We start from the raw sequence: 121,896 nt of genomic DNA, 5'->3' as shown, positions 1-121,896 counted from the left end.
ACAGCAAGTGATGTTTCAGTGACATGTAAATCGGACACAACCAGAGCAATTATTAGAATGATATACTCTAATAGAAATTGTGAAGTCCAAATATTAAACTAACGATCCAGCTTGATTGTAACCTTTCTATATATAGCAACGGTATCAATTCAACTACCACGTCCCACATTGTTCAATTTCTTTCATAACTTACTACGTACATACCGTAACATGCCTTGTTGCACAAGTGATTAATCAATATCAAGTGCGTATATAGAAAGCATGTTTTAAAATAATTTCTGATAATTAATAATATATGCACAAATATATAGTGAATACATAATGACAGTTATGATTTAGCCATTAGTTTCTTGATTTCAGCAATGGCTTTACCGGGATTGAGATGCTAAGAAAGTAAACACACAAGATATTAAGTGACTGACTGCTCTATTGGAGATTAGTAGCTTATGACTGAGCATGATGTTCTTATACACAAACATAATCACCTTAGGGCATGTCTTGGTACAGTTCATGATCGTATGGCACCTGTACACTGAGAATGGGTCCCTCAGCTTGTCCAGTCTTTCCTTCTGATATTCGTCCTGTCAATAAACAGTAATATATATGTAATAATCTATACTATGTACCCAGTCAATATACAGTAGGGTCACTACTTACTCTGCTATCAATCATCCACCGGTAAGCTTGCATAAGTACGGCAGGTCCCATGTACTTGTCACTATTCCACCAGTAGGAGGGACATGCCGTGCTACAACATGCACACAGGATACACTCGTACAATCCATCCTACAAGGAGAGAAAGGTGTACGTATGTAAAGCAAAGAAGTAACAATGCACTTTTGAGTGTACAGACATTCATACAAAAGCGATCCACAAAGGCCATAACATGGAATGCATGTCAAGTAGACGTTCGTCTTGCTTATCTATATGTCATTGCAAGTGCATACAGTTACTACTCTGAGTACTATTCTGAGGTCCCTCAAACATTTATACACACACTATAAATCACATCAAATGGTTAGACACACTTGACACTTTGCTACAGTACAATACACCAACCAGTTTCTTCCTGTCCTCAACTGACTGTAGATATGACTCCTTGCCAGCCTCTGGTTCCTCTTTCCTCTTCAGGTATGGTTCAATTGAACTGTACTGATCATAAAACTGGTTCATGTCCTAAAAATGGAGAAGGAAAAATGAGTGAAATTTAACTTAGCAATCACCTAAATAATATGACCAGCTTGCTATAGCAACCATGCCAAATAAAGCTATTCATGACCTCATTAATAAATAAGACCACTTTTATATTACTGAGGCCTCAATTTTTGCTCTCATGGGTACCTCTATTAAGAAGGGTCTGCATGGCCACAGCAATTATAACACAACATAGTTATGTCTAGAGGATTAGAATAACAACCACCCTTTTGATGACCAGCTTGCTAACTTGATCAACCAGCCCAACAGTGTCTAGTTAAGTGAGACAAATTAAATCACTATGCATTCTTGTCCAATGGTGGGAAGCCATTGACAAGAAAGATATAACAAGTAGAGCTGAGCGATAGTACAACTATCACTATCACGATTGATAGTAACTTTTATATCACGATAACGATAGTATCACGATGGTACTAGCAGTTGTCAAAGACACTTAACCTCATGTACAGTAAATAGCACATAAATAATCCAATTACATACCACGTATCTGCTTTTTAAAAACACTTGGTTGGTAAACACTGTTACGTATTACAATTGTAATCTTTGCTGTGCATGATCAACTAGACTTGCACAGTTTCCTCAACTTCAAGACTATCATGTTTGCTTCTGTGATCAATGCTTTTTGACTAAGCACAGACATGTTTAATATATTGCGATAGTACGATTGTAGACTATCATATCACGATTGTTACTCACTATCACGATAATCGATAGATTGCGATTATCCCTCAGCTCTAATAGACCTTCAAGTGGGCTTCTTTCAGGGAGAGTGTCTCTGATCTCAAATACACATAAACAGCTAATGATTGCTACATGAATAGTCGGATCATTACTAACAACAACAACTTACGGGAACAAGATCCTTCACGACGTACATGTGTGGTAGAGGGTATATCTTGGCTGGTTTACTGAGGTCAGGATCAATACGACTACAAGTAGGATAGTGATCAATGACATATCACAAGTGTTAGCAGATAAAATGAGAAGTATAGTGTAACCAGACTAGTGAAGGGATATGATGATTGATACTGGATTACAATAGGAGGTGTAGAAATTATTGGTTAAGTGGCGGTATATGAACATTGTGTGGTGTGGAATTTATTAGCTAAGTGGTGGGATATGAGCACTATGTGTGTAGTGTGTGCATGTTGTACAAAAATATGTACAATTGTTACACATAAATGTCACAACTACCCAGCAAACCCACCTGTGTACTGAGGTGATATCAGTCAGCACAGGTATATCCTCCTGAGGCAGGACCTGTAACCTGCAACCTGCAGGAGGCTGTACCATGTCTCACAAGTAAAAATATGGGCATGCACACTCACACACTCAATACTGACTAGAAACACTGACTATACACATAAGATGGCAAAATATTACGGTTCTATAGATATGTACTGCTCAGAGTACCTATCAATTAATGATCAAAAACCAGCCATAACTCATTACATGAAACCCATAAAACAAGCCTGCAATATCTCAAGTGCACCTGCCCAGACCCCAACAAGAACTTGGTCCTATTATGCTTTGTTAGTACATTTAGTGGGTTAACACAAATAGTCTCTATCTGAAATACTGAATATGAGTACATGCACAGAGGCACATGTATGTATGTATGTATGTATGCGTGCGTGCGTGCGTGCGTGCGTGCGTGCGTGTGTGTGTGTGTGTATGTATGTATGTGTCAAAACGTACGTACATGCACATAAACAAAATGTATATACAAACTTATACACCACTGAACAATAACAAACATAATAGACAGTGATTTACACTACCCCAAACAACATAACACTAATCAATGGACCAGGTAAGCCACACACATATAGCAGGCTAATTGATAAGGTAATATTACACACCATTTGACCCAAGTGGACACAAAATGGCCCCCATGGATTCTGTTCCTTATTTTTAATGGTTTATATACTAATGGGTGGAGTATGGACCAGTTATTCTCAGAATCTAATTACTTATCAATAAAATGCTGACACATAGTAATATTCAGCACAGGGGATCATACTGACCTGATACAAGCTAACGTGTTCCCTCCTCCAATATTCATGGAACATGATCCACATATCCCTGTAGTGATGATACTGTAAACACTACCACATTATACTGTTGGGTGTAATGTAGCTTAGGAAATGTACATACGAAGGATTAGATTGATAATTTGATTACAGATATGCCTCTACACATGTATGTGTACACACCTGTTGTATCTGTATTGACAAGTACATTGTGTAAATCTGTACATGTATAAAATAGTGTACATGGATAGACCGAGTGGCCATACACACAAATCCCTTCTTCTTCGCTGCCCGGTTATGGATTTGGCAGTGCTATATACAGTAACCTTTCAAATAGGAAGGAACAGATAATAGTAAAAGGTAGACTGTCACACCATCGGCCAAGTAACACCATCAGGCGGCGCAGCTTCATGGTCATTGTCAGCTCAGCCACCCCCCCCCCCCCCCCCCACACACACACACAACACTAGCATACACAAGACATATACACAGACAACCATTACCATACACAGTACACACCTTCTCTACAAGACCTCCTAAAGGTCAAAGTGGGATCAATGTCATTCTTGATCTTGATCAAAGCATCAAGCACCATCGGACCGCATGAGTTCAGATCAACCTGATATTCTTGCATGTGAGGCTTGTCCCCAGGTTTTTCTGGATCCTATGGGAAATCAATGATCAATTATAAACTCCCAAGAAACTATGTACATGACACAAACTATAATCAGAAATTGTAACAGTAGTTCCTAAACTGCTGATTTGAGTGACATGCAACTTCTCTTGTCTAAACCTTGCAGTGCTTCAGCTTGGCTTTGTTTTGTATCACAAACAACTCAAATTTATGTGTAGCATATCACCAGTTATACTACATGCTCACAGTACATGTTTGTCACAATTAGCACAAGTATCATATACAGCAGCTACATGTTGTCTTCACAAAATTGATACAAAACAAGTCTCAAAACATGTATCATGTAATATCCTAGATATGTGCTTGTTTTCTAGTCAAAGTTATGCTCCAAACAGGTTGACATTTCATCTAAGACATGTACACCTGTATGTGTGCAAATAAAATTATTTTAAAGGTATAGACTACTTGTCTTGAATATCATCATCTCAAATGTTTGTGGAAATTGTACATCCTTAACAAATAAACTACTTCACATCTCACTGTAAGTGTTCTAAGAGTCAATAATTTAACATTACTTATCTTTTTATAAAGAAATGCCAAGAAACAACTTCAGCAGTTAGAAGCCATCAAACTCTGTATCTAACACAATACAATAATACATCTGAAGGCTGTTGTTAAATATGTTTTTGAATGTGCACCAAAAAAACATACACTTCTCTATGTGCACCAGTAGTACTGTATAGGCAAAATAATAGGTGGTGTTACTAGCCATGAACAGAATGGGTTGACAAGGTTTCTACGTAATTAGTGACCTGACGACGATGTGTGAGCACTACTCACAAATTAATTACCGAGGCCACAGGCCAAGGTAATTACTTGTGGTAGCTGAGCCCACATTGTCAGAGGGGCGCTAAATAGCATAGAAACCGATGTTGGCTCGTTCTAAATAGTTTAGAAAATGTCTCTGAGTGAAGCAGGCAAAGAAAGATCGAGAGAAAGTGGCACCGTGGTTACTAGCATCGAGATTTACCCTTTTCCAGGTGTCAGTGCCACACCATAGTAGCTCTACTATACCTGGATGATCGCCACCAATAATGCTTGTCTAGTCCAGAAAGTAAGCTATAGCAAGTGGCAAAATGGCTGCTAGCATCGAGAGATACCCCTCGAGTTTATTAATTGTGTCAGCACCACACTAACATTGCAGCATGGTGCACAGCAGCTATACTGGAGTGGTGTGTTGGCTGCTCATTCTAAGTAGTTTAGAAACTTTCTCTGAGCGAAGCGAGTACAGAGAAAGTAGCAAACTGTGGCTGTTGGTATCAAGATCCACTCTTCAAGTTGACAGTATCAGCGCCACAACTTGTGGCACTAGTGCATCTGCCCAAAATGATGCGTGCCTTGTCCAGAAAGTAAGCTAACAGTAAGACTATTGTGTATTTGGCTATGTTGATTTTCGTTTGATCAATGTAGTAAACAACCACGAGCTAGACCACAGGTTACTAACTCATTAAGCCTCTAGACATCAAAGGAAATTATGCGTAGATTTTCTAAATGATCTTAGAGCAGCTAACTTATACATAAATATAGATACATCATACACTCGGGCTTACAAATGGCCTATATAGAACTAGAAGCCACTTTCAGCCTACATAATCAGTGATATAACAGGTTATCCTACTTTAACTTTTGTATATTCCCCTATGCACAACTCATATACAGGGTAATAGACACATCTAAATGCTTCAATGATGAGCGGGAAAAGGTAACATTGCTGTTATGTTTGCTAATGTAAACGAACAAGTCTTGGAGATATCACAGAAATACTTCACCATGTGTCACAATAGTATTGATTGTGGGTTGTGACCAAAACCTGCCAAATACGCAATGAACGTATACTAAGACTACTATGCCAAACTATGGTGAATTATGCGTGAGTTACTTTGTTAAACTAGTTTGTGTGCATTCAGGCTGTTAATAATTCATGCAACGCGTGTTTATTATAAGTCCTAGTGTATGGTGAAGCTATACGACTAGAAAGTTCCATAAATCATTTAAAGCATTGCCTTGCTCATGCTATATGAAACTTGGCCATGCACTTTGTGCTTTATTTTTCATATAGCATTTGCAGTAATGCTTTAACATATACAAAACCTACAACACTTCATTACATTGACATCAAAGTGTTTTACACAAGTACTCTTGGATTAAAACATCCGTCTCATAATGTGACACACACGCACAGGCACACAACGACATACTGTAGTATTGGAAGACAGATATTTAATAGCACAGTGAATTATGTCAGAAATCCTTGGAAATGATTGCAAGGATGCATGTCAAAATCTCTTCCAAGTCATTTCCTACTGATGGTCCACAAAAAAGTGTAGCTGTTTTACTATGTGTACATCAATGTAGAATGCAGCAAGCTACGAATGTAGTGTAAATTGCAAAATTCAGTAAACCATTGAGTCTTTGGTTTCACTGCCTACTATTAGTTACCAAGATAGTGTATTGTATAGTGATGTGATGTGATAGCTGGTGTGTGTGTGTGTTGTTGGCGGTAAGTTCCTGTAGTATGTCTAATGAGACAGCTTTCAGTTTCACTATTACTCCCACTATTTCCAGCTCCACAGCTGAAATTTAAACAAGACATAAATATTAAGTTTGTCCAAAGAATGTTAATGCAGGCACTTCTGTATGTAGTGTGGATGTGTACTGATAGACAGACATGTATGTACACGGTCGATAATGGTGGTGTCATTACTACAGTAGGTGTGTAAAAATTTGTACTATGACTCACAACTATTAAATGTTTGACTGTATTGATTGTGAGTTTCCCTTAACTGTTGAAGTCTATTTGCAATATGGCTTTAGTACTTTTAAACCTGCTACACCAACTTTAATTCTATTTTAGTGGCTGGTGTTGTAACTATGGCTATATTGAATCTTCCACAACAACAGACTACCTGTTGCTTCTTCAGTGTGTGTTCATGACACTGGCAACAGCCAATGTGTAAATGTCATTGTTTACATATACAACACTAGCTATCAGCTGAATTTTCTCCCGAATGTCTAGTCTTAAATCTGCCTGGTGATCCTATCATAATTGTTGAAACATATAGTTTGTTGTTTTGGTGTCTAACATCTGTCAAGAGATAGTGCCAAGTGGGCCAGTGAATTTATTTAGTGGTGCTTTAGCCCACACCAGAAATGTACCACTCAGGATAGTTTAATATGATAGCATTAGAGCAAATGTCCAACATACAAATGCTGTACAAAGAGTTAGCTTTCTGGAGTAGCAACTACAAATATAGTTACTATTAAAATTGCATCAACACTTTAGAGTACAGTAAAATGTATACAATGAATCAGGCCACACATGTAGCAGTAAAAGTCTATCCACAACAACACGGACACATTAAACCCCAATTATCTACATGTAGGTACGTATACATATGTACCGTCAAAACAGCTTAGGAAAGTAACTAATACACACAGAAAGAAAATATAATTACTAGCAGTGAAATAAATAACATTTTTTATTATTAAAAAAACATGAAATATATCCAATTATACCTACACATCATAAGTACTGTAGTTGACCGGTTAATAGCCGCGGTTACTATAACTTTTAACAAGGAAAACCCTGTGGCTACTATGCGAAGGCCGCTACTACCAAGGGTGGCTACTATGGGCTTGTGTGGTGAAAGGCCCGTGGTGTTTATACGGATTCACAAGTGACTGACCTTGTTTAGTCATCCTTCAATACTATAACTTCTCTCAAAAACACTATTTCCTGGCTTAAAACAACTCGTTTGCCAAGTTTCTGCCTTATCAACACTTGCACCAGTATATCCAGATACAAGCCGTGGCTCTTATCCGAGGGCAGTTTCTATGACAATAATTCTAGGCTGTGGAGCGGCTACTATCCAGGGGTGGCTATTACACAAGCCATGGCTATTAACCAGTCCAATACAGTATACAGGTATAACATCTGATGAAAGTCTTGACAATATTCACTGGCTGAGGGTGACCAGTTAATTATGTGCTACAACATTTGGTGTTCACTGGAACAGGATAAGCAAAAGGAAATGCAAGGAGTGTGAATATTGTAAATGTTACAGAGATCGAGTTCATTGTGGAGTGTTTGCAAATTTGTTATCATAGAACATTCTCCTTGTAAACTCCATGCTACATGATAGCTGGGGATTATTGTACATAATTATACTGTATAACGGGTTAATTTCGAAGGGAAATTTTCAAAGAGCAGCTGCTAAAATAAATTTCGAAGGTATAATTTTCAAATACTCTATTGTCATGCTTAGCGCCATTAAAATTATTTTCGTAAGTGCACACGTTAAATTAAGTGAAGACGGTAACCGCACATAGCGGTATACAATCGAAATTGAGGCATTCATTAGGTATTATTGTATTTATAATGAAATATGGACTACTCCACTATAGGAAAGGTGGTTTTGCCAATGGGAAACAAGTAATCTTCACTGTCGATTTGCTGTGGGTGTGGGCATTGCAGTTGCTACGTCAATTAAAGAAAGCAAAGGTGTTGGCCTACCAGGTATGGAAAGAGATATTATGTATTCATTACCCGGGATGATAAGATGTGGAGTTCTGTTTCTGTTTAATAGTGAGCCTGGCACTAGTCTCGCGCCAGACCCACATCGAGTTGGGCGTGCGAGACTAACCTGGCACAAGGCAGCTTTATATTCAAAGAGTTAAATTTTCGTAGAAGCTGTGTTCCTTAAGTACCAGCCTATTATGCTTTCATTTTACTCATTATGCTATGCTGCAGCCTGCAGTGCTCAAAAAGTTTACCTATTATACTCACAATTACACTCATACTTTTTGCCTCATCTTTCATGTTTTTAATGAACAGTTCTGTACTTTTTGTATACGGACAGCAATAACTTTTGGCTTCTGAGAAATTGTTCAAAGTTAACCATTTAAAAACAATTCATTTAGCAGCTTATTATGTCAAATGTTTAGCTCATTGGTTCATTAGACTTACTAATAAGTCTACACACCACTATTTTAATTGTTTTTGTGTGTGAAGAAAATGTATAGGAAAGTACACAAGGCTATTAATAGAGTAGCTAAGTATGCCAATCTTTTCCACTGATAACAATTTACACTATGGAAAAAAAATATCTACCCACTATGCTAGCATTATGTTTCATGCTTCAAAGCACCTATTCTGCTCCAAATTGTGCCAGCATAATAGGCTGGTGCCTAGTGTTCTTCAAATAATTTGAAAATTAAACTCCTTCGAAAATAACCCGTTATATGGTAGCATGTTTATTTTTATTTAGTTATTAAGGCTTTACAACATCAGTGCTGAAGGTCTGTAGGAAGGTCTGTAGGACACCTGGTCCTACAGCCTGATCTCAGTCCTATTAGTCAGCAAAAATTAGAGATGATTGGTTGTACTATTGGTAGTATGTGTGTAGTGTAGTGTAGTGTGCATGCTGCATGTGTGTATGCATCATAGAAACATACCTGGATTACACATTACACACACACTACACTCATACACAGACGTACTGTCTACAGAACACAACACTTTCCTACTTACCCATCTGTAGACTGAAAATTTTTTCAGTCTTGCTTCTCTGGGCTCTGTAGCAGCAGCAGCAGTAGTAGCAGCAGCACTGGTTGTAGTAGTCGCAGCCTGCACACATCTCTGGGAAAGATACAATACATTAACCTACTGTTATAACAACAGTGGATTTTCACTATATATGAGACAAAAGATGTGATATCAAAGGTGGCGGCAAAGAATAGACTGCAATATGATATTAATTTATAATGTTACAAATTAAGTGACAGTATATCATTGCAGCCATTTCTTGGCAGCCACCACCTTTCATATCACACCTTTTCATACTAGCTAATTCTTAGAAGGTTGCACTCTTTTTCAAAGCTTGGCTGTAGATAAGTGTGACTGTTAGTATTCAATCAATATAGCTACTACAGAATAGTACTATAAGCACACGTACAGTTTCATGCAATAATGATCATATGAAGGTGCATAAAGTAAAATATTCATGGTTGGAGACCTGTACAGTTAGCTAAAGTGTAAGTCATTAACTCGATACGATAACATTATCACATGTCATAATCATAATACACACGCTCCAAACTGTTCTTACCATAAACTGACGTAAGTGCTCTGTTTAAAAAGTGTGTGTATAGAGTTTGGACAAGTTTAAGGTTATTTTTGAACACAGAAAATCTCACAATAGAGGCATGAAAATCACGTATTGTTGTACAGGCAAAGATACAGCTTAGCTACAGTATATGATATTCAGTATGGTAGTGTATTAATTGATTGTATTTTAAGCATATAATAAAAATAATAATGATATAACATAAAGATACTGTTTGTTCAAAGGTCCAGCTGTTTAGCCATAGCAAGTGAAACATTATTGTAACACACTGGTCATCCAGGTGAGGAACAGCTGCCTCAAACATATAGGATAACACTTCTCAACAAACAGACATCGTAGCTAGCCCATAACAATTGAATCACCAGCTCAGCCAACCGCTTATAGAATATCGTAGCCTCACGAGCCATACCACCTGAGGAAGACAATACCAAAGGGGTAGACACACCATGTTCAACTTAATGCACACGTTCACTGTATTCATGCTTCTTCAACTGTTCATGCTTATGGTAAGTAAATGACAGAAACGTAGAATGATAAGAGGATGCTTTTGGGTAAAAAACCCTAATATCAAAAAAGGCATCCTGGTGAGCCGTCCAGAAACCTCTGGCCTGGCTATGATCTTCAGTACTGTAGTAAGTACCATCAATATACACAAGATAATCATATCTATGATATGTAGTATGTATGTATAACAACAAAGATGTAGAAGGAACAGTATGAGAGCTCAAAATCATTGAGTTGGAGTATATGGCTAAGTCATGGTTACTAACATGACATCACAAAGAACGGACATGCCAGAAGTGAAAATGACAACAATGTATGTCACGAACTTGCACTCTTCATAACCCAAAACAATAGTGTATAGAGGGTTATTTTCGAAACAGAACAATTCGCAGAAGAGGAAACATCTGAATTTCAAATGTTTTAAATTTTGGAAGAGTGGATATTTAAAAAATTTGGTTAAATAGTGTGATATTATTACATACATGCTTGCCAAAACCTATTTACTGATCAAATAACCCCAACCCCCTAACTAGAGAAGACTGGAGGAGTCTTAATTTCTAATTACCCACTGGTTTGATTGTATCTACACTAGAATACCAGCATATCAGCAATTTCCAAACCCACCAAATGACTAGTACATAGAAAGGTATACAAATATTCAACACAAGTGACCATAACATACAGGAAGGAAACTATACAGTACATATATTACATGACAAGTCTAAATATAGAAATTACATCACAGTTATAAATCATACATGTGTCTTATAAGTGTTCTAGTACAGGAGACACCATATGACACAGACATACACATATACCTACGTATGTACAGAGTGTTAATTCTAATGACTGAGGTCACTAAATGTAATACTTAGTAATTAAAGTGAAATGATATGTTTTATAACAAACAGAAAACTTATTATATCAACTTCCAGTTTACTATTCTCTCCCACTCAATGAGAGCCCAAAAGATTGTGTGCGTGTGTGGTGTGTGTGTGTGGTGTGTGTGTGTGGTGTGTGTGTGTGTGGTGTGTGTGTGTGTGGTGTGTGTGTGTGTGTGTGTGTGGTGTGTGTGTGCTTCTGTTGCCGATCTTCCCACAGTGAACAAGGTAACACACCACTAGTTGGTGGTATGGCTGCACCCCTGGCTCTGACTGTGTGGTAGAGACCAGTTAGGGTGAGGATTCTCTTGCATTAGCCTTGTAAGCCAACAACAGTGCTTACAACATGCAGGGGTTTGCTACTCTTACTAGGTCACTCACACAGATTCTTGTTATTGGCCTATCTTGGGGGTGCCTTTTTCCTGCCTTAAATAAAAGGTCCCTTGAATAGATGGGTGGATACTTCCTATGGAGAGTTGAGTGAGGATGAAGCTCCTTAAACAGGCATTGAAGAAGGTACGTAGTATCAGACATTAACAATATTGTGGCATATTTAAACACTGTAATATATTGAGTACATGATACATACAGGGTGTATATTATGATGTATTGCTTCATCTGGCCAGCATTATATTGCTGGGTAGACTGGAGCAAAATGCGTGAGCAAAGTGTTTGGCTAAAGTGGACATTGTGCCTATAATGTCACAACTACCACTACCAGTCTGGTGCTCTAACCACTTGGCTGTGCTGCCTCACATGCCATGATCTTATTAAGTACATAAACATCATATCAAATTACAGTACCACAATACATGGCAGCACACCACAATACAGTGACACATTTGATGATTCATAACATTCCAAATGGAATTCTTACAAGCGCAATCTATGGCTGCATTTTAGGTGACAGAAAATTAATCCCATTTGAGACAAAAATGTGGTTATATGGCCTTAATAGTAGTTTGTATGGATTCCCCATAGTTATTAAAGCACTGGAAAGGTTTTGTAACACATATATATTGGGTGTTACATATATCCAATACAGTAACTACCGGAAAGCACTTGTATACAGGAAGTGACAAGCTAAATTTAGCCCAACGACATTGTACATGTAGCCATTTAAGAGTGTCAGATTTTAGGAATTTGAAAATAAATAAGTAAACAATAGGCATATGCACATGGGCGTTACTATTCAGTGGACTGGACTACTGGACTGGAACACTGGACTGGAACACTGGACTGACATATTTTTGGTTTTTGCACATTCTATGGTTGGATTTACGGAGTCTTGCTAGTAAGAACCCTTTGGGCACCTGCAGCCCACTTCTAAACACTGAAGACAAACAGTGGAATATGCGAAAACTGTCTCTTAATAATTTCGCTACTGTTCATTATGCTACTATAGCTACAACACTTATTCCTTACCTGGTGTGTAGTAATGCTGCAGGCAGTACAGGGAATTCCGCCAGTGAATGTGACAGCAATAGTTAACCAGCAATTAACTAGCCAGTAGACAATATCCTTCAAGATATATCCTTAGAGCAAGCTAGTCTTATTAGTCTTGCTGTCACTAGTCTCGCTGTTTCAGTGTAGGGGCTTATCAAATAAAGATTATAAGCGCCCATGCTGAAAAATCTCTAATTGGTAAACCCCTGCACTGACTAGAGAGGTCTGGCCATGCTGGCGAGACTAGCTTGCTCCTCAAGGATATCTCGAAAGATTGTCTACTGGCTAGTTGATCGCTGGTTAACTATTGCTGTCATATTCAGTTCCTTGCACTGCCTGCAGCATTACTACACACCAGGTAAGGAATAAGTGTTGTATAGTGGCATAATGAACAGTATCGAAATTATTAAGAGACAGTTTTCGCATATTCCACTATTTGTCTTCAGTGTTTAGAAGTGGGCTGCAGGTACCCAAAGGGTTCTTACTAGCAAGACTCAATAAAACCAACCTCAGAATGTGTAAAAACCAAAAATATGTCAGTCCAGTAGTCCAGTCCACTAAATAGTAACCCCCTATGCACATCTTACAACATAGCAAAATTTTTTGCTGCTAGAAAATATCTAACTCAATAAGTAGAAATGCATGGCAAAGTCCACATACTTGGGTCTTAGCTAAGGAGCCACCCATTACCTCAGTATAATGGCCAATGTACAGGTGTGTACGCTGTGTAAATACCTACCTAAGTCACAATCACAGTTAACAAACCTACCGAACACTCTATTCATAGAAGTATTGTGTTAGATCTGATACACACTTTGTTGCATTTTTGTTGTATACAGCCATAGCCATTGGCAACACTAACACTGCTACATGCGTGGTTGCATGGAAATACCTGTGCAACTAAAATTCCAATAAAACACTTTCTTGAAGTATAGGTACACTCAACACCCTGCCATACAATTTCATATGAAGTAAAACTTCAAAGCCAGTCCATAAAACTTCTTTTACAATACTCACAACCACACATTCAACAGTCAACACTTGTCTGACGGTTACACAACCACATCAAAGCAGTAACCAGTCACTGAAGGAACACTAGGATGATGTAATGGAATGAATCAGCACATCACATGACATATAATACTCATGTGATTTAAAAAACAAAAGAAACTATAGGCACAACAGAACAACCATGTATCATTACACACATTACATCAACTTGGTTACAATCTCAAACAATAAGATCACGACAATCACTGCAGGTATGTAAGAATATACAAATACATTGATTCACTGCTGTAGCTGAACTTACTGGTATGGTGTTTTTAATTTCATTAGCACACTTCAATTCACACTATGTCCACAAGGGTCCTAAATGGATCACTATTATGGCTACTTACATACGGAAAAAGCTTATTAGAAAAGCTTTGTCCTACTAACAATCTCATTTTGAAGATTTTTCAAATATGATTAATTCAAGAACAGTATTACCAAGAGTTAATATTATTAACTCTTGGTATTACTTACATGTGTGAGACCACCAGAGCACAAATAATAAAACTTGAAGAAGAAAACCAGCCAAGAAAACAATCTCATAGCAAGATAAATAATAAACGGTAATATGAATAGATGCCAAGATCATTTAAATGCTGTGTGAAAAATGATTTATAGGAAATAAAAACCCGGGCCTCTACAGAAGTTTCCTCAGAGTAAAGTAGAGTGGTAAAAGCGTCAATTTGCTACAACATCAAAGTCATTTCATTAATTATACATTCTTTTTACCACATCCAAAGAATTTTGAACCCACTCTACCACTCATTAGGAAGACCCTGCTAAATACTGTATGTACACTCTAGGGTCACCTGTACTTTCAAAATACACAACACACTACATACAAGGAAGTCACATGACTACAAGTTCAGCTGATCTACTCAACACAACATGTACAATTCCTCACATTCCAGATGGGATTATATAGCTGGTGAGGTATGCTAAATGAACTAGTGTGGACTGGACATATAAGGTAATAATTGAAATGATTACAACAACTCAATTAATCACCTACATATTTCTGGAATCATCTGGTCAAGATTACAACCTGTAAAATTGGTTGATGGGGTCTACGTGTGTATAGATAAGTTAAATTTTGCTGGTATTCATGTTCTACTTACATAGCTAACTAGTTGCTGATTAACCGCCCAAATTCCTCTATACAGTATGGGTACACCTACGTAGTATGCATATACAATGGAACACCTGCATCCTTCAATTTCAAGTAAAATATTTGGAATACAGTGACATGTAAAAATTTTTTTGCCAAAACTTCCTGTTGTACGGTAACTGAAATTTAGGACTTGAAAAGACAAAATCTTTCACTGTATGGCTGACGTTAATATCTTTATGTGCGTGCTTTTTTTGATATGTGAATTTTAGCATTCAAGATTGAAATTTGCAAGTATTTTGCTTGCAAAATACTTGTAAGTCTATGTAAAAATCAAATGCTGTGGATCAGTTAGTTGTTTGTGATACAAGCTGAAGCACTGCGAGGTTTAGACGAGAAAAGTTGCATGTCACTCAAATCACAGATAAATTATCTACGTTTGCTTAAGTAGGAAGTCAATACAATTTCACCCAGGCTTGCCAACAATGGCTCAGGTTTCCTGTGAGAGTCTCTTGTCATGTGGAGCAAAGGTCCATTTCCGTATTGAGTCCTGCTTGACATGGTCACTGCAATGAGGTGATCTGATCAATTGAGATCATGAAGTACACCTTAGGGACCTACTTGACATGGTCACTATACAATAAGGCTAGTGAGGTGGCTGTTAAATGACGAATCAGTTACCTTTAATTTGTCATATGTCCATATGCACCTTTAAAAGTAAGTGTTTAGATCTATGATTTCTTGATTTCCGTCAACATTTATCTGATTCATCAACTCTACCTTATGTCAAAATTCTGTGTCATATGGTACTGTTTACAAAAATCACTAAATTACTTTTGACAACAACACAACAATTATAGAAAATGAAGTTACTAGAAACTAAACCAAAACATATATGCTTGTCTCAGTTAGTACATATAGATAGCCGGCTATATAAAAATTTTACGAACTAACTGAAGACATAATAGCACCCAACTAATACTGCCAAGGTAATGTGAGGTTGGCTTCTGGTCAATATCTTTCCAGGAAAATGCTAACCTTTGCTACTACCCCTACTATACAGTACTAGTGATAAAATAAGTTTATTACATAACTTTTCTATCACTATTCTATGGACTATTATACAGTATTGTTATGCATCAGTATACATTGATGGACAACAAATGGGATGGGATGAAATTGTGTGTAACTGGTCTAGTTAAACAAGACAAATTTATAGTAGCATGGATAAGTAAATTAGACATGTTAGGCCAGTTTGTGTGTATAAACATGCCATATACGTAGATAAGGATGTGTAAAAAATGGGCTACAAAAAGACTATTCAATTCTTAGTTTAGTAAGTACCCTGTTAATTAAGCTTGAACATAAGTTCCAAATGTACGTGTTTTGTTAGAAAACTCTAAACATTACAGATATGATTTGGTTGCAATAATAACTCGCATATCAAATACACATCACTTATACTGTTATTAGTTCTACTACACAATTATTAGTTCTATCTTTGTCGCAATTGGCATTCATGCATATAACCATTGATAACAGCAGGGCATGTATGGTGGTTGTGCAAGAGATTAAGCTCCACTTGTGGATTTGCAGGAAGAGGCACTGTTGTTCTTGTGCAGAGCTGCTGTTATTGTATTGACAGCCCTTAGTCAGATCAATAAACTTGTGGGTCTTGTGATCTGTCACGATTGCCGAAGAAAAGAATTGATGTTATAGCTACTCAGCCTGGTAGCACTAACTTGTTTGTTTGTTTTCATAAGATATTGTTAATTTTCAGCCAATATAGCTTTGTAAACATTTTTTTTTACCATTTTGTTATCGCTGCATTGTGAATTAACAATAGGTAGCCCATCAGCTTACTGGGGGCCAAACTAGTTGGCTACTAAAGAGCACACAAACTCAGCAGTTAGAATTAGAACCATAACACCAAACCAGGCAGCCTTTATGTTGTGTCCTGAGACAGACTTGATATGGCCATTATAATGAGGTGGATGGCTGCTAAGTGATACTCCCCTATATTGCCAATAGCCAACAAATAGTGATGCATAGTGTATTATGGAGTTGCACTTTTTAATGTCACAATTTTGGTAACCTCCTTCTGTTCCACCTACATAGCTCTGGGCTCCTAGCTCTGTCTTATTTTCAATGGAGTAGATGCCCAGTAGATGTAATAACACCAAGGAAAGTCATATATCCTGATGAGCTAAATGAGTGAAGGATAGCCGCAGGACAATCTACAACTGTACCCTTGTGGGCAAACATGAATGAAGAACACAAAATTCCACCTTAATTTTTAAAATTTCTACACTCAAAATTCAGTCCCTTAATTAGAGTACATTGCAATATGGATGGTATCACAATTATCAGTATGACAATACTGACCTAAAGATGTAACTGTCATATAACGGGTTCTTTTCGAAGCTGAAAAAATCACAGAAGAGACAAAATCTGATCCAAAGGTATTAAATTTTGAAAAGAGCATATTTCGAAGTCCACGCAGGTGGATTTCATATAAACAGAACACAAATGACGAAAGATATGCTTGCCAATTACCAATTGACTTACTGATGGAATAATCGCCATCCCTATGCACTGGAGAGAGAAGACTGGGAAAGTCTCAAGTATAGGCTCAATCCAAATATTTTGGCGACACTCATCATGGTTCAGTGATGGAATAGGAATGACCACTTTGGTTAAAAAAGAGATTGTCATACTATTTCTTTGATTCTTTCTGATGTGAAATTAAGAAGAATTTCTTTGTTGAACATACGCCATGAGGCCCTACAGACTTTTGGTCTATTACTTTGATGCAAAATTTGCCACCTTCAGCTGACTAAAGCTGTTCAAATTCTTCAATAGTCATGTTCTCTACAGCTGCAGGGTACTGTCTATTCAGAAAGATCAGGTGTGCAGCAATGTAAGAGACTAAATTTGTGCTCACTAAAGTGTAGTGGTCTGCTTTAGGGAAAGGCGCAAATTTCTATTACCTTCTCTTTTGCTTTCTGTGGCTTTAGTGCAGGGCTAACTGCTGTTGCTACCTGTTGGTGTTTCAAATATTACTCCCTTACATGTGTACAATGGCCAACCTCATGATTACTTTTTATCGACCTCTTGCTCTTTTGCTGCTTTGTTAAGCTACTGATCCAGCAACCTAATTCAGCATGTCTCTAGTGTACATGAATGTAAACATTTTCACCTTGCCACATCTATAGCATATATCACTTGACTATGTGGAGTGATTGACTAATATAGTCAACTGCATGGCACACAAGTATATTCTGACTCAATCATGCCTATGCTAGAATCACAGTGGACGGCATCAAAACCCAACAATGGCAGTTTAGGATCAGCTGTTTACTAGCTATTGACATGGCAATAATGCCGTTTAACCATTACAATCACTAATACTGAGCTAAAACACAAGCGATTACATGACCATACCAATATGTTTGATCACATGAGTGGAAATATATTTTTGAAGGTATTTGAAATTTACATCGAAGAGAACATCATAAATGTAGTACAATAAAATAGCACTAATTGGTGTTAAAGGATTTCAAAAATCCTGCTAATGTGATGAAGGCTGTTTACACAATCACACAGCAACATTCCATTTCACCAACAACCCTTTGATAAGACAATTACACTAAAAATCTTTAATTGGTATGCATGCTTGCAGCAGATTGCTATCAATCGTAAATTTTTTAATAACAAAAGATTGCATCTATTCAGTGGAATACTGGGCCACCTATACATAACTCAACTACAAGTTAGTGCATCTTCATCCTGGGGGCATGGCTAGTGACTGTACCATGTGTCACAGGTGAAGGCATGGACACCACATGAAACTTACTCATTATGTGATCTGTTCCCCAGTTTTACACCAATATTGTGTAGCAAGGTGAGTAGTTTCTTGTTTGCAACAACAGCTTCTGGATGCCAAAGCTGACTACAGCCAAAGGTAATGCGCGCGCATGTGTGTGTGTGTGTGTGCACAGTTGCATATATATTGGTCACAATACATACACAGTAGTATCAAATGAATTCTAATGCTAAAATAGCTGTACACGAAACAGCTATAAACAGCTACAACATTAATTGAATGATATTGCATGCATACGTACAATACGTACATTAAACGGGAAATGACAAAGTAGAAAAAGTAATGAAGCAGAAGCCATTAAATAGTGTGCAAAATATTGTGTAATTGTGCACAGATTAATATTTTAGTATCTGGAAACATATTAAAAATTTTTCCAGATAAGAGCATTAGAATTTGTTTTTGTACAATTAAAGCGATAGCAATGCAGCCTTGCAAACGACTGTGAATTAGTTACATAATCAATGTGGTTGTGTTGCTAATCAAATATAGTTGATGTTATAATATATCACCCAAGGAAGTAAGAGATTTCCTGAGTCATGACTCTCAAGAGCTATCATATAATTATTATAAAACCATATAATACATGCATTTGCGAGCGGCGCGGTAAATTAAATTTCTGGTTGTTTAATAATGATGCAACACATCACACAACCAACTTGGGAAGTTCAGCCACGGCAACTCTACAGTACACAATAAAGAAAAATAACCTAAATTAGGCATATTATATTGTATACTCATGTGTAAAATCGAATAATTCTAATTAAAGCACACCAGCCGAAAATTGTACAAAATAAACTAACCAGTTGAAATGAATAAGATGCATAAATCGCCTGTCCAGACGGTACCAGTCTTCTAAACGCGTTCAAAACAGTAGCCATCGTGTCATAAGAACCTACGTAAAAATTAAGTTTGTTCCACAATTAAGACAACTGGATCACGTGTATTGTTCGGTACGCCTTCAAGTATTTTTCATTGCCAATTATTAAGTTAGTCTGGTATGCTTGTGTGGACTTCGTCATATTCAAGCAGCTGAATCTCGACTTTAACAAGTTACTATTTGCTACTCTTACACGGCTAGGAAGAGGTCACATCTTGTATAAAAGCTGGAAAATTGTCAGCGATATTTCTCAGCGAAACAGTTTCGTGTGTGGGAGAGACTCACCATTCTGCTAGTGATTTCGTCAACGTGTATTAGTCCTAGCAGTTTTATTTCAAGTGTATTATGAAACAAGGGAGCAATAGTTTGTTTTGTTGAAGAAGTGGACACCTTGGTTGGCGGGTGTTGTTTGTTTCTAAGACAATGTCAGGAATTGTATTACCGCTTCGAAACTTCCCCAAGAAACTAAAAAAGAAGGTAGGCCAACAGGTGTGCTACCAGCAAGTATTAGACGGTTGCAGCGTGTGTATTAGTACTTGAAGAACGTTTACTTTTTAAACCTGGAGTGTTAATTGCTCTGTCCTGTGGTACTCGAGCATAATACGCTGTGTGTTCTTGACAAAAATTGGCGCATAACTCGTTCAAAAAGTCTTACACGAGGTGCGGTATTTGACCCACCTTTGATCCTGTGCACAAGCCAACGGTGCTAAGAGTTTGTAAGCCCAACCAGGCTTATATCGAGTTCTTGTAGACAGGAAATTTTAAGCATGCAGAATAAGTTCTGTGTGTATTTTCCACAATGATAGCTTTTGACTTTTATCACCCTATTTGAAAGACCCATTTTGCTTGTTTATAAACAGTGTGTAACAAACATTAGTGTATGTATGTGTGTGTAACATCTGTGTAGATTTCATGTTTGTATTTACTTGTCTAGCAGAAGCCAGCACCACTGGCTCGGCGACAGTCATTCAATGGTGATGTTAAACCATCTGGGCAACCACCTAGTCCGTTGGTGCAAGCATCACGAAAGAAAGTTAAAGTTGATGATCTGCAATCAAACTTTCAGTCCTATAATAAGTCAGCTAGCTTATCTAGTTTACTAGTTAATGATGAAAATGGTACGGACAGTTTAAGTGATTTTCCAATAAAGCAAGACTACACACGACAAGATATTCTAGACATGCAAAAAGACATTCAACATTTTATTGTGTGCACGACAAAGTTGAAAGAATCATTAGATGAATGGACAGCAGGTATGTCCTATATTTATATTATCTCTCCAAGCATTTTTTCTCAGTTTGGTGTTACTCCACTTGAGGCGTAATTGAGAAAGCCACAGGTTTATTAGGCTGGGGGCTGCCTTGTGGTAACATTTTTTGGGTAACACTCCCTTGCTGTGGTTTAGGCCTGTCTTTCCTATTTGGATTGGATGTGGTTTTATATAGGCATTGTTTAAGCCCACACAATGCTTGAAATTTGGCAGTAGTATATCTTTTCTATATATAGTACACTTTTAGTCACCTCCTACATTATTATATAGAGGTTTGTTTCACATATGCTTTCACCCAATAGACACATTGAGATTTCTGTCTCTTGTCAAAATGGATGTATATACTGTTTATGGCTGGGTTTTAATGTATTTGTTTTATTTTGATGTTGCCATGACTAAAACCAGTGTGGTAGTGATGTGTAAGCCAGTGTCTGACATGTTTTGGGCAACTGGATAAAACCTGGTTGTTGCCAAGCCATGATGCTTGTAGCATGTTTAATACAGTGTTATACATTTGCATGTCTGCATTGTAATTCTATAGTTAGGTATTTAGAATTCAATTGCAACATGGAATTAACCACCTAATTAGTTTTCTTTGTTGTTATTTTACACTAACATACTATACTGTGCTAAGATATCTGAGATCTTTAAGTGACGGCTATTGTTTTTCAGGAGGAGATGAAAGCGGGTTAAATTTACAATCGGTTGCAGAGGAAAGAATTGACGAACTAAATCATGCTGTGAACAACATGCTGTCATCATACCCAGAGATTAACTCAAATGGCATCAGAAATTCCTTAGCCATTTTGACTGAGCGTCTAAAATGTGAGCAAGGATACTCTTATATATGTGTCATATCCAATTTGCTATGGTATCTATATGTAATTTGTGTGTGACAACACAGCTGAGTGTTTCTATTCAACACAGCCAGTGTAGCAATTGTAAAGCCATATAATTTAAGATATCAAAATCTGCCACCTAGACTAGCTGGTTAGGTTGTAGCTTGTAGTGTACAGTGTACTAGTGGTGCCATGTGTGAAGGATTTACTTGCTTTGTGTAACAAGGAAGTTTATGGTTGGAGGGTTTTGCTTATGATAAGGAAAAGATTTACAATTACATTCATGATCAACATCAGAATAGGTTTCGTGATAAATAGGAACAAGGATACTGCATGCTCATTTTTTGCAGCTGTTCTCCATATATTTATATTACTGTGTGTATGTGTGTTATATGTGTGAGCACACGTGTGTGAGTGTGTATATATAGTATGTGTATTGTGTAAATGTGTATATATATATGTATGTATGAACCAGGGAATGGTTTTAGCACACAAATACTAAAAAAACTGAAATACAGTACATGCAGAAAAACAGTACACAGGTGAAGGTCCAGGTGGGACTTTAGGTAGCCACACCTTCACCCGTGAGACATGGTACAGACTCCTGCAGGTTAATAGTCCTACCCCAGGAGGATTTGCTCTGCCTATTCATAATAGCACCTGTGTAGCATACAAGTGTCCTTCACTGGGTAGGCGTGACCATGCTAGTTGCTTTACTTTTGTATATGGCATAAGGTAACACATTCTTTTGATATAGATTTAGTATTTGTTGTCATTTAATTTTGGCTAAAACCATATAATTACTTTGAAACCAGTCATAGTTGACACTATAGCAGAAATGTTAATATATAATTTGAGCAACTTCCTCATTTTATGCTGTGTGTTTAACAGAAACTAGTATATGATTACCTTTAAAGGTCTGTTAAACAGTATGTTAGAATGAGCCATATGTGTATCTTCATGATTAAAGTACATTTGTTATTCATCCTCAGTGTGTCTTGTACCATGTTCATCCAGGGTGACTGTACATGTACAAGGTCAACATTTGTGCTTGTACATTTTGGGTATTGAGTTACTGAGCATGTTAACTTGGTATGTGTTATGATGTACTGAGAATTGTGTGTAGGTAGGTATATGTAAAAAAAAAAAAAAGAGTATACAATACATAAGATTGGAAGAATACGTGTACACATAGTATCTTAATCTATGTGGAGATGTTAGTTGTTTTTTTTTAATGTATTGCTGAAGAGTTTATTTTTAAATTTCTCTAAATTATAATAACACACTAAATTAAATTCCAACGAAATATAAGCTGATCAACTTGTTTCTGTTGCTATAAGGTAACAGAAATAAGTCACTTTACTTGTTTTTGTGTACCATTTCTGTTTTATATGTAGCATGGGAACAAGCAGCAGAAGACGTGACGTGGTGTAAACATTGTCAGGACGCACTTGAAGGATTGAACGAAGCATTCTCTCAGAGGTCAGCAAGCTACACATACATCGTGATCTGTTGATTGTTATCTCTACATGTAATGTACACACATCCAAATTTTTCAAGATGTATAATTTTACCGGACAAATATTTCTTCGGTTTTATTTTTAAGAATCTTGGTAGTCAACATAGATTACATGTAAACTCTTGCAATAGACAAATGAAGATTCGCGAAGAGCAGAGCAACTACAAAAACATGTCCCGTGAAAATATGTGCATGTATAGCTTATAGTAAACATGGACCATGTTCACTACCCTTTATGTTGAGTGTGGTTAAGTGAGCCACACTAACATGTACATAAAATGGTCTAATGTTTTGTTTTACACACCTGTAAGTGCTTGTCCATTTCCTAGTAAATATGATGCATGATTAGTGATGATGACTTTCCTGTGTACTTCTCAGGATGTTCTATACATTTCATTGTCTGCTTATTTCATATGTAGCTAGTCTTGCATGCAAGAAAAATCGTCTCTTTGCACTGTTTACTTACAGTTTGTAAATACCTTCACATGGTGTCGTGTAATGTTTGAGTTTTACATTACTATTTCGTGTTGTAGTAACAACTTCAGAATTCTCTCACATATTACTTACTCATTTTCTGAGACTTCCGTAATCCAAAATTCTTTGGTGAGAAAAAAAATTGTGTTGCACAATCAAGAATGTTACATTATGGTGTTTCACATACAGTACCAGCCTTTTGGTGCAGCAAACAATGTCAGATTGTAGACATAAGTAGTATATATAGGCCTTTTCACACTTAATGCGCATTGAATACGGATCCAGCTGTGGTCAGACTGAGAGTGGATTGAATGTGCATCAATCCATTTCACACTACGTGTGCAGCAACTAAATTCAATTCGCTTTCATAACACGTGATTAATTACTGATTACATAACGAAAATTTAAATGGAATCGGTCATTATACTACCCTCTTCATATTCCTTGGAGTCAGAAAAGTATTCACAGCGAGGTATGTTGCTAGTACACTTACAAAACGTTGGCTGCCAAGAAGCTAGTTAATTCTTAAGAAGAAACCTGTACCGGGCACGATGATTTCAGAAGGGTACGCTATTCCTTCGACACTCACCCATGGTTACCGTATCGCTTCCACAAGCCAAGTACATGTATAACACTAGCTATGCCCATGCTTTGCGCTAGATATCTGGAGACTGTATAGCGCCCCCTTGCTAATTGAGCTAATGCACATTAAGTCTGGCCAATTCACCTCTCAAAGTGGATTGACATGAAGCCAGATTGAATGCGCCTTGTGGTCAATCCAGCTCAGGTGTGAAATTGTTTGATCCAGCTTCGATGCACATTCGACTGTAGTGTGAAAAGGTCTTAATTGAATGATTTGGTGTGCTCTATATAGAGTTGTTACTAGAGTTACTATATTCTGTTTAAGGTATATAATTATTTACATTGTTGTTGTTATTGTAGTGTGGAAGGATATGTGTGTGAACCACAACAAGTTCCCAGCAGTAGTAGTAGTAGTACAAAGGGTTTTGTTAGTCCGACAGCTTCCTTTAAACATAGCACCAACATGGTGAAATCCAGCCATACAAGAGTAAGTAATGTATGTGTATGAAATGTATGGTATACTAGTAGTATGTGTCTGTGTATGTAGCTTAGTCATGTGAGTTGATTGTACAAGTAGTCTGTAGTTTGTATTATTCATGTTTAATAACCCATTCACAGCCAAATTCTCCGAGACCACCGGCCGAATTGCTGAATTGCATCATACTAACCATCCAGTACACAGAACTACTTACTGTGTATCTAAATACTTGCTATATAAACTAAGGAGGACGACTATGTTGCATAACAGTAACCGCAATGGAGTTATCAAACAACAAAGTCTAAACTTCGGTAAAAACCAGCCCGAACAAGCAACTGAATCCTAACTAACTATTCACAAAAGTGTATTCACTCTAAAGAACTAGTTTACTTACAGTGCGATCCATTCCACAGCTGGTTTCTTCATGATTTGTTCCATTTTTGCTGTTGCGCATGTGTATCTGCACTTGTGTCCACCATGGATAAAGCAGCTGACTGTTGACCTTACCTGTCTCCATCGATGTGTAACAGTTATTAACTACTTGTTTTCAACTTGAGGAATGATTTAATTTGTCTATTTTAAAATATTACACTTTACGTTATTACATAACAAACGCGCCCTAGTCTGGGAAGGATCTGGTTATCCTAGAAACAGGACCTCTATGATGGTGTCCGTTTCAGAAACGCGTTTTACAATTTATAGCAAAGCTAAAGTTTATTCTATGAGTGAGTTATGATGCCATGCCGCCATATGGCGGCAGTGGTGGTCATTGGGTTAATTTTAGTGTACATCAGACAACCAATAAGTTAATCTTAGAATGTTATAATTTGTGACTTAAACCAATTATGAAAATAGAATAAAAATGCGAGCTTCTATGCCCTCCCTGTACAGTAATCTGAGCCTTGGTAGCCGGATACACAAGCAACACAAATACAAATGCGCATAGTTGCAGATCATAGTAAAGAATAAACGTAAATTGCATATCTCACAATGTCGTACATACACCGTATATTGCAAATGGTTCAAGGTGGACAATTCATTTATTTTGCACACGTCAGCAACCCGTGAAACTTTTGCTGTGAATATATCCAACATTTTGGATTTGAAAAACTAAAAACTGCGAAAGTTTCTTGAGTGCATCCGTGAAACTTTGAACAATTTGCATATGGTATGCTATATAGGAGAGACTGTGCTTGGTACATTTCCATTTTTACCCAGTCATTAATATACAAGTGCAAGAAAAAATTAGGAATTTTCCATATGAGTAGGGACTGCAGCAATAAAAAGCACTGAAACAAGCCGCTGAGACAAAACACAACTGAATGATTGCATTTTAATCCCTACTTTAACCATACATCATAGCAGGCTAAAGTAGGGATTAAAATGCAATCATTCAGTTGTGTTTTATCTCAGCGGCTTGTTTCAGTGCTTTTTATTGCTGCAGTCCCTACTCATATGGAAAATTCCTAATTTTTTCTTGCACTTGTTTGTGTACTTTTTTTTTGTAAATTTTTATTCAATAACCGTATTTAGTAATTCAACCCCCCCCCCCCCTGCAATTCTCGAAATACACAGCTAAACATTCCTAGGGATGCGGATTTTTAACAAACCGCTTTAAACAACACATTACCCACAGAAGTATCTTTTCAACTGTTTTATAGTGTGTCCACAGTATTATTTTCCACTAATTCTCTCAACAAAGCCTCAGGGCTGCTCTTACTTTTAGTTCACGTAAGTACGGGTCACGCCCACTTTCTAGACGACGAGATACGCGAGCCTATGAGGCCTACTACGGTGTTTTTCAGTTGTGGTACGCCTGAAAAGTGCTCTGGGAAAGCTACCCATAGAGTCTGTAGAGAGGCGCCATATACAACCAGTTTTTAAACTCGGAAAAAAAAACCACCTTCGAGCCAAAGCAAACAAACTCTAATCCCTACGCGTGTAGTGGCGATGTTGTACAGGCAGCAGCATATCCCGAGGTGTGTCCCAACATTAAAATCACGTGCTTGCTACAATTATGCTGCTCGTTTACTCCAATATGTTGGGGCGCTGTGGTGTGCGTGTTTTGATGGAAGCCGTACCCATGAGAGATGGCCATGATCAAAGATAAAACAGTAAGACAGTAGCGCACACATCGTAGGTATTTAATATTGTAAAAGGTTTTTTCTCCACAAAATTCGAAGTGTTTCCGCCAAAGAAGCAAGGCTGTAGCTGTAGCCAGCTTTCCGTTACGCTTGCATCAGTGAGGCAGTGAGGCAGTAGAAAATTCGCTAAAATAATTTTTTTTTTAAAATTTCGTAGCACCTCGTTGAAGACGTTTCGGGTCGTTCTGAAGACACATTTGGGCTTGTTTATACCTGACCAATACTGTGAAATGGCTGTGAAGGATTTTTTGGGTAGATTTTTCTTCATGGACCACGCCCACACCTTCATCGTCCCCACTATACAGTACTATTGTACTATATGATAACTGTGTGGTGGCATTGTCCATTCTGTATGTGGTAGTAAAAATTTATGGAGTGAAAACTTGTATTCTCTTTGTTTTTGTGAGTGTTTTTATTAGTTACCAGACAATCAGTGTTACCATAGTATATCTGGTTACAGTTTGTGAGGTGTAGTGTTAGTTTTTGTCATCATTAACATCTACAAATTGCCTCCCACTCAGTTCTACACATGACATCATTAATGTACACCATGTTGTACAGAACTATGATAAATATTACATATTCTGTAGTCTATTGCCAACATTCTTTCTGTTAATTGTGTTAAACAATGTGTGGATTGGTCAGGAAATTGGCTTCCTCTAGTTAATGGGAGTGTTTGTGAATGATTGATTGAATGTCTCTTTCCTGTGCGTGTGTATGCGCATGTGTGTGTTTGCGTGCTTTTCTAGTGCTTTGCTCCAGTAGCTGTTTATACTCTCAACATGCATGCATATACTGTTAATACAACTTCTCAACTTGTTAAAAGAATAACTTTCCCTTGGGCTTTGGGTACAATTTCTAAGATGTTAGAATTATTTTTTATACCTAGAATATTTGTGGAAGTTAGTTATATAGTTTACAAATAAATATGTTTGTTGTGCATTGTACTTTTCATAACAGCAACTTGGTAGTGAAAGGAAATTGCTCAATTATTTACAATATTTGTACTTAAGCTCATCATATGTCTGGTATTCTACTAGCACATTTGGTTTCATCTTACTGTAAGGAAATGAAGTGTTAGTGTTCAGGTCCTTAAAAGTAAAATATAAACCATTCAATAGATGGTTGTCTGTTTTGTTGAGATTCAATCTGGCCAGTGTTTTTGTTCCTGAATATTTGGCCATTACAGGGCCATTGTGTTGGCTGGTGTAGAGACAATGAAATTATCACGGCTTTGTTTTCTATAGTCTGCTGAGAACTTGGCATACCGCAGTACAGAACAGCAAGACAGAGAACGTACGTAAGACCAGAATGTGGACTTGTCATTTGTGTCATGTCATGTGTGTCCATTGTTTTATTGTAGTAATGGCTGATATAGACAAGGCACTTCTGTGTACAGAGAGTGCTGTGGATGTTGCTGTTGTTGTAAGTTTTGTGTGTGTTGTGTGCGTGCGTGTGTGTGTGCACGTGTGTGTGTACGTGCGTGTGTTACAGGTAATATACACTTGTACACTGTACATGTATATAAAAAGCATGTGCACATGCATCATATGGGTCCATATAGACATACATATGCAAGTACGATGCTACGTGACCTGCTGAGCAAAACCCAACTAGTTCTCATGTAATTCTATTTTTGAATTGCATTGGGTAAAAAATGCTTACTACAATTTTACAAACATTGTAGTGATAATATATATCGTTGGTATGTTGGATTCACCTTTTCAACCAAAATTGTTTCATGGGCATTGCTGCCAGGCATATATACATGTCACCTAGCTACTATCTTACACAGGTGTGTGTTGTATCTTCCAGTTTTGGAATTTAGGCAGCATAATTATTTTGTCAAATATAATTCAGAAATCTGTATGCACAGTACAACTTACAGTAGGTATGTTTGTTAATATGGATAGACACTTGGAGAGGGTCCCGAAGGAACCCTTTAATATGTAAACTAGATTGTAAGAATCGTGACACCTCTAAATCAAGACATTCAATTGTACAGGCTGTACTGTGGCTATAAGCATTGGGCGTAATCCTGATTTTGTAGTGCATGTAAGAGCACACTGCGTACCGGTTAGTGTATACATATATCTAGTAATCTGCGCGCATGTGTACACACAATGCCAACACACATACAAACACACACACTCACACACACACACTCACACACACACACAATGACCTATCTCAGGCTTATTAGTTTTCAGTGAAGTGGTTGTGACTGTGTGGGATTGTGTCAATGGTGGTTGGCTGTTGTCATACCAACGAATGGGGGAAGGTTAGTACCCCCAGGCCCTGGTTACATGCCAGTGATAACTAATAATGATTTAATTTGTCAACAATGTATGTGTGTGCATGTAGCCTACTAATGAAGGTAGTGATATCCGTATAGGGTGGGCATTTATGTAATAATTACTACTAGCATACTTAATATATTTTTACCATGTTTTGTCTCGAGGTTTATGTGTATCCATTATCTGTGAAATTTTTGTTTCAGAATTCTAAGACCCGGACAAAATACATGCGGGAGATAACAACGTACATGAACAAGCGAGCTGCAATTGGTATGTGCAGACATAACATCAGTAGTGTTTTGTTAATGTTGTCTGCTTGTACAATGTGGCTATGAAAGTTATCAGTGGCCTACACACATTTTTTAACTTGCAGTGATCAGAACTTTTGTGTAGTAGTCCTAAACATTAACATAGACAGTTGTATATGCACGTGGGAAAATGTTGGAGGCATTTTCATGTGACATTGAGAAGTGTAAATTGAATGTATGCAAGGGGATTGCCAGATTATGTAGCAACCTACACATGTACTCCTATATGGGTCACCCATTTCTTGTGCTTGTATTCATATACATAGCTAGGACTTAAAAGGATGCATCCATTAAGTGTTTTAAACACTTCTATTTATACAGTATACATGTTTATATGTTGTGTCTTTTGCAGTTGCCGATTATTACCGTCAGATAAGCAAGTTAAATAAACATGTGAGAGATGTTGTCTCTGATCTGGCCACAGAATCTGACGTAAGCCACTATACCATTGAAACTCTATACAAATGTTTACAAGTTTACATGCACACATACAGTAATGGTATACACATGGCACTTGTATACATGTATTCATCATGAATATTTCTCTTATATACTCTTAGGATTCACTGCCACTCCTTGGGTTGTTTCAACAGTGTTTGGACGAGGTAAGCTATTTAAGTGTTGTATACACATACTACAAGCTAAATGCAGTGACACAGGCTACATGTGTGTACAAGTCTACATTATTATGTACGTACATGTGTATGTATGTCACGTGTTTTCTCTGTAGGATGTCAACTATGCAAGAACATATAACAATACCTTCAACTTTCATGTTAGCCAAAAATTTGTTGAGGTCAGCTATCTTTAATATAATGTATTAAAGTAGAACCTCTCTTTGTGTAATGTCAAGAAATCTTGGGCCAATTTTAGAGAGCTTTTACTGTATCTACAATTATATGTATGCTTTGCTTGGAATATTTGAACAACCATTGTTCCCCTGCAATTGCTGTTTGCCAAAGTACCTGGTTTTGTATATGCATGTATGGCCTTCACACACATGAGAAAATACATTAAGGATATATAGAAGACGGTTCTTTTGTACTGGCTTTAGCAATGACTGAATAGTTTTCTGAATGTGCTGTCAGGTGCTATGAATAGTACCGATGTTTGCTGACTGTTTGTTGGGCTCGTAATCTTAGCAAAAGACGATTATTACAAATATTCTTCCAAGTTTGGTGTTTCATAGCAACCTATTTAGAATTATAATTGATTGTCATTAGTAAACAAATCAATTATTGGCTGCACAGTTACTATGACATGATAATATACTGTGATATGTCGTTTTAACACTGTAACTGGGTTTGGAATTTGTGTGCCAACTACAATTCTGTGCCAAAACTTACTCAAGATTACCAAGGATAAAGATATTGTTCACATAGTAAATGTGTTATTGGAACAAAACAGTGTCAAATTATAGAGGCATTCTGCATGAGGTGTCTGAAATAGGTTTCACTGTACGAAATATATGATAATGGTGTTATTACAGCCAATAGAGAAGCAGACTGCAGAATGTATGAAGTTGAGGAAGGAGTTGAAGGACACTTGGTCCAGAGAGCAAAAGAAATTGTCTGAATGCAAAGCAGCCATGAAGGCATCCAAGTCCAAATATACTATGCTAGGACAAGAATTGTCCAGGGTTAGTCCCTCTAGTGTTATTCGTTATTTATTTACAGTGAACCTCATGTAGCGGTCACTTCTTTATAATAAACCACCTTGTTAGAGATGTACCTCACTAATAAGGCCACCTCATTAAGTTTTGATCCCACAGTTAGCCCTGAGATTTTTCACTGTATACTAAAGTTAACTAAACAATTTATTGCATGATTGTAATAGTTTAAATGTGTGGTGGAAGATATGTAATATTTCTGATACCATCTGATCATTCCTTAATAGTATGGCATTGTACAGCTGGTCATTATCATAGGAAACTTATCACAGTGATATCTCAATTGTGTGATAAATGCTACCATCTATGACATTGAATGGTATTCCATTTATTGATGATGGGCCCTGCCCATATCATGATTACATTGTATTAGCCTGACAGTCACTGTAACTGCTGTTCTACCAAACCATTCAACTGTGTGCTAGACGTAGGATACTAGTCGCTTAAAATATTTCAGATTTTTATGCTACATATTTGACTGATAGAATTCACTATCATGAATAGGTAGAGGTGATTCATATTTGACTGATCACTGTCACGACATAGCTGTATATCGAAACCCACAATCAAACTAAAAAGTGTTCTAATGCGTAGCCAAACACTATAACAGAAAAACGTCTGCTAGACCATACACATGTAACATTATATACATGCACTGTTCAATATCGTGTGCTTGTGTGTATGGGTCGGCACCTGCGGGTTACATGTGATTATACCATCCCATAGTTGAAGGCTATACAGATGCATAAGGATGAGGTGGGCCATAAGCAGGAGAAACGTAAGAAAGAGATCTCTGATATACAAACTAAAGTAAGTGACATAGTTTAAAATGTGTGCACAAAGCACTGTATGTATTGTTTACAGAGGGAAGAAGCAGAAACAACTTACAAACGAGCAGTAGATGATGCTAATGACTGTCAATATCAAGTCCACGTATCTCAGGTATTAACTGCATGGGTAGTATTTGTACCGCATACGTTGTAATATGACGTTTGTTTTGTAGAAATCAATTCTTTGTGCCTTCAGAAGAATGGTGATGGATTCAGACCAGAGTTTGAAGGCTGTGAGTTTATTTTAATATAGGTGTAGTCAAGGTTAGATAATAGTAACCAAGAATATCAATCTCCTATGATAAATGATTGCAGAAAACAATGTGGATATTTCAGTAGTTGTCCATTTACATGAAATGGTAGACTGAAATTCAACAGATCTTTGTTTGCATTCAATAGTTCTTGTACACGTATGGCACGTTTCCACACCTTTAGGGATCCGCTTACCAGTGCCATTACTCTAACATAATCCATTCAAAATATGTAACAGCCTGTCATCTACAACCCAACTCTGACATTTTTACCTATTAAAAAAAACTTTTTAAAAAGCACTGTGTATGTAAACTGTTTGCTATTGTGTACCAATGGCCGACCATATCACATTTTGATCTGTAATTTTGACAGATCATGTTAGAGACACTATGTTGAGTATTGTCATATATCATAAGCTAATATGCATTTGATACTCTGATTACTACTATTTACTCTATACTTGCACACTTTGTACTGCAAGCACAGAAGGATAGTTAATCAGACCAAAAATGGCCTAGCTACAGGCCATGTACATCATTTCCATATTTATACTGGTGTACAAACTTGGCTGCTAGGCACACGTGCACGTGTATACTATCAGAATGCCTTTACTGTCATTGATGTTGGTGAATTTCACCCAAACACTATTACAATCATTTCCCAATAGACCACATACAGGTATCATATATGTACATGTAGTCTGTATTATGTATGTGTCCTTATAATTCTATAGAACTTTGAGCATCATTTTGCAATGCAGTGTAATTTCTTCGAGCAATTTCCTCACAGAGTAAGTCAATACTATACAACAGCTACAGATAACATGATAGTGAGAGACACACACATGCACATCCCTAGGTGTTCATTGAATTGTTGAGTGACAATTGTATGGTGTTGATTTGTATGAGCTTACTTCTATGGTGATAACCAGGCAACTATCACTGTTCACTATGTTACTAGAACTATCACGTTTGCTACTGTATACCTTCTATGGTGGATTTACCTATGTGTATAGTGTAACGATAAGGTCAAGTATGTGCAATTCAAGAGTACCTAAGTTTAAAGATATACAGTACCATTGGCTATAAACCCTATACACAGGGCCAATGGATAACTGTACTGTTTTGTATATTCATGTGTTTTTAAAACTAAATTTAAACTTATTTATTGAAATATTCGGTAAACAGCTTTAAGGCCTATTCAATGTGTTTGTACATCAAAGGTGTGTACACATGTCATGTGATACAGATTTGTTAGTGTCAAGTATCATATTCTCTGCTACATGCTGATGTGATTGTTAAGAATTCAATCAGTGTGTGTTTTGTTGTGTGCTCTGGAATTATCCACAGCACTATTTCAAATTGTCTCCATTTGGCATTTGATACTTATTGTTTCAATTCTAAACATGTCACCTTGAAGCCTTTTGTGCTTGAATATATTCATGGAATTTTTATTTCCATGGAATTTTTATTTCCATGATTTCCATGATTTCTGATAGTTCAAATGGTCTTATCAGTATACTGCTAATTTTTCATTATAAGACTTTTGTGATAATTGTTGAAATCACACTGAATTTTGTTAGACTGTCTTGTGCCTCTCAAAGTAGGTATTATACAATTCATTTTTACTTCTATATTTGTGTGTGTGTGTACATTTTGGGGGTTTGTATACAAACGTTACTTATAGTGTCAAAGTGATGCGTTAATCTTTTGCTATAGTTTATGGCATTGCAAACTCAAGTTTCGGGCTTTGAGCCAGGCAGGGATTTTTACCAGTACGTTATCAGACGTCCCCAGCTGAAGGAAGAGCCTAAGGAATTTGTCTTTCAAGAGTTCGATCCCAATGGAGACCTGCTGTAAGTAAAAGATATTAATATACCTGCTAATCCATGCAGTATCAACATATACTGTACAAATGTATATTGTGGTGTATTTTTGTAGTGCACCAAAAGTAGGATCTACGAATGATCTTGTTGAACATGATGGGGTCGAGTTTCATGCCAGTACAGACTCAGGCCTTCATTCCGAGACTGACTCGCCTATGCTAAGTAAGCAGCTGTTTGATTTGTATGTAGGTAACTTTTTGACATGTATTAAACTGTTTTACATGTATAACATCTCTTTTGTCATGAAATATGTACAGCTGTAAGTATGCAAAACAATGTCTTATCATCTGGCCTTCCAATGGTAAACTTGCATGTATTAGTTGACTTAGAAGACTTTGTACACCTACAAGCAAGCTACATTAAATTCCTTCTTTCTAAGGACATGTACAATTGTACAGCTTGTGCTCACCTTGTTGAACTGTAATGTTTACCTTTGTACAACTTTGTGTGTGTGTGTGTGTGTGTGTGTGTGTGTGTGTGTGTGTGTGTGTGTGTGTGTGTGTGTGTGTGTGTGTGTGTGTGTGTGTGTGTGTGTGTGTGTGTGTGTGTGTGTGTGTGTGTGTGTGTGTGTGTGTGTGTGTGTGTGTGTGTGTGTGTGTGTGTGTGTGTGTGTGTGTGTGTGTGTGTGTGTGTGTGTGTGTGTGTGTGTGTGTGTGTGTGTGTGTGTGTGTGTGTGTGTGTGTGTGTGTGTGTGTGTGTGTGTGTGTGTGTGTGTGTGTGTGTGTGTGTGTGTGTGTGTGTGTGTGTGTGTGTGTGTGTGTGTGTGTGTGTGTGTGTGTGTGTGTGTGTGTGTGTGTGTGTGTGTGTGTGTGTGTGTGTGTGTGTGTGTGTGTGTGTGTGTGTGTGTGTGTGTGTGTGTGTGTGTGTGTGTGTGTGTGTGTGTGTGTGTGTGTGTGTGTGTGTGTGTGTGTGTGTGTGTGTGTGTGTGTGTGTGTGTGTGTGTGTGTGTGTGTGTGTGTGTGTGTGTGTGTGTGTGTGTGTGTGTGTGTGTGTGTGTGTGTGTGTGTGTGTGTGTGTGTGTGTGTGTGTGTGTGTGTGTGTGTGTGTGTGTGTGTGTGTGTGTGTGTGTGTGTGTGTGTGTGTGTGTGTGTGTGTGTGTGTGTGTGTGTGTGTGTGTGTGTGTGTGTGTGTGTGTGTGTGTGTGTGTGTGTGTGTGTGTGTGTGTGTGTGTGTGTGTGTGTGTGTGTGTGTGTGTGTGTGTGTGTGTGTGTGTGTGTGTGTGTGTGTGTGTAAGAAATTCTTAATATGATTTAATGGTATTTATTTTATAGTTGCTAACTCTGCTGCTTTGTGTACCCTAGGTCGGAGGTTAGGGTCTCCTATCAGTGCTTGGGAGACTTGTCAGACTCCATCTCATACGGGACACTCACCTCAACACTCCACTGCAAGTAGCAGTAATGTTAGCATCACCGCTACTTCACCTGGAACATTAGCTGAAACACAGTCCCTATCTCAACAACAGCAGCAACAACAACAACTGCCTAAAGTGGTACGTAGGCAAGGACAGAGAAAGGCCAGTAGACCGATGAGTATGGCTAATATCCTTGATCATCAGTGTTTGAGTTCAGAGACGCAAAGTTCTAGTGGTTGCAGCCAGAGAAGAAGTATGTATATTGTGTTCGCATGGTAGCAGTCAGCCAATCCCAGTGGGTACATATTGCTGCTGTTGTACAGCCTGTAGTAGATACTGAGACATGTTAAGTAGCTACATTGCTTGCATGTGATAAGTGTACACCTGTGGTGTAGGAGGATATAGTTAAGTAGCAGCAGCTGGTTGATACACACATGCTGTTATTGACATTTTACTATACATATATTATGTTATTGTTGTTGATTTACAGTTAGTGCAGATATGCAGGATCCAAACAACAATACCAACAATAAACCATTTGGTAATAGTGCTATTAACCCGGTGATGTCCAAGGTAGCACACACCCATCGCTTCAAGAAAGCAGTCGACCCAACAAAGTGTCGCGAATGTGACAACAATGTGTACTTTCATGGAGTGGAGTGTGAAGTGGTAGGCAGCTAAACTGTGTGTGCATGTGTGTGTGCATATTTACCTGAAATTTGAAATTGGCTGATTACAAAATGCTTGTTTGTACTTTTAGTGTGGGTTGATCTGTCATCAGAAATGCCTGGAGTTTCTCATGATCAAATGTGGAAATAAAGTATGCATATTTTCCATTGCTTGTGCATAAATGCAACTAGTGTGTACATTAAGTATGTACATACATACCTACTTAGGTACGTATGTATTCAGTATTATTTGTGTGTGTACACAGAAGCTACAACGAAAACTACGTACGTTTGGTGTGGACTTCCAGAAGTACCTGGAGACCACTCATTGTAACATTCCCATCATTGTAACAAAATGTATTAATGAATTGGATGAAAGAGGTACTGTTGATATCATTTTACTCTGCAAGTTAAGTCACCACATGTTTTTCTGTAGGCTTGGATGTCAGGGGAATCTACAGGCTTTCTGGTGCTAAAACAAAAATGGACAGGCTATGTAGGGTAAGTATGTTTGAAATCAATAGTTAATATTTATTATAAAGGCTGTTAATGGATTAAGCTATATTATTTGGGTTGATTTCTTGTCTCTGTGTAGTTGTTTGAGGCTGGCGGTGATCGAGTTGAATTATCCGACCAATCTCCTCATCAAATTGCTGCTTGTCTGAAGCTGTATCTTCGTGAACTTCCCGAGCCATTGTTGACCCATGCTCTATACAGTGACTTCATCAGCTGTGCTAAGGTGTGGTACTCTTTGTACATGGGAACCTTGAAATGGTGGTCTTATTGTAGAGGTATCCTTACTACAGAGTACTAAAAAATGTATGCGCACTTAATGAAAGGGTTTTCATGGTATCCATATTTTCATCCTGAGTTCTATATGCACATTCTTACAAACACTGTATCTTATTTTCCTAGGATGCTGGTAACACATTGCCATTAAAAGCAGAAGAAGAGGATGAAGAAGGCAAGGAGGAGGCTATGGTGTTACGCCTTCAAGACTTGCTCACTAAACTTGACCCTTCCCACTACCTCACCATGGCTAGGTTGCTGTTTCATCTTCATCGTGTACACCAACACCATCGCTGCAACTGTATGCCAGCCAGCAACTTGGGAATCGTGTTCGGACCAAACCTACTTCAACCAAAGTATGCTACTTCTGTATGCTGGCTAGATATATATATGGTTCAGTGTAGACAGCATCAAAACTTTTCAGTTGACTGTCAGAATAATTAGCCTTTTTTTTCTCTCTGCCGTTATTTCTACTGCTATTTGTTTCACAGCAATAACATATCATATTATTTCATTCTGCAGGGAAACACAATCTTCCTATCTCGCTCTCAAGGAGATGACTTACCAAGCTAAAGCGATAGAACTACTAATCTATTACACTGACAGGGTTAGCACTGAAGCATAATAAGTAATGACTCAACCTGTGTATGTACACATTAGCTGTTAACCAATATCACTGAAGAGCAGGTCAAACAAGAAGAGTTTATAGAGGAGGACACTGGAACTGTAGAGGCATACATACCAATTGAGGTATGTCTAGTATGCGTGTAGTTCAAGTGGATATGTGATGTGTCTTCCCTCATTATATGGCTGTAATGTAATTTGAGTCATTTTACCAGTTACCATTAGTTTTCTCCTAAAAGTAAATACGTAGAACTTCAATACTTCTTGGAAAATATATAGATTTATTGAAGTAGTAGATATTGAATAGAGATGCTAACTTGTGAAATTGAGTAAACTGTCTCAAACTTGTAGCTGCTGTTGTATGTATGGTAATTATTTCATGTCTAGACATATACATGTGTAATATGTGTGTTTGATGTGTATTTGTTGTTGATATGCTATTATGGTGTATCTGCAGAGCTCGGACAATGTATACAATGATAACTTAGAAGATGAAAGATTGGAAACAAGGACCACCATCAGTGATGCTTGTAAGTGTCCCTGTTGTACAGTAACTACATAGTTAGAAGCTCTGTAAGGAATTTACTTAGCCCTTAAACCTGCATAGAACTTTTGGGGAATGTGTGTTTACACAATACAGACATACATGGTGACATTAAATGTGGTAATTTGACTCTTCAACCTAAACCTACATATTGATTGAAAGTCTATTCACTGGAAAAGTTTAAATGAACACTGTAACTACAGTGGCTTACTTGTCATGAAACGATGAATGGCAGCAACTTGTGTTTCCATGATTCAACATCCTTGTCACGTATTTAATTTTGATTGCGGGTTAATCACATGACTTATATATGGTCTGATGGAAAATTTAATGGCAAAGCGAACAGCGCTTGTTGCAAGTTGACGGGAGCAACCACCAGTTATGGATCATTTTACAAAGGTTTGCGTGTTTTATTACTGAAAAGTTGCTTACACGGCAAATTTTGGCCTCGTAGTTTAGTGTTTGGTTGGTTAAAACCCTATAGGCATTATTTTTTAATCCTTATTACAGTGGAACCTCAATTAACCGAACTTTCGATTATCCAAACACCAGATCGACAGTTCAATTAGGGTATTTTTTGTCAACAAGTGTATGCTTTATTAGAGTAGTTGAGCAAAGTTCTGTATATAAAAGTATGGATGTTCAATTTTATGTACTATTCGATTATAGGAACACCCTTTCCCCCCAATTAGTTCAGATAATCAAGGTTCCACGAGTAAATTTCATAGCCATAGGATATGCTTTGAAAGTTATAGCACTTTGTTTAAGGCACGCATATTAAGTTAAGGTCCAGTTTTCTGGGCTACACTGTATGTGGGTTTAAGGGTTAACTTCAATATGAATGTATTTGGATGATATATAATACTACTATAGTTGGATCACTTGATGACAGTCGCTGCAACAACTATAGGCTGTTTGACAGGTGAGTGGTACACATCACACATGACATATACCAACACTACACGCACAAGCGCACAGTAATATTTGTATTTTGTTAAATCTATTAGTAATATGGAAGAACTGTTACACAGCCTTTACCATTCTGCTAGACAAAGACTGGATCAACCAGTAAGAAATACACAATTTGTAGCATCAATTTTTACTACGTTCTAATACCTTTTCTCCTAATAGCCAATGTTACCCAAGAGTAAGAGTGCTTCACCGGACCAAATCCTAGACAATGATGAATATGATGAAGACCAATGTGATGATGCTTCAATTATTCTCCCTGGCAGTGTGGTTGGTAGCGACCAAGAAAGTTTACTATCATTACAGCATACACCAACAAGATCAATGCTACCACCTGTGGCTGAGAGTCGTCCTATGGAATATACAGATGATATTGAGAATGGTGAAAGTGACAACAAAAATGTAGGATTACCTACTCCAAAACTACCCAAGCAGTGCAATATTCCCTTCAGCTCATTGCATAGTCAGTCAACACCAGTCTTGTTTGGGGATGACAATGATGGCAATCAGAAAAATACCAAATCAAGAATTTCTGTACCTTTCATTGGGATAGTGGATGAAGATACTGCCATCTCAAGTAGTCAAGGTGATGTATTGAACAGTGGCACTGAAGGTAGTGATTATGATGAAGACAGTCAACCTGAGAGTGATTCTGAGTTATTTGACACAAGTTACGATGTTTTAAATATGCTAGACTCTGTTTCTAGTCCAGTTTCACCAACACATGAGAGCAGCCGATCGACACCATCGCATAAGAGTACTACCCTACCAACCACCAATGCACGGCAAAGAAAGAGCTCAAGTTTTAAACGAGATTCTGCAGTTCGACAAGCAAAACGGGCCATTTCTCTAAACATCCCTCGAAATAAGGGAGATGTGGTACCACGTCGGGGGTCTAGCAATGATTCAAAATATCTCTCTTCTTCTTTGTTGCATTTACATCATGATCTGTCTCCTTCACCTGTTAGTATGGACAGACTTACTACATCCAGTGTAGCTTCAAGTTATTCTGGAAGCATGTTAAACAGTGGAAACACCAGCCCCTGGCACACAAGTACATCTGCTCATAGAATGGTGTCTGGCCATCATGTGCCAACAGAAAATTTTGACCTCCTTGAAGTGAGTGGTGATGACACCAAAACACTAACTCGTAACAAAGTCTTGCTTGATGATGACTCACCTTGTAACGATGGTGTTACCAGTATGGATAACAATGTTATGAACGGAGGGGCACACACATCGAGCACCTCAGGAAGTGATGGCTTGCCTGACAATGAGAAGATTGAAGGAGAAGAAAAAGCTGCCCTGGAACAAAATGTAGCTGAGAGCACCGACAAGAGGACATCACTGGAGTCACAGATTAGAAGTGAAATCAGCAGAGTTGACAGCATTGGAGAAAAAATCTGTTACATTTATGACAATGATGAGCCTACTAAGCCAGCAATCTCAAATCCTTCTTCAACAAGTGAAGATGGTGTATCAGTTCATAGTGTTGAATTGAGAATGGAGGTGCGTTCCTTGTCTCCACTATCAGAAAATTCAATTGAAGATTCACTTCATAATAATAGAAGTATACCAAACCATTCTTCATCTAACTCCACAAGTTCTACAGAGTTAGTATTCATACACAGACAACATGGATCTACTGCTAGCGAACAATCTGTGGGATCACAGCATAAGCAGTTACACAATGATACACTACAGATTGCTAAAAATGATCATGTTCCACAAAGTCCACGAACCCGACGATTGCTTGCAATCACTCCATCGTTGCAAAAACTTAGTTTGTCCAGAAGTACAAGTGATGTGTCCACTGAAATGAAGTCAAAAGACAAACCTACTGCTTCACCAAAAACTGGTTTCAGGTTAGGTCTTAGAAGAAAGAACTCGCTTGTTTTACAGAAAGAACAAGAAGATGAATCTTCTTCTAGTTTAAAACGTGAGAAAAGCAAGTCGACAACAGAACTGTATGCTCCCAAAGGAAATTGGAGATCTCCCTTTTTCTCAGGGTTACCGAGATTTAAAAAGACTAAATCTAATAGCAGGGCAAAACAATACGAAACAGCACCTACGGCGACACATGCGGGACCCAAACCAAAGCATAAGAAGTCTAGAACTCCAAAATTAGTATAACAGAGGAACTACCCTGATATTCCTTTTTTTACCATTGTGTGATATTGGCATTTAAATGTGTTTAAAGGAGTTTGTATTTGTATGTAATTATGTTGCGACACAGAGAATTATAAATTTCAAATACTAAGTAATTTCTTTTATGCGTATTGCACATCTTTTTATAAAAGGCTAAGCCATATTATTATTATTCTGTGTACCATGTGTTATTATTGTATACAGTGTACTACAGAACATATTATAACTTATATTTTATTGACAGCTTGTTAACTGGGTGGTGAGGGTCGCAAGAAGCCTTATCATGAGTCCCCTAGTGGGATAATGCTTATGATGTAGTTTGTGTTTCAGGATGGTCCTTCAGTAAAAGCTTTCAAAAAATATATTTTACTCATTGTTTATGTTGATAAGTGCAACATGTCATGTGCCTGCATCAAGCAACCACGTCTCACTTAATAACAGCACAAACAGGATTCACCCTGTACTGCCATATATATATACAGTCAGTGCACAATGCATGTATCACACAGTATGGTAGTACTGTATCACACAGTATGGTAGTACTGTATCACACGGTATGGTAGTACTGTATCACACAGTATGGTAGTACTGTATATAGTGGGGATTGTGAAGGCTTGGGCTTCCTGCCCATTAAAGTTTAATTCTTCATGCAATCTTGGCAGTATTGCTTGGCATAATCAATTATGCAAACCTTTATAACAAATTAAACCCTTCCTACAAGCTTCTAATAATAATGTTTACTGTCTGCCTTAATAACTAACTCCAAGCATATATCTGTGGGCTATGGGCTCAATATCTTCACTGTTCGATATTCTTTCAGTTAGAGTAGTGTTTTACCAACATCACTTCACTGTTCTGATAAACAACTATACCACCTAGTGATGATGATGACCTCCAACAAGTCACTACCCTATAAAATACTGCATGTATACATGTAAAAATATCATGTAATTTCAGTAACATGCATGCACTTACATTGATACCTGTCTTGAGTTATGTAATGGTCACTATAATTATACAATCGACAACATTAAAGGACTTCATTACAAGCAAGTGACAGTAATAACACACATAAATAATTATCATAATTTCATGCTATTTTCATGACAAATTTTTGTGCAAAAATATTTTTGTATGATTTACATGAATGACTGCTCTATAGTAGATTATCTCAATCTTATGCCTTAATTGTAAGACATTTTCATATAATTTTTTTGCATCTGAAAATATTATAATATTCATTTTACAATGAAAAAAAAGGGAATCACGGTATGGAGCCGGACTATTTGAAGCTGAGTGAAATGTGTAACAATGCCTGACAGTACCTCACAAGTGCATGATGTACATAATAGTTTCACTAGTAATTTTGTTAGGGGAACACAATTGCATGTACAGGCTGTATTTATAGCCAGTTGATCATTGCTGAAATGTGGTCTGGATGATAGCAATGAGACTATCAGATATGCAGTGTTGGGAGTAACGCGTTACTTATGTAACACGTTATGTAATATTATTACTTTTGTGGTAATTATAAGTAATATAACGAAATACACTATAAAAACAGGTAATATAACTCAAGTTACAAATGTAAAAGTAATATAGTTACTGTAACGAATCTAATATTATGTAATACTATTACTACAAGTAACGAAGTTACTAATCTTGTTAGTAATCCACTGAGTAACGCCTAGCCACAATGAAGAAATGAAGCCTACTGAATGAAGCTTATTTACCAGCTTCTTACTTATAACCAAGATTTGCACATTGTCCAACAATGCAATCATGTCACGTGATAAGGTGGTAGTTTCACACGTGACAGCTTAAGACAAAGTAATATAATATGTAATATTATTATAGTTACTTTATTTTATGGGTGATATGTAACTGTAACTAAATAGTTCAGTTGCAAGTAATATGTAATATGTAACTAGTTACTTTTAAAAAGTAACTTGCCCAACACTGCAGATTTGGGAACTTATACAGTGACTATATGCGTGTATCATGATGACCATATCATGTTTGGTTACCTGATTAGACTCCTATGGAATTTTTATGCAGCCAGTGGCCAGGTAATGATTGATATATAGAATATGTGATCCTTGGCCACAGAGCAGTGTTAAATAACACCTGTATATATACCAACTTGTATATAGTTTCACAGTTTTTCACCTGAGAATATTATGAAGTATGAACTAATTGTCTATGTGGCTAGGCTCTTTTCTCGATAATTTAGCCATCACGTATAAATCACTCCTAACTCCACCCATAGTAGTACAGTAGTAAGAAATATTTACACTTACCCAGAGTCCAGAATTGATTTCTATCTGAACTCTTTTTTACCAGATCTAGAGCTATTAGATTGTGGAATTCTCTTCCTGATCATGTTGTAGAAACTGACAATATTAACACTTTTAAATCTTGCCTAAGTTTAGCTGGTAGCTAATCATGTACTTCATATTCATTATTGAGGTCTTGTACATTACATTTTATATTATATTCTCAACTGCACACTCTTGTTGTTAGCTTGCTAGCTAGCTATGATATATGTCATGTCACAATTAAAGCTATAGCTAATAAGATTTACAATGGTAGCAGCAAAGGTAACAACATTGACTGATTTAGATTAGATTATCGATTTATGTCAAAGACGAGGGTTACACAAAAAGGCAGAGCTTGCAAACAGGCTCCCCTTACAGAGACATACATACAGACACAAGTGCAAAAACAACCATAAATAAACTTACAACAGAACATAACACACAAAATACTTCTACAAGAACAAGACAAAAATAAATGAGGTCAGTTAGCTAAACAGAAAATGACGAAGTGCTAACTGGAAAGGGGTAAACTTCTTCAGGTCATACTGAGTTCCAAAGGAATTAGAGAATATATAAAAAATGAGTAGCGATATGCATTGATGGTGGAAGATGATGTGGCAGGTGACAATGAATAAGATCTATAGTACATGCAATTGGTAGAGAACTCAGTTAAAATGTGGAATGGAGACCCTGTTATGTAGAATGTCATGTACTTGAACTATAGCAAGTTACGACCAACAGGTATAGTGTAGTGAAGGCCATCTTAGGTCCCATAGACAAGAGGTGAAAGATTTGGACCAGTTATGGGTATGAGGATTCCATCTGCTACCACACACCCAGCATGCAGCTCTTTGCTGTTGAGCAGTGTCTCTGGCAGAATATAAATACCATACACAAGGGGTGGTCACTACCAATAGTCCTGTAGAACCATCTGCGACCGGGATTAAGGTTTTTGATTGACGAAAGTATACCTTGATCACTTGATTTCGCCTTACATCACTTTGTAGGACGTCTTGATCGCTTGATTCAATGCTAATTTACCTCTTGATCGCTTGATTTTGATCCCGGTCACAGATGGTTCTACAGAGCTATTGGTAGTGTCAGACTACCCCTTGATACAGGTGCAACATATTCTAATAAGGACCTATTTTAGGCAGCAGCTCTAGCAGTAGATGGACTTACAAAAAGAGTGTGTCATAAATAGTTGAGTGAACGGGGGGCTTTTGCTGATAATGATTGTTTAACACGTGATGCATGATTAGCTAGCGCGGTCGCCCCCACCCGGACAGCGTGGTTAATGATTGTGGGTTTCATCAAAGATAATTGGTTGTCTATTATCTATGGTTTCATGAATTACATTGTGGCGCAGCTTCGTCGGAACTAGCAGAGTAGATGTCTTCTAAAGGTATAACTTCTAAGTACTTTAATCTGGCCCGTTTAGCACGGCGGGTTAGACGTTGCATCGCTTACAGCATACTAACGGCGAGAATAAACAATGTTGCTATACTCACTAACTGCTCGTCGTTTAGATGCTAAGACCAGGAAGAGTATTTTACAAGGACTACAAGAGGAAAGATCTCGGTTGCAACGCCTTCAGGGAGAGCCAAACACAAGGTACAGTAAATTTAATATGTCATAGATATTATATACGTACAAGGGGTACGACACCTCTACAAATCACGTACACCCTTCAGTTCCAAATCACAAATCTCCAGCGATTCGCCCACGCAAGTAATTAATGCTGTTTGAAAACTAGTCTCGAAAACATATTTTTAACCAATACAAGCTTACAGTGATACAATACTAGTTCTTAATCATGAACTAATGTCCTTCAGAACCCAGTAATAGCCTTAGAAATCACACTATGACAATCACGCGTGACATTTCAAATCAAGTTTCAAATCCCAAATCCAATTTCAAATCACAAATCAAGTTTCAAATCACGTACAGAATTTCGAGTGTGTCGGACCCCTTGTATATGTAGTATATACTATCTATGATTATGTGTAATTCACATAAAATCAATATTGTAGCCACTATAAAACACTACCACTCGTGTTCTCACATATGTTCACACTTGTAAGGCCATAAATATTCATACTGCTTAGGCTGCATTTTGAGTACACCAACAAGGCCCTTTACTATCTCCAAATTTTGTTCTTTTTAAAGAGCATCCTATTGGCAACTACAAGCAGCCTCAGTCATATCACATCTTCACAGAACTTTGTGACAATTTCTTCCACACTGTATGTAATCTATGGTACAGTAGCTCCAACAAAAAACTTAGTAATTACAAACAACACAATCTGATTGGTGTTACCTGTTTTCTGTAACTTAATTTGAATGCTAGAGTGACCAGACCCTTCCTCTATGATGCAAAGGGCAGATTCCACCAGAAATATTGTGATACCTTTGTTTGGAATAAGTGTACATCCACATGCATGTGCATTGTCATACGGTGTACGTTGTATTGTATTATGGTTTGCACTTTCTCACAAAAAATATATTGGCCAGCAATCAGCCTCACAATACCTTGGCGGTACAAAATTTCATTTAGTGGAATTTCTAACAAACAAACAAACTATCTACCTGCTAGACCAGTGTAACTCAATAACAGTTAATACCACAGATTATATTTTGTCACTGTTAGATGCTGCTTCACTCATGCATCATGGAACTACCTTTGTATTCACTGACAGTGCAAGGTGTCAATTTGTGGTAGCGTGTGATGGCTTCCCACTAGCTACACATACTGGATTGCTTGCAGAGGCGTCTTGTAGTGTTCTTTGTTTGTAATGTTGTGTAACAGGCTGAAATTGAATGGCCACTTCACTTTTCAGTAATTGATAGTTGGGGCACATGCTTACAGCATAGATGAAATTTTTTTATATGTCTGCCACCATTCTTCCTTTTGATGCAGTATGCATGGTATGTTCAAAGAACAAGTAGAAATTTTAAGAGATCATAAAATAGAAACAATGAAACAAGGGAGTTGCCTACACCTGCAAATATACTAGTGTACAATTCCATAGCTGTAGATTGAAGTAAGATTTCATATCATGAACTCTTGATTGAAGTATGGGGGGTTAAATATTCTTTAGTACATCTGCAGGTGTAGCAACCTCATTACTTTTTATGATTCCCGATCAAATTTAAAATTCCTTGTACTTGTGTATAAACTACATAGTTGGTGGACAGTGTAAATTGGTGTTAGCATTTCCATTAGCTTAAGAATCATAGATACTTTACGACGAAACATTTTGAGGAGCAATGTCAAGACACCGAAAATTATCTAAAAGATGCAGTGACACCCAAAGTCATGCACGTAAAGTATGGAATGATTTGTAGTGCTTTAGAAAGTTAGCTCAAGTTGTTGTATTACCCGGTGAGTGTTCAGTGATAACCATAGGTTCTCAACCACACCCATCAAATAAAGAACTAGGCGGACTGAGTGCGGATACCACACCTCTTAATAATCTAGCTATTTACTTAACAGTAAACAAGATGACCTAGCTAGCTGCACACCCCTTTGTTGACTCGAGATACTCTAATAGAACAGTCACTCTAATAAAACAGATATTCTAATAGAACAGTCACAAGTTTCACTGTAACTAGCTGTGCTACAACAAAAAACTAAACAAACTAGTATTTTAAAAAATTGTTAATGAACTATGCCAAAGTAGGGACTTTCTCACCAAGCTATGCTGTAATACCATCATTCATCTCTTGTTTCACTACTTTTTATTACATACTGTATAGTAAAAAACTTTGGCGGTAAAAAAGTGTGACAAAACCCCTCTGTTGATAAAATTGGTGGAAAAAACTTTGGCGATTGAAATAATATTCGCCAAAGTTTTTACTGTACGGTATGTAAGGATCTCGGTAAGGATAAAACGACAAGGTGTCAACTCATCGGTTAAGTAGTGTAGTAAGTGTATAGGTAGCTAGCGTTGTTGTTGTAGCAGTACTTTTGTAGCTACTAGCTGATCTAACAAAGTGCTAGCAAAGGCTGGTCTCGCATGGCCAGACTGCTTTTTTCTCTTTGTCATTGGGTTGGGAGAAAAAAGGGTCTGGAACAGTTCGAATCCCACACTCGTCTTGGCACTCTCCAGATAATTGGGGGGCCGGTGTTAACCAAAGAAATGTGATGCGTTTTCAAATAGTAGCCGCTTGCGTCAATCAATTACAAGCACATATTTATAAACCTATCAGCATCTAAAGCTGCCTTTGAGGCAATAATAGATTGAATCAATTGTTAGTTGTTTAGGTAAGTTAAGTCTTTGTTTATTGTTGGCATTCTTGTTACAATGGAGTTTAAGCACATGGGTTGTATACTTATGACGTAGCCTTGTGAAATGTGAAGACGATTGTGGGATTCGAACTATTCCAGACCCTTTTTTCTCCCTACCCAATGACAAAGAGAAAAAAGTGGTCTGGTCGTGCGAGACTAAGCAAAGGCCGTGTGCTTCTCTATCTCCTGCAGTGCCGAGAGCGACCGTATTTGCTTTTTCAGTGAACTCCAGTAGCAGAGGTTATCACGTATATCAAAGTATTTGGCCAAATCCATCACAAGACGATGAACTAACTGACGTGTGAATGGGAAGCCAGTTGGAAATGCTATCCCAAGGAGTGCTTATAACTGTGGGACACATTCCTAGGAAGATCAAGATCTCCAAAGTCAGCTCAATCTTTATTGCATGGTGGTATGAGCTGACTTTCATCTCAAGTTCTAATTACTCAATGCGAGACTCAATGTGCTTGTGTGATCATCTAAAATAATTGGCGAAAAAACTTTGGTGAATTGAATGCTATTCGCCATATTCGCCAAAGGTTTTTACTGCCAAAGTTTTTTTACTCTACAGTAGATTCCTACTTCATTTTTAAATTAATAATTTTTAAAATACTAGTTTGCATATGCATAGCTGATAACAATAATTCCTGTTTCTGATAATGATTGTGGCATAGCAGGACAAACTAAGTTCTGCAGTCCTATGCTGCTATTTTTCATGGCATGTTTCGTATGTAACCACATTCAATCTGTGTCTGAAAATTATTTCTACAAAGTTCACATACGTGTGTATAATTATTTCAAACCATGTGTTGTCCCATCTTTTCTATGGTGTATTCCCATAGTGGCTACAAGTTGACTGTGCCGAGCTCCTCCAGGTCTGCCACAAGTTCTCCGGTCTTGTTCACTTCAGCAACTCCTCAACAACTTGCTTCACAGCACATGGTGTGAACAGTAATGATTTTAGTTTATGTTGTGATATGAGTTGTGTGTAGAGTACTGCTAGACATTCCCCAGATGTGCAATGTCGACTTGAGCAGCAGCAAAGAATAGCGTTACAAGTAAGGATATCTGTGTTGAAGTATTGTAATGTATGCAAACAATGTGTGTATTTAAAGTAACAGTTCTATTCATTTTCTCATGCTTGTTTTCCACAGCACGCACGGACACACTCTTACGGATATTTCATTGGATTACCTTCTCTACATGGGAACACATTACTTCCAGTCATTCCACGTTTTGACAGTAGTGGTAATTTGACCTAATTATCAAAGTTGATGTTTTTAAAATAATAATAATAATAGTAGTACTTTATGTTAATTATGACTGTTAACAAAGTGTATATGACTTTATATATCGGATGTACCTGTGGGAGCTACTTTTATTAAATTGTAGGTGGCAAAAAAGGGGGTGCTCCAGCATCCCCAATTTAATGGTGTACTGTGCAATAGTCATCATGTGAGCTCCAGAGAGGTTTCTAGAAACTGGTTGATCAAGATTGTGAAACTCTAATAGAACAGTCACCCTAATTCAACAGTCAAACAAGATAACAGCTGAAACCACTGAAAATGCCCAAAAATGTAATATCTTGACACTTAATTTTTGAAAATTTTCTGGGGGTATACCCCTATACCTTAGCATGCTTTGCTCACCTACTACTACCTACATAAATTTTGGGTACCCCCAACTCTAACAACCTTCCTGCTAGTTCTTGTTTAACTAAGTGTCTGACGGGCGTGTTGTTTGATAATGTCTGGGCTAGTAGATAAGTAACTATGGTTGAGGGTGTGTGATTATTAGCGGGCAAAATTAGTTTATAAGTGTTCTTCAAATGAAATGCTATATGATTATGTATGTGTCTTACCATATTCGCATTAACAATTGGTTGCAATGGCTAAGCTATGATGCAGTGTTTACAATGAATACAAGAGTGTCCAGTTGGTTTGGTGTTGGCCACAACACTTTTCAACTATTGAGATACTCTAGTACTAGTTTAATAGTACAGTCAATACCGGGGGGTAGCCAGCACCCACGCAAAAAACCAACACGATGTATGAGAATCCCAACATTTAAGTATTTCAAAAATATTTCTGTATTTAAAATAATGTGCCTCTGTAAATCTAATTCTGTGCTGTATGTAATTTGCTATCTTCTTTAGCAGTATAATAGACATTGAGAATACCAATACGTACTGTACTAGTTCACAGGTGATGATAGCACTAAATCAATTGTGTACGTTTGTCTAAGAGGTCTCTTTCTTGCATTTTAAACTTAAAACACACTATCGTAATTAAGGTAAGTAGACTGCCTGGTGATTGGATTATTGAAATGCTTGCCTGCCCCTCTATGGTTTGTGCTCTATGGTTTGTGTGTGAAAAAGCAATGTTTTAGAGCAGTCATTTGAACAGTCAATATGTTTGTATATTTCAAGACAAACACCATGCAAAATGTAAAGACTTGAAGGTTTGCATGTACACATGGTACCTGCATGGATTCACATTTCGGTGTACATTGGAATGCATTGTGTATGGTTGGGGTTGCTAAGGAAACCAGTGGCCATTTTCAACAACATTACTTTTGGAAATCTGACAGCTAAAAGTCTCTATTCATTAGATAATAATGTCCCATAATCCTGTCATTTCAGGATAAATATTTTGGAATAGTAATGTACAGTGGATCTTCAGTTATCCAAACACTTTGATTATCTAAATGCCAATAGTGACTGTTCAATTAGAGCATTTCATAGTTAGTGTATGTTCTATTAGTATTATATCATGTTCTAGGCCTCTGTATAAAAATCAACAGGCTTCAATTATCGGTAACTATAGGAACAAAGGTGTTTGGATATATCTGAGGACCCACTGTACATACAATTTGTTTAATTTTGTTGTAAAATTACATAAGTGATGTTTATTTTTAGTCCAAGGGTTGTACATTTAATTCATTGTTAACTTCTTCAACACACAATAAGCTATCTCAGCACATTTGTATCTCTTTATAATCACAAAAATGAGACATGATACATACAACTTGGTTTATGTTTACAGTAAAAAAAATTATGTGTCTTGTATGGTGTATGTGCGTGTACGAATGTATGTGCAATATAAATATACAATTACACAACATAAGGTGTTAGCTCCAGTCTTGATTTATATGTACTACTTCAGTTTCTGCCACCAATTGTAAAGTTAACTGACTTTCGTGATTTTTGTCGTTTGCCAGGACATGTAGCCCTCACAGTAACGGTGTAACTTCCAGCTTGCAAGTTGTTGTATTTCATAGGACTTTCACCTGGATAAGTAACACAATTTATGGATGCAAGTGCAGTGGTGATGTACAGTATTAAGCACACACATACACATCTAATGTTATTCGTAAATAGATGCTTTTATTTGCACTCTGTAAGTGGTACACATGCAACAACCCTATGATTTTGGGTGTTTAGAAAATGAAGTAAAATGTCACATTGTTTGTGCAGTACTTACATGGCCTGAATCTGCCTTGCTGACCCAACCTGCAGTGATATTCTAGTTCTGGGTGAGATTGGCTGGCTGAGAATGTGATGGTTGCTCTCCTTCTCCTCACTCTTGCATTTACATCCAGTGATGTTGCTTGACATTCTTAAAAGGACAAATAAGCAGGATTAATAATGTAGAGTATATTATAGCCACCCTGTTATTATTGTAAGCTTTTTTTTGGAAATTCACAAAGGCCTGTAATTGTTTATGGGAGTGCTGCAATGAATTTATGGGTCAGAACAGAATTTCTGGCCAAGCAAAGTAGATACAATTTTTCTATCGCAACTATACCTCTGCATACAATCTCAGCTCCACTCCAGGATCTATCATTCTGACATGTTCTATTGGGACTGCTTCTAAACTTGTATCCATTTTTACAAGCAACAGTACAGGTGTCTCCTGGGGTAGGAACTCCATCATCTCCCAGTGAACATTCTGATACTCTTATTTCAGAAGTTTCAAGTGGTGGGCATTGTTCAAAAATACCTATGTATAATAATGTTATGCATTAAGTTTCAGTTCATCACATAGCTAGAATATAACATACCTAATGTGCACCGAGTTTCAGTACCACTCCAGGTCCTGCTACTTTGACATGTCCGAGTTTCACTACCAGTTAGCTCATAACCATCATCACATGAGAAGCTACAAGTATCTTCAAACAGTGAACCAGTACAGTCAATCATTCCATTATCAGGAGCAGTAAGTGGTGGACATGAGACTAGTAAAGAACACAATGACAACTGAATATCACTTGGGTATATAGCTAGTTTAAAATATGTAAACATTTTCGAAATCAATCCTGTTGTATCTTAAGAAAACTGACAATTCTGATTATATTAAATAATCACTAAGATCTAGGGACCCGCCGATTATGCTCATAATTTTACCTATTATGCTGCACTGCTCAAAAATTTACCTATTATTCTTAAATTTATGCTCAAAACTTGCCTATTATGCTCAAATTATGCCCAATTATTTATGCCTCAGTTCCCATGCTCTAGTAATAATTTCCAGTTTATGGATAAATAATAAGCGGCTGAAGCACAAACTTACTTGTCAAAATGCATATCACAGAAAAGATCGATATACTCTAATAGAACAGTCAGTTATGTGATTGTTCTATTAGAGTTACAGACTGTTCAGATCTTTCTGTGATAGCTATTTTTATAAGCAAGAATTCATACTATTACACAAATATTCTACCTATTATGCTAGCATTATGCTCAATGCTTTCAGACACCTATTATGCTCATAATTATGCCAGCATAATCGGCGGGTCCCTACTAAGAACATTATTTAATTATGCTTGTGATGTTTCCAGTGTTGGGAGTAACGTTACGTAATATTATTACTTTTGTGGTAACAAAGTAATATAACGAAATACGCTATAAAAACAGGTAATATAACGCAAGCTACTTTACTTACAAATGTAACGCGTTACCTAAGTAATATAGTTACTGTAACGAGTCTAATATTACGTAATATTATTACTACAAGTAACGAAGTTACTAATCTCGTTAGTTGTCCTTTGAGAAACGGCTAGCCACAACGAAGTAACGAGGCCTACTGAATGAAGCTTATTCACCAGCTTCTTACTTATAACCAAAATTTGCATATTGTCCAACAACGCAATCATGTCACGTGATAAGGTGGTAGTTTCATACATGACAGCTTAAGGCTGTGGACACAAAGTAATATAATATGTAATATTATTACAGTTACTTTATTTTATGGGTAATATGTAACTGTAACTAAATAGTTCAGTTGCAAGTAATATGTAATATGTAACTAGTTACTTTTACAAAGTAACTTGCCCAACACTGGATGTTTCCCTGTATATATTTACAGTATTCATTTTGTTGTGTTTTCTAACTTAGTATTCAACAGCATCCTACCTCTGTCACAGGTAATATCACTGCCACTCCAAGTCCCATCACTCTGACACTCCCTAGTAATATCACCACTAGGATCAAAGCCTTCATCACATATGTATATACATGTAGCTCCCTCTGTGGGAACTTCACCACCTTCCAGTGAACAATCTACTACTCCATTATCAGGATCAGTGAGTATTGGACATGTAGCTAATGCTGGGTATCAAAATTAATTGTCAAGTGTGAAAAAACAATTTCAACTAATAGCATACCTAATATACACATGGCCTCAGTTCCATTCCAGGTTCCATCACTTTGACAAGTCCGAGTCTCACTACCAATTAGCTCATAACCATGGTTACAGGAGAAGGTACAAGTGTTTCCAAATGTGTGATGACGTCCACGACGTCCAGCACAGTCAATCATTCCATTATCAGGGGCAGCAAGTGGTAAACACATCACTAATGAGAGCAAACAAATAATAAAATGATTAATATACCTTTAAGAGCATATCGTAATGATAAATGTCTTGTATGTAGCAACATCTTACCTGGCTCACAGGTTGGTTCACTTCCACTCCAAGTCCCATCACTCAGACATTCTCTCGTTGCACCACCATTTATAACATAACCTTCATTACACAGGTAAATACAAGTGTCTCCTTCAGAGGGAATGCCATCCTCTCCTGAACACTGGATTATCCCATTGGTAGGATCATCAAGTGGTGTACATAATGCTGACACTATTACAAAGAATAGTACACACGTAATTTATGCCACTTTAAAACAAGATTCAATACCATAATGTGCTACAGCTATATAACATAATTATGTTTTAGCTACAGATATATATTCTCTATTATCTATTCTTTGCATATAATAGTTGTTTTAGATGGTTACATATACAAATGAAACACAGTGGCATGTGTGTAATATAGATGTACCTTGTTCACACATGACTGTGGTACCACTCCATTCTCCATTGTACATACAGATCCTTGTTTCACTGCCATTTAGCTCATAACCAGGGTTGCATGTGAACTTACAAACATCTTCAAACAGGTTACCACTGCAGTTGGCCATTCCATTGGATGGAGCATTTAGTGGTATACAAGGCACTACAAGAACCAAACAAACTTTCGTTAACCAAAAGGTATAATAATATGTTAAATGTGAGGTTATGTAACTTATGTTCTAAGGGAACTTACAAGCACCCAAAAGGATGCAACCACTTTGAGTGCATATAAGCTCCTGGTTGTAAAATTAATATGGATCATTAGATTAACAGAATTTTTTCCCAATTTGTGATATGTGAACTTATACATACTTCATACTTCACACATGGCAAATTTCAGTTTATTCTTCTACCAGAATAATGTTTACACCCTATGAATGAGTAGTATCTCCAGTGCTATGACATTCCTTACCTCTTGCACAAGTAGGCTCACTGCCACTCCAGCTCCCGTCACTCTGACATTCCCTAGTAGCGCCACCTTGTATGATAAACCCATCGTCACATAGGTATATACAGGTGTCTCCTTCACTAGGGATCTCATCTGAGCATTCAACTATTCCATTTTCAGGGTCATCGAGTAATTCACACAGGGGTGGTACTATAGATGAAAATAATAATACTATATTTACTGCAGCATGCAAAAGGCTATAACACTAATAATGTGCAAGTGTTCCCTGTGAAAGTTTTGTTGTGTAGCTAGTGCAATTATTGTAGCTATAATAGGATATACAATAAGTAGCACAGCTGCTTTTTATTCAATATACAGCAATTTTAAGTGTTAGGAAATTTTTGCATGCATAGCCTTAATGTATAATTATTGGAGACTGTCCAATTTTAATGTGCTTGAGTTCTGAGTACTTAAGATATTTAAACACATTTAGTATTCCATAATTTGTTGGTCACATGCTGCTTCTTAACTGAGCTCAGTGTAGAGCAACTTTGTGTATATAATAATGTACCTTGTGTGCACACAGCCTGAGTGCCACTCCATGTTCTGTCACTCTGACATGTTCTAGTCTCACTACCAGTTAGGTCATAACCATCATCACATGAGAAGGTACAAGTGTCTTCAAACAGATTGCCGGTACAATCAACCATTCCATTATCAGGAGCAGTAAGAAATGAACATGACACTGGCAAAATCAGACAATTCATCAGTAAACAATATTCATGAACTATAATGCACATACATGGATATGTGTAATACAACATGTACACATGGCTATAATAGTTATGACACAAAAAGGAAATGAGTTTCGCTTACATCTTTGGCAGGTAGGTTTACTACCAGTCCAGGTGCCATCACTCTGACATTCCCTAGAACTACTACCAGAGACACTAAAGCCTTGATCACATGTGTACAGGCAAATGTCTCCTTCACTAGGAACTCCATCACTTCCATCTGAGCATTCAATCATCCCATTATCAGGAGCAGTGAGTTCTGGGCATATAACTAATGCTGCAAATCAGATATAATTATTATAATGTAGCACACGTAAAGGTCTGCTTGTAACTTACACGTGTGTATGTATGTGTATTATGTATATATGTATTGGATTACTATATATCCCACTGGCCTGGGGAATGTGAGAAAGTAAATGTAGAAACTTGGCTCTAAATAACCTCTTGAATGCAGATACAATGTACATATGTACGCATGTGTGTGTGAGTCTGTCTGTATTATGTATGCATATATTACCTAGTGTGCACATTGCCTCTGTACCACTCCAGGTTCGATCACTTTGACATGTTCTAGTCTCACTACCACTTAGCTCATAGTTATCGTCACATGAGAAGGTACAAGTGTCCTCAAACACATTTCCAGTACAGTCAATCATTCCATTATCAGGAGCAGTAAGTTGCTGGCAGGACACTAGATAACCAGACAAAAACCTATAACACCACAGCTTAACGGATTAGACCATGCTATCGATACAGTGCATGAAATCATTTCAATGAGCTATATAATTATGCTTGGAAAACAAAATTACATTTTGTCGAGTTTCTAGAAAGACCATCATGCCATTTTTACAATCTGTTGTACCCAGATTAAAAATTTGTGTATTTATCCATTGGTTGCCTGCATTGTGTTTTTCTATTGTTGTAGTAAAGTGAAACTATATTGTCTGACGTTAAAGTGATGTGGGCTACACAAAAGGATTTTACCAATGACAGCTGACTGCCTAATAATATCTGTGGGCTTACACTACTACTAGAACATTACTGTATGCAATTGTAAATGAGACACAATAATGATATTGTACCACTTGTATACGTAGTTTAACCACACTATCACTTGCACAATACTATGATTCCTTACATCTCTCACAGGTAGTCTCACTACCGCTCCAGCTTCCATCACTCTGACATTGCCTAGAAGAACTTCCCTGTACACCAAACCCCTCATCACACTGGTAAACACAAATGTCTCCTTCACTAGGGATCCCATCACTTCCATCTGAGCATTCAATCATCCCATTATCAGGAGCAGTGAGTTCTGGACATATAACTAATGCTGCAAATCATATATAATTATTATAATGTAGCACATGTAAAGGTCTGCTTGTAACTTGCATGTGTGTATGTATGTATGTGTATATGTGTACATGTATATAGATTACTATATATCCCACTGGCATGGGGAATGTGAGAAAGTAAAATTAATGCAGAAACTTGGCTCCAAATAAACTTTTGAATGCAGAAACAATGTACATATGTATGCATGCATGTGTGTGTGTGTGTGTGTGTGTGTGTGTGTGTGTGTGTGTGTGTGTGTGTGTGTGTGTGTGTGTGTGTGTGGTGTGTGTGTGTGTGTGTATGAGTCTGTCTGTATTATATTACCTAGTGTGCACATCGCTTCTGTACCACTCCAGGTCCGATCACTTTGACATGTTCTAGTCTCACTACCACTTAGCTCATAGTTATCGTCACATGAGAAGGTACAAGTGTCTTCAAACACATTTCCAGTACAGTCAATCAATCCATTATCAGGAGCAGTAAGTGGCTGGCAGGACACTAGATAACCAGACAAAAACCTATAACACCACAGCTTAACGGATTAGACCATACTATCGATACTGTGCATGAAATCATTTCAACGAGCTATATAATTATGCTTGGAAAACAAAATTACATTTTGTCGAGTTTCTAGAAAGACCATCATGACTTCAAAACCATTTTTATAATTTATTGTACCCAGATTATGATATTGTATCACTTGTATACGTAGTTTAACCACACTATCACTTGCACAATACTATGATTCCTTACATCTCTCACAGGTAGTCTCACTACCGCTCCAGCTTCCATCACTCTGACATTGCCTAGACGAACTTCCCTGTACACCAAACCCCTCATCACACTGGTAAACACAAATGTCTCCTTCACTAAGAATACCATCACTTCCATCTGAGCATTCAATCATCCCATTATCAGGAGCAGTGAGTTCTGGGCATATAACTAATGCTGCAAATCAGATATAATTATTATAATGTAGCACATGTAAAGGTCTGCTTGTAACTTACACGTGTGTATGTACGTGTATATGTATATATGTATTGGATTACTATATATCCCACTGGCATGGGGAATGTGAGAAAGTAAATGTAGAAACTTGGCTCTAAATAACCTCTTGAATGTATGCACGTGTGTATGAGTCTGTCTGTATTATATATGCATATATTACCTAGTGTGCACATTGCCTCAGTACCACTCCAGGTTCGATCACTTTGACATGTTCTAGTCTCACTACCACTTAGCTCATAGTTATTGTCACATGAGAAGGTACAAGTGTCTTCAAACACATTTCCCGTACAGTCAATCATTCCATTATCAGGAGCAGTAAGTGGTGGACATGACACTAAGGATTGAAACAGACAATTCATGTAACAATCATGCCTTAAATCATAGGTGTAGCAACCCGGGGGGGGCAAGGGGGGCTGGCCCCCCTTGCGATTTTCTGATTGTAAATTCAAAAAAAATCGAGTTACTCTAATAGAGCAGTCAGTTACTCTAATAAAGCAGTCACAGCATTCAGAGAAGCAGTGCAGCAAACTATGAAGTTGTGAATAAGGATTTTTATGTGCTTTATCAGTGATATAATTTGGTGGAGGACAGCCATTCTTAGCAGGTGTTGACCTTTTTTTTTTTAAGTAGAGCCCCCCCTATCTAAATATATCTTGCTACGCCTATGCCTTTCTCTATACTTTTATGCACAATGCACAATCACATGTATTGCAGAATAAGTATGCATGCACCATTACAATATCAACTGCTATATAGCTAGTTTTCTTACATCTTTCACAGGTAGGTTCACTACCAGTCCAAGTTCCATCACTCTGACACTCCCTGGAACTGCTACCAGACACTATGAAGCCTTCATTACACTGATAAACACAGGTATCTCCTTCAGTAGGAACACCATCAGGTCCCAGTGAACAGTCAACCACTCCATTATCAGGATCAGTAAGCACTGGGCATGTTGTTACTGTATACAAAATACATGTAGTAGACAAATGCTGCATATAATATAATGGTACATATATTATTAGAAATGTTTAGAGCAACTTAAGCATTGGAAAACTTTGAGGCTGTGTACCACTGCTGATATTTAGCCATAGTTTTGTTATCTCTTGTGCTTTGTGAATTATGAACGATTCTTGTTGCATGTTACGGGTCATGATTGTAATGGATACTTATCAATGAATGAAAGCTTATATGTTGCTGAAACTCATAAGTGATGCTAAGGGTGAAAATTTCATGCTTAGTTATGATGTAGATCCGCGATTTCATTGTTAAATTGTGCTCTGCAGGCCACTTGGATACTATATAGTTCAGTGCCACACTCACTTATTAAGCAACTACTTATAAAAAGGGATATCAATTTACCAGCTATGTAAGAAAATCAGACAATCCTTCTGTATGTCTGCTATGACTATAAGAGTTTTTCATGATGAGAGCCAATTACGTACTAAAAACACACATAGAGATTAGCAAAAGCTTAACAAACAAATATGTGACCGAATTTTGGAAAATCACCCTTATGGGCGCATTTGACAAATTAAATATTTAGTTCTGAAGCACAGCATTATAAGTTAAATTCCTACCTAAGTAAGGGTAGAATAAACCACTGAATTACAAGAAAATTTTTAGAAATATTTGAAAGGTGCTTTCTGCTATTAACAGCACCATGCTAATCTTAAAAATTCTAATTGTTTCAGGCACGACCATAAGGGTGATTTTCCAAAATTCGGTCACATATATTCATATTATACATGTGTGCAAGATCATCAAGCACTATCAAAAATTATCATAGCTGTACAGCTGTATGTAACTATACAACATACATACATACCTGCTGTACACATTGTCTCAGTGCCACTCCATGATCTGTCACTTTGACACATCCTAGTAGAGCTACCACTTAGCTCATAGCCCTGGTTGCATGAGAAGGTACAAGTGTCTTCAAACACATTCCCAGTGCAGAAAATCATTCCATTGTCAGGAGCATCAAGTGGTGCACATGATACTAGCGGTTGATAGAACACACACTAAACACTTGGACCACCATGTGCTATTGCAAGTGTTGTGGGAGTATACTTGTGTTTAACAGTTGGAATACATGTAAAAATAAAGTAAAATAACACTAACATGCAACTAAACTGTTTCCTGCATAATTTTTGCCTAGATGTATCAATGTGTTTGTGCTGTGTCATACCTGTGTGTGCTTTTTAGTGTGTGCAAAAAGCCCTGTGTGTATTGGGGCATCAATTTGTGCGTGCATGTCAGTGTGTACATGTGTGCAAGCAGTGCATGTGTGTGATTACCTATTAGTCACGTGCATAACTAATGCTTACATGAATGCTAATATGCCTGCAAGTACTGTACTGTTGTTGTATACTAGACTATATGTATTGACAATCAAATAAAAGTAACTTACATCTTGCACAGGTAGGTTCACTACCAGTCCATGTTCCATCACTCTGACATTCCCTGGAACTGCTACCAGACACTATGAAGCCTTCATCACAGATGTATACACAGGTATCTCCTTCAGTAGGAACACCATCAGGTCCCAGTGAACACTCAATCATTCCGTTATCAGGATGATTAAGTGATGGACATAAACCTATGTTTGGCATAATCACTGTCTTTTAACACTTCACGAAAGGGCTTCTTAATAAAGCTGGTGAGCAGTACAATTAACTATCCTCCCAATTTACATCACTACATGCATGCAATGTACATTTCGAATATTACCATTTGAAAGAGGATCAACACGTTCTCCAGATCCACCAACATCAGATACTGGACCACTGATTGTGCCTTTGAGAAAGCACAGCAAAAGAAGAATGAAACTTGCTTTGGTCATCTCACTTTCTAACTTAAATGCAACAGAGCATTTGAAGTCGCCTTTATACTAATCCCAGTAATGCATTAACCCATCATTTTAATTTCCTTTTAACCATTTCCTGTCTGATTACATAATTAAGTAGTATTGCGGCTGATGATGATTTATGATGCAATTTGACACATATGCACACATGAGTTGTGTTATGAATGATTTTTTGTAAACTGATTGCTACATTGTAGTGTAACAGCAAATAATGTTAAAGCACTAGATTAAGTAGTATATACTGGTACTGTATATAAGCTAATAGCATATGTAACAGGCTTTGACCAGCCTTTCATACTGTAAATGCCAGGGCTTTTAGCTGTCATCACCACAGCTGATCAGTACTGTGATGACCAGTAAAGTCCTGGTTGGCTATACTGCTGTACATAATTGTATATGCAAATGTGAATTAGCTGCATTTACCCAGGATCTAATATGCAGTTCACTGAGATGCTATACAACCTACTTGTACAGTAGCAATGTGTGATACATTGTTGTCATAGTGTGTATAGTATGCAGTTTGAACAAGTTTTTGCCATAATAATGTTGAAGTGTATATCCTTGGCCTAAGATGTATGCACCTGTGCAGCTCTATATTTGTAAATCCACGATCCACATAGCCATAACTTCTAACAGTTTTCCGTACCAGCCCTCATCTATGTTCTCACATAATAGCTGTAATGTGCTTAACTACGACAGCATGTATAATAATGATTATGTAGAGAAGTTAAAATTTTGATCAGAATCAACATCATTATGAACATATATTCACAGAACAACTGCTACTTGTAGTAGTTACTTTATGTATTGAATACATGATAATGTACTGAATGTGCCCTGGGAATCAAAGACTGCAGAGCCACGGCATACCATTAATTTGTTAATAACGCACACACATGTATATAACCACATTTTGCCTAATGTACATTAGCTGAGGTCATATGAGACAACCACTATACACTTTGTAAATATTCCATTAACTGACAGGAAACCACAGTACAATTATTTGTTCTGTAAAACAGTTTGGTAACACCAGAGTACTTTGTAATAATTAAATTAGTGGATCTTCAATCTAACAGTTGTTATTATTATTATTAAAGGAGCTGGCGGCCTCAGCCTCATTGGCAAATCTTTTATTTTTATTTTTTTATTTTTATTAATGCTTTACAGCACAAGTGCTGAAGGTCTGTAGGACACCTGGTCCTACAGCCTGCTCAAAGACTTTAGCTACATAAGGTGTGTTTGAGAAGTTGGAGAAAGGAGAAAAATCCATGACTGGACCTAGGTAGCCTCGAACCTGCAGCCATCTGATTTACGCTCGAACGCTTACAGGAGTCTACCAGGTGGTCAGGATGTTTTCTCCTTGTTATTTTTATGTAATTATATCCATAGGAATTCTAGAGAGTAACTCAATATTTCTAAGTACCCCAAGTAGAACCTAATGGACACTAGTTTATTTATTAATGCTTTACAGCACAAGTGCTGAAGGTCTGTAGGACACCTGGTCCTACAGCCTGCTCAAAGACTTTAGCTACATAAGGTGTGTTTGAAAAGTTGGAGAAAGGAGAAAAATCCATGACAGGACCTAGGTAGCCTTGAACCTCATCCTTCTCAATGTACCTCTCACGAAGGTATTTGGGGTCTCTATTGTGTTGGGCATTGTTGTCTGGTCATCAACTGTGACTTCATCGGTCTCCATATCTAGGCTGACATTTACATAAAAGGCACAAAACTTTGATGCAATCATATATATTTATTTTATTTATGTGTGTATATAGAACCCACAATAATATTTGAATGTTGAAAATGTTGAATAAATGATTCTGTATTAGTGACAAAGAAAAAAATTTTTTTTACAAAATAGTTTATTATTTAATTTTTATGTATTTATTTATTGATTAGCAAACACCCAACAGGGTTTTTATGCTAATGTACACGGTACGTACACATAAGTGCCTAGTTTAAGTTACAATAACATAAGTGCCTATAGTTTAAGTTACAATAATGATTAGTACTAAGTTACAATAAGTGCTAAGTTACAATAGGTGTTAGGTTACAATTAGTGCTAAATTACAGCAAGTGGTAAGTTATAATAAGTGCTAGAATTACAATGTCCAAGAGTTCATAATATGTGACCCTATTTTGGAAAACCATACATTTGGGCACATTGGCCAATTTTCTTTTTTTATAGCTACAATGAAGCACTGAGTGGTTATCTACCTTGTGTGAAAATTTTGTGATGATACACTGAAGCATTCCAAAGATATGGCCAATTTACTGTCTAATACATTACAAACTAACTTTTCATTATCAGTTAATAGAACTGTATAGTGATCAGATGTGACAAATTGATGACAAATCACTTTGTTGACAAAGATCACCATTCTTACAATCTAAAATTAATGAAAAAAGTTCTTTTAGAGTTTAATCATGTGTTCTTTGTGCTTTTTCTCAACTAAATCACTTGTATTATTGTCCAAAGGCAAGAAAATGTTTTGGGAATGAACAAATCACCCAATTTGTAAGTTAATTGTTGTCCCACGCATTGTGAAACTACTACATGGTCTGATATAATTGAGTATATCTCCTAGATAAAAGAAGCTATGGGTGTGAAATTTCACAGCAAGAAGGCTTAATAGTTGCTTTATAAGAATATGCAAAAAAGTTAAATTTAAAAAAATAACTGAAATTTTCAATTGAGAAATCCCACAAATTTAGCATGTGCCTAGATGTATAGTTTTCCAAAATAGGGTCACATATTACAAGTATACAAAATGCACAGTAGGGATATGACACTTCTTATTGTTTTAATATTGTGCACTACTCCAGCTTGTTTCAAACATGGTCTGTACTCTAGTTGAAAATTCTGTTTTTTTGTGTACTTGTTTGTTAACCTTTTTGTAAATAATTATTGTGACTGGTGAACCCATGCATACTGCATCTGAAATGGTGCTGTGCACCCCAGCTATATCTATAATCGTCTGAAAAGTGGAGTATCCATTTCGTTTTGATGTCAGCTATGTTCAACCCATTACACAGCATTTCAAATCAAAAACTGTATCTCTGCAATCCACGCATACCAAAAGAAATGGCGCTGCACACCTCAGGTATATCAATTATCATCTGAAAAGTGAAGTATCCATTATGCTTTGTTGTCGGCTATGTTCAACCTGTTACACAGCAGTACAAATCAAGAACTGTTTGAAAAGCACCTCTGCAATCAAAATGTCCACTATGGAAGATTACCGTATGAAAAGAAGCCATCATGTGCTACCACCAAATTGACACTTTTTGCTGTCAGCAAAGTTGAATGGGACACAAAGGAAGATACTGATAAGTCCATGAAGAATGAATGCATTGTACATACTGTGGTATGCCAATGAGTGAAGTGACGTTGAACAGTGCAAAAATCAAGCCCGTAGCCTTAGCTGTTATCGAGTTACGCTTGTCTGAAGGCATCAGTCAGTCAGTCAGTCAGTCAGTTACTCAGTAAGTAGAAAATTCCATTAAATAATTTAAAAGAAAATCCGTAGCAACTTGTTGAAACCGTTTCGGGTCGATTTGAAAGTTTGTTTGGGCTTAGTTTTACCTAACCAATACTGCCTCATCCTTGTCTGGGAGAATCGAGGCTGGTTTTTGGGTGATTTTATTTCGTGAGCCATGCCTACTCCTTTGTGGTCCCTAGAGAAACCAGTGTTTTACTGAAATTCTTCATGCTATTGCATATAAAGATTCATGTTTGTACAGGCTATACTGAAGTAGGATATTCTTCCCCTTTAATATTATGAACTCTTGTTATGTCTTAATGATTTGGGAGGTGTGATGTGTGTCAGTGGTGAAAGAAAAGATGTCGTACTCTGCTAAAAACTGTTCAGTCAGAGTGAACTTTATGACTGTTACATTTGTAATGAGTCTAGTCACATAGAAAAGAACAATTTTAATCAGCTACTATATAGTCCAGTTTACATAGTCTACATAGTCAATACATATAGTCCAGCTTTAAGAACAATGTTTAACTTAGCTACATTACTATAGCTAACTCAGCAAATCTGAGAGCACAAAGAACATTAATTAATGCTTTGCTGTTGTCACAAACTGTGTAATAGGCAACTGTCTGATGTCATTAATGTAGTAGTTGTCCACATATATATAGTAGTGACAGTTAGATACTGAATAGAAAGTATTTGTTATCTTAGCTGAAATCATCACCATGCACTCCATTAACCTGCAGGCAATCACAACAGCAGATGGTGTGACTTTCATAGTTAACAAAATCACCTCATTTGTTATTAACCGTGTAGATCCCATGTGTGCGTTGCGTGTGTGCGTTGTGTGTGTGCGCGCGTTGTGTGTGTGTGTGTGTGTGTGTGTGTGTGTGTGTGTGTGTGTGTGTGTGTGTGTGTGTGTGTGTGTGTGTGTGTGTGTGTGTGTGTGTGTGTGTGTGTGTGTGTGTGTGTGTGTGTGTGTGTGTGTGTGTGTGTGTGTGTGTGTGTGTGTGTGTGTGTGTGTGTGTGTGTGTGTGTGTGTGTGAGAGAGAGAGAGAGAGAGAGAGAGAGAGAGAGAGAGAAGAAAGGTTCCAGCCAGAGGTTTTATACATGCAGTTACACCAAATTGGTCAAACTTTACTCATACTGCTCCAGTCTACCCAGCTGTTTAAATGGAGACCTGGTGGCACAGTGTGATGTGGGGAAGCAGCCCACCCAACTGTAATGTCATTGGGTACCTGGTGTAAACTGGGGAAGCAAATGCCAACTGCCCATGTTTTGTATAGTGGGTGAAGTGCCCACACTTTCACCTGTGAGACATGACACAGCCTCCTTTGGGTTACTAGTCCAGCCCCAGGAGAATTTTCCTGTGCTGACTCATAGCACTTGAGTAGCACACAGGTGTCTGCATGCTGGTTACTGGGTAGGTGAGACCCGTGCTAGCATGGCAGCTGAAGGCTTGCTTTGCTTTTTGTTTTGTGTGTGTGTGTGTATATTGTATGTGTGTGTGTGTGTAAGTGTGTGTGTGTGTGTGTGTGTGTGTGTGTGTGTGTGTGCGTGTGTGCGTGCGTGGGTGTGTGTGTGTGTGTGTGTGTGTGTGTGTGTGTGTGTGTGTGTGTGTGTGTGTGTGTGTGTGTGTGTGTGTGTGTGTGTGTGTGTGTGTGTGTGTGTGTGTGTGTGTGTGTAATGGGTGTCTGTAGGTGCATAATACGCAATGTTTAGTGTATTGTAGATTGTGTGCATGCATTTTGCAAACATAGTGTGTGCATGTGTATACTGTGTGTATTGTGCAATATAATATTCTGTAAGGACAATACATTTGCAAACTTTTATCTTTGACAATATATACCACAGTGTATATAACATACTGTAGGTACGTATCACAGTATTTTTTCCTATGCATATGCATAATGTGAAATATAAACATATTTCAATACAGTAACATAACAACATAATGTTAGGCCACAGTATCATCATGAAAGTTGTACTAGCTGTATTAAAAATTACAGACTGGATCCCATAATAAACTTAAACAGGAAATGATGTCATACATGGTTTTAAAATAACACTATTATTATTGATGACTAATACATTAGCTGAAATCATCAAGAATCCATTAGTCTACAGGAAACTATTTAGCTATGTATCACAACACCAGTTGTATGGCTTTTTCTAATGGATTGTTGGCTTTTATCAATATAACAATTGGCACTTAGCTAGATGAAGTCATCTAGCTAGTTATATTATGGCATAAAATGTAACAAATTACTTAGCACAGAGGAAACTACATCTGGTGTTAATTGTCTGATGTAAGCATTAGCCAGATGTTTGATCACTGCATGTAAACTATTTTTATATTCTCTTTAGTGATGTGCATGCAACTTTATTCAATTACAACTTGTGTACGTGACTGTACCATGGCAACTATGCATGAACCGAATCATCGCTTTCTGTTTCATATATGCAGACAATAAAATGATAATACTAGTGGTCTTGTTATAAACTGTAAGCTATTGTAAGATGTGTGTGACTGCACACTACCTGCAATATGTGTAGTGATGGATTTGCTATCTTAAAAGAATTTTCTAGCAGCTAGTTATATGATTGGCTACAACTATATGTATACACAGAATTTATGCAAAACTTAACACATGCACACCTCTTGCAAATCCTTAGCTCCTTGAGTTGCCAATAATAGTACCGTTTCCTCACTTGCATTTTGGATGCAGGGTTTGCTATAGTTGTGTACCTATATCTGATCTTTAATAGGATGTTTTGTTGTTAAATATATAGGTGTTTCAAAGCCTGCGGATGTTTTTTTAAGGTCACAGTTATTTCAACTTAATTTTATGTTTTTGGTCACTACAAACTCCTCAAAATTGACCAGGGTAATTTTTATTTTTAAAAATTAGATGAGATGAACTGCATTTAACACAGCAGTGCATAGAATGTTAGGCTGAATTGGGTTGATGAATAAAAGGAAAGGGCGTGTGCAGCATGAAAAGTATGTTCTTTGATTATCTACATATATCACTGCATATAATGATTGCACAATTTTGTTCTCCAAAAAAGAGACCTTAGGTTGATATTATTTCTGCATTATGAAACAGAGTTATAGCATCAAGAGTCAGACTCCCTATATTAACAGGTTCTTACCAGTCCCTGTAGCTAAATAATATTACTGGAGGTATTAATGAGCGGGTTCACCAGTCATAATAATGTTACAAGAAAGTAACAAACAAGTATAAGGAAAATTAGAAATTTTAAGTATATCATAGCGAAATAAAAAATAATGAAGCAAGGAAGGTCACCGCCTACGCCTGAAGATATACCATGTACATATTTAATCCCTAATAGTAGAGGTCACTTCAAGCATGCCATATTTATAACCTAGAATGGAAGCTAAAGAAAGACACAATCTTGGCTAGTAACTAAATGACATTGAACAAATAGTTTTATGTGTCAACTCCAAGACTCCATGATGACTTGATCCACAGGTCAAACATGGCCAGATTCTGCCCAAACACTATACTCAGTAGTGCCAGGGGCCAATATACATGAAAACGGCTGGTAAATGATATTGACCAGGAAATACAACTGATGATGCTTGATTACATCATTCAATTAAGTATGCATTATGTTCAATCAGTAAACCACAATACATTATTTTATTATCCAGACATGCAGCTGATTTAAGGCCACATAACCAGTGATCATTTTGTTTCCATATAAAAGGAAATGTGATATCGACATTTGCAGTACAGTCCAGTATGGCTAATAAAACAGTGTTAATAGTTTTATTGTATTTGCTTAGGGTCACACTTTGTGTTCCTTTGTCTGAGTTCTTCCCATTTGGAGAAGGCATCGAAGAACCTAACCAACGACTCGCCAATGGTGATTCCTCATTTGAATGCATCTTTTCAAAAGAAACTTATAATTTCTGCAACACAGTGTTCTTTGATTTCTGTGTAAGTGAATGTGCAAGTCCTGGTGGGTAGCTAGATTAATCTATATTATCATGTATGTTAGTGTAATTCATGCAGTTTAATTGTTATCAGTTGCAGGCTCACATCACAGCTACGTATGTGTGCAACTGTATGGGTATCATAGCTGACAATGTAGCATAGCATATCCGAAGCTGTAGAGGTTATGCATGGAGTCACGTGAACAATCAAGAATACGGAATATTTCAGGATTTAGTCGTGTAATGAGTGGATAAAGTATCGAGCGTAGTACAGCAATCTTTAAAAGCGACTAACTTACGGTTTTGATGAATACATATGTTAAATAGTAAGTAAATGACATTCTAACCAGCGACCGTTTATAGCGAAACTATCCCTGATGGATGAGAAAAACGAGTTGCGAGTTTAATCAGATGGCGTCAAATTTGGCGAGTAACGCCCCCTACATCATCATGTACACATAATTAACTTACGCATTTCTATGTCATCAGCGATTAATTCTACTCAGTTTGTCATATGCATCTTCGAGGACATCCTGATGGCGGCTGACTGATGAACTAGTCTGGGCAGGTTTGTGGTGATGTGGTCCCCACATAGTACTGAATCTCTTGGTATCGCACACCGCACCTATATGGCTTTAATTAGTTTGAGTACACTTTTACAGCAAGGATAAACTGATAGCAATAACTGACCCGGCTTTGTCAGCTGACATTATATGTAGTTAGCTAGCTATGCAGTAAGGTATAGTAAGTGATTTCTAGAATGTATATTATGGTTGACAGTTTAATATAGCTAACCTGACTATCTAGCTCTGTACAGTAGGTTTGTGTGATGGTGGTAGCTACCTATAGGTAGCTAACATGAACAACACAATGATACGCTCTGTGCATCTCTATAAGGGATGTCACATACTGTATGAATAATGACATAATGAGTTATGCTCACACACACAACAATACTCACACACATAGCAAATGTGTAGCAATGTAATTTTTACTATGCTAGCTATGGTACATGTGACTGCATAACTAGCTATAGATATATAATGAATGGTACATTTTTATTACTGTCATTTGTAGATCACCACAGATGGCGGATTAAGCTTTGGAGGGAAACCAATACCATACACTACACAAACCTTTCCATTAGGTGGAGATAACTACTTGGCTGCTCCATTCTGGATTAACATTGACACAACGACCAGTGGAAATGTGTGGTTCCGTGAGAGTACCATTCCTGAGCTACTTAGCAAAGCTAATGATATCATAAGCACAGCCTTTCCCCTTCAGAGTAGCTTTAGTGCTACCCAGTTGTTCATTGCTACTTGGGATCATGTTGGTGCAAATGGTGGGATGGCATCTCAGGTAAGGGTATAGTCAGTAAACACATGAATGTTTCAGAGGGTATTATGTCTATACGTGACCTGTCTACCATATAGCATTTTTAAGTTTCAAAGTTTAATCAATGACAACTCCCATTGTGTATTTTAGTAATCAGGAAATGTACCACACTGATCAGGAGTTCATAATATTTGTATGTGTCTTGGTAATATACAACAGTTTAACTTGCTGCCTCAGTAATAAGACATTAAGCTGTGGATATATATCATCAACTATAGAAAGGCTACAAGACAGGTATTATAAGACCAGGTCACGTAATTATGATAATGATTGCACATTATTTGTATACAAACCATAAATATGACTAGTGTGTGTTTGCGGTGCTTATAGCTACATTCAGTTAATTCAAGAATGGTCCATTTTATATTATGTGGTTGTAGCCTGTATTGTTTGTTACGTGCTATATTATTTTTATTGTGTTTCAATGGCTTTTACTCCAACTCTTTAGACAAACACATTTCAAAGTGTCCTTGCCACAGATGGGGAACAAAGTTATGCATTATATTTATATGCTGATGATGCTATTCAATGGAGTGGCAGTGGTGGTGTTCATGCACAAGTCGGGATCACATGTGGTGACTTGGCTATTACTCATCCTGCGTCAGCCACTACTAGTATCATTGATGTTGATGATAACAGCAATATAGGAGTAGACGGACTATATATTTATTCTTTACACAATAGCACGGAACCTTTGAGTAAGTGTCTCATGCATGATGGTGTCATATCAAGCCAATATATGGTTATTATGTTAGTTCTAACCTGTCCTGTGGAATTTGTGGGTATAGTTATTTTTTGCTAGTAAAATAGCTGATTTGCTGTTGTGTTAAGATCAAATCAACTCTGTGGCTATTGATTATATAGAATCCAGGAAATTTATTTGTAGTTCACAAATAATAATTCATCCCACGCAATTTAATGACATGATTTGTAGTTTCATTTAACTAATTGTTTTGGCCATCAACCATCATTTTATCAATGTATACAGATACACAAAGAGATAGTTCACTGTTATAGATCACAACACATGCTGAATGTATTGTTCATATACGTAGAATGTGAGCTTGATGGAAGGCCATACCTGATTGGAGAGTTTGTACAACCAAACTGTTCTACCAGATGCCTATGTGGAGCTGATGGGATGTTTGACTGTGAATCTGTTCCATGTGATATTGATGGTCCAACATGTAGAGCCAGTGGTGATCCTCATTACATTACCTGGGATGGACGTCAGTACGACTATATGGGAGACTGTGAATACTATTTAGCCAAGCCTTGTGATACTGATAACTTCTTGATTTCGTCTGTAAACGTGCTTTGTGGTAATGGCGTGTCCTGTGTTGATCAAGTCAGAATTGTAATTCCTAATAATAGTCCCAGAGAAATTTTGCTCTCACGTTCATCGACAAGTAATGCCTTAGTGACAATAGATGGTGTACTGCAACCTAATATTGGCGACACTGTGATCATTTCAACAGCTGATGTTGATGTGGTCCGAGCTGGTGGACAGCCTCATGTAATCCTCAAGTCAGAAGGTGTCAGGGTACATTATGATGGTTACCTCACTGCTACTGTTAGGGTGTCTACAAAACTGCGAGGGCTAGTTTGTGGACAATGTGGAACTTATAATGATGATGCATCTGATGACTTTAAGACACCAGATGGTCAATTGGTGACCTCACCAGACGTTTTTGGTACAAGTTGGGCTGTTCCATATTGCCCTGAAGTATCAAAACAAGATGCGCCATCTTGTGACAGTAGTACTGCTACCGTAGCAGAAGCACAAGCTAGGTGTAACTTAATGTTGGAGGATAGCCTTGGTAGTTGTAATACTGTCATAGATCCTACACAATTCATTGCTGACTGTGTATTTGATTACCGCTGTTGTAGCCCTGACACTCGTGAGGACTGCTACTGCAGTTCATTGTCTAACTATGCAGCTGCTTGCACTGATGCTGGAGCACAACCATCAAACTGGAGAAACCAATACAACTGCTGTAAGCCATTGTTAAACTAGTACTACATTGTTATTTGTGCTGATGAGTATCTGCATATGGCATTCTTGCAGTATTACACATGTTATAGTAGTAAGAGTGATGTACATATATTTCTTGAATTCTCTAGCTATTGATTGTCCTGAAAGTATGGCATACCAAGACTGTGGTCCACTGTGTCCTCAGACATGTGAGGGCAGAGATGAAGTGTGTGCTGGAGGATGTGCTGCAGGATGTTTTTGTCCTAGTGGACAATATCTACGTGATGGAAAATGTGTGGATGAATCATTTTGTACAGGTAATGCACAAGGTGACGTGTTGTCCTTTAATCTCTATACAGTAGAGTCTATACAATGAATGTTGTCATAGCTACTTAATAATTATAGTTTACAAGTACACAAAGTACGATGGTGCTTATGTGACCACTTGATGTATTTTGTAGCATGTGAGTACAATGGTGTGTTGGTTGAAGAAGGAGTACAGATAAAACCCAACTGCTCTTCTCATTGTACCTGCCATGATCAAAAGTTCCAATGTGAAACGCTGCCGTGTCTGGTTGATGGACCGACTTGTTCTGTTGCTGGAGAGTCTCACTATCAAACATTTGACCTTCGCTACTTTGATTTTCAAGGAGATTGCGAATACATTTTAACAACCCCATGTGACAGTGATGAGTTTAGTGTAGTAATTAGAAATGGAGCACACAATGAACATGTTTCATCTGTAGACCAAGTAACTATTTCTGTCCCTAGTGAAAACCTAGTAATTGTCTTAGGAAGAGGTGGAACAGTAACAGTAAATGGTGTACAAAACACTAACAAAAGCATAGGTGTGATTTATCGGTCAGATAAAGTAGAGGTGTTACAAGTTGGTGGTCATCCTCAAGTGACTCTCTTGGAACAACCACTGAAATTATTCTGGGATGGATTATATCGTGTGGAGGTCACTACCTCTAGCTTGTGGAAGAACAAACTCTGTGGATTATGTGGTAATTATAATGACAATCCATCTGATGATTTCATGGATCAAGATGGCAATCCAGTGGATACGGCTGAAGAGTTTGGTAACAGTTGGGCTACTGGTGACACGTCGAGTTGTGGTTTACTAGCAGAACCTCCTTTCTGTGTAGGAGATATAAGAGAGCAAGCCATTAAGAGATGTGATGCATTGACCAGTGCAATCTTTGGTATTTGTAATACAATGATTGATCCTATCCCATTCCATCAGGATTGCATTTTTGACTATTGTAATTGTAATGATGAAGACCGTGATCATTGTTACTGTGAGAGTTTAGCGACATATGCTTCTGCTTGTGCTGCTGATGGAATATCATTCCCCTCTGAATGGAGAAAACATTATGGTTGCTGTAAGTGAACCTCACTACTGTGGTTGCTATATATATGCACCTATATAGCTAGTAACCTAGTGCAGTTGTTGCAAATATAGCGTTATGTAAGGCTTCAGTTTAGAAAAGTTGTATCATATGTTATATCATAATGTATTACACAACTATGCTTTGAGAGCATGCACTATGTATTTGTATGAAGAATTCAATGAAAACAAATGCTAGTACTAAAAGAGTAAGCAACACCTAATCATTTTAAAACAGCATGTAATGGAAAAGGCTTGAAGCTTAGTTTATGCTTTAAAGCAATATAATATGAATGTGTTCTTAAACACTGTAGCTGCTGGGTGTGCACAGAGGATGACTTTTCTACAGTGTGGCCTCATCTGTCCACAATCATGTGATATTTATGATGCAAATTGTCAGGGCGGATGTGCAGAAGGTTGCTTCTGCCCTAGAGGACATTTTCTCAATGCAGACGGAGAATGTGAACCACTGGAAATAGCTTGCAAAGGTTAGTTAGTACAGACAGCTTCGTAAAGCCCGTGGTTGGATCATGGTGGTCTTTCTGTCATATCAGTTTGTAATCATAGTTTATGTATTTGTTCTTGTACATATAGTGACTACATGTCCAACACTTGTTGGTCCTGATGATGGGAGTATAGCATGTTCACTGGGAGTTGATGGTGTTCCTACTGAAGGGGATACCTGTGTTTATCAGTGTGATGATGGTTATATTGTATCAGGTGGAAATTCTAGAGAGTGTCAGAGTGACGGCACTTGGACTGGCACTGAGGCTACTTGTGAGAGATGTACGTAAGATGAAATTTAAATTACAACATAATAATGATGTAGGCAAAATATAGATTTTGTGTTATGACATACACATATGCAATAGTAGATCTTGAATGATGCAGCCTGTATATTCTAATCCATTCTGTACTGACTACGACGTGTACTGCATGTGGCTATGCTAAGATGACATTTACTACATACATGATTATACATAACGTAATCATTAAATTAATATAGCTTAAAGAATTTATTGCTATAATCTATTATGTGAGTATATGTATTGATAAAGCAGTTATACAATTATATAGTTTTTGTGTTTTATTAGTGACCTGTTTACCACTCTCTGCTCCTGATAATGGAATGATTGTGTGTACTGGGAACCAGTTTGAAGACACTTGTACTATCACATGCAACCTTGGCTATGAGCTAGTTGGTAGTGGCATTACAGCGTGCCAGAGCGATCAGACTTGGAGTGGCACAGAGGCCATGTGCATTGAAGGTAGGTGTTCTAAACACTGTGTAATATATGCAGCTGGATATTTTGAGATGTGCACTGTATAGGACTACATTGTAGCTTTAGCAGTTTCCACTCTGTTAACTGAAGTGATTAAGAGAGATTATATAGTTTACTAACATTTAAAAAATTGTCAATTTAAAAATGAAGTAGGGAAATGTGTTATAGCTAATGTGCCAAAGTAGGGACTTTCCCACTGAGCTATGCTGTAATACCATCATTCATCTCTTGTTTTACTATCTTTTATTGCACAGGTCCTTAGTTCATTTTTAAATTGACAATTTAAAAAAAATACTAGTTTGTGTAGTTTTTTGTTGTAGCACAGCTAGCTACAGTGTTAAGTAAATAGCTAGATTGTTAAGAGGTGTGGTCTCCTTTACTCTATCACTATTGGTCCACCTAGATTTTTATTCAATGGGCGTGGTTGCAAATCTATCGCGAACAGGATCCCAATCGTGAAGTTGCAGATATCTAGCTAGTAAGCTAATACCTCTTATAATAGCACCAGGACTGAAGCGCTTCTGAAATCCAGCTCTGAAATAATTCTGTGGCGTCTAAATATGCTGCTGAAAGCGAGGCAAAAGTGTTGATACTGAAAATTAATGCCTTGATATGGTTTCGATTCTAGAAGACAACCAACCTGATTGAAGATAAAAGGAAAGACAAGGTGCAGAGGGAACACACTTGCCAGAACCCCAAAAGGCACAGCCCACTTGTGAGTTTGTTATTGTGGCATAAAATGGTGGCTGTGCACTGCTTTGTTTGGCCTCTAGGCTTGCGACCATGGTTAGTGAGTGAGTGAGTGAGTGAGTGAGTGAGTGAGTGAGTCAGGCAGACGAAATTGAGGTTTTGGCAAGTTTTATAAATTATGTATCCGGTCACCAGTAAGTGTTTTCTTGTTATTAATGCTGTATTTCATGTTAGTATTATTGCGCAAAGGTGATGTTTGTGTCGCGTAAGATGTTTCTAGGAAATTTTAAAGGTAGAATTTTAGGCGGCGCTCGTCACTTTGGAGTGATCCCTACTTAAATAGTACTACCGTACTGTTTGATACTCAAACAATAGTCAGTAATTGAGACCTGGTATAGCTCACTAGAATCCTACGAGTACAGATATGGTGCTTGTCTGTATGGTGCTACGTTTCAACAAAATTTCTAACAATGAGTTGTGTATATGCATGTGTGATACACAATATTGTTGTGTTGTTGTGTACTTTTAGTGACTACATGTCCAGAGCTTGATGATCCTGATAATGGTATTGTTGAGTGTTCAGTGGGAGTCGATGGAGTTCCTACTGAAGGAGACACTTGTGTTTACCTATGTGATGATGGCTACATTGTGTCTGGTGATAATTCTAGAGAATGTCAGAGTGACGGAACTTGGACTGGCAGTGAAGCAACCTGTGTAAGATGTAAGTCATATGAGTGATTATGAGGTATTGAGAATGTGTGTGTAACAGAATTTATCAGAATTTAACAGAATCTCATGCTTCTCTTTTACCAAATTGTATATTTACGTACATATTTACAATATGCAGTAATACCTTAAAGTAGCTAGTGAATAAATAGTCATACCCATACACCACACACACATGGACCACAGCTTTTCTTAGGCTACTTTTAATGTGGTACTTGGATTCTAGAGATGTATGCCAGCCAATAGGTATACTCTGGGACCTTAGAATGCTGCTGGCCAAATGGAACACAGAGCTAGAGACATGTACAACCTTGGACTGTTGTTTTAATGTCTTCCACATGTATTTCTGTTAATGTGAAAGTGTCCAGAGGGTCTTGGAAACCCTATATTATGGCTGGAAACCCAATACAACCATCAGCAAATGTAAACTTTGTGCTGTTAGTTACTATGCATGTACTGCAGATACATTGTACAAGCTACCATATACGTATCTATCAGACAACTGTCAAGTATATTCATGTAATTTAGAACATCAGTTACTTTTTTATTGGCCTTAATCTGTTGTTTATTGTACGTATGTAGTGTCATGTTTACCACTTACTGCTCCTGATAATGGAATGATTGGCTGTACTGGTTCACTGTTTGAAGACACTTGTACCTTCTCATGTGACGTTGGTTATGAGCTAACTGGTAGTGAGACTAGAACATGTCTGAGCAATCAGACCTGGAGTGGTACTGATGCTACATGTGTACAAGGTACATAATTACATTACCGGAGTATAAGTAATTACAGAATATACCAGTACAACAGTTCACACTCTAATAATATTAAAAACTCTCCATATTGTATTCATTTAGCTATGGTAACAATTTTGTGCACACAGTAAGCTACAGTATTGATATATATTGTGTAATATGTAGTAATATTATAAGTGTTTCTGTTAGTATCTCCTTTGTGTGAGCTACTTGTTGACCCTGATAATGGATATGTTGAGTGTTCACTGGGACCTGATGGTGTTCCTACTGAAGGAGATACCTGTGTTTATCAGTGTGATGATGGGTACATTGTGTCTGGTAGTAATTCTAGGGAATGTCAGAGTGATGGAACTTGGACTGGTAGTGAAGCTACCTGTGAAAGATGTAAGATTTACTTCAAATTATTTTTACAATACGAAATTTGGTATAATTATAGGATTGTAAAAAGTAGTTATTTAAGAGTATAGTAGTGATCCGAGACTAGCTCACTTTATCTGTTTGAACTTACATATATGCGTATCTTGCATGTTTGTTAATATGATAATCTCATTTACAAATACGCCCTGTACAATGATCAATGACAGTACTGGTATACAAAAGGGTGTTTGTATCCATCATTTCAATGTGGGCTATAGCAAGCCATTAGTTTACAGTGAAAATGAGAGCAATATATAAACATAGTACTATATAAGGACAATATCACCTATAAGTGATAATTTTCTCAATAAATAGTGTACAGCCAACAATAGTGTATCAAAATTTACATTGGTTAACACTGTAAAATAAATACTGTTTTCTTAGTAAACATTACTTACTTTATCATAATTTTTCAAGTGCCTTGTTTGGAACTTACTGCTCCTGATAATGGAATGATTGACTGTACTGGTTCACTGTTTGAAGACACTTGTACCTTCTCATGTGACGTTGGTTATGAGCTAACTGGTAGTGAGACTAGAACATGTCTGAGCAATCAGACCTGGAGTGGTACTGATGCTACGTGTGTACAAGGTATGTAATTGCATTACCAGAGTATAAGTAATTACAAAGTAAAGTTTATACCAGTATAACAGTACACAATCTAACATTCGACAGTAAGAATATTTCGTGGTTGCCTCTACCAACAAAAATAAATTATGCAAAATATTTTCACTCTTGAATATTTTCTATTTGCGAAATATTTTTTGGAGGTCAAGCCGTCAAAACCGAGGTTGAAGCACTTGAGGAATGAGTACACTGTTGGAGAAGAAAGACTAATGGCCTACCGTCAGGGTTCCAATATCTGCCAGAATAAGTTTGCATGCCACTGTAGCTGCAAATTTAATATAATTAGCTATAGTGTCTAATTAGTGGTTGAGGCTGACCTCCGTCACAGCTGGGCATCCATCACAATTTCCCGTCCAATGTACAACAGGTACCCATATATAAACTTTTATCATATCTTGCACGCTCATTTCTGGCTCACGAAATTATTTGCTGTACAGAAAAATTCGCTGGTAAAATATTTTCATGGATTGAGCTTTCTGCAAAAATATAACACAACAAATTTATTTTTGAACTAAATAATCTTGAACAAAAATTTCCCAATTTATGGTATTAAAAGCACTCTATATTATATTCATTTAGCTATGGTAATAATTTTGTGCACACAGTAAGCTACAGTATTGATATATATTGTGTAATATGTAGTAATATTATATGTGTTTCTGTTAGTATCTCCTTTGTGTGAGCTACTTGTTGACCCTGATAATGGATATGTTGAGTGTTCACTGGGACCTGATGGTGTTCCTACTGAAGGAGATACCTGTGTTTATCAGTGTGATGATGGGTACATTGTGTCTGGTAGTAATTCTAGGGAATGTCAGAGTGATGGAACTTGGACTGGTAGCGAAGCTACTTGTGAGAGATGTAAGACATATACTGAAAAGCGCCCATAAAGTGTTGCTAGGTTTTTATAGGCCATGTTATGTTGTGTATTGTTTGGGTTAAGTAAGTAGCACCATGTACAGCCTGGCATTTGCTTGAGTTATGTTAGCATCATACATGAGCTTACTTAAAGGTCCCATCACCACGTTTTGTGTAACTGTAAGTATAATCTTGCTACGTATATCTTGGACAGACTTACACCATATATATGTGGTAAGTTAACAATTTATTTTCTGTAGTGTCATGTTTACCACTTACTGCTCCTGATAATGGAATGATTGACTGTACTGGTTCACTGTTTGAAGACACTTGTACCTTCTCATGTGATGATGGTTATGAGCTAACTGGTAGTGAGAATAGAACATGTCAGAGTGATCAGACTTGGAGTGGTACTGAGCCCATGTGTGTACAAGGTGTGTTTAGAGTAATAAATTATAATATGTATACAACACAACAAAGGTATTCGATAAATTCTTTATAAATATGTTGTTTTTACACAAACAATTTTAGTAACATGTCCACCACTTACTGCTCCTGATAATGGAATGATTGACTGTACTGGTTCACTGTTTGAAGACACTTGTTCCTTCTCATGTGATGATGGTTATGAGCTAACTGGTAGTGAGAATAGAACATGTCAGAGTGATCAGACTTGGAGTGGTACTGAGCCCATGTGTTTACAAGGTGTGTTTAGAGTAATAAATTATAATATGTATACAACACAACAAAGGTATTCGATAAATTCTTTATAAATATGTTGTTTTTACACAAACAATTTTAGTAACATGTGCACCACTTACTGCTCCTGATAATGGAATGATTGACTGTACTGGTTCACTGTTTGAAGACACTTGTACCTTCTCATGTGATGATGATTATGAGCTAACTGGTAGTGAGAATAGAACATGTCAGAGTGATCAGACTTGGAGTGGTACTGAGCCCATGTGCGTACAAGGTGTGTTTAGAGTAATAAATTATAATATGTATACAACACAACTAGGAGTATTCTTTATAAATATGTTGTTTTTACACAAACAATTTTAGTAACATGTCCACCACTTACTGCTCCTGATAATGGAGATATTGATTGTTCACTGGGAGATGATGGAGAAGCTAATCCTGGAGACACTTGTACCTTCACATGTGATGATGGTCATGAACTAACTGGTAGTGAGACTAGGACTTGTCAGAATGATGGGATGTGGAGTGGTAGTGAACCTACTTGTGATAGAGGTAACACTTTATCTGCTCTTGACTTTAATGTGTACATTTTGAGTAGTTATAGCTTGCAAAGGCACATATAATTGCTACACATATGAAGCTTTTGCCAAAGGTGGATCACTTTATCACCTATTAAATGTTTTCTGTAATAGTAGCTGGATGTTGAGTATTCTGCAAAAAATTTCGGAAGTGTGGCAATAAAGCCTGTAGCTATAAACTGCATTCAAATTTGTCCACAAAAGGTTGGAAAACTGTTCAACGCCATCCATCTTTATACTACAGACCACGCACTCAAGCCACCTCATATGTATAATTTGAAATGCCAGAAATTTAAAAATCAATTATCTTACAGAGTAGTTGTTTAACAAAAGTGTTAGTTAACTTTTGTGGTGTGCAGTTTTGAATGGCACAGTTTATGTCTTACATGCTTTTGAGCACTGTTATATATGCTGAATTGTAGTTACTTCTATGTAATTTACCGTTTACAGTGTCATGTCCACCACTTACTGCTCCTGATAGTGGAACGATTGACTGTACTGGTTCACTGTTTGAAGACACTTGTACCTTTTCATGTGATGATGGTTATGAGCTAACTGGTAGTGAGAATAGAACATGTCAGAGTGATGAAACATGGAGTGGTACCGAACCCATCTGTATACAAGGTGTGTTTATAGAGAGTGATAGAATTAATAATAGTTATATAGACTTTAAAATACAGAGTTCTATGGAATTTAGTAACCCTAGGTCCCTCCCTGTGTTGTGGTGCCCAAGCAAAGCAAGGATGCTACTGCAGGATCTGAATTACATAGAATCTTCAAAGTCTAATCTAGTTGTTGTTCCTTGAAAGCTGCTTGTAAATGAGAAAATGTACACAGCATTTATTAGTAGAAACAAACTCCCTCTAATGTAATACAGCTGTTACTATGTATTTATTTAAATGCCCATGCATTGTCAATGTTAAAGGCACACAATTGCTATGTTTTTATAGCCTTAGAGCGTCTCTACACAGTGTACGTGCAACTTTATAGGATTTAGAGACCACATTTTCAACCAATCAGATTTCTGTATTCAATTTTTTGAAGCTGAAAATTGAATAATGTGTAACACAACAAAGCCAGTTTTATTATGTTGTTTTTCCCACAAAAAATAGTAACATGTCCACCACTTACTGCTCCTGATAATGGAGATATTGATTGTTCATTGGGAGATGATGGAGAAGCTAATCCTGGAGACACTTGTACCTTCACATGTGATAATGGTCATGAACTAACTGGTAGTGAGACTAGGACTTGTCAGAATGATGGGATGTGGAGTGGTAGTGAACCTACTTGTGATAGAGGTAAGACTTTAACTTCTTTTGATTTATATAACTGGAGTTAGATAAACCATTTTAAAGTGTACCCTAATATAGGCAAGTTAAAATTTTTCACTTGCAAAAAATATTAGTTATATATATACGTATGTATGTGAAATCTGCACCAAAGTGTCATCTTTCAAAGCATTCCTTGATCGTACTAGTTGCTGGATGCATAGTATTGCACTATTTTAGATTATAATGAAATTTTAGGGGTGACGCTCTTAAACAAGTCCTCAAACTGGAATGGGATGGCAAGTCCAAATACACACCTAACTTTAATTGTAATTTTGTCAGTAGATACCAAAAGATAATTTGTTCATTTTGGTGAAGAACAGCTAGCCATAGGCATAATTAATATTGTCTAATAATTATAATGACAGAGCTTATGATAACATCTGGACACTGAACAAAATCACATAAATGTCTGATCATAATGCAATTTGTCTGGATACGGTGTCCCATCAAAGCGCAAGGAGGGAGTCCAAGTGCTGAGTTGGCGTGTCTATTATAATAATAGTCCTTTGGTTGGTATACATCGACACATCCTTACAACCCAAAGGAGTGAGGTAGTTGGAAAAGATGGATATGGTCGAATATGGACATGGACACAGACATTTTCAAAATTCACCTTTAAATTTATACAACAGTTAGTTTTCATACCTAATGTTGTTCTGTAGCTTCCAGACATCTTCACAAAGCTATAGAACTTATCCATTTATAAGCGCATATGCAGAGGATTGGCTAGCATGGTACATAGTACTATAGACCATATACTGTTGTACACATGCTCTAGAAAATTTAATGCAGACTTACAGAGATACAGCTGGTATGCCTCAACATATTCTCACAGGCCAGGCTCTTAGAGCTTCATTGCTTAGGTTTAAGCACCTGTATTTTATATTGTAAGCTGTGAGTTTCTGGATCTGGTCTGCAAGACTGAATTAGGTTATAGCACCCGAATCTCTACAATTACATCTGCATTAGATTTCTAGAGCATGTGTACAACAGTATATGGTCTATAGTACTCTGTAGTGCCCTCTGCACATGAAAATGGATAACCGCTATGTGAAGATGATGGGAGCGAAGACTATACTGTACAGAACAACTTTAGGTATGAAAATTAACTGTTATACAAGGGCATAGTCAGAATGTTCCGGAAGGGGGGTTCGGATTTGAAGTGGAATATCTTGTCTGGGTGCTTCCCTTTGGACCATTTTGAGCAAAAGCAATGCATATATACAAAATATGCGCTTAGGCTGTAAGACTAAAAGGTAATTTATAGACACTATAAACCTACTATTAGCACTTTACTTCCAGACAACATACTGATGGTAACTTTAATCTTCTAGCACAGTGGCAGTCACCACACTTTAGTCCTAATCCTTCTCCCAAGTATAAACATTACTGTTTGTCCTCCTGTAAGTGTTGATGATCAACATTCGATGAAGTAACCTCAGATGTCTTGACTCTTGTGCTCCAATATATCTGAGACATCACGTGCCCACTACATGCTCAACATAAAACATTCGTAATGTAAATATTCATCATATTCAACAGTCTAACCTGACACATGCATAACACGACTACTCAAGTTTATTGCAGCTGTATATATGATCTAATCCAAAACAGCCAAGCTGTAAAAAAAGAGTGCGGCCCTGAGAAAGGCTATGGTGAAAAAAGATGTGAAATCCAAGGTGGCGGCCAAGAAATGGCTGTGATGGTAGGTTAATGGTAAAAATTTTAATAACGACAATTCAAGTGAATTTTGTGCCAAGACCAAGCGGCACCAAATTCACTGAATTGTTGTTATTAAAATTTTTACCATTAACCTACCATCACAGCCATTTCTTGGCCGCCACCTTGGATTTCACATCTTTTTTCACCATAGCCTTTTTGAGGGCCGCACTCTTTTTTTACAGCTTGGCTGTTTTGGATTAGATTTCACTTCTTTTTGCATTTGTATACCCCAAAGCCGGCCTATGGCCGGCTTTAGGGCTTTTTAACCTGTCATTTTTTTCTTTACTACATGAAGAAGAAAAGATGAAGCAGGGTGATTTCTTTGTAGCTGACCTCTCTGCAAGGTGATCCTTCTAGCTGATCCCTCTACCGGATAACTTGTTTGTAGCTGAACTCTCTACAAGGTGATTTGTTTGTAGCTGAACTTTCTACAAGGTAACTTCTTCTAGCTGATCTTTCTACAGGGTGATTTGTTTGTAGCTGAATTCTCTACAGGGCGATTTGTTTGCAGCTAAACTGCTGAACTCTCTACAATGTAACTTCTTCTAGCTAAACTCTCTACGGGTGGCTTGTTTCTAGCTGATCTCTCTACAGGGTGACTTGTTTGTAGCTGAACTCTCTACAAGGTGATTTGTTTGTAGCTGAACTCTCTACAAGGTACCTTCTTCTAGCTGATCTTTCTACAGGGTGATTTGTTTGTAGCTGAATTCTCTACAGGGTGATTTGTTTGCAGCTAAACTGCTGAACTCTCTACAATGTAACTTCTTCTAGCTAAACTCTCTACGGGTGGCTTGTTTCTAGCTGATCTCTCTACAGGGTGACTTGTTTGTAGCTGAACTCTCTACAAGGTGATTTGTTTGTAGCTGAACTCTCTACAAGGTAACTTCTTCTAGCTGATCTTTCTACAGGGTGATTTGTTTGTAGCTGAATTCTCTACAGGGTGATTTGTTTGCAGCTAAACTGCTGAACTCTCTACAATGTAACTTCTTCTAGCTAAACTCTCTACGGGTGGCTTGTTTCTAGCTGATCTCTCTACAGGGTGACTTGTTTGTAGCTGGACTCTCTACAAGGTGATTTGTTTGTAGCTGAACTCTCTACAAGGTAACTTCTTCTAGCTGATCTTTCTACAGGGTGATTTGTTTGTAGCTGAATTCTCTACAGGGCGATTTGTTTGCAGCTAAACTGCTGAACTCTCTACAATGTAACTTCTTCTAGCTAAACTCTCTACGGGTGGCTTGTTTCTAGCTGATCTCTCTACAGGGTGACTTGTTTCTAGCTGAACTCTCTACAGGGCGATTTGTTTGCAGCTGAACTCTCTACAAGGTAGCTTCTTTGTAGCTGAACTCTCTACAATGTAACTTCTTCTAGCTGAATTCTCTACAGGTGGCTTGTTTATAGCTGATCTCTCTACAGGGTGACTTGTTTCTAGCTGAACTCTCTACAGGGTGATTTGTTTGTAGCTGAACTCTCTACAAGGTAACTTCTTCTAGCTGACCTTTCTACAGGGTGATTTGTTTGTAGCTGAATTCTCTACATGGTAGTTTCTTTGTAGCTGAACTCTCTACAATGTAACTTCTTCTAGCTGAACTCTCTACAGGATGACTTGTTTCTAGCTGATCTCTCTACAGGGTGACTTGTTTGTAGCTGAACTGTCTACAGGGTGATTTGTTTGTAGCTGAACTCTCTACAAGGTAACTTCTTCTAGCTGAACTCTCTACAGGATGACTTGTTTCTAGCTGATCTCTCTACAGGGTGACTTGTTTGTAGTTGAACTCTCTACAGGGTGATTTGTTTGTAGCTGAACTCTCTACAAGGTAACTTTTTCTAGCTGAACTCTCTACATGGTGACTTGTTTCTAGCTGAACTCTCTACAATGTAACTTCTTCTAGCTGAACTCTCTACGGGTGGCTTGTTTCTAGCTGATCTCTCTACAGGGTGACTTGTTTCTAGCTGAACTCTCTACAGGGTGATTTGTTTGTAGCTGAACTCTCTACAAGGTAGCTTCTTCTAGCTGACCTTTCTACAGGGTGATTTGTTTGTAGCTGAACTCTCTACAAGGTAACTTCTTCTAGCTGATCTTTCTACAGGGTGATTTGTTTGTAGCTGAACTCTCTACAGGGCGATTTATTTGCAGCTGAACTCTCTACATGGTAGTTTCTTTGTAGCTGAACTCTGTACAACGTAACTTCTTCTAGCTGAACTCTCTACAGGATGACTTGTTTCTAGCTGATCTCTCTACAGGGTGACTTGTTTGTAACTGAACTTTCTACAGGGTGATTTGTTTGTAGCTGAACTCTCTACAAGGTAACTTCTTCTAGCTGATCTTTCTACAGGGTGATTTGTTTGTAGTTGAATTCTCTACAGGTGATTTGTTTGCAGCTGAACTCTTTTACATGGTGGTTTCTTTGTAGCTGAACTCTCTACAAAGTGACTTCTTCTAGCTGATCTATCTACAGGATGACTTGTTTCTAACTGAACTCTCTACAGTGTGATCTGTTAATAGCAGAACTTTCTACTAGGTGATTTGTTTGCAGCTAAACTCTTTGCATGATTGTTTCTTTGTAACTGAACTCTCTACAAGGTGACTTCTTCTAGCTGATCTCTCTACAGGATGACTTGTTTCTAACTGAACTCTCTACAGTGTGATCTGTTCGTAGCAGAACTTTTTACTGGGTGATTTGTTTGTAGCTAAACTCTTTGCATGATTGTTTCTTTGTAACTGAACCCTCTACAAGGTAACTTCTTCTAGCTGATCTCTCTACAGGGCAATTTGTTTGTAGCTGAATTCTCTACAGGGTGATTTATTTGAGCTGAACTCTCTACATGATGGCTTATTTGTAGCTGAACTGTCTATTTGGTACCTTCTTCTAGCTGATCTGACTACAGGGTGACTTGTTTGTAGCTGAATTTCCTACAGAATAACTTACAATGTAATATAACTGAGTAAATTATAAATGCAGCTGAATGCTTTATTAGGGTGACTGTTCTATTAGAGTATCTCGATCTCCCATTTGCTGCACCTAGTTGCCTTTCGAATCATAACTCAGTGATTTGTAATCCGATTCTTCTGTACTACTGCAAGGACTTTCTATGATGATTATTCCAGCTACATACTGATTTTCAGCTCGTTGCTCTAAGCGGTTTGCCTGGTAGATACGAAAACTAATAGTTTTTTTATTCATAAAAATCCATCGCGTAATTTTGACACAGGTTGGGTTTCGTGTCATATCTCCATGGTCTTTATCCCGATTCCTTTCAAACCACAAAAAGGCACTCCTACGATGGTTGCTCCATCTACATATCAATTTTCAACTGATTCCTCCAAGGCGTTTACCCTGTAGGCGTGACAGACCTTCGACCTTATTTTACGAAAATAATCGGTCATAACTCCGTGAATGTTCATCGGATTCCTACCAAAGTTGGTACGGAGATCCGCCTTAATGAGCCCTTTAAGTGTGCCAAATTTCAGCCAAATCCGAGCACGCATTCGTGTTTTATGGCGAATTTTGCGAAGTGTGCGAAATGAAGAAGATGAAGAAGAAGAAAAAAACGAAGAAATTAAAACGAAATTTTGTTCGCTCGTATCTCGGAAATGGCTAGAGCGATGTTCTTCAAATTTGGTATGTAGACTCCCCTAGCTGGGCGGCATGTCTCCAGCAAATTTGGTTCCAATCGGATAAGGGATCACAGAGCTACATAGGTGTGAAAATTGCGTTTTCTTTCTTCCTGTTAATATACTCACGGTGTGGCGCGCCGGCTTCTTGGGCCGCACGACACACTATCGTGTGTCTTGATCTATGATTTCACACCAGTCCTTTGCCATTTCTGCTATGTATCATGTGCGCAATTGATCATGTGATGCGACACTTGATTCATTGATGATTCAGCATTACACACTGTAGTGTGATGCAACCCTCAAGAGTAGTGTAGAAAGTGTGAAAGTAGCTACTGCAGAGTTCCAGGGCTGTAAGTTTGGTGTGAATTTTAATTTATAATTTATGCTCCTGAAAAGAGGGTTCGTCCAAACCATCCAAACCCCGTAGCTACATCCTTGTTATATCAAAATGTAAACACATGTTTTGAAAATGTAGTGTCCATGTCTGACTATATTTGTCAACCCAAGGGAGTACTGTAACCACATAACAGTCGCATCAAGGAATTACTGGTATAAGGTCTTTCTTCTATGCTATAGTGGCACAATAGGCCTGATTTTCTACATGCCTAGTCAATTTAGGTAACTGTCTGGCCAATTCTGGTTTTCCAGGACATTGTGGCTGGACAACAGAAATTTCTTTTCATACGCTCTTTAGTGGGTATACTTGCAAATATGTTTTTGTCCCTGGTTTTACATTATATGATATTTTTTAGTCTCATGTCCACCACTTACTGCTCCTGATAATGGAATGATTGACTGTACTGGTTCACTGTTTGAAGACACTTGTACCTTCTCATGTGATGATGGTTATGAGCTAACTGGTAGTGAGAATAGAACATGTCAGAGTGATCAGACTTGGAGTGGTACAGAGCCCATGTGTGTACAAGGTGTGTATTGTATGATTGTGTACTGTTGCGTATCTAACTTGTTGCTGCCCATCAGTTCCTACTTGTCTCAATTAAAATTTATATACAATAATGTATTAATAGCCGAAACACAATGCTATGCAGCAATCAATGTATTATGGTAACAGTGGTGACTGTTAATAGTAGAAACATTCAAATGCATTGTAATCATGTCATTATAATGCTGTATATTATGTGCCTGAATCAGTCTTGCAGTGACAACTGGGTTGTGTTACTTATTGTTGTGTGATGTAAAATTTATAATGCGACTTTTAAAACTTTCATTCTCTGGACTGTCACATGTGTACTGTAGTGTAAGCCAATTGTGTGCAGCTGTGTGCTAAGTATTTTAGTCTGTAAATAAAATTTCTCATTAATTTTGTAGCTACTTGTCCACCACTTACTGCTCCTGATAATGGAGATATTGATTGTTCACTTGGAGATGATGGAGAAGCTAATCCTGGAGACAATTGTACCTTCACATGTGATGATGGTTATAAACTAACTGGTAGTGAGAATAGAGTGTGTCTACTTGGTGGGGACTGGAGTGGCAGTCAGCCTACCTGTACCATTGGTAAAGTACTAACATAATACAGTGTATATATTGGTGGTGCCCTTTTCTTCTCTATTTGTTAAAATTAGGTTACACTATGTCATAAATAGTTTTAACGATGAGTATTTAGTTGCAATATACAGATGTGATTGGTACAGACTGTGTAGTTTACGTTGTAACTTCTCTTTAGTCTCATGTCCACCACTTACTGCTCCTGATAATGGAATGATTGATTGTACTGGTTCACTGTTTGAAGACACTTGTACCTTCTCATGTGATGATGGTTATGAGCTAACTGGTAGTGAGAATAGAACATGTCAGAGTGATCAGACTTGGAGTGGTACTGAGACAGTTTGTACACTAAGTATGTTTGCTGATAAGTAATATTTGTAATTATAAGAATAGACCTATATACTTACGTATGGACAATCACACTCAGTACACTAGAATGCACAAATGCTTACTGACTGTTATTGTAGATACACTGACATTTGAGCTCCTTAATACAAACAATGAGATGCATAGCTTAGCTACAAACAATAAACACTCCGTATTAAGATTAATAAGTGTGTAGCTAGCAGTAAAATAATTATTTGTCAATACACACACAGTGGAAACTACCCAAACAACAGTTCATCTATTAGAGTAGTTAAAATTGTTAAAGTTGATTTTGCATACTACTTCAATCTAAATACCAGGTTGTCCTCAAGTTCAAAATAAACAAGACACCTCTTTGTACACATCATAGTGTGTTGCTTATTAAAATTCTTCCTTCATGTTCAAATTTATGTGTGTCCATAGCTACATGTCCATCCCTTAATGACCCTGATAATGGAAGAATTGAGTGTTCAGTGGAACCTGATGATGTTCCTACTGATGGAGACACTTGTATCTATGTATGTAATGAAGGATTTGATATAAATGGTGAACTTACCAGAGAATGTCAGAGTGATGGAACTTGGACAGGCACTGATTCTACTTGTGAAAGAGGTAGGATCATACACCACCATAATATGTGAGCATTTACAACATATGTTGGTGTTAATATTGTATTTACTAGATACGGTATATACATTACTGTGCTCTGTAATCTGTCTACTTTCACTGTGTGTTTATTTCCTGCTAATTAGGGACCATAGCAAATAAGCCTACAAATAAAAGGAATAAATAATAGTTATGCGGGCACAATGTGGCGTCCATGGATCTTATAAACCCGAAGGCCTGGGTCTGTAGTGCATGAGTGAAGCGAGGGCGCTACTAAAGGCCTGAGGGTTATAAATTCCATAGACTCCACATTGGGCCCATGTAACTGCTTTAGACTCTATTTTACATTACACTCAGATTAGTTACCTCATCCACGGCTGTTTCTGCTGTAGTATCGGCAAAAGTGGCTGGTTTTTCATGATAATTCTAGCTCCATGACAAACATGCAATGGGTACTTGACACAAATAAGTGCCCTCACTACATCACTGCATGTTAGGAATGTGCACTCATTGGATGAATCTAGATTTTCAGCATATGTTATATTGTGCCTGAAGGCGTGGAGTATATTAGAAAACAAGGTGGAGCATATGAGATTTATTACCCACCCAAAAACAGCCTAAATAGGGTCTAAAGTTACATTAGACAAATAGCTATATACAACTTTGATAACAGAAGAAAATTTTACACTATTTGCTCTCTTGTGGATTCATTTCCATTTTTGCTGCATTTTGACATTTTAATTTTTCCTTATATAGTCCCATGTCCACCACTTACTGCTCCTGATAATGGAATGATTGACTGTACTGGTTCACTGTTTGAAGACACTTGTACCTTCTCATGTGATGATGGTTATAATATAACTGGTAGTGAGACTAGAACATGTCAGAGCGACCAGACCTGGAGTGGATCTGAAGCTATGTGTACAAGGGGTAGGTTATCGTAATGCTTCTTCTATAATCATGTATCAAAGTAGTAATTAGAGTACTGTTTGTAAAATGTGGTCCGAATTTAGTACACTTAATTATATTATGCTAAAAGTGTTGACCATTGTAAAGATAGGGTTGTTACCTATTACTTGTCCTGGATACAAAACATGTAAAGTGGACTTGCATTATTCTTCTGGCTGTCACTGTGTTTAAAAGTAAACATTGAGGAGTAGCAGCAGCAGCGGTGGCAGTGGTGGTGGCAGTGGCGGCAGCAGCAGCGGTGGTGGCAGCAGCAGCAACAGCAGCTGTAGCAACACCAAAAGCAGCAAACACACATGTATTTATGTATCCAAAGGCATAGGTTCATATTTTCACAAGTACAAAGAGCAGAGATTTTTGCTTATTTCAAATTCATAAACAGCTATATAGCCAAAGTAGCACAGCTTTCCCTAGATGTTTGTGAAATTTTTCTCCTTGTGACAAATGTCCTGCATGTTCATAATAGATGTCAATGAAATGGGTTAACATGACTTGTATTTGTATAGTTACACCATTATGCCAGCTACTTGATGCTCCTGATAATGGGAGGATTAGTTGTTCATTGGAAATTGATGGAATTCCTCTTGAAGGAGACACATGTATATACATATGTGATGAAGGGTTTGATCCTAGTGATGAGATTACTAGAGAGTGTCAAAGTGATGGGAGCTGGAGTGGTAGTGATATTACCTGTGACAGAGGTAGGATATAGAGCTAAAAGTTATCTGTACAAATCTATGGATTGTGTACATAACTTATCTTTTAGTGTATAGTACTATATATACAAAACAATATATATAATTTATTTGTAAATCTAATTGAGTGATTGTTAGTAACCAGTAATGTATTTGTCCATTCTGTCTAGTCTCATGTCCACCATTTACTGCTCCTGATAATGGAATGATTGACTGTACTGGTTCACTGTTTGAAGACACTTGTACCTTCTCATGTGATGATGGTTATGAGCTAACTGGTACTGCCAAAAGGACCTGTCAGAGTGATGGAACTTGGAGTGGTGACAACTCTATCTGTTCACCAGGTCTGTTTAATATTCCTTCCATTGTCTAACAAAAGGCCAGAATACATATTTGTAGGATGAGTTTTTTGATGCTCAGTTATGTTAAATTTTTGCAAGAATATTGTTGTCAATAAGATGCATAAGGGTGCTATAGGCAGTGGCGGATTTAGGGAGTTTCAAGGTTTCCATGGAAACCCCCTTTGAAAAATGATTACATAACAATTAAATGTTTTAATTATTGCAGCGTGCGCCTTGATCGAGATACTCTAATAGAGCAGTCACAGTAACTATTAAAGCAGTGTGTAGCGATGAGTTATTTAAGAATTTTATGTACTTTATCAATAGGCTGTGACCCTTTTTTTTTTTGGTCTCACCTTACTGAACCAGACAATGTAGTGCAGACTTGTGTGTATGTCATGTCAGTGTATATGTCCACCTTCTAAACTGGAAACCCCCTTTATAAATTCCTAGATCCGCCACTGATAGGGCTTATGTAATTTTTTGTTTTCCACTTTGAATATTTTCCAATATGATGAGTAGGCAGGTGGCTATATTATTCATTATTCATTATGGTTGAAAGCCTTGAACAAAAGACTGTATAAAAACAAACCCACTAATAAACAATGAAAATTTATAAATCCCTTAAGTGGAAATAATCTAAAATTTGTGGTACTGCATTACAGCATTAAGACCTAAACAAGGAATTAACTATTATTTTTTTTCATAAGGCCATGTACTGTATTTCCTCATATAAAAGCCACATTCGATTAAACGCCTGTCTCAATTATAAGCCGGGGGTTTCCCAGCACCTTTGGAAAATAAACGCTTGGTCTCAAATAGAGGCCTAGGCTATTTCTTGAGTCTACTGTTATTGGTTTTAATTGTTTTCCTTGTTGTTGCTGCTTTTCATACTTGAGTTTAGCGCCTTTTGAGGGATGAAGGTACTACGAGTAATCATGTGAGTAGTCCAGGAGTCTGCATGCATGCAGATAATTATCATACAACTATTTTCCATTCATTTTAACACTTGACTACACTTGTTTATACAGTCAACACACTGTATCACTGTTTTCTATGCTTGTCATTACATTAATCCACCACCCAAATTTGATTAAATGTCGGGCGTCCGTCAGACCAATCCAAAATAAATGCCAGTTAAATAAAGGCCCTATTCATTTACAGGCCTGGTCAAAAATGCTGGGAAAGAAATAAAACCCGAAGGAAATACAGTATATACAGTAAAAATTGCCCTTTGACTAAAGATGCATGTACTGATTCAGTTATTCCTGGTTCCAGTTTCTAACCATGTTGTTTTTTTTTTGTTTTTTTGTAAAATGCAGAATTCGCAAGTGTTATTGTGTATAATTATAATGTGTGTGTTAAACTGTACAATAGATACACAACTTAATTTCATGTGATTACGTACTGTGTATTAACAGTGTTAGCTACATGTCCTATACTTGCTGATCCTGATAATGGAGTAGTTGAGTGTTCAGTGGAGGATGGTGAAGTTCCCACAGAGGGAGACACATGTATATACATATGTGATGAAGGCTTTGAGCTTAATGGTGATATCACCACACGGTGTACAAGTGATGGTACTTGGAGTGGCATGGATATCTTTTTAACTTGTCTTAGAGGTGAAATACTTTAAATCCTAAACACATTTATATTTGTGTACTTTACTGTGTAGTATCATGTCCAGAACTTTCTTCTCCTAACAATGGACTGATTGATTGTACTGGATCTCACTTTGAAGATACTTGTACCTTTGCGTGCAATAATGGTTTTGTGATTAGTGGTAGTGAGACTCGAACCTGTCTGAGTAATAAGACCTGGAGTGGTGTTGAGACGATGTGTAGACCAGGTATTGTATAGTGAATTATATCTATGCTTATAATAGTTGAGTGACTTACACTTTGCTTGCTTTGAACACATGTATATAATGGATAATTTTTTCACAGCTTTTCTGCCTGTGTGTCTACCATTTGAGGACTCTGCAATTAGAGCAGTAGGATGCTCTTTAGGAGATGATGGAGTAGCTAATCCTGGAGATACTTGTGCTGTTTCCTGCAGGAATGGCTTTGACTTCAGAGGCAATCCTCTTAGGACCTGCCAGGATGATGGGACTTGGAGTGGTGATGAGATATTGTGTAGAGGTAGATATCGTCAATTTGTTGTAGTTGCACATCATAGATATCAAACACCATACCACTACAGCCTCCACCATATGTATACAGTATGTTCTGTAGAGTATGAAATACATAGAAGTATATTATCACATTTATACAACTCAAGTGCAAGTTTGCAGCTATTCTTTCTATATAGATTTTCAGCACACATGTAAGACTGCATCTCTTACTATGGCCTTTCTTATTGTAGTATTGGGTGGGACAAAATGATATGTACATAATGTTAGTTAAACAACAAAATTACTAGTGAATTTAATTTATAAAGGATGCCTGGTAATGTCACTGAACGCAACTGCTAAAGTGAGAAGGAGAAAGGCAGTGATTGAATTTTCAGCTCTTCCAACTCACCCTGATGTTACATTTCAATGCAAATTGAACAGACGTGGCAGATTCAAACCCTGTGAGTGTATAATATATATATACTGATGCTGGAGAAGTTTATCATATTATGTATTTACAGGTACAAGCCCTAAGTCTTATCGGCTCAGTAATGGTGAACACACTGTCACTGTGAGAGCAACATGTCCTGATCAATCAATGCAACCAAGAAAGACTTTAAGGTTTACAGTCGGTCGTAGACAAACTTAAATCACAAATACTGAAGCATGTATATTTAGTAGTAGTAGTAGTAAGTTGGTATTATACAAATATACATAACTTTCACACATATTGACATGCACATTTTATTATTGTATGTACATATCTCAATACAAGTACATTGAATGCATGTACATCCAATTTTGTGTTTGCATATTTCAGCAGTGACATGATGCATAAATGATATCCATGCGAAAACAACCAAGCTGTATAAAAAAGGGTGCGGCCTTTAAAAAGCCTAGATGAAAAAAGTTGTGAAATCAAAGGTGGCGGCCATGAAATGGCTGCAATGATGTTATATATAGGAATGAGGATCGTAGCAAGAATTCATTATATGTGACTGGGCCTGCGAAAACAGAGCATATGGGCTACACCCTGTCACTTTACAGGTCATATCTCAGTACTGGAACAGAATATTTGCATTCTGTAACTTGCATCATAAAGCCAATTAAATGCTTACTAAGAGCTGAAAATTTCATTACCATAGCATAATGGCACAACAAGGTATGAGTGATGAAAGTTTGAAAAAGTAGGCAAAAATCATGTGCCCACATGCCCTATTTTCGCAGGCCCGGTCACATATTATATATGGAGGAAAGTATGCCTTCAGCGAAATGCACTGCTACTAGTAGGTTTTAGAACAAAGGCTTGACTTAATTTCTACCATTCATCACATATCAACATATGGAGTTATTTATTTATTATCTAATTTGTCAAAATGACAGGGTGACACCAAAATCCATAGCTTGTACAAGGGTGCTTTCCTAACAAAAGTTAATACAAAGTTAACCAATGACAAAAACAGTTACAATACAAGGTCATTTGTGTAAATCAATGAAAAAAGTGAAATCGTAGAGCCTTGTGAAAGGCAGTAACTTTACTAAGGGCCTAGTATACAATAACATTCCAAATGAAGAGTGTGTTCACAAAGAATGAGTATCAATTAGAATTAATAGTAGCCTGTAGAGGGACTATTGAAAGAGGATGTTGCTTGGTACAGGTGGATATTAACAGTTCTCTACCAGCAGAAGAGGGCAGCACATTTGATAAAAAGTGAATTTGTTGCAGTGAGTTTGTACAAGCTGCACTGGCAGTTAGACACTCTCCTCCATATATAGTATTATGAGCTCTTGATGGGAGTGCAATGATTTTCTTTTAGGCTCCCTTGGTAAGTAGCAACCACCTTGTACAGCTCTACCTTTTGTGCTGCAATTGATACATTAATAATGCTTTTTTGTAAATCCCGCTGTCCATTTAAATAGCTCTGTTAAATTTCTCCACCTCAATCGTGATACTCATGAACTTTTAAGTTTTAAATAAAGTTTTAACTTGTTAAACAAAGTTAACAGAGGGAGATAATTTGCATGTGTTTCGGTGGTGTAGCAACACATAGCAGCTAGCCAGCATTAGATAGGTATGTAGCACACCTGCATCACAATGCTGGATGTAGTATGGAACAGTAGGTATTAATTGGAAAACACTATGAACGCATGTGCAGGAAAAATACCGCATGTATGGGTCACTTCAAATGTGTAAGCAGGTGGAACAGCCCAGAGTTTAAAGTGTGAAATTTACTATCACCACTGTTATACTGTGATTCTCATTCTTTCCTACAGTTTAATGTACATATTATAGGTATTAAAATTTTAAAAAGATGATCCTGCCTATTGTACACTGTACTTTTGCCTTATTAGCTATGAGCTTGATTTGTTTTTTGTATATAATATATAATTTGCAGTTCACCATCACAAAACAGTAGCAGCACCAACACATCAGGTTTGTAGGTATAACTCAATGATTATATAATCTAATCCAAAACAGCCAAGCTGTAAAAAAAGTGTGCGGCCCTCAGAAAGGCTATGGTGAAAAAAGATGTGAAATCCAAGGTGGCGGCCAAGAAATGGCTGTGATGGTAGGTTAATGGTAAAAATTTTAATAATGACAATTCAGGTAAATTTTGTGAAGCGGCACAAAAATTCACCTGAATTGTCGTTATTAAAATTTTTACCATTAACCTACCATCACAGCCATTTCTTGGCCGCCACCTTGGATTTCACATCTTTTTTCACCATAGCCTTTCTGAGGGCTGCACACTTTTTTTACAGCTTGGCTGTTTTGGATTAGATTTCATTTCTTTTTGTATTTGTATACCCCAAAGCCGGCCTATGGCCAGCTTTGGGACTTTTTAACCTATGTTTTTTTCTTTACTACAGGAAGACGAAAAGATGAAGTAGATGTACTTTAAATATTTTATCAGTAAATGTACAAATTATATATATAATACATATGTGATCGGATTTGCGAAAAGGGGTCTTCCACACACATCCAATTTGCCAACTTTGACAATTGATAACTTTAGATTGGAAAGAGCTATTGCCTTGAAATTTGGACAGTGGTGATTTCTTTGCAGCTGAACTCTCTACATGATAGTTTCTTTGTAGCTGAACTCTCTACAAGGTAATTTCTTCTAGCTGATCTCTCTACAGGGAGATTTTTTGTAGCTGAACTATCTACAAGGTAACTTCTTCTAGCTGATCTCTCTACAGGGTGATTTGTTTGTAGCTGAATTCTTTACAGGTGATTTGTTTGCAGCTGAGCTCTTTACAGAATGGTTTCTTTGTAGCTGAACTCTCTACAAAGTAACTTCTTCTAGCTGATCTCTCTACAGGGTGATTTGTTTGTAGCTGAACTCTCTACAGGTGATTTGTATGTAGCTGAATTCTGTACAGGTGATTTGTTTGTAGCTGAATTCTGTACAGGTGGTTTCTTTGTAGCTGAACTCTCTAAAAGGTAACTTCTTCTAACTGATCTTTCTACAGGGCAATTTGTTTCTGGCAGAATTTTCTACAGGGTGATTTCTTTGCAGCTGAACTCTCTACATGATGGTTTCTTTGTAGCTGAACACTCTACAAGGTAATTTCTTCTAACTGATCTCTCTACAGGGTGATTTGTTTGTAGCTGAACTATCTACAAGGTAACTTCTTCTAGCTGATCTCTCTACAGGATGATTTGTTCGTAGCTGAATTCTGTACAGGTGATTTGTTTGCAGCTGAGCTCTTTACAGAATGGTTTCTTTGTAGCTGAACTCTCTACAAGGTAACTTTTCTAGCTGATGTCTCTACAAGGTAGCTAGTTTGTAGCTGAACTCTCTACATGGTGGTTTCTTTGTAACAGAACTTTCTACAAGGTGACTTATTCTAGCTGATCTTTCAATAGGGTGATTTGTTTGTAGCTTCACTCTCTACAAGGTAACTTCTTCTAGCTGATCTCTCTACAGGGAGATTTGTTTGTAACTGAACTTTCTAAATGATGGTTTCTTTGTAGCTGAACTCTCTACAAGTTAACTTCTTCTAGCTAATCTCTCTGCAGGGTGATTTGTTTGTAGCTGAATTCTGTACAGGTGATTTGTTTGCAGCTGAGCTCTTTACAGAATGGTTTCTTTGTAGCTGAACTCTCTACAAGGTAACTTCTTCTAACTGATCTTTCTATGGGGCAATTTGTTTCTGGCAGAATTTTCTACAGGGTGATTTCTTTGCAGCTGAACTCTCTACATGGTGTTTTCTTTGTAGCTGAACTCTCTACAAGGTAACTTCTTCTAGCTGATCTCTCTACAGGGTGACTTGCTCGTAGCTGAACGATCTACAAGGTAACTTCTTCTAGCTGATCTCTCTACAGCGAAATTTGTTTGTAGCTGAACTCTCTACAGGTGATTTGTTTGAAGCTGAACTCTCTAAATGATGGTTTCTTTGTAGCTGAACTCTCTACAAGTTAACTTCTTCTAGCTGATCTCTCTACATGGTGATTTGTTTGTAGCTGAACTATCTACAAGGTAACTTCTTCTAACTGATCTTTCTACAGGTCAATTTGTTCGTGGCAGAATTTTATACAGGGTGATTTCTTTGCAGCTGAACTCTCTACATGGTGGTTTCTTTGTTGCTGAACTCTCTACAAGGTAACTTCTTCTAGCTGATCTCTCTACAGGGTGATTTGTTTGTAGCTGAACGATCTACAAGGTAACTTCTTCTAGCTGATCTCTCTACAGGGAGATTTTTTTGTAGTTGAACTCTCTACAGGTGATTTGTTTGAAGCTGAACTCTCTAAATGATGGTTTCTTTGTAGCTGAACTCTCTACAAGTTAACTTCTTCTAGCTGATCTCTCTACAGGGTGATTTGTTTGTAGCTGAATTCTGTATAGGTGATTTGTTTGCAGCTGAGCTCTTTAAATAATGGTTTCTTTGTAGCTGAACTCTCTCAAGGTAGCTGATGTCTTCACAGGGTCACTAGTTTGTAGCTGAATTCTCTACATGGTGGTTTCTTTGTAACTGAACTCTCTACAAGGTAACTTTTTCTAGCTCATCTTTCTACAGGGTGATTTATTTGTAGCTGAATTCTGTACAGGTGGTTTGTTTGCAGCTGAGCTCTTTAAAGAATGGTTTCTTTGTAGCTGAACTCTCTACAAGGTAACTTCTTCTAGCTGATGTCTCTACAATGTCACTAGTTTGTAGTTGAGCTCTCTACATGGTGGTTTTTTTGTAACTGAACTCTCTACAAGGTGACCTCTTCTAGCTGATCTTTCTACAGGGTGATTTGTTTGAAGCTGAACTCTCTACAAGGTAACTTCTTCTAGCTGATCTCTCTACAGGTAGATTTGTTTGTAGCTGAACTCTCTACATGATGGTTTCTTTGTAGTTGAACTCTCTCAAGGTAACTTCTTCTAGCTGATGTCTTTACAGGGTCACTAGTTTGTAGCTGAATTCTCTACATGGTGGTTTCTTTGTAACTGAACTCTCTACAAGGTAACTTTTTCTAGCTCATCTTTCTACAGGGTGATTTATTTGTAGTTGAATTCTGTACAGGTGGTTTGTTTGCAACTGAGCTCTTTAAAGAATGGTTTCTTTGTAGCTGAACTCTCTACAAGGTAACTTCTTCTAGTTGATGTCTCTACAAGGTCACTAGTTTGTAGCTGAGCTCTCTACATGGTGGTTTTTTTGTAACTGAACTCTCTACAAGGTGACCTCTTCTAGCTGATCTTTCTACAGGGTGATTTGTTTGAAGCTGAACTCTCTACAAGGTAACTTCTTCTAGCTGATCTCTCTACAGGGAGATTTGTTTGTAGCTGAACTCTCTACAAGTTGATTTGTGTGTAGCTGATCTCTCTGCAGGTTGATTTGTTTGTAGCCGATCTCTGTACAGGGCAATTTGTTTGTAGCTGATCTCTCTACAGGGTGATTTTTTTTGTAGCTGACCTCTCTTCAGGGTGATTTGTTTCTAGCTGATCTCTCTACAGGGTGATTTTTTGTAGCTGAACTCTCTTCAGGGTGATTTGTTTCTAGCTGATTGCTCTACAGGTTGATTTGTTTGTAGATGAACTCTCTACAGGGTAATTTGCTTGTAGCTGAACTCCTTACTTTGTGTCTAGTTTGTAGCTGATCTCTCTACAGGGTGATTTGTTTGTAGCTGAACTCCTTACATTGTGTGTAGTTTCTAGCTGATCTCTCTACAGGGTGATTTGTTTGTAGCTGATCTCTCTACAAGTTGATTTGTGTGTATATAGATGATCTCTCAGCAGGTTGATTTGTTTGTAGCCGATCTCTCTACAGGTAATCTGTTTGTAGCTGAACTCTCTATAAGGTGATTTGTTTGTAGCTGATCTCTCTGCAGGTTGATTTGTTTTAGCTGAACTCTCTACAGGGTGATTGCTTGTAGCTGAACTCCTTACATTGTGTCTAGTTTCTAGCTGATGTCTCTACAGGGTGATTTTTTGTAGCTGAACTCTCTTCAGGGTGATTTGTTTCTAGCTGATCTCTCTACAGGTAGATTTGTGTTGATTTGTTCATTGCTGATCGCTCTAAAGGTAATTGATTTGTTGCAGTTGAACACCCTGCAAAGTGTTTTGTTTGTAGCTGATCACTCTAAAGGGTAATTTGTTTGTAGCTGAACTCTCTCCACAGTGACTTGTGTGTAGCAGAATTCTGTGTAACTGAATTCTCTAGAGAGTGACTTAATTGTAGCTGAATTCTCTACACAGTGCATGACTTGTTTATAGCTGAACTTTCTTCAGTGTGACTTGTAATGTTCTGAATCTCTATAGTGGTATATTTGCTTAACTCTCCACATGCTGACTGTCTTCTTGCTGAACTGTCTATAAGATTAACTGTTTGCAGCTGAACTCCCTACAGAATAACTTGTGATGTAATAAAATTCTATAATGGAGTAAATAAATTAGCCGAATGCTCTATTAGGGTGACTGTTCTATTAGAGTATCTCGCATTTGCTACACGGAGTTGGCTTTCGAATCATAACTCAGTGGTTTGTAATCCGATTCTTCTGTACTACTGCAAAGACTTTCTATGAAGATTATTCCAGCTATACACCGATTTTCAGCTCATTGCTCAAAGCGGTTTGCCTAGTAGGCGTGAAAACTAATACTTTTTTATTCATAAAAATCGATCGCGTAATTGTGACACAGGTTGGGTTTTGTGTCATATCTCCGTGGTCTTTATCTCGATTCCTTTCAAACCACCAAAAGGCACTCCTACGATGGTTACTCCATCTACATAGCAATTTTCAACTCATTCCATGAAGCGGTTTACCCTGTAGGCGTGACAACAAATCGATCTTGTTTTACTCGAATAATCGGTCATAACTCCTGAACCATTCATCGGATTTGTACTAAAATTGATGCTAGGATTCGCCTTTGGACTCTCTTTCTGTGTGCCAAATTTCAAGGCGATCGGAGTACGCGTTTGCTTGTTATAGCAATTTTTGCAAGTGTGCGAAAAGACGAAGAAGAAGAAGAAAAAAAAAAAACGAAGAAAAAAAAACGAAACTTTGGCAGCTCGTATCTCGGAAATGGCTGGAGCGATTTCCTTCAAATTTGGAATGTAGACTCCCTTGGCTGGCGGGCAACTGTGTAGCAAATTTGGTTCCAATCAGATAAGTGATCACCTAGATACAAAGGTGTGAAAATGACGTTTTCGTTCTTCCTGTCAATATACTCACGGTGTGGCGCGCCGGCTTCTTGGGCCGCACGACACACTACCGTGTGTCTTGATGATGCTTCATAGTTCATTCATTCACACTCATGAAATTACCCCATTGATTGTAATGTGTATTTATAATAAGGTCATCTATCTCCTACCACATACGTTATAAGAATTAAGCTAAGGCTTGCTTAATTTTCATCACACCTGCAATTATTAATAAAGCAACTTATTATGTTTTCATCAAGCATGTTAGTCTAGACACATTAATTTATACATGATTACTTTGGGCTGGGACTGCTGGGTATTATATAATACCAAATATCTAGTGTCTCATGTCCTCTTTTAGGTTGCACATGTATAAACACGTACATCAATGCCACTTAAATAGTTGGATTTGTGGCTGGCATGCATTCCCAGTGGATGATGGATTATTAGACAAAAAAGTTATAAACAATTTGGTATAGTTGTAAATGCGGTCCGAGTGGGTATATTTGCACTTTATAACAATCATCATAAAATGTTATGTAAAATTGCCTAATCAAGAAAGATAATGCGTGTATCACATACCTAGGAGTAGTGCCAAAAGGAATTAAAGTATTGATTGGTTAGCATTAAATAATACTGCTTAAGAATAAATCTGTTCTTTGTGTTGTGATAATATGTAGCGGGTTGCTATTCCCATGTTCCACTGTACACCAGCACTGAAGGTCTTGCAGCACATGTTGCTGTCAAACCTTCAGTGCTGGTCACTGTAAAGAATAAAAATAATAAATACACGTGGACACAGGAAATGTTAAGATTCACTTACTATTAAACGTATTATCAACATTTTCTTCATCATTTTCACCCTAGTGTGCACCAACCATTCTAGATATCTCATTTGTGTGGTTCTCTTTCAGTGCCAAACTTTTTTCACCCAGGATTTTGAAGGCTGCACCCTTTTTTCATAGCTTTTGCTGTTTTTGTGTGGATAATAATAATAACTTTAGTCTAATTATCTGGGAAAATTATGAATAGTGTAAAGCTTAATGGGGAAAATTTTTGACAAAGCAGCATTCTCTCTCAAAATTTTACATTTCTCTTATGCAGTGTTGAAACCTCTTAACAAAATTTTACCATCAAAAATGCTTGATCATCTGATTGATCACAATTTTTTTGTCGTTAAATATTTGCACCCACCACTATGATCTTGTGTGTTTATATACAGGCCAGTTTTCATCATAACATTATTTGATTTTATACCATACTTGTATGCATGAACTACATTATAAGTAGCTATGTAGTCACTAGATCCCTTTAATATGCTTCTTGTAATGGAATCAAAATAGTTATAAATTTTTTACAGCATGTAGCTTACATGTACTTCAACTTATAGTAGGTGAGTGATTGTCAGAAACAAAACATACAATATGACTATATGTCTGAATAGCAGCCAAAGGCTGTAGCAAACCAGCTCAGGTGAAGACAAGGACAGGATGTTGTATAAGACTGAAGGGAATATACGTACCCTAGAGTCTATAAACTAGCACAGGTAATGGTACAATTAATCAACAAATTATATTAATTTATAATTGTCCAGTTAGCTATTAGCTAGCTGTGCTAGCATTAAGCTTCTTTATTAAAAAGGCATATAGACCTGTAGCTAGCTAGCTAGCTATAAATGGTTTGCAGTTCAACACATCAACATCAGGTTAGTACCAACACATCAGTAGATATAACTCAACTAGTACTGCTACCTTGTTGCCTCATAGTTCATTCATACCCATGAAATTACCACCACTGATTGCATAATAAGGTTATCTATCTCCTACCACATACATTATACAATCAAGACTTATTTTAATTATTAAACTTATTCATATATAAGTGCATCAATGATATCCAGTGGGTGATGGATTATTAGACAGAAAATTAGCAATATATACAGGAGATGTCTCACATTTCTAGGAGTGGTACAGAAGGAATTAAAGTATTTATTTGTTATAGCACTGCATTAAGGAAAAACTGTTCTTTGCGCACTGCATGTGTTTATATGTGAGTGCAGTATAATAGCTACAGTATGTCCACGTTGCACTGTACACCGCATGCAGGAAATATCAAAATTCACTTATTATTGAATACCAAACATTTTCATACATGCATACTTTTGAAGGCTGCACCCTTTTTCATAGCTTGGCTGTTTCTGTATGGATGATAACTTTAGCCATGCTTTCTCTGGGAAAATTACGAATACTTTAGAGGCCCTTCTCTAAACTGAGTGCTAATGCTTATTGGGCAAAATTTTTTGACAAATTTGACAATTTGCAGCCCCTCTAAAAACTTTACATTTCTCTTATGCAGTGTTGAAGCATCTTACCTTTAAATTGATTAGCTATCTAATTCACCATTTTTTTTGTTGTCAAGTATTTGCACTACCACTATGCAGCATATGATCTTGCGTGTTGATATAACTATACACCAGTTTTCAGCATTCGTGATTTTATATGATACTTGCATGTATGTACAAACTACATTATAAGTAGCTATGTAGTCATCAGAACACTTTATCATGCTTCTACTTTTTAAGCATGCAGCTCATGTGCTTTATATTAGGTGAATGGTTGCAATATGGCTATGTGTGTGAATGTGTAGCAAATCAGCTGGGGGATAAGGACAGCTACAGTAGGGTGCTGTATAAGATTGAACAGGAAGTGCTGCAATATACTGTATACCTGCAATCAATCAGAGCTTATAAATTTTAGCTACTAAACAGTAGTGTGGTTACATATGTATCATGATCACTTTAGTCACCTCTGCATAACATATACGGCAAGCACACTAGTTAATTTTTTACTCTTATTAGCTAGCATCCAGCATAGCATGTATCAGGATATATGTAGCATCAGTGTCCTATATAGTGTAGAAAGATGAAAAAATGGTATGCACAGTGAGTAGTGCATTGCACATATCTATACAGTATGTTAAGGTATAAGTAAACAATGAGTGCATAAAATGGCCTAAACAAAACAGTGTATGGATACATACTAAATATTCTCTTGTCTCTACTAGTCCACAATTACTGTTCATGACATCTATTAGATGCTAAAGTCCTCTCTCTTCATTGGTCCTGATGTACTACCAGGACACAGTGCTCGCACAATAATAAAATGGTCGCCACGACTCAATCGCCTGTAAGTCATTGGGCTTTCACCTGAATTAAATATACAGGATAAATTATATTACATTATATATTCTGGATTTGCGAAAAGGTATCTTTTTCACACACAAAATTTGACCCATTTGTTTGATTTTTGAAGCTTCGTAACTTTTTAGCAATTGCATAATATTGCCTGAAAGTTTCCATGAGTGCAGCTAAAGTATCTGGCTACACTTTGAAACTAAGAGCAAGTTGATCAGTATACGGAGTCAAAAGTTACATTGTTTTGTTTGCTCACCTGTAAAATGTGTGTAAAAGGTACCTTTTCACAAATCTGGTCACATTATATAATATATACATTCTGCATACTATTCTTAGGTATATATGTACTAGTAATGGCATGGCCAGGTAGCAGTGGAAGTTGGGATACACACGTTGCATTGAAATTTCTTGTTGCATTGAAACTTTCATTTTCAATGCAGCAAGAGTGGTACCGGGTGTAATTGATCACTTACAAGGCTGAAAATCGTCTCCATCTAAGCTGCACTCAAATGTTGCATCTGCTTGTGACGGAGATGCTGAAAATGTCACAGCTGCATTTCTCCTCCTCTTTGTTACGCTAACAATAACTTCTTGCACATCACAGACTGAAGAAAGCAACACACACATACAAATTAATTATGCATAATAATTCTGACATTTATTTACTCTGCTATTTGCACCCTAATGTATATAGTTTAAACCATGTGAGGCTTCTGAATCATTACAAAAACCAAGAGATTCTTCCAAACGCAAGCGATTTTCTTGATGGGTATTAGATAGTGAAATAATACATTTCCTATTATACGTAAATGGAATGTGCTTTGGGTATATTAAAGTTGGTATAGGATTACTTCTGTAGGATATAATCTACACCGTAATAAATGAAGTGTGTCTGACACACCAAAAATGTTGCAATATACATTATTGCAACATTTTTTGGTCTGTCAGACACACTTTGAGTGTCTGGCACACTTCATCAATACAGTGAAGCCTGTCTAACCACAGTACAATTAAGTTACCTGTCTGGTCCTTGTAATAAAATATCTAAACTGGTGTATCGTTTGTGTTCAAGATGTGCCTAATGGAGCCATCTGCTTAATAAACTCAGGAAAAATGCCCTAAAGGTAACTGTAAAGTAGACAGTATTCACAGTACTATTTTACTGAGAGGATAATCTCCTTCATGCTTCAGTGATACTATTTGCATACTGTATGGATACTACCTTATGTGCATATGTATGTATTATGTATTTACAGTACCTGGAACACTGATATCATTGAGGCAGATCACATATTTTCCTTTTTCTCCAACATTGGTGTTGCCATCAAGGTTGACCACTTCATTGCTACCTGATCCACGGAGACCTCGAACACTACCACCACAAGAAGCTCCAGCTTGTGCAAGTATTCCACTGCTACTGCCCCATTGGATTCCATTGTCAGCATAGAAGAACAGTGCATATGTCTCTCTTCCACATGTAGCCAGCACAACTTGAAAAGTGTTTCCCTATAGAGATTCATGGATTAATGCACACAGAGTCACAGACTCAGTGCACTGTGAAAACCTTATAATAGCCTTTCCAGTCATATAATCATAACCTTAATAAAGTGTGTATCAGCTCAAAACTTTTACAGGCAAAATTAATGTTACCGTAAAATTCAAATTTCTTCTACAAAGTAATTGACAATTATCACTAACACACATCCTGTCTATTATGTCTTCCAATAACATTTATTATATTGACGTATGTGAGCTAAAGTGGTCACACTTGTCTGCAAAGGCAGTTTATGGTTAACCACAGTGGTGGGATGTACTCACTAAAAGGTCTAAACACTATTGTAGTACACAAACTACACAACACTATACAGCTAGTACACTTTCCTTTGTAGTTTCTCTGTCCTAGTAAGGAAGCTTAGTTCAATTCTGATATTGAAACAGAAAGTAATTTAAAAATTTAGCTGCAATGCTAAATCCTGAAACTTAACTTAAATAAAAATAATATATATAAGTCATTACTGAGTAGAACATTTAAGACCTCATTTGCTGCTTACCATTCCATCTGGAGTATCAGAGGCAGAAACATTATCCCATGTTGCAATTATCAGGTGAGTAGCTGAGAAGGAACTAGAAGGAAAACCTTGCTTAACACAATCATCAGCTTTGGCTAGCAATTCTGATACTTCACTTTCTCGAAACCACACAGCTCCCTGTGATTCTGTGTTTATGTCACTAAAGAATGGAGCAATCAAGTGGCTGTCTCCACCCAGTGGAAATGATTGTCTTGTGTATGCTATTGGCCTGTTTCCAAATGATATTCCACCATCAATACCAACCTATGCCATCATAAATGAAATAAATCAACAAACAAGCTACACACTATGCCAGATTGACACACTACAACAAGCACAAATCACTTACGCAGAGATCTAGGAATGTTTTCCCGCAGAAATGAAATAGCTGATGGAGAAATATGCACCCATGAGAGTTGTCACCAGTACCAAGTCTTTGGTTGTTCTCATTAAGGTCACCTCCATAAGGGAAAAATTCTGACTTTGGAACACCTAAGGTGCCCCTCATGGCAAACAGCAATAGAAGTAGACCAGCTTTTCCAACCATCCTTTGTTCTACGTATACTAAAATAGCAATGGCAGTAAGCTTTTATATTACTTCCATCTGCATTTACAACTTCCTGTGATTGTCACATGTTTGATTACATAATCAACCAAAAACTCACATCTCAAAACCTTAGCTATATAGCTAGCATATGACTGACATGTGCACTTAAGTGTGTGAATCCAATTGGTGACATCTGTTGTATCAGGGCTCATAAGTGCCTTATGGCAGCACTTATAAGTAGAGGGGGGTTGTATGAGCAAAAGTTTGCTTGCTGCAATACTTTACATTTACAAAAAGTATAACTTTCATTGTACTTATGTAAATACCCGCATTGTGTGATTGTATTGGGACAAGTGTAATTTGCTATCTTCTGGTCCATGAGCTAATTATTTCTTACAACAAGTTCACTCAAAAAAGCAGATAGAAGGAGGAATCAATACACATGTTCACTCTAAAATCTTAGCTACTTCCATAAAGTAGCTACATTTGCATTGTTTATGCATTTACACACTAATAGTGGCTAGTTTCATCACCATGCACAGCTAGCTTTTGGCTCAACTGACCCTTTCTTGCACACATGTACACCCATAGTCTTGCCATTAGCTACTTATACTTATCAACACTGGCATGTAGTGTACTTACCATAATCCTTGATGATGATATCACTTCAATTAGCCACCACAAATTTACTTTGTGGTGGACATGACAAAGAATTACATTTTAGGCTTAATGGATGTTAATGTCTGTAGCATCCATTAAGCAGCTGGGATTACTTATTATCTCATATCCCAGTTCCTTTGTGTCATACACTTAATCTCTTTTCATAGATAGCTTTCTATTTATATAGATTAGATCTCAAAATTTCAGTTACTGATGTAATATACTTGATTACATTACTCACCTATCATACGTAATTCAAATTATCTACTAAAACTTAAAATAATATTTGCGATATTTCTTTACAGCTAGATCAAATTGATAATATATAGTTTCTTGTGTAGTACAGTATGTCACACTGCCTATTACCAACTTCATTATGGTAGCACACAGTGTTTACAGAATATGGCTACCAAGAAAGATTAAATTTTGAATTTTGCATAATGCATTGTAGTTTGCAGTAGTTGTGCAACTTTACTGGTATATAGCTATCCTTATTACAATCATCATAGTACACACACAGAGAGAGCAAAGCATGCTAACATGGTTACGCCTATCTAGTGAATCAACACTGGAACACCTGTGGACTACTCAGGTGCTTTGAGTCAGTGTGGGCAAAAGGGCAGGACTGGTATATAACCTGCTGGAGACTGTACAGGTGAAGGTGAAGTCATAAATGGTACAGTTAAGTGGGCTGCTTACCAATTTGTCAGGTCCCCACTTAACAGCTGGGTATACTGGAGCAATGTGAGTAAAGCTTTTTGCTTGAAGAAACAATTAACAACAACAGCATGTAAAAAGTCATAACTGAGCTGAGCATTGAATTCGGAACCTTTTCATTACTGGACCAATTATCTGTGATGTGCATGCACACACACCATCACACCATTTATTATTAAAGTAAAACCGTTCACTGGATGAGGCTTCTCACTGACCAAACATTTGGCTCCTCTATACTGTTGTGGACATATAGTTATGTGTGCTGTTAGTGACCACTGGACAACTACTCTAGTTCTCTTAGCACTTTAAACAAGAGCAGAGTGCATTAGTCTGTATCTAGCAGATCCAGTCATCAAATTTATGCAAAATGAGATGTATGAAGTTACAAACATGGACATCTGCCAATATACTATCTTATTGACAGTGACAATCATACATGCTGCACAGACTGAAGATGAATTGCTGTGACAATGATCACTATATGAATGCTAATGTTGTTTCATACATGTATTTTGTACCAATTTAAAAAAAAGGATTTCTTTGTAGACCCTATTGACAAGTGGATCATATTTTAAATTACAATTACCCATTTTTACAATTACAGTACATTTCCAAATAGAAAAAAATAATAGGATGTGTATTTTGTTTTTGTTGCCTGAGGCATAGACATATACTTTGTAACCATGGATACCATATTTCATTAACTTCATCAATATTGTGGTTGTTTCTTCATGTAAAAGTCACGAAATATATAGGGTATCATATTTATAAATACACATGTATTTGTATTTTTAATACAGTTGCTAATCCTATATATATATATATATTATAATAATACAGGTACTGTTGGTAACTATCAAAATATTTATATAGTAAGCCAAATATCCTGCTAATGGCCATTAAGCCACCATGATGAAATAATGAATCACTGCTTTGCTATGATAGCTAGAGTAGAGTTCACCACAATTATATTTACTGTACATTAACTTCAATAATATTTTATCCTACCTCACTACAGGGATATAATTAGTGTAGTGTTGACATCACCTCTAAACTTGACATTACATGTGCATATTCAGTATTCAATGTATGTAAGCATGCCAAACGATGGGTCTCCATCCAGTGTATATCTGAGATTACATCTGGTAGCTATTTGATGCAGAAAACCCCTCTCTCTGAAAATTACAGGAAAGAATGTACATTTCACTTGGACACCATCTAACAATGTTATATACAGTGTAGCAGATTCTCAGTGATATGCTTTGTATAGTAATGTCACTAGCAACTAGCTGATAGTTCCAATACCTGGTAGACAGCTAAATAATGTCCTATGGTTTCAAAGCCAATCAGCTAAATCATGGAAGCCATTTAATTAAAACTAGCTGATCACATTAGGGAACAACAGAAGCTTTTAAAAATATAATTGCAAAGCTAATCAGAATTATGATTAAATCTGCCTACAAGTTTATAATTTTTATAGATCTAGCTACCAATAGAGGCACCAGATTGTTCTAGAATATTCTATGTATGTTCCATTAGAATATCTCAAAAATGTGTGCTTTATTAGAGTATTACAATAATATTACCATATATTGAAATAAAGTTCTAGAACATTGACGCTGTACCCTTGGTATATAGTATGATAGTAAGATTTGATTATGTTTCAAGATTGAGGATGAAATGTCTGACCCAATATTATCCCACAATACTTGTATTACACTAGCATGTGTTGGCTGCTATACAGCCAACCCAGCAAAAATGATCCTGCAAGATCCCGCAGGAGTCCTGCAAGTTCCTGCAAGAAATGACCGGATTCTCTTGCAAGAGGAATCTCCTGCAAGAGTCTTGCAAGATTCTGGAAACCTCTTGCAGGATTTTGCAGGGTTCCTGCAAAATCCTGCAAGAAATGACCGGATTCTCTGGCAAGATCTTGCTTAAATTAAAGTTCTTGCAAGATCATTTTGCCTGGGAAACCATCTTCAGTACTTTCTATATCACTAGCATTAGCAATTTTGTTTGCCATGTTCCCAGCAGTCACTTTAAATAAGATATTCTAACTGCCTAAAATGTTTTAAATCTATACAGAATATATAATTAACTTCATATTTTAAAGCTGAATTGGCCACTGATCAAGCCTGGCCAATCCAATTCTTTTTTCATTTTTGTTAAGGCTTTACAGCACAAGTGCTGAAGATCTGTAGGACACAGCCTGATTAAAGATGTTATATAAAGTGTGTTTGAAAACATTGTAGAAAAGAAAAAAAAATCCATGACAGGACCAACCTCAATCCTGTGGCCAACCGATTTACGCTTGAACGCTTGAACGCTTACAAGAGTATGCCAGGTGGTCAGGATGTTTTCTCCTTGTTAATTCATGCTTTTGTACATGTATCCATAGGAATCCTAGAGAGTGCATGATGTTCTGCTGACTGTACAGTATCTCTTCTTCTCAATAACCTTGCATTTCAAGCCTTACACTTCAATATATTCCTAAAACACATGAATAGTGCCATTAATTATTTAGTCTATGATAAAGCATGCTATTTTGGTACACATGGTTACCAATATTAGCTATTTCTGTGATTCTTAGGTGGGAGTATGCCTACGTTACAACTGTACACTATAGCTGGTTTAATGTAAGTGATATATCAGCATCTCAGCTTCACCTTGGTTTCTGCTGCAGCAAAATTTTAACAATCATGAGCACATGAACAAACTGGTACGAATGGTATGAAATATGCAAGTATGGCTAGCTATATAGTGCATGTATCTTCTATCTCTCTCCCCAAGTCCCCATACTTTTGTATTTAGGCTGTATATGAACAAAAGTAATACATTTTCCCTATAATTCTCCAAGAATGCTTAATTGTGCTGCATTATGCACCAGATTTGCTCTTTAACAATTGTATTATGACTACTTTCTACACTTAATTTGACTGTGAATGTTGTATTAGGATATTATATTGTGGGTGCTCCTTCTATTAGATTGTCTTAAACTTCAAACTTGATAATTTTACTCTGGGCATGTGCTTGTGTTATGAGAGTATCCTAATCTGAAAAACATGCAGAGTCACAACTCTTCCATTCTACTACTGGTATGTTAAATTTATAATACTAAAAGGCTGAATTTGGTATGTTTAGGCTGGACTTTTACCACTAAAATTTTGGACTTTTTATACTGAAATTGTGGACCTCTTTACTGACTTTTTTACTACTGAGATAGTGGATGCTTTACTGAATTGGTGGACATTTTATTCAAGAGGACGTTCTTCAAATTCCCTCAAACACCTTCTGCCTATAGACAAGTTGCTTGCAATTGGTTAGTAAGGTTGCATTTTATGGACAACCATTGTAGGTTGATAATGTGACATTGTCATTTTATTTCATTGCATTATAGTTGATACAAACAATGCAGTGTCCACAGTACTGGTAGTCTAAATAACATTTGAAATTCATTTAGTTGTAATCATGTTTGAGCATTCTATTACAGGACTGACTCCAGTGACATCGATATCATGGTTAGAAATTAATACTAATTATATCTGTGTCATCTCTTCAGCAAATACCTAAACAAATAATCCAGTAATGCAGGTAGCCATGTATACCCTCATGCTGCTGTGAAATTATTAAGTCATGTACGTATGTACTGCATCTCAGTAAATAACAGATCCATCTGTCTCAGTGATTGCTCTATTGGAGTAGTTTACTATTTTATAAATGCAGTTTAGCCTTTATGCATAGTTATAAATGAGTCAGGGAGCCACAGGGCCATGGCCTCCCAATTTTATGTGTCCTAATAGAGCAGTCAATCACTCTAATAGAACAATCACATTTGTATCACTCAATAACCATATAATAGCTGCTTAATTTTTAACAGTGAAAATGGCTGCCTAAAGTATTGTTACAGAGATTGGAAAAGTCCTGGGGCATGCCCTCAGATGACATCTGTATCTGTATGGGCTATTTGCTTCAAACCTCATCTTAAAACTTTCATTGTCAAAGTTATCCACTACACTCTTTAGCGTGTCCCACTTAGTCCATTAGTTTTGTATTTCTGCACTTCATTGTTTTCCTTACCATATCAATGATTGTTCCATTGGTGTTTGACTGCAGCTGTAAAAAACTGTCATCAAATAATAAATAACTAGAGCAGGCTAAAAAGTTGCATTCCAAATCATTTGAGGTATCAATTCAGCTATCTAAACTTGCCTGCCTGCATTGGTATTGTGCTGAGTATTGGCGGATGAGAAACTAATGATTTAATATGGTCACATTGTAATGATTTATTTATTGTCTGCCGTGGTAACTGTACTGTACATTAACTTACTAAACATTGAATACCTTTATGCTTGATCACTTTGGAAACAATTATCTAGACTATGTATACACAAGTATAGTTTACAGTCCATGTACACTCCACTAGCTTAATAGAATGTGGGGAATAGCTACAGGAACTAGAATGGGAAACTGCAGTGCATGAAAGAGTCCTAAAAGGCCCAGCAGTTTGCCTACTTCTTGAGCACAACACAACTACTAAATACACTAGCTATAGAGTTACTATATATACAATAATTATGAGAGTCTTTGTTACTCATATTATATACATGCATGCGTTTATATACAAACTTTTAACACACATTTGTGACTGGGCCTGTGAAAATAGGGCATGTGGACACAAACTACACCCTGTCACATATCATGTCATATCTCAGTACTGGAATAGAATATTTTTATTCTGTAACTTATATTCTAAAGCCAACTATAAGTGCTAAAAATTTCATGGCCAAGCAATAATGGTTATGACCATCAAAGTTTGAAAAAGTAGGCAATTTTCTATGTGCCCACATGCCCTGTTTTCACAGGCCTGGTCACATTTATGGCAATACTATGATTCCAGCATCTAAATCATAACTGCCAAGTGTTCCGTGCACTAGCTACTATAACTCTCACGTAGAGATTGACAGTTATTATGGGCGACTCTTGTTATTTTGGTGGCTGGTTTCTGAAACACATGCACAATGTGAGAGATGATATTAGTGTACAACATGCTATACAGGGAAAGTGCAACACCTATAGTGTGCTGGTTCTAATATGGGATCAATATGGCAGGGGGCCTGGGATTCTACCCTTCTCATTTATCAATTAAAGTTGGAAAGTGTAACAGCAGCAATGCTGTTACAGTTACTTTTCCAAAGTACCACATTGTTTCAAATGCGAATGCACTCCTATCACTAAGACTGTTTGTATGAAAATGTAACTATACACGTTAACAATTAGTGAAAACTGGCAGCGATTTTATTTTCATAATATATTGCGGGGTCATGGATTTGACTACTGTACTTGTACAACAAACATGTAACCTCATTGTATGAGGAAGTCATATGTATACAATATGCTTTTTGAACATTACAAATTATACATAGCTGTGCTTTTCACTGTGATTTATTTGTGACCGGATTTGACAAAACCAGGCTACTACACACATCCAAATTTGTGACTTTAAAGGACCATAACTCAATGTAGAAGTATGCTATCACTTTCAAATTTTGATCTATTATTGCATAATGCAATGAGAGAAATGTGTGAAACGTTTAGGTCAATAGTATCAAGATTTCATAATATTAGTGCAGAGTAATATTATGAATTCTTGATAGCATACTGACTGGTCAAGTTACAAGCGGTTAAAGTCAAAGAATTGGATGTGTGTGTGGAAGCCTGGTTTTGTCAAATCCAGTCACATTTAAGGTATAACCTTTGCTTTAATGTTAAAGAAGTTGCTGGCTTATGCAGAATTATAGATTTGATTACATACATACATACATACTTGATCTGTAGATTTACTTTTATGCCATGATGACTGTGCAACTTTACTAACCAAGCAACTCAACAATCACAATAGTAGTCGGTGAATGTAGTGACTACATGGCTGTTCTAATAGAGTACTGACTGTTCTATTAAAGTATTAGCTTGCTATGGTCTTTAAATTAAGGATTTAACCACTTTCTGGAAACCTCAGATATTTTCTCCTTGGTCTTCTCTTGATTTAAAGTTCCTAAGAAGACAGTTTGTAACAGTAAGAAGAAACCAATATTATCGAAGATCTTGGCACAGGAAATTCCACCTCTGCTAGTTAGCTCTTTCAAACTTGGTGTGGAATACTTGCATGTCCAACTAAATCGCTATCTTATTTGATAGGATTGGCTTCTCTTTTCTTGGCTGGTAGAGTGCCTTGACTGAAAATTTTGCTTGACCCATCTGCAGAAAACCAGCCTTCATGGAAAACACAGGCAAATTTTTACTCAGTTCCACGCATGGTTTGGTAGGCCAACAACACTTGAAATCACACTTAGTAACATGATAACAAGAAGTAGTAGTGCTTGATATTATTACACGGTACTAAACATGTATATCAAGTAAGTCATCATGTACATTAGCTGTTAAGTATTCAGCTACTGTAATATTATCACACCAATGTATTGTTTCCTGAGTGTAGTTTGTACCTATATACAGCTTTGATATATATATACAACATTAGGCAATGTAGGAGCCTAGCTCAATACATTCTGTTCTACCTTTCATATCCTAAGAGCTACGTTAAGCAGTTATTTTTGATTATGTGCTCTCTTCACTACAGCATGCTAGTTCCTAATCTCACATCCTCCTGATTACTTAAACTGTGTGTTGGTTGAATCATAGGAATTTTGGTTTCACAAACCTTTCTGAGATCAAGAGTTTATAATAATAAATTAGCTCTTCCTGAGATGTATACAGTACAGGTGTTTGGTTCTTCAGAGTATCTCAACCTGCCCTGGTGTCAGCTTATCCATCAGGCGTAACCAAATACCTGTAGCAAGAATCAGCTTTCTTCACATCAGCTGTGTCATTACAGTGCTTTTGATTCCATCAGGATTAAGAAACTACTTTGCAAATTGCAGCACTTTCTTTAAAGGGTGCCTTCATTGTCATCTCTCACTGTTTGCTTCTTCAGAGGCTGATTTTAATCACAGGGCCCATGGTGCTATCTATTGGCATAAAATAATTATGATATCTAAGATGTACAGTCTCACCTACATACTCTGATCTGGAGAAGTATTACACCACTGCTCCGCAGTAAGTCTTTATTATTTGAAAGTGACAAAAAAGCATGGCCATTATCTTTTTGATCGCTGTGTAGGTGTTTATGGGCTCCTGTTCCTACATACCTAACTACATTTATTTTTATGAATGCATCTCACACAGGCTAAAGTTTAATACAATTCTCTTATTTTTAACAGGAAGTGAGTGAATGTCTGTATATTAATACACTTATCAATATTATTCCCCTCCTCTTTCCTCCCGGGATTAATAGAGGCTATAGCTAAGGCTTTTAAGCATATGAATTATGGTCATAGCGAGTGTATCATTATATCGTTGCTCTACTGTATTCAAACAATGTCTCTATGGTAGCCTGAGTACATAGGTGGGGATGTAATGACATATGATGCCATATGGGTAGTGGGAGGTGGGGATTAATATTAATTATTGATAGGTGTACATTAATACAAATATTAGTAAAAATGTATACGGTTTTTGATTTTTTTCCTGGGCTTGATGGACTGCCCTTGCCAACTACTCCCAGCACAAGATGGTATGTGCTGGATAACTGAACAAAGGATCATCAAAGAGACAACACCCAAACATTACTAAGACAAGTGGGACTCCACTCTCACTGAATCTATTTGTGGTAACACAGCATAATTCATACACAAATACTGACTGTATTTATTCTGTCTATGTTTTGGTGTTGGAACTAATAGTCCAAATATTCTACCTTGGCTCAAACAAAAACAGACCACAACCCCCAATAGTGAATAACATTAGAGTAATTTATAGATTTGAGGTTCGTTTTGTCTTGTTATAAGGAGTTTTTAAAAAATAGTTGTTCCAATACTGAATACAGATGGAGTTAGAATATGTAGTATTGGAACACTATTTTTGTTGTGTAAAGACCTAGTGTTTTATAATATTATATTATTTGCTTTACAGCATACAAGAAGCTGTAGTATGCTGAGGATCCACTGGCAGCCTGTGCCAGTGGCCTGAGTAAAGTAGTTAACTATAATTAGTTAAAGTAACTTCATTACAGAAATGACTATAAAAACAAGGTTACAATACTTCAAAATTTGGTGGCTTTGGGGACTTATATATTACAATTGATGGTAGGTAAACTGAGATCACAGTTGATGATGGACAACCCATTCCAAATCCATGGTATATTTGATTAATATAAAAGTGTAGACACCAATGGAAGAACATGCCCCACAAATAGCTGATCGAAGCAATATGAGAAGCCCAGACAACAATAAAGCCAACCTAAAACTACTGAATACTCATCCCCAAATTAGTAGACAAAAGGCTTACAAAAGAAAGTAGCTTCATCAACCTAAAAAATAGCCTGCTCAACCTCATGAATGTGCTGGCCATATGCATGACAATTGATATTGTCATGTTTCTTGAAGACAGAAGATAAGAGGTGGAGCTGTTGTAGGGAGCAAGGTGATTAAAATTTTACTGCCATTCCTTTTTAGAGTTAAAATTGTATTGGTAGAGATCCATAGGAACCTCAGAAACTGTCCTTAATAAGGAGGTTAAATGTAGATGTATACTCCATGTACATGTACACCAAACTTATTTTCACCAGCTATCACTTGCAATTGCCAGTTGCAAACACTAATGCAAAACCATAGTACTGTGCTTATGATACATTTATAAACTCAAAAAATAAGTTGCAGCTGGCGATTACTATTCTATTAGACACCAGCTGTCAACTGTTTGTTTATACAGAAATTACCGACATGCAAACATTTAAATAGTAAAAATTTTCACCAAAATGGGATTTTGGATATGTTGTCTCTATTAAATTTCACACAGAGTGATTCCAAAGCTGCTTTTATTCAATTCTTCTGTGTACATAGCCTTTTGGATTTGACTATCAAGCTAGTGTAAGATTACACTTCAAATCATGAGAATCACACCATAGGTGTGACAGTTGAGAGGTATGAAAAAATTTAGTCCAGCTGCAGTCCCAACTGTTTTCTATGCTTACTGTTACTGAGGATCTGTGTGGATGAGTTGACTGAGACCTAGGAGTAGAAAAAAACTTCCTTTCTCCTAAACCATAATCAGTATATCATTATGTTCACAATTGCTTGATTACAGTTATATAGCTAGCCAGCTAGTGTATACAAAATGTGCTACGTATAACAGTATGACTACAGCAGCATATATATTGTCTACTAACAGTAGCTTTCTATGTTCAAGTATGCTGACTGTATTCAGCGTATATAAAGTTCCATTAACTGTATAGTTGTATCTTCATTAGTTGCTTTTTGATTGTGGCAGCTATGTATTTCAATATAGTCACTAGTAGGATCAGCCAGTGTCTTACAAAACCATGGCAGGCTATCTGAGCGGCAACAGAAGTTAGGAGGTTTGCATCCTTGGCCTATCCACAGTGGGTCAGTGTAGAACTTGCCTGCTTCTGGCTCATCATCAACTCCACTATCACAGTAATAATCATTTCCAATAAATGACGGAACTACACCACTGTACTCGTGAGAAGCACATGGGCAGTAAAGGGTTGAAGGGCCACTTGGCATTCTTTGAAAACCAGCCGCATAGGCCCAAATGTGCTCTCTGTTCTCGCCATGGCTGATAAGTATTCCATCCATAATAGCAGGATTACCAATATTGGTATAGGGGCCAAATGCATTGGTACGTCCTACTTGATACCCTACTACTCTACCACACACTTGGCTATAAGTTATTCCATAGGTAGAAAACTGAGCAACAGCACATCCAGCATCTGGGGCTACACCACCACAAGAACGAATTGGAGTTTTATAAAGGTTTAAGTTTCCAGGACACGATGATGTCTCAGATGACATATTAACATAAGCCACTCTGGTCCATCCTTGGCTACCACAGCTCCATGTCACAGTAGACTTTCTCGAGAGAGTTTGCCAGCACATAATAGCCAGAAGGTGTGTCTGGGAACGTGGAGTAGATTTCTTCACATGAGGAGTACTTTAAATCATTGGTATAGAGGCATTGTTGTGATAAGCAGAGCAGAGCACTACCAAGCACGATCAGCAGTTGAAAGAAGAACATCAGTATGTCTTACATGCAGACTTCAGCACATGAACAGACTCTAACCATGCCTACTTTTATACATGCACAGTAGCAGCCATATGTGTATAGTGCACTGTGAATGCGTACAAACTTATGGTGTAGTTTCAATCAATATGGTAAGCACTGTAAATGATCACTACCTGAATTAGTTACATTATACTGTTAGCATTACAACTTCTAAGAACTCTGTTTGGCTTTTTGTGGAAACTCAAAAGAATAAGAAATATTCCTTTTTAGGACACAATACTTGTGTATACCACTTGTATATCAGACCTCTTAACTCTATGTAGCCATTGTTAAATTTGTGAGACCCATCTCAATGTGTCAGAGTAATGCAACAGTTACATCAAACTTTGAATTTTATATTATGATGAAAGTTTTCATATGCTTTTACCTTGGCTAAATAACTCTGTATTAGAGTATCTTTATCTCTAATGACAAATTCTGAAGAATGCATGTAATTATGCACATCTTGGCTCAATCATTATGCCATATCTACTTTTAAATTGCTCAAGTACAAGCACATTTCCCTCAAATTTGTCCTATTAGATTTTACTCCTTGCTTTTGTCTTTCGATTATTCCAAATAATCATGGTTTACAAAATTGACGCATACCTATACACTGTGGTAAACCTGGTTAACTTCACTACCACATGATTATCACATGGAATTACACAATTCACATGATTATCACAGTTGCCAATGGACTATAATTGGTAAACCAGAGGAGGTTGGTCACGTATCTTGTAAGGGCCCTGGGATGGATATACATACAATCTGTCCTCTAAAATATCAGGAGGTACCGATTTTAAATTAGTTCAACACAAGGCTCAACATTTCTTTGAGATCATGAGATGAATGATGACACATGATCTCTGATTGGTGAATACCAAACCTAACAAGAATTGGAGACTTTAAATGATTACTTCGCCTAGCTAACAATAAGGTAAAATAGAAAAGGGCCAAAGAAAGGAAAAAATCCTTCCTACCCCAGGATTCGAGCTGCAGGCCACCCAATGTCTAGTCGAGCTCCACATTCAGTCTCCTCCTCCAGGAGGGATGGATTTTTTTTCCTTAAACCAACAATGATAATATATTCAACAGACAAGCACAAGTGCTACCATTGGCTTCTCGATGGAGTGAATCTGAAAATGTACAGTTTAAAATACATAATGAAAAATTAGCATCATATGTGACTGGATCTGCAAAAAGGAGTCGTATAGCCTGTCTAAATTGCGAAGTTTGACTAATCATAACTTCTCATGTTTTTATACCTATCACCTTCATATTACACAAAGCAATAGTGGTTTGTGAGGGGTACAAAGTAACCAAATGTCAGGCTGGCTCTATATTCACAGCTCAAGTTATTGGTAACTAAATACATGCAATGTTTTGCAGATCTGGTCACATATTGTAGGTAGTTTGTACTCTCACGGGATAGCTTACAACAATTCACCTGTATGGATTTCCTTAACAGTATTTTGCTGTAGTACAATTAGAAACCAACAAACTAAGAACAATGGATTTTGTGTGTTGTTCAGGTAGTTACATTTTATAGCTTTACATTAATATTAATAAACATGGTTAGGACATATTATCCAAAGAGTTATTTGGTCAGCGTGAGATGTCTTAGCCTTCAAGATGTACAGAAAGTTAACTGACCTGTAACATATACATGTCAATGAGTACAGTAGTTACTATACCTCTTAATCCCATCAGCCAAACAATGCCTATATAGCTTTGAAAGGATGACCCTGAAGTGTTGCTCTACTCTGACCAACCTTGCTAAGCATTCACCGGGTTAACTTTCATCTCTTGCAAACTATAGGAGTTATATATAGTATTTGTTAGAACGGTTATTATACTACATTGCAGTATTGCAATTACAGAATTACTGTATGTCAAACATAATATGTAATACATCACAACTACTTCTGTACAGTCATTTAGACATTCACTTTAGATATTACCGTTATGGAACAGAAGTCATCTTTACAGAAATTTTTCATACTGTTGGTGTATTTTCTACGTTACAGGCTATTGCAATAGAGTCTATACAAATGAAGTTTCAGACACACTATCACAACATCCTGCCATATAGTACACAATCCATGAAGGAAAACATTTTCACATGCCTTATCTCAGGCAGGCAACTTTGTAGCATATCTTGCCAGATGGTGTATGTGCAAATAATAAACTGCCCAAAACCAAGTCAGATTGGCTACATCCTACACGTGCACAGTGTAACCAGAATGCTACATATGTCAGGCCACTAAATAGCACAGGATATATACAATAGGCAACTCACCAGGTTTTATTAAAATCGAGGCGCATGTCAAGGGGCATACGTGTCAAGGGGATTTCTGTTAAGGTACTAAGAAAACAAGTAGCCTATACAACAACAAAATTCTAATACTTAAAATCATTGATCTGTCAGTGAGTGTGGTTCCAAGTAAGCCTACAGAGAGTAAAACACATAAGTGGGAAATGGTATTAAATGTATTACATGCTTCAGCACAACTCACTGATAAATGGGTGTGGCTCAACCTATGTCTACAGACATTCCTGATAAGTGGGCATGGCTCACTAAAGAAAGTAAACTGCTGCAATGCTCCTATGACGTATACATACATACATACATACACTATTAACAACCAATCATGTACGGGCATGGCTTATGGACTCCAAACATACATTACTGATGAATACTCATGGATCTGCATATGCATACAGACAGTAATACACAACAGCAATAAGTGGATGTGGCTCAAAAGAGAAAGCTGGGTTGCTGCAGGACTGGGCTATGATGTATACATATTTTCCACATTGCTAAGCTACTTAATTTATTTCATAACCCAGGTCAGATATTCTGTAAAGTGGGTCAGACCTGACAAAATGTGATCTGGTTGATGAGCCAGCCACACATACAGCCTCATGGTAAGTTGTGGCTGAGTTATAGAAAATGGAGAACACTTGCAGACACCTAAACCATTAGCAGTTTATCACTAGGCTTGAGTCTATTATGCTCCAAAATTTACCTATTATGCTTTTTGGCATTTCCCCAATTATCTACCTATTATGTTTGTTTTTATGATTTTCAGAAATGCATTACGTTTTTATTTTGTATGATTTTTCTAAATAAGAGAAGTTCTTCATACGATAGAACATGAATGAAGTGTCAATTCAACTTCAACATACAAAAATTAGCAATAGCTTGAAATTGGAATGTGCTCCAGAGTTTGTAGGCATTTTAGAGCAAGGGATCTGGGGGAAAATGTATAGTCTCTTAGAAACTGTAGACATTTTATTGCCTAATATCTTTGCAGTTTTGTATGCAAATATTTATTGATAAAAATAATATTATGATAGATCTTCTGAGTTTTAGCAATTGGTATTCAAATTACAGCAACTGCTCAGTATGGTATTATGCAACTTGCATTTGCACCACTATGCCAAGAACATATTAGCCTCCTGGGGTAAACACTTAATGGTTCATGCGATGACTGTTCTATTAGAGTGTTTGACTGCTCTATTAGAGAATCTCGATCTTTTAAAAAAATATTTTCCTGGTTTGATATTAACCTCAGCCTCACTGCAGACCCGCAGACACTAACCTTATTATCATCAGAGCTTCTTGTAGCTATTGTCTTCCAATCGAGCTTTCGGTAATCATAATCATCATATCATATTTTGTTCAAAATCAGATGATGAGACATATTAGACAAGTACACGAAAAAATTTGGAATTCTCAACTAGAGTAGGGACGACAGTACATTGATAAAAAGTACTGAAACAAGTGCATAAGGGTAGTGAACAATACTAAAATACAGTTAAATAATAAGACGTGTTATATCCTTACTGTGCATTTCCATTATGGCATCTTAAGCACAGTAGGGATATAACACGTCTTATTATTTAACTCT

The 121,896-nt window shown here is 37.2% G+C and overlaps 8 protein-coding genes and 1 long non-coding RNA gene across 10 annotated transcripts; 5 read left to right on the top strand and 4 right to left on the bottom strand.

Annotated features, from left to right (window-relative positions):
- Nucleotides 1-264: 264 nt before the first annotated feature.
- Nucleotides 265-19,896, bottom strand: LOC136255497 (succinate dehydrogenase [ubiquinone] iron-sulfur subunit, mitochondrial-like). Its single transcript, XM_066048285.1, has 9 exons — nucleotides 19,746-19,896; nucleotides 9,473-9,580; nucleotides 3,768-3,912; nucleotides 3,243-3,300; nucleotides 2,066-2,144; nucleotides 1,060-1,176; nucleotides 658-786; nucleotides 486-581; nucleotides 265-385 (listed from the first exon to the last, which is right to left on the bottom strand). The coding sequence occupies exons 1-9, from the start codon at nucleotides 19,821-19,823 to the stop codon at nucleotides 329-331; spliced, it is 867 nt and encodes a 288-aa protein (XP_065904357.1). The 5' UTR covers nucleotides 19,824-19,896; the 3' UTR covers nucleotides 265-328.
- Nucleotides 19,889-41,703, top strand: LOC136255496 (rho GTPase-activating protein 45-like). 2 transcript variants are annotated; one of them, XM_066048284.1, is made up of 31 exons: nucleotides 19,889-20,299; nucleotides 20,760-21,075; nucleotides 21,765-21,917; nucleotides 23,329-23,413; nucleotides 24,867-24,993; nucleotides 28,376-28,424; nucleotides 28,492-28,553; nucleotides 29,629-29,695; nucleotides 30,086-30,165; nucleotides 30,294-30,338; nucleotides 30,464-30,529; nucleotides 31,223-31,372; nucleotides 32,129-32,212; nucleotides 32,267-32,344; nucleotides 32,406-32,465; nucleotides 33,218-33,274; nucleotides 34,203-34,339; nucleotides 34,425-34,531; nucleotides 35,671-35,973; nucleotides 36,211-36,389; nucleotides 36,481-36,540; nucleotides 36,655-36,769; nucleotides 36,825-36,889; nucleotides 36,984-37,127; nucleotides 37,304-37,533; nucleotides 37,700-37,784; nucleotides 37,838-37,927; nucleotides 38,259-38,331; nucleotides 39,219-39,267; nucleotides 39,353-39,413; nucleotides 39,477-41,703. In XM_066048284.1, the coding sequence occupies exons 1-31, from the start codon at nucleotides 20,246-20,248 to the stop codon at nucleotides 41,445-41,447; spliced, it is 5,202 nt and encodes a 1,733-aa protein (XP_065904356.1). In that variant the 5' UTR covers nucleotides 19,889-20,245; the 3' UTR covers nucleotides 41,448-41,703. The 2 variants fall into 2 exon arrangements, with proteins under 2 accessions (XP_065904356.1, XP_065904355.1); XM_066048283.1 differs by having other exon boundaries at nucleotides 20,757-21,075.
- A 3,357-nt stretch (nucleotides 41,704-45,060) lies between these two features.
- Nucleotides 45,061-49,388, top strand: LOC136256256 (SOSS complex subunit C-like). Its single transcript, XM_066049183.1, has 5 exons — nucleotides 45,061-45,185; nucleotides 45,310-45,394; nucleotides 48,914-49,013; nucleotides 49,064-49,129; nucleotides 49,226-49,388. The coding sequence occupies exons 1-5, from the start codon at nucleotides 45,173-45,175 to the stop codon at nucleotides 49,331-49,333; spliced, it is 372 nt and encodes a 123-aa protein (XP_065905255.1). The 5' UTR covers nucleotides 45,061-45,172; the 3' UTR covers nucleotides 49,334-49,388.
- A 1,605-nt stretch (nucleotides 49,389-50,993) lies between these two features.
- Nucleotides 50,994-60,847, bottom strand: LOC136256191 (P-selectin-like). The gene is made up of 20 exons (XM_066049139.1): nucleotides 60,736-60,847; nucleotides 60,416-60,604; nucleotides 59,831-60,004; nucleotides 58,772-58,963; nucleotides 58,163-58,336; nucleotides 57,748-57,942; nucleotides 57,319-57,492; nucleotides 56,798-56,992; nucleotides 56,177-56,350; nucleotides 55,742-55,936; nucleotides 55,437-55,610; nucleotides 54,890-55,075; nucleotides 54,407-54,580; nucleotides 54,014-54,205; nucleotides 53,736-53,924; nucleotides 53,485-53,679; nucleotides 52,134-52,307; nucleotides 51,878-52,072; nucleotides 51,554-51,688; nucleotides 50,994-51,359 (listed from the first exon to the last, which is right to left on the bottom strand). Exons 1-20 carry the CDS (start codon nucleotides 60,845-60,847, stop codon nucleotides 51,232-51,234), a joined length of 3,516 nt encoding a protein of 1,171 aa, XP_065905211.1. The 3' UTR covers nucleotides 50,994-51,231.
- A 7,279-nt stretch (nucleotides 60,848-68,126) lies between these two features.
- Nucleotides 68,127-69,765, top strand: LOC136255116 (sushi, nidogen and EGF-like domain-containing protein 1). Its single transcript, XM_066047836.1, has 4 exons — nucleotides 68,127-68,324; nucleotides 68,400-68,474; nucleotides 69,398-69,682; nucleotides 69,757-69,765. The coding sequence occupies exons 1-4, from the start codon at nucleotides 68,127-68,129 to the stop codon at nucleotides 69,763-69,765; spliced, it is 567 nt and encodes a 188-aa protein (XP_065903908.1).
- Nucleotides 69,766-71,043: 1,278 nt separating this feature from the next.
- LOC136255115 (von Willebrand factor-like) lies at nucleotides 71,044-73,086 on the top strand. Its single transcript, XM_066047835.1, has 4 exons — nucleotides 71,044-71,048; nucleotides 71,093-71,715; nucleotides 71,843-72,010; nucleotides 72,155-73,086. The coding sequence occupies exons 1-4, from the start codon at nucleotides 71,044-71,046 to the stop codon at nucleotides 73,084-73,086; spliced, it is 1,728 nt and encodes a 575-aa protein (XP_065903907.1).
- A 286-nt stretch (nucleotides 73,087-73,372) lies between these two features.
- LOC136255114 (sushi, von Willebrand factor type A, EGF and pentraxin domain-containing protein 1-like) lies at nucleotides 73,373-93,825 on the top strand. The gene is made up of 26 exons (XM_066047833.1): nucleotides 73,373-73,571; nucleotides 73,678-73,869; nucleotides 74,178-74,351; nucleotides 75,586-75,777; nucleotides 76,365-76,538; nucleotides 76,728-76,922; nucleotides 77,373-77,546; nucleotides 78,249-78,443; nucleotides 78,701-78,874; nucleotides 78,972-79,145; nucleotides 79,243-79,416; nucleotides 79,506-79,694; nucleotides 80,171-80,344; nucleotides 80,833-81,021; nucleotides 87,145-87,318; nucleotides 87,722-87,910; nucleotides 88,080-88,253; nucleotides 88,691-88,879; nucleotides 89,630-89,803; nucleotides 90,346-90,540; nucleotides 90,705-90,878; nucleotides 92,297-92,497; nucleotides 92,551-92,724; nucleotides 92,822-93,016; nucleotides 93,315-93,449; nucleotides 93,510-93,825. Exons 1-26 carry the CDS (start codon nucleotides 73,373-73,375, stop codon nucleotides 93,635-93,637), a joined length of 4,671 nt encoding a protein of 1,556 aa, XP_065903905.1. The 3' UTR covers nucleotides 93,638-93,825.
- Nucleotides 93,826-103,526: 9,701 nt separating this feature from the next.
- On the bottom strand, nucleotides 103,527-106,422 carry LOC136256192 (sushi, nidogen and EGF-like domain-containing protein 1). Its single transcript, XM_066049140.1, has 5 exons — nucleotides 106,229-106,422; nucleotides 105,862-106,143; nucleotides 105,070-105,316; nucleotides 104,284-104,415; nucleotides 103,527-103,822 (listed from the first exon to the last, which is right to left on the bottom strand). Exons 1-5 carry the CDS (start codon nucleotides 106,385-106,387, stop codon nucleotides 103,707-103,709), a joined length of 936 nt encoding a protein of 311 aa, XP_065905212.1. The 5' UTR covers nucleotides 106,388-106,422; the 3' UTR covers nucleotides 103,527-103,706.
- A 12,988-nt stretch (nucleotides 106,423-119,410) lies between these two features.
- On the bottom strand, nucleotides 119,411-121,578 carry LOC136256197 (uncharacterized). The gene is made up of 3 exons (XR_010701366.1): nucleotides 120,499-121,578; nucleotides 120,282-120,431; nucleotides 119,411-119,795 (listed from the first exon to the last, which is right to left on the bottom strand). It is a non-coding gene; the product is annotated as an uncharacterized lncRNA (long non-coding RNA).
- Nucleotides 121,579-121,896: the final 318 nt, after the last annotated feature.

The sequence above is a fragment of the Dysidea avara genome, chromosome 5, assembly GCF_963678975.1.
Source record: "Dysidea avara chromosome 5, odDysAvar1.4, whole genome shotgun sequence".
NCBI classification, from domain to species: Eukaryota; Metazoa; Porifera; class Demospongiae; order Dictyoceratida; family Dysideidae; genus Dysidea; species Dysidea avara.
The sequence above is the reverse complement of the archived record's forward strand: the minus strand, read 5'-3'. Positions and strand labels throughout refer to the sequence as shown.

Excerpts from the sequence above, each read along its gene's own strand:
- LOC136255496 (XM_066048283.1), top strand. The coding sequence starts at position 20,246 with ATGTCAGGAATTGTATTACCGCTTCGAAACTTCCCCAAGAAACTAAAA. Across the intron at positions 21,076-21,764 it reads ATTAGATGAATGGACAGCAG|GAGGAGATGAAAGCGGGTTA; the intron begins GTATGTCCTATA and ends ATTGTTTTTCAG. Across the intron at positions 29,696-30,085 it reads GAACAAGCGAGCTGCAATTG|TTGCCGATTATTACCGTCAG; the intron begins GTATGTGCAGAC and ends TGTCTTTTGCAG.
- LOC136256256 (XM_066049183.1), top strand. Across the intron at positions 45,395-48,913 it reads CAGGGAGAGCCAAACACAAG|TGGCTACAAGTTGACTGTGC; the intron begins GTACAGTAAATT and ends GTATTCCCATAG. Across the intron at positions 49,014-49,063 it reads AACTTGCTTCACAGCACATG|AGTACTGCTAGACATTCCCC; the intron begins GTGTGAACAGTA and ends AGTTGTGTGTAG.
- LOC136256192 (XM_066049140.1), bottom strand. The coding sequence starts at position 106,387 with ATGAGGGGCACCTTAGGTGTTCCAAAGTCAGAATTTTTCCCTTATGGA. Across the intron at positions 106,144-106,228 it reads AAACATTCCTAGATCTCTGC|GTTGGTATTGATGGTGGAAT; the intron begins GTAAGTGATTTG and ends ATGATGGCATAG. Across the intron at positions 104,416-105,069 it reads CAATGATATCAGTGTTCCAG|TCTGTGATGTGCAAGAAGTT; the intron begins GTACTGTAAATA and ends TGCTTTCTTCAG.
- LOC136255497 (XM_066048285.1), bottom strand. The coding sequence starts at position 19,823 with ATGGCTACTGTTTTGAACGCGTTTAGAAGACTGGTACCGTCTGGACAG. Across the intron at positions 9,581-19,745 it reads CATCTTATTCATTTCAACTG|AGATGTGTGCAGGCTGCGAC; the intron begins GTTAGTTTATTT and ends TATCTTTCCCAG. Across the intron at positions 3,913-9,472 it reads AATTTTCAGTCTACAGATGG|GATCCAGAAAAACCTGGGGA; the intron begins GTAAGTAGGAAA and ends GATTTCCCATAG.
- LOC136256191 (XM_066049139.1), bottom strand. The coding sequence starts at position 60,847 with ATGACCAAAGCAAGTTTCATTCTTCTTTTGCTGTGCTTTCTCAAAGGC. Across the intron at positions 60,005-60,415 it reads TGAACCTACCTGTGCAAGAT|TATCATGTGCACCACTTGAT; the intron begins GTAAGTTACTTT and ends ATCAACCGCTAG. Across the intron at positions 52,308-53,484 it reads TGATATTACCTGTGACAGAG|TCTCATGTCCACCACTTACT; the intron begins GTAGGATGCTGT and ends GTTCTTTACTAG.
- LOC136255114 (XM_066047833.1), top strand. The coding sequence starts at position 73,373 with ATGAATGTGTTCTTAAACACTGTAGCTGCTGGGTGTGCACAGAGGATG. Across the intron at positions 79,695-80,170 it reads TGAACCTACTTGTGATAGAG|TGTCATGTCCACCACTTACT; the intron begins GTAACACTTTAT and ends TACCGTTTACAG. Across the intron at positions 90,879-92,296 it reads CAACTCTATCTGTTCACCAG|TGTTAGCTACATGTCCTATA; the intron begins GTCTGTTTAATA and ends GTGTATTAACAG.
- LOC136255116 (XM_066047836.1), top strand. The coding sequence starts at position 68,127 with ATGGCTAATAAAACAGTGTTAATAGTTTTATTGTATTTGCTTAGGGTC. Across the intron at positions 68,325-68,399 it reads CAGTGTTCTTTGATTTCTGT|TTTAATTGTTATCAGTTGCA; the intron begins GTAAGTGAATGT and ends TAATTCATGCAG. Across the intron at positions 68,475-69,397 it reads TGGGTATCATAGCTGACAAT|ATCACCACAGATGGCGGATT; the intron begins GTAGCATAGCAT and ends TGTCATTTGTAG.
- LOC136255115 (XM_066047835.1), top strand. Across the intron at positions 71,716-71,842 it reads GAGAAACCAATACAACTGCT|CTATTGATTGTCCTGAAAGT; the intron begins GTAAGCCATTGT and ends TGAATTCTCTAG. Across the intron at positions 72,011-72,154 it reads GGATGAATCATTTTGTACAG|CATGTGAGTACAATGGTGTG; the intron begins GTAATGCACAAG and ends TGTATTTTGTAG.